This window comes from Dipodomys spectabilis, unplaced genomic scaffold, assembly GCF_019054845.1.
Source record: "Dipodomys spectabilis isolate Male_0828 unplaced genomic scaffold, ASM1905484v1 ptg000069l, whole genome shotgun sequence".
Classification (NCBI taxonomy): domain Eukaryota; kingdom Metazoa; phylum Chordata; class Mammalia; order Rodentia; family Heteromyidae; genus Dipodomys; species Dipodomys spectabilis.
Window position 1 is genome coordinate 5,204,551 of NW_024870746.1, and position 138,161 is coordinate 5,342,711.

General features: G+C 49.1%; 7 protein-coding genes across 13 annotated transcripts; 3 read left to right on the forward strand and 4 right to left on the reverse strand.

The window, feature by feature from the left end:
• Window positions 1–5,265: 5,265 nt before the first annotated feature.
• LOC122109342 (glycosylated lysosomal membrane protein) lies at window positions 5,266–8,402 on the forward strand. The gene is made up of 6 exons (XM_042681642.1): window positions 5,266–5,403; window positions 5,898–6,155; window positions 6,573–6,773; window positions 6,881–7,099; window positions 7,532–7,791; window positions 7,890–8,402. The coding sequence occupies exons 1-6, from the start codon at window positions 5,284–5,286 to the stop codon at window positions 8,053–8,055; spliced, it is 1,224 nt and encodes a 407-aa protein (XP_042537576.1). The 5' UTR covers window positions 5,266–5,283; the 3' UTR covers window positions 8,056–8,402.
• Window positions 8,403–8,660: 258 nt separating this feature from the next.
• Tmem79 (transmembrane protein 79) lies at window positions 8,661–17,332 on the reverse strand. Of its 4 annotated transcripts, none has more exons than XM_042681644.1 (5): window positions 15,065–15,150; window positions 13,513–14,315; window positions 13,036–13,249; window positions 9,666–9,894; window positions 8,661–9,254 (listed from the first exon to the last, which is right to left on the reverse strand). In XM_042681644.1, exons 2-4 carry the CDS (start codon window positions 14,270–14,272, stop codon window positions 9,681–9,683), a joined length of 1,188 nt encoding a protein of 395 aa, XP_042537578.1. In that variant the 5' UTR covers window positions 14,273–14,315; window positions 15,065–15,150; the 3' UTR covers window positions 8,661–9,254; window positions 9,666–9,680. The 4 variants fall into 4 exon arrangements, with proteins under 4 accessions (XP_042537578.1, XP_042537577.1, XP_042537580.1 ...); XM_042681643.1 differs by having other exon boundaries at window positions 8,661–9,251; window positions 9,662–9,894; XM_042681646.1 differs by lacking the exons at window positions 8,661–9,254; window positions 15,065–15,150 and adding an exon at window positions 17,254–17,332 and having other exon boundaries at window positions 9,542–9,894.
• A 115-nt stretch (window positions 17,333–17,447) lies between these two features.
• Smg5 (SMG5 nonsense mediated mRNA decay factor) lies at window positions 17,448–54,201 on the forward strand. 2 transcript variants are annotated; one of them, XM_042681639.1, is made up of 22 exons: window positions 17,448–17,675; window positions 23,618–23,716; window positions 24,906–25,029; window positions 25,408–25,564; window positions 27,934–28,023; window positions 29,696–29,785; window positions 30,400–30,478; window positions 34,200–34,325; window positions 34,429–34,497; window positions 35,141–35,349; window positions 35,896–36,033; window positions 36,185–36,787; window positions 39,613–39,788; window positions 41,055–41,130; window positions 41,780–41,955; window positions 43,418–43,576; window positions 49,287–49,346; window positions 49,781–49,940; window positions 50,592–50,682; window positions 51,549–51,623; window positions 52,460–52,598; window positions 52,780–54,201. In XM_042681639.1, the coding sequence occupies exons 1-22, from the start codon at window positions 17,602–17,604 to the stop codon at window positions 52,861–52,863; spliced, it is 3,054 nt and encodes a 1,017-aa protein (XP_042537573.1). In that variant the 5' UTR covers window positions 17,448–17,601; the 3' UTR covers window positions 52,864–54,201. The 2 variants fall into 2 exon arrangements, with proteins under 2 accessions (XP_042537573.1, XP_042537571.1); XM_042681637.1 differs by having other exon boundaries at window positions 17,481–17,675; window positions 39,589–39,788.
• A 3,829-nt stretch (window positions 54,202–58,030) lies between these two features.
• Paqr6 (progestin and adipoQ receptor family member 6) lies at window positions 58,031–61,627 on the forward strand. Its single transcript, XM_042681939.1, has 8 exons — window positions 58,031–58,111; window positions 58,589–58,673; window positions 59,034–59,161; window positions 59,261–59,466; window positions 59,567–59,693; window positions 59,991–60,087; window positions 60,259–60,409; window positions 60,738–61,627. The coding sequence occupies exons 2-8, from the start codon at window positions 58,593–58,595 to the stop codon at window positions 61,010–61,012; spliced, it is 1,065 nt and encodes a 354-aa protein (XP_042537873.1). The 5' UTR covers window positions 58,031–58,111; window positions 58,589–58,592; the 3' UTR covers window positions 61,013–61,627.
• Window positions 61,628–61,730: 103 nt separating this feature from the next.
• Window positions 61,731–64,268, reverse strand: LOC122109315 (bone gamma-carboxyglutamate protein). 2 transcript variants are annotated; one of them, XM_042681573.1, is made up of 4 exons: window positions 62,637–64,268; window positions 62,390–62,422; window positions 62,184–62,253; window positions 61,731–61,983 (listed from the first exon to the last, which is right to left on the reverse strand). In XM_042681573.1, exons 1-4 carry the CDS (start codon window positions 62,698–62,700, stop codon window positions 61,854–61,856), a joined length of 297 nt encoding a protein of 98 aa, XP_042537507.1. In that variant the 5' UTR covers window positions 62,701–64,268; the 3' UTR covers window positions 61,731–61,853. The 2 variants fall into 2 exon arrangements, with proteins under 2 accessions (XP_042537507.1, XP_042537506.1); XM_042681572.1 differs by having other exon boundaries at window positions 62,384–62,422.
• Window positions 64,269–64,347: 79 nt separating this feature from the next.
• Pmf1 (polyamine modulated factor 1) lies at window positions 64,348–84,685 on the reverse strand. Its single transcript, XM_042681571.1, has 5 exons — window positions 84,475–84,685; window positions 74,212–74,317; window positions 70,136–70,236; window positions 66,495–66,690; window positions 64,348–64,836 (listed from the first exon to the last, which is right to left on the reverse strand). Exons 1-5 carry the CDS (start codon window positions 84,621–84,623, stop codon window positions 64,783–64,785), a joined length of 606 nt encoding a protein of 201 aa, XP_042537505.1. The 5' UTR covers window positions 84,624–84,685; the 3' UTR covers window positions 64,348–64,782.
• A 1,711-nt stretch (window positions 84,686–86,396) lies between these two features.
• On the reverse strand, window positions 86,397–106,795 carry Slc25a44 (solute carrier family 25 member 44). 2 transcript variants are annotated; one of them, XM_042681569.1, is made up of 5 exons: window positions 106,639–106,726; window positions 102,347–102,412; window positions 100,689–101,326; window positions 89,737–89,864; window positions 86,397–87,790 (listed from the first exon to the last, which is right to left on the reverse strand). In XM_042681569.1, exons 3-5 carry the CDS (start codon window positions 101,311–101,313, stop codon window positions 87,599–87,601), a joined length of 945 nt encoding a protein of 314 aa, XP_042537503.1. In that variant the 5' UTR covers window positions 101,314–101,326; window positions 102,347–102,412; window positions 106,639–106,726; the 3' UTR covers window positions 86,397–87,598. The 2 variants fall into 2 exon arrangements, with proteins under 2 accessions (XP_042537503.1, XP_042537504.1); XM_042681570.1 differs by lacking the exon at window positions 102,347–102,412 and having other exon boundaries at window positions 106,639–106,795.
• Window positions 106,796–138,161: the final 31,366 nt, after the last annotated feature.

The following is a 138,161-nucleotide window of genomic DNA, read 5'->3' on the forward strand; positions in this document are numbered from 1 at the left end:
TCTTCCTTGTCCTTTTGTCAACAAGGCTTGCCACTTTTCCCTTTATCCTCAATGATTCATACATTGAGCCTTACTAATCTCCCTAACTTCTGAACTTGTTGTATTAAGTTGACTACTTGGTAGTACAATAGTGTACATGTTATTTAACTAGTACATGTTCCAGACATCTTATATTTTCTAACATCCTTCCAGTGACTATAAGATAGGTAATATACTACATTTGTGAAAGACTGTCTAAAAGTAACTTTTCATGGGTCATAAAACTACTAAGTGGCAGACCTAGAACTTGAATGTAATCATTCTTAACTAAAAATTATGCTGGCTATCCAGTCTTAGCTGTAGCATAGAGTAGAAAGAAGCTTGTGAATATCTGATACCTGGTTACCCTTTCTGCTATTAACCAGACTGGAACGTCCTGTTTACTTCAGTCTAAAGACCTCAGCTTTAAGCTGGGTGCCAACGGCTCATGCCTGTAATTTTTTGTTTTTGTTTTGGGGGGGGGATCCGTTCATGGGGCCTGACCTCTAGGCCTGGGCGCTGTCCCTCAGCTCTTCAGCTCAAGGCTAGCGCTCTACCACTTGAGCCACAGCGCCACTTCCGGCTTTTTTCTTTTTGCTTATGTGGTGCTGGGGAATCGAACCCAGGGCCTCGTGCATACAAGGCAAGCGCTCTACCACTGAGGCACCTTCCCAGCCCCTCATGCCTGTAATTATTAATACTAGGTTCAAAGCCAACCAAGGCAGGAAAACCCTTCAGACTTCTATCCAATTAACCACCAAAAAGCCAAAGTGGAGCTACAACTCGAATGATAATCTTGAGCAAAAAAGTTAAGGGACAGAGCTCAGGCTCTGCGTTTGAGCTTTAGCACAAGTGCACACACAGCTGGGTACCCGTGGCTGTATTCCTCACTACTTAGGAGGCAGAGATCTGAGGATTGCAGTTCAAAACCAGGCCAGCAACTTTTATCTCTGGTAAACCACCAAAAAGCCAGAAGTGAGCTGGGTGTTGGTGGCCTATAATCATAGCTATTCAGGAGGCTGAGATCTGAGGATCATGGCTCAAAGCCAGCCCAGGCAGGAAAGTCTGAGATTTACCTCCAGTAAACCACCAGAAAACTGGTGGTGCTGTGGCTCAAGTAGTAAGCACTAGCCTTGAGCTTGAAGAGCTGAGGGACAGTGCCCAGGCTGAATTCAAGCCTCACAACTGACAAAAAACAAAAAGGTCAGGGCTGGGAAGGTGACTCAGTGGTAGAGCGCTTGCCTTGCATGCATGAGGCACTGGGTTCAATTCCTCAGCACCACATAAGCAAAAAGAAAACTGGAAGTGGCGCTGTGGCTCACATGGTAGAGCACTCCCCTTGAGCTGAAGAGCTAAGGGACAGGGCCCAGGCCCAGAGTTCAGGCTCCACGACCATACTCCCCCACCCCTACCCCCCCCCCAAAAAAAAAGGGCCAGAAGTGGAGTGGAGCACTAGCCCTAAGCAGAAAAGGCTCAGGGAGGGACTGGGAAGGTGTCTCAGTGGTAGAGTGTTTGTCTTGCATGCATGAGGCACTAGGTTCAATTCCATAGCACCACATAAACAGAAAAGGCCAAAAGTGGCAATGTGACTCAAGTGGTAGAGCACTCCCCTTGAGCTGAAGAGCTGAGGGACAGCACCCAGGCCCAGAGTTCAGGCCTCATGCCAAAAAAAAAAAAAGTACTATAGGTCTGAGAATGTGCTTGCCTATCATGCCTGAAGGCCTGAGTTTGATTCCTCAGTACCACATAAACAGAAAAAGCCTGAAGTAGTGCTGTGGTTCAAGTGGTATGCTGCTAGCCATTAACAAAACAAGCTCAGGGACAGTGCCCAGGCCCTGAGTTCAAGCCCAGGACTGGCAAATAAATAGTTGTTATAACCTGTGTCTTTGAGTGGGATGAAGGGCTTAATTTCCTCACTGCTACTAAAAATTCTCTGTTCAGCTAAGATTTGGCTTACCATGCCTCAGAGTTTATACTTTTAAAAGGCACTGGGGGACTTACATCTTAATCCTAGCTACTCTGGAGTCTTAAATCTGAGAGTTTTGGTTTAGTCAGCCTGGGTTGGCTAAAAGACTTAAACCTGGAACTAGAAGTGTGGCTCAAATGGTGGATCATCAGCTAAGTAAGGAAGCATGAGGTCCAGTACTGGCAGGAAAAAAAAAAAAAAAGCATAGGAGTGTTGGAGCCTGCCGGCAACGAAAGGGAATCCTGATTTAGGGGGCAAGGATGAGAAAAAAAAAAAAGACTCAAGACGAAGGATGGGGTCGGGAGGTCTGCAGCTCAAGACTGCAGCACCGTTTATTTTTAACTTTTCCTAATATATACTGTTAGAAGTCAAGAAGTAGCATAAGGTTACTATAGTCCAGAAAAACAAGGAATGTTTAGGCTTAGTAAAAACAGTACAATAAAAACAAGGTCAACTAGTCAAATGTAAAACAGACTAGACATAGCAAAACAATCCTGGGCACCTGGTGTTTATCAAGTAAGCCAGTTTATTTATTTTTTATTTTATTTTTTACTTTTTTTTTTCCGGTCATGGGGCCTGAACTCGGCCTGGGTGCTGTCCCTCAGCTCTTCAGCTCAAGGCAAGTGCTCTACCACTGGAGCCACAGCGCCACTTCCAGCTTTTTCTGCTTATGTGGTGCTGAGGAATTGAACCCAAGGTCTCATGCATGCGAGGCAAGCACTCTACCACTGAGCCCCTTCCCAGCCCAAGCCAATTTCTTGTATGTGCCTTCAAGCAAGCACAAGGGTCAAGATGATCTTTACCGTGGAGCTTTACTGTCGGCTCCCAACATAGGAGGACAATGTTTAGATTGTTTGTGAAATGCCCATGATCTCAGCTCTAGGGAGGTTTTAAAATTTGAGGCCAGCCTAGGCTCTGTATGGATTACACTCTCAAAAGCAACAAAAAGGCCTGGTGGTAGTGACTCAACACCTTAACCCAAGCTATTCTGGAGGCTAAGATCTGAGGATTGCAGTTCAAAGCCAGGCTCTTATCTCCAATAAACTTCAGAAAAAGCCGGAAGTGGTGTTTTGGTTCAAGTAGTAGAGTGCTAGCCTTGAGCAAATGAAGCTCAGATGCCCAAATCCTGAGTTCAAGCCCCAGCACTTGGACATACACACATGGCAAAGCAAGAAAAAACTTAGCTGGTAGATCACACCTGTAACCCAAGCTACTCCAGAGACTTAGATTTGAAGATCTTGGCTTGAAGCCAACCAGGCAGAAAATTTCATGAGATTCATCTCCAATTAACCACAAAAAAGCAGAGTAGAGTGCCAGCCTTGAGTAAAAAAGCTAACCGACAGTCCCCTGAGTTCAAGCTCTAGTACTGGCACCAACAAGCAATGGGGTAGCAGGGAAAAAAGACTGACATTTTTTTTCTTAATTCATACCAGTGGCTCACACCCATCATCCTAGCTATTTTTTAGCTATTCAGGTGGCTGAGATCTGATCATCCTGGTCTGATCTTGAAATAATTAGGTTAAAAAGGGGAAGAGGGGCCTGGGAAGCTGGCTCAGTGGTAAGAGTGCTTGCCTTGCATGCATGAGGCCCTGGGTTCAATTCCTCAGTACCACAAGCAGAAAAAGCCAGAAGTGGCACTGTGGCTCAAATGGTAGAGTTCTAGCTGAAGAGCTAAAGAGCTGAGGGACAGAGTTCAGGCCACATGACTAACCAAAAAAAAAAAAAAAAAGGTTGGAAATGGAAGGTGTAGCTTAAGCGCAGAGGGCTAGCTATAATTGGAAACAGCCAACCCAGTTCAAATCCCAGTACCACTAAAAAAGAAATTAAGGGGCTGGGAAGGTGGCTCAGTGGTAGAGTGCTTGCCTTGCATGCATGAGGTCCTGGGTTCAATTCCTCAGTACCACATAAGCAGAAAAAGCCGGAAGTGGTGATGTGGCTCAAGTGGTAGAGTGCTAGCCTTGAGCTGAAGAGCTGAGGGACAGCGCCAGGCCAAGAGTTCGAGCCCCACAATCAACAAAAAAAATAAAAAATTAACAACACCAACAAAAAAAAAGTGCAAGCCACGGGGCTGGGAAGGTGGCTCAGTGGTAGAGCGCATGCCTTGCATGCCAGAGGCCCTGGGGCTCGATTCCTTAGCACCACATAAGCAAAAAGAAAAAAGCCAGAAGTGACGCTGTGGCTCAAGTGGTAGAGCGCTAGCCTTGAGCTGAAGAGCTGAGGGACAGTGCCCAGGCCCAGAGTTCAGGCCCCATGACTGGACCCAAAAAAAAAAAAAAGTGCAAGCCAGGTGCCTATTGCTCAAACCTGTAATCCTAGCTATTCAGGAAGCCGAGATCTGAGGATCGCGTTTCAAAGCCAGCCCAGGCAGGAAATTCCATAAGACTCATCTCCAATTAACCATCAGCAAATCGGAAGTGGCACTGTGGTTTAAGTGGAGCTCTCACCTTGAGCTGAAGAGCTGAGGAACAGCACCCAGACTGAGTTTAAGCCCCACCACTGACAGAGAAAAAAAAAGTGCATTCAGGGCTGGCTGGAAATGTGGCTTAGTGGTAGAGTGCTTGCCTAGCATGCATGAAGCCCCGGGTTCAATTCCTCAGTACCACATAAACAAAAAGCGGGAAATGGTGCTGTGGCTCAAGTGATAGAATGCTAGCTTTGAGCAAAAGAAGCTCAGGGACAGTACCCATGCCCTGAGTTCAAGCACCAGAACTGGCCAAAAAAGTGCATTCAGCCAGGTGTGATTGCCTCTTTTAGCAAATATTAGTTTCTTAGGTACCTTCTTCACCTGGCTCTTCCAGGATGAAACGTGACTCAGTGGTAGAGTGATTGCCAACATGCATGAAGCCCTGGGTTTGATTCCTCAGTACCACATAAAAAGCCAAAAGTGGTCCAGTGACTCAAGTGGTAGAGTGCTAGACTTAGCAAAAAAGCTCAGGGACAGTGCCCAGACCGATTTCAAGCCCCACAACTGGCAAAAAAAAAAAAAAGATTCAGCTACAGTTTCCCAGTCCCTGAGTTCAAGCTCTAGGACCAGCATACACTGGTACACTGGTGGCTGGTGGCACTGTATGGGTAGGAGAGGAGGGAGAATATGCCTGTACATCTAGTTTGGAATGCTTTGTTTGCCAATCCAATTATGGATTAGCAACCTTTCGTTATCACTTTTGTCCAACTCATGCTGAAATCTGGGTGAGGGAGGCGGTCTCTTTAAGAACTGGTATGGTGGCCCCACCCTCTAAAGGGATCAGCTGAACTAGAGTCACGTGACTGGTATCTCTTCCGCCAGCAAAACTTGCCGCATGTGGGGCTGTGCGGAGCCCTGCCTGGGTTGGGGGCATTTTGCCCCCAGCCCTGTGCTCTTTTTAAGTCTGCTTCTGTCTGCAACCCCATTTGGCCTGCTAGGGGATGAGACTCGCCAGGTGAGGGCTGTGGGAGCAATCTAGAATGGCTGGAATCTCGGACAACTGAGGGGTGGGTGTGGAGGGTGCTTGCAGAGAAATGTTCCACCAATTTAGGGGGAGTCTAGTGGGCAGCATGCGTGATAGAAAAGGATTATAGAAAGAAGCAGGTATGATGGCTTATGTTCTAATGAAGTCTGGACCCTGGATGACCCAAGTTCAGCTTCATGCAAGGGTTGGGATTTTTATTTTTTTCCTTCTCAGTCCTATGCTCTTCACATCAGGATCAGAGGATAGTCTTACATCTCCCCTGCCCCCCCGGAAAAAAAAAATCCTTTTCTCCACCTTCCTTCTGCATACTCTAGGATCCCTTTAGGTAGCACACACATTTCTTATTCCTGGGCCCCCAAGATCTTACACCTTCCCTGGCATTGCCCAAACCCCTTTCCCAGCCCTCAAACTTCTTTTCCTGTCTTTCTCCAATCCTGTCCCCTCTCTACTATTCCATGTTCCAGGTATCTCTGGAGGTTATCCCTGGCTGGCCAGACCTCCCCCAGAACCTGCTTCATATCCGGGCAGTGGGCACCAATTCCACCCTGCACTATGTGTGGAGCAGCCTGGGTCCTCCATCAGTGGTGTTGGTGGCCACCAACACTCCCCATAGTGTCCTGAAAGTCAACTGGACCTGCCTGCTATCCCCTAATCCTGATGGGGGTCTGATGGTACTTCCGAAGGACAGCATTCAGTTTTCTTCTGCCCTTATCTTCACCAGGGTGAGGAAGTTGGGAGACTGGATCAAGAAGAATGGGTGTGGGGGCTGGGAAGGTTGCACAGTGGTAGAGTGCTTGCCTCGCATGCAGGCCCTGGGTTTGATTCCTCAGCACCACATAAGTGGAAAAAGCTGGAAGTGGTGCTGTGGCTTAAGTAGGAGCACTAGCCTTGAGCTGAAGAGCTGAGGGACAGCGCCCAGGCCAGAGTTCAGGCCCCACAACCAACAACAACAAAAAAGAAGAATGGGTGTGTAGTGGGAGGGACTGTGTGTGTGTGTGTGTGTGTGTGTGTGTGTGTGTGTGTGTGTGTGTGTAAAAGAAAGTATTGAGAAAGACAAATTGCCTAATGGGGTGGATGCATGGGAGGAGTGATTCAGGAAAGACTTAAGGCAAACCCAGTTTTACCCAACCCATCACCAGCTGCTTGAGTTTGACAGCACCAACATGTCTGAGGCAGCAGCACAGCTCCCAGGAAAACCATATCCTCCATATTCCCTGGCTGAGTTCTCCTGGAACAACATCACTGATTCACTGGATCCTGCCACCCTGAGTGCCACATTTCGAGGCTTCCCTACGCACGACCCAACCAGGGCTTTTGCCAATGGCAGCTTGACTTTCAAGGTAGGAGTGAGGGAACTCAAAAGGCTGGTTTATGAAGGTGGGAGTTAATTATGAGAATAGCCTTCAAGCATAGGTATTCAGTTTTCTTCTTCATCTTTTTTTCCTAGGTTCAGGCATTTTCCAGATCTGGTCGACCTGCCCAACCCCCACGCCTTCTGCACACAGCAGAAACCTGCCAGCTAGAAGTGGCCCTGGTTGGGGCCTCTCCCCGAGGAAACCACTCACTGTTTGGGCTAGAGGTAGCCACTTTGGGGCAGGGCCCTGACTGCCCCTCAATGCAGGAGCAGCACTCCATTGATGATGAATATACACCTTCTGTCTTCCAGGTCAGACTTCTAAGGGAGTAGATAGATGGGAATGTGGGTGGGAGCCTATCGGGACCTCAGAAAATTATTCAGCTATTTATCATTTCAGCAACAGATCTCTCTCCTTCAAGTTCAGGCACTGTGTAACAAATCCATCCATTCCCAGCCCAACTCCTACCTCCTCTACACTTAAGAGAAAAAGATGTAAGGCAGTGCAATATAACTTATGCTTTGCTGGTTGGGATCTCCACTGGTTCCTAATATGAGGGAGTGCCTACCAGCTTCTAGACACACAAGAGATTGAGCCCTGGTATAAATAGTTATAGAACCATGCTCTTAGCATACATACTGCCTGTACTGCTAGTCACAGATGAGTCAGGAAGAGATGGGGGAATAGAAAGGTTGGGCACAGGTTGATATCCCTCACCTTACCTCATTTGCCTTTCTCCTCAGTTGGACCAGTTGCTGTGGGGCTCCCTACCATCTGGCTTCATGCAGTGGAGACCAGTGGCTTTCTCCCAGAAGCAGGGAAACCGAGAATCAGCTCTACCCTGCCATGCTTCCCCTCTTCACCCCACCTCAGAATACTCTCTCCCAAAGTCACCCATTGTCCAAGCCTTCTTTGGTGGATCTCAGAACAGCTTTTGTGCCTTCAATCTGACATTTGGGACTTCTAGAGGCCCTGGTTACTGGGACCAATACTACCTCAGCTGGTAAGAGCCAGGACTTATACAGGCCAAAATGGAAGGGGGCTGAGCCTCCCAGTCTTCCCTCCTAAACCTGTTTATATCTCTCAACCTTCTTGCTCTAGGTGGATGCTTCTGGGTGTAGGACCCCCTCCACTGGATGCCTTGTCTCCACTAGTCCTGGGAATCATGGCAGTGGCCCTGGGTGCACCAGGACTCATGTTGCTGGGAGGAGGCCTGATTCTACTGCTACGCCATAAGCAGTACTCAGAGTACCAAGCTATAAACTGAGATCTACTATGTTAGAGGGAAGGCATTATTGGACTTGCCTTGCTGTGCCTCAATCTGCTGGAGGTTGGAAGTTCAGTATTCCAACTGGCCCCTTCCCCTCTCCTATCATGCTTTTCTACAGAACCTCAAAAACCAGCCTCAACTTCCTGGGTGCTCCCAGGTGGGACTTCCTTCATACCTAGGATGAGGAGGCAGGGCCACACTTATTGCTAAAGGCAAGATTTTGTTGGTGCTGACTCCTTGTGTCATTTTCCCCACCCCCTATATCTCTTGGATGAGCCTTGAAGGCTTCAATGAGTGATTGGGTGGTTTCCCTAGAAGGCATTAAATAGACATTTTTATTCCTATAAGATTTCAGTGTCCTTAAAATGTGAATGGTTGGGTTGGGGCTGGTTCAAGGGAATGGGAAGCCTGACATGGGCTTGGAAGGCAAATTTGTTTGAGGTCCATGTCCTTACCAGGCTAGTTCTCTCTCCCCATTGAACCAAGGCTCCTTCTAGCCACCCTCTGCCATGTGAAACTAGGAGGTAATTGGTATAGTCTGAATCATACAGAGACAAACATGAGACTGGAGTATGGTTAAACAAGAAGAAAGAACCAACAAAGACTATGGTAGTAATTTATTGTTTGACATGCATGCACACATATTCACACTCATACTGGGCTAACATTAGCCACTACACCTTTCCAACCGTCCCCAGACAAATACTGCACAAAACCTTCTTGGGAGACAGGTCTCCCTATCTACACTTCTCCCATAGGAAGTATGAGTTCTGAGAATTTTGGAGATAAGATGTCAGAGACCTACATAAGTTGGAAGGGAGGAAGCATCATCCTTGATTGGGGCAGCAGCATTAATAGTCTTGACTGATGCTAAAGGTCCTTAAGGCCTGTGGTAGAGTCTTGAACCTAGCTAGGAAGGTTCAAGCTTGAAAATCCATAAGTGATCCAATACCATTCTTTGTCCTTTGGCATGGGCAAGTTTTCCAATTACCATGAGTTCTGATTTGAGACCTTCTAAGTTTAGCTGTGGTTCTGTCCCCTACTCACTGAAAGCTGAGGAGCAGGGCAGAGTCCAGCATTGGTGGGTCCTAGTAGCAGTTGTGGAGGCTGCTCAGAGAGAAACTATTCCTTTCCTACTAGTCTTGGTCCTTGTCCTCAACATCCTTAAGAGGCATGGCTTTCCACCTCTTTCCCTGAAAAAAAAAAAAAAAAAAATCCCTCTCTAGGACTATCCCAGGCTTCCATAGTAAAGGGCAGGGCTGGGAAGGTGGCTCAGTGGTAGAGTGCTTGCCTAGCACACATGAGGCCCTGGGTTCGATTCCTCAGCACCAGATAAGCAGAAAAAGCAAGAAGTGGTGCTGTGGCTCAAGTGGTAGAACACTAGCCTTGAGCTGAAGAACTGAGGGACAGCGCCCAGGCCTACAGTTCATGTCCCACAACTGACCAAAAAAAAAAAAAAATAAGAGCAGCTGTGGATAAATGAAGAGCAAAGGTCAGTCTAGGCAGAACTCCTATGAGGAACAACAGAGTTCCCCCTACTGAAGTTCTAGGGATGGGGCAAAGCCCAGGTCTGCTGCTGGTTCAGAGGAGTATGGTGGCCCACCTTGCTGGCATCCCATGGATCAGCCCCAGGAACGGGGCCTGTAGTCAGAGGCAGATCGGGCATGGTCAGGGTAGTCCAGGCGACTCTCAGAAGCAGTGAGCATGCGCTCGGGTTCCACCACGAACATGTAGTAGAAGTTCCACACCAGCATGGCCAGTAGGGGCAGGAATGTCAAACCATAGCCAAAGCCTCGGAAGGAGCGTCCCACAGCAAAGGTTAACCAGTATATCAGCCTGCAGAGGGCATGGCAAAAGTTAAGCTACTTTCCAGGGACCAGCTAGTTGGCAAAAACTGAAAGTTATAGAGAGTGAAGAAGGCAATTGGGAGTGTGTGTGGCTGGTACTTTTAAAAACAACTAAATTGGGCTGGGAATCTGGCTTAATGGTAGAGAGCTTGCCTAGTATGCATGCGGCCCTGGGTTCGATTCCTCAGTACCACATAAACAGAGAAAGCAGGAAACGGCACCATGGCTCAAGTGGTAGAGTGCTAGCTTTGAGCACAGAGAGGCTCAGTGACAGTGCCCAGACCTAGAGTTCAAGCCCCAGGACTGGCAAAAGAAGAAAAGAAAAAAAAAAAAAATGGATGCTAGTGGCTCATGCCTGTAATCCTAGCTACCCAGGAGTCAGATCCAAAGATTATGGTTCAAAGCAAGCCCAAACAAGAAAGACTGTGAGACTTGTATTTCCAATTAACCAACAAAAAGCCAGAAGTGGAGCTGTGGTTCCAGTACTAGAGTTCCACTCTTGATTGGAAAAAACTAAGGGATAGCACTCAGGCCCTAAGTTCAAGCCCTAGTACCAACACATTTTTTTTTTTGGGGGGGGGGGGTCAGTTATGGGGCTTGAGCTCAGGGCCTGGGCCCTGTCCCCAAGCTCTTTTGCTTATGGCTAGCACTCTACCACTTTGAGCCACAGCTCCACTTCCAGTTTTCTGGTGGCTAGTTGGAGATAAGAGTCTCAGAACTTTCCTGCTTGGGCCAGCTTTGAACTGAAATCCTCAGATCTCAGCCTCCTGAAAGCTAGGATTACAGGTGTAAGCCACCAGTGCCCGGCACCAATTTTTTTTTCCTGGTTCTGGGGCTTGAATTCAGGGCTTGGGTGCTGTCCCTGAGCTGCTTTGTGATCAAGGCTAGTGTGCTGCCACTTGAGCCACAACACCACTTGTAGCTTTTTCTGTTCATGTACTGAGGAATCAAATCAGGGCTTTATGCATGCTAGGCAAGCACTCTACCACTAAGCCACATTCCCAGGCCCCAAAAAGGGTTTTTTTTTGTTTTGTTTTGTTTTGTTTTGGGTCGTGGGGCTTGAACTCTGGGCTTGGGTGCTGTCCCTCAGCTCTTCAGCTCAAGGCGAGCACTCTACCACTTGAGCCACACCGCCACTTTCGGTTTTCTGGTGGTTTATTGGAAATAAATCTCATGGACTTTCCTGCCCAGGCTGGCTTTGAACCACAATCCTCAGATCTCAGCCTCCTGAGTAGCTAGGATTATAGGTGTGAGCCACTAGCACCCAGCTCAAAAAGTTTTTTTGAAAGGCACTGGTGGCTCACACTTGTAATACTGGCTACTCAGGAGACTGAAATCAGGATTGAGATTTGAAGACAGCCTGGAGTCAGACAAATCTAAGAGACTTACTTCCAATTAACTAAAGTTGGAAGTGGAGCTATGACACAAAGGGTACAACTCTAGCCTTGACTAGAGAAAGCCAAATGAGAGTGTAAGACCCTGAGTTCAAGCCACAGTACCAGTATGCACATACACACACACACACAGATAATGCTTCTACTGCTGGAGGAAGCCGCATATGTTGACTTCACATGTAGGGAGCACTTAACCAAGTACCAGATTGTTTAAGCACCTTTATGTGAATTAACTCATTTATTCACAACAATTCCATTTATAGATGATGAAACCAAGATACCATATGAATAGAAAACTTGCCGATGGTAAAGAAGAAAGGACCCGGGCTGGGAAGGTGGCTCAGTGGTAGAGCACTTGCCTTGCATGCTCAAGGCCCTGGGTTCGATTCCTCAGCACCACATAAGCAAAAAGAAAAAAGCTGGAAGTGGCGCTGTGGCTCAAGTGGTAGAGTAATAGCTTTGAGCTGAAGAGCTGAGGGACAGCGTCCAGGCCCAGAGTTCAGGCCCCACGACCGGACCCCAAAAAAAAAAAAAAAAAGAAGAAAGGACCCTAGTTAGGAGATAGAGTGGGTCTGGATTCTAGTCCTGCCATTGCTGCTGACAGATCTGAGCAACTCATGTCTCTCAGGCTGTTGTAATTCCCTTTGTAAACTGGGACATGGAATAGACAAATGCAAAGTTTCACTTTAACTCCCTGATGATTCTTATTGCTTAAGCCAACTTCTTTTTTTGCCAGTCTTTGGGCTTGAATTCAAGGTCTGGGCACTGTCCCTGAGTCTCTTTTGCTCAAGGCTAGCACTCTAGCCACATTGCCACTTCCGGCTTTTTCTGTTTATCTGGTTCTGAGGACTCAAACCCAGGGCTTCATGCATGCTAAGCAAGCATTCTACCACTAAGCTACAATCACAGCCCTTAAGCCAACTTCTATCTCAGCTCGGTATTCCTGAGTCAGATGAAGGCGATTCAGTTATAGGAACAGAGTCATAATTATCTTGAGAAAATCTACTGAGAACATGTATGTCTGCATGATGGTCAAGAGGGAGAGCTGACCACTAGACTACAATCAGAAGTGACAAGAAGACTAATTTTAACTCACTAGGAAGAATATTTTAGCATTTAAGGCTATATACAATCCTGCATTGAAGACAACAGAGTAAATATATAAATATAAAAAGAGACCTATTCTTGGGTTCAGAAATTAAAAGGCATCTTCTGGGGCTGGGAATGTGGTAGAGTGCTTGCCTAGCATGCATGAAGCCCTGGGTTCAATTCCTCAGCAACACATAAAAACCGGAAGTGGTAGAGTGCTAGCCTTGAGCACAGAGAAGCTCAGGGACAGAGCCCAAGCCCTGAGTTCAAGCCCCAGGACCATCAAAAAAAAAAAAAAGGCATCTTCCCTTTGGTGAGCAGTAATTCATATGATAAATACCTTAGAGCTTAGTGATAAAGCTCATGAGGCCTCAGATTCAATCCCCAGCACCAAAGTAACTAAATGGCTTTTGAAAGCTTTCTAGATCTATGTTGGCATATATGTCTCTGAAATAACTTGCCATAGTAAAATAGGAGCTTGATTACTTGCTATCCGGTAAAGTCAGGTACAAGAGTGAAAGAAGACATCTCTCCTGAACCCACATCCAGGACCCTTGGCTTTCTGGACACTCAGATGACTGGGTCCTCTAGCACTATCACCTCCATCACTTCTCCCATTGCTCCCCCTCCCTTCAGCCCCTACTCACCGGGAGATGGCAAAAAGACCAGTGAGCAGAGGGAGCAGCTTGAGGGTATCCTGGGGCAGGTAGGTAGAAAGCACAGCCAGGTTGAAGAAGTAGAGGATGAAGAGCTGGACTGACTGGGCCACATACTGCCGGTGGATCTCTACTTCCCTCCTTGGCTCTCCAAAGGGCCGCAGAGCAGAAAAGCAGAACAGGCTCAGCCCATAGACCAGGAGCCCTGGGGTGGGATTGGGAAGCACATAGGGTCAGAACAGGCAGGAGGAGGGAGCCATAGTAGGAAGAGTTCACAGTGAAAGGAGAAGGGGCATGGGATCTACACAATGTGACAGCAGTGGTCCTGAGAAGAGAAAGGCATACAGAGTGACAAGTATGGGAGGCCCTAAGGGGTTCGGACTAAGGAAACAGAACTTTCCTTGTCTTGCCAGGCAGGCCATCTCCGTATTCCCAATCCCCCCTTTTTTTCACAGGGCCCAGACTCACCTAGCACAATGGGGAAAGTGGCAAAGACTCCACAGCGCAGTGTGTAGACCAGGCGGGAACTCATGGTGGGCAGCCGTGGAGCATCGAAGGGCAGGAAGGCATATGCTCCATACAATAGGCAGGGGAAGAGGATGAGGGCAGCCACCACTGAAGCCACAGCTCTCAGACCCTCACGGCCTCCACAGCTCCCACAGCCTCCACAGGACCGGCCAGGTGGCCTCACAACTGCCTCAGACCACTTGCGCTCTAGGGGCTCAGGGTGGGTAGCTCTGGTGGACAGGAAGTTCCGATGATCACCCTGGCCCACCTCACAGCGCAAAATGAGATCTTCCTGTGGATGCTGCTCAATGCACTGTAGGTCAATAGGCACAAAGGCCCGGGCCACCTTCTCAGGCAGAAGGTTGGCATCATCTTTGGATAACTCTTCTGACTTACTAGGTGGTTCTGATTCAAGGGGCTCTGGCTCAATGTGCTGCCGCCAGCCTGGTGGATCTGGGAACAGGGCACTGGGCGGGGGGTCAGTCCCCCAAGGCAAAGTAGCAGCTTCACTTACTGTACTGTCTAGACCATCCTCAGTCCCCTCTCTGGCCATGGGCAATTCAACTGAAGACCCCACTGTGAGGGATTCAATTCCAAGAGACTCATCCTTATCTTCCCCCTCTGGCTTCTGGCTATTAGAAACCAAAGCCTGAGGTGAATTCTTCTCTGGGGCCTCAGACCCCTTCACTTCCAGCAGGGCCAGAGTTTCAGGTTCTGTCATCCTGGGGCCTCAGTTCTGGTGTCTACCATAAGGTCACGTCATCCTGGAGGGAGCAGAGAAAAGGTCTGTCAGAAACCCATCTTTTGGCCTTTACTTACAACAGTCCTTCAGAACTGGAACTCTTTAGGGACGCTGACCTCATGAGCTTCGTGCCCTTCTGACACCTTGGAGAGAACAAGGTGAAGAGGAAGACAGTGTTGAAAGAGAAGGAGGAGCGAGACAGTGAGCAGCTGAAATGGAGGCACCCTTTCAACATCGAATGCCATCTAGCAGGACAACTGTGAGTCAGGGGGGCACAGATCCTGGCAGCTGTATCCTCAGCCCAACCCATGCCTTCTACTCCCTCCACCAAAACCCCTGGATTTATGGTCCAGCTTAGTGCAGGAATGGAATGAAGAGGAAGCATCTCCAGTTTTGTCTAGAACTCCCTTTTCACCGGAGATTTTCCTGTAGAGGGAGAAGTTGCCCATCTACTGTTCCTTCTCCCCTTCTCTCTGTATCTCCCTGCTTGGAACTCTCAATGACTTGCCAATAAATCTGTTCCAAGGAGTTGGCTGTTGCAGGACACTGAATTCTTTCCTCTCTAATCTAATCTATCTGCTTGGTCAGCTTTGAAATTCTCCCTAACTACCTCATCCATCTCCCAGAACATGAGTCTGTCCATTCTGAGTTAGGTCTAATATGGCTGTTTCCCAAGCCTTCTCTCCCTGTCACCCTTTATTTCACTGCTTCCCCTCTCTTACCTCAAGGTATCTCCTACCCAAGCCATTTGGACTCATGAAACCCTCTTACTTTTCACCTGGAGAGAGATGGTAGGTCCCAACAGCCAGAAGAGAACTGCCCAGCTCCCTGCTGGCTCTGCAAGTATTCCTGTCTCTTTGGCCTTACTCAAGTCTCCAAACCTGTTTGACCAGAACAGGTGGCGCCCAGATTAAAGGGGCAGGCCCTGCTTTGCTGATCTGCCAAAAGAAAAAGCTTCTGAGGAGGAAGTTATCCTCTCTAAGTTAAGTTGCAGTGGGGCATGGAGATAAGTTTGTATTTTAGGTACCTGGATATTTAAGAGTTCCAAACTCAAGAAAGTAGAGGGAGAAGAATGGGTTTATGTGTATACCAAAGGGCATTTGGAATTGTTTGGGATACCTAGAAAAACAGTGTTTATTGAGCATTTATTATTAAGCTACCCACTATTTTGGGCAAGACAAAAGAAAATAAAATGACAATCAAAGTCTCTACTCTTTTGAGCTTATGTTGTATTGAGGTAACATAATAAATAATACAATTACAGCAATACAATAATTTCTATAGGAAAATCCTCTTTAATAAAAATGACATTTGAACCAACACCGAATAGAAAATCATGAGTATTAGTGTTCCAGTTGGAGGAACTGCAAATGAAAAGTCAGTGGGTGGGTACATTTTTTTTTTTTTTTTTGCCATTTCAGGAACAGAAAGATTATACTATGTACACAGGTCCTCAAACACCTTGCCTTTTGGCTTAGCTTTTTTGTTGTTGTTGTTTTATTTTAAATTAGCTTACATTAGTTATACAGAGGTAGGGTGAGGAGATTTCCATTGTTACTGTTACATTTTCACATGTTTACAGTGCATTTCAATTAATCAAACCCCTCTACCACTTTCCCTTCCCAAAACAACTTCAGAATGTTTCTTTATAGCTTAGCTTTAAGATCAAGAAAGCAACTGAAACCTAGTGTCTGTGGCTCTAGCCAGTAATTTTAGCTACTCAGGAGAATGGAGCAGCCCTGGCAGACAAATCAGAGACTCTTACTTCCAATTAACCAGCAAAAAAAACAAAATTGAAGGTGCTGCTCACGTAGTAGTATGCCAACCCTGAGTGGAAAAACCTAAATAAGAGAATGAGGTCCTGAGTGAGAAACATTTCCACTGAGTTACATCCCTCACCTTCCCCCTGATTTTTTTTTTGGTAGGGCTGTACTATGGTTTATTCTTTGGGCTTCAGGGCCTCAAGCTTGGTAGGCAGGCAGTTCACAATCTCCTATCTCCCAGAAGTAATCTTTCTGAGCTACAATCCTACCTCCCAGAAGTAATCTTTCTAATGAGGGGTTAAAGGGGCAGAAATATAAGGGAGTGGCTTCTAGTCTAGAGACTTTACCCTGAGTCATTTTAGCTTTGAGAGCAGGGACAGCGTCTAGCTTGCTCATTGATTCCCAGACCCCTCTACTGTGGCTAGAACTCAAGTAGGTGTTTAGTGAATGTATGCTGGTCTGGTGAGAGATGGATCTACACACTGGACATGTTTGATATAAGTGCTATGCCTTCCAGAACCTTAGTCCTATGCGATGTTTGGCTCTTTTATTTATTTATTTATTTTTATTTTGCCGGTCGTGGGGCCTGATCTCTGGGCCTGGCACTGTCCCTCAGCTCTTCAGCTCAAGACTACCACTTGAGCCACAGCGCCACTTCCGGCTTTTTCTGCTTATGTGATGCTGAGGAATCGAACCCAGGGCCTCATGCATGCAAGGCAAGTACTCTACCACTGAGTCACCTTCCCAGCCCCAATGTTTAGCTCTTTTTAAGGAAAACTTTCATATACACATCCTTTTTTTTTCTTCTTCTTCTGCCAGTCCTGGGGCTTCACTCAGGGCCTGGGAACTGTCCCTGAGCTGCTTTTGCTCAAGGATAGCACTGCCACTTTAGCCACAGCGCTATTTCCGGCTTTTTCTGTTTATGTGGTACTGCGTAATCAAACCTGGGACTTCATGCATGCTAGCAAGCACTCTACCACTGAGCCACATCTCCAGCCTCACATCTTTTTCTTGAATTAAATTATTGGAATAGGGTAACTAGAATCATTCTAACCAGTAATCTGAAAGAGGCTTGGCTCAAATTGGGGGTGGGGAGTAGGGGGAAGAGGTGTTAAAGGACACCAAGAATGCACTTCAGGATGGACTAAATAACCGCTGTAGGGCACACCAAAGTCAGGATCCTGGCTGTGAGCCCACCTGCTAGCCACTGTTCCTTCTCTGGTACATTTGTCAATAAAGTTTTTCTCCAGAGTTTGGAGAAGCCGGAAAGAGGCCGGACTGCCCAGACTTAGTTCTGGCAACTTCCCGGGAGGGAAAACGCTTTTCGCGAGATTTGGTAAGTAGCCCTCCAATAGTCCGCGCCAGTGTAGCTGTTATCGCGAGACTTTCGCAGGCGGAGGCGGGGCTGCCGCAAGAGCCGCCTCACAGCAATGGCGGCCTTGCAGGGCCGGCGGCAGTGGCGCCTGCGGCCGGCGACGGCAGTGGAGGAGGGAGTGGTGGGTGACGGGGGCCTGTGACCAGGAGTTGCCCCTGGACCCGGGCACCATGAGCCAAGGTCCCCCTGCAGGGGAGAGCAGCGAGCCCGAAGCAAAGGTCCTCCACACTAAGCGGCTTTACCGGTGAGAGGGGCCGGGGCGTGAGTGCAGCTGCGGAGGGAAGTGGGGAGACGGCGAGGGGCGGGGCCTCTCGGGCAGGCGGGCCCCGGGGGCCGGACGGAGGAGGGGGCGAGGGGGCAGTTTTGGACTGGGCATAGAACGTGGTTTGGAAAAGGGGAATCTCATCACCTGGGATGGAGCTGAAAGGAGGAAATAAGTGGGTGAGAGGTTTGGAAGAAAGCACGTGGAGAAATACCCTTGGCAATGAGCTTCGGATGGGCTCGGAGCTTGCGGAGTTGGGGTGATGAGGTGGAAATTAGGGTCTGGAGTGGTGGTGGGAGGTCACAAATGGAGAAAACCCGGAAGGGAATGGTGTTTGGAACCCTGGTGTCCACAGAGCCAGTTTCAAGTCCTTGCTTTGCCTCTCTCTTGACTGTGTGACCTTGGGTCTCAGTTTCCTTTTCCCTAAAAGGAAGGATTTGGATTGGATGTACATTGAAGTCCCTTAAGGCTCCAATTTTGGGGAGTTTGATAAGAAAAAGAGGCTGGAAAAACGGTAATGTTGGTTTGGGGCCATGAACTGGACAGTGAGTCCAGGGACCGTGCTTGGGCCTCAATTGTACACAGATGTCTCAACTGTACTCTTTTAAAAGCCAGTAATACATAGAGGCAGGTTCCATATTACACATGTAAACCGCACGTGCAGATCCATCAGTACTGTCAAGGTAGGGTTTGAGAAACAACTGGGCTTTGGGTCCAGAATGCACTGAGGGTGCCCTTTTCAGGGCACCTGGGGACTCCTGAGTTGTCCTCTCCTCCCAGGCTCGTTACTATAGTCAGCCTCTTGCTAGAAAACTTCCATTCCTGGTTTTTTATTTCCACAGTGCCAACCATAGTCTTCAAGTCATACCTTCAGCCTTTTGGCTCTTTCCTATATAAGCTCTTACCACCTTGGCTGGAGGATTTTGTGTGTGTATAGATCAGTTAGAACATGGGTCCACAAATCAAACCATAATAGGATGAATCATAGAGACCAAGCCAAGTTTTCTGACTTCTAGTTGAAAGTGAGGTTTGGGATCTTAGACTCTGTTGAACAGTTATTTATCTGATAAGACTTCCCTCCTTCCCTTGGATGCCACTAGGCAGTGAAAGTCAAGAGCATACTTGTCTTCTTCCTGAGTAGGCATCCAGCTGCTTTGGCCTTGTAAACCAGAAGGCAAAGGGAAATGTAAGCTGCTCCAAAAATAGAAAAGTGATTCCAGAAGTGCCTGGACTCCCACAGTGGGCTCCCCTAACCAGTCCCTAGTCTGATGAGGAGTAGGGGTGGCATATATGCCTTGTCATGCTGCTTTGAGTGTTAATACTGCCCGTTATTAGACAGTATGGGCAGTGTGCTATGTCCCTCACTTGTCTCTAGCCTTAAGAATTCTCAGATCTAGTTGTTTCTCAAACCATACCTTGACAGTACTGACAGACTTAAGCATGTGTGGCTTACATGTATATGTATGTTATCTAATTATGTGTTATTGGCTTTGAGTAGAGTACATTTGAGACAGCTCTTTTTGGTGCCAGTACTGGGCTTAAACTCAGGGCCTGAGCAGTGTCCCTTAGCTTTTTTGCTCAAGGCTGGTGTTTTACTACTTGAGTCAAACTGTACTTTTTTCTTTTTTTGTTTTTTTGGTGTTTTTTGTTTGTTTGTTTGTTTTGGGGGGAGGGCCTATCCTAGGGCTTGAACTCAGGGCCTGGGCACTGTCCCTAAGCCCCTCTGTGCTCTCCCACTTGAGCCACAGTGCCACTTCTGGCTTTTTAAGATTGGAAGAGACTGTTTAAAAATGTTTACACTTAGATTGGGGGTATAGTTAGTAAAGGTTCCGTCGGATTTAGTCCACAGCAACAAAAACCAAACAGCACATAACTTTTTTTTTTCCCCAATTAGTACTGGGGATTCAACCCAGGGGTTCTTGGCATGCTAGGTAAATGATCTACCATTTGATCTACATATCCAGCCCTGTCCTCTACTCTGCTCTTGTTCTGTCTGTGGTCCTGAAGTTTAAAAGACCTATCTGTGGGCTGGGAATGTGGTAGTGTTTGCCTAGCATGTATGAAGCCCTGGATTCGATTCCTCAGTACCACATGAACAGAAGAAGCTGGAAGTAGTGCTGAACATCAAGTGGTAGAGTGCTAGCCTTGAACAAAAGAAGCTCAGAGACAGTGCCTAGGCCCTGAGTTCAAGCCCTAGGACTGGCAAAACAAACAAAAAACCCCAAAACAAAAAAGATCTATCATGGTGGCATATGCCTATAGTTACTTGGGAGCTGAGACAGGAGAATCTCTTGATTTTGTTTTTTTTTTTTCTTTTTTTGGCTGTTGGGGCTTGAACTCTGGGCCTGGGCGCTATCCCTGAGCTCTTCAGCTCAAGGCTAGCACTCTACCACTTGAGCTACAGTGCCACTTTCTGGTTTCCTAGTGGTTAATTGGAGATAAGAATCTCATGGACTTTCCTGCCTGGGCTGGCTTTGAACCTCCATTCTCAGATCTTAGCCTCCTGAATAGCTAGGATTACAGGCGTGAGCTACCAGCACCCAACAGGAGAATTTCTTTTTTTATTTTTATTTTTTTATTGTGAGAATACTGTACAGAGGAATTACAATTACTAGGGCAAGATAATGAGTACATTTCTTACCAAGCATTGTTGCCTCTTAGTTTCCCCTTTCCATCCCTTCCCATACTCCCCCCCTCTCCCTACCCGCAGGAGAATTTTCTTGAGTTCAAGACCAGCCTGAGCAACACAGCAAGATTCTCTCCCTTGGGCGGGGGGGGGGGGCGGAACGGGGAGCCAGCAACCATGCCTTATGCCTGTAATCCTATTTACTCTCAAGACTGAGAACTGGGCTGGGAAGGTGGCTCAGTGGTAGAGCGCTTGCCTTTCATGCCTGATGCCCTGGGTTCGATTCCTCAGCACCACGTAAGCAAAAAGAAAAAAAGCCGTAAGTGGTGCTGTGGCTCAAGTGGTAGAGCACTAGCCTTGAGCTGAAGAGCTGAGGGACAGCACCCAGACCCAGAGTTCAGGCCCCACGACCGGACCCCCCCCCCAAAAAAAAAAAAAAGACTTAGAACTGAGGATCACCAGCCAGGATGGGAAACTCCTTGAGACTATTATCTCCAATTAGCCACCAAAATACTGGAAGTGGAGCTTTGGGGCAAGTGGTAGAGCACTAGCCCTGACTTCAAGCACCAAGACCGGCACCAAAAAAAAAAAAATTTAGCCAGGTGCCAGTGGTGGCTACTCCTAGCTGCTCAGGAGTCTGAGATCTGAGGATTGCAGTTCAAAGACAGCTGGGCAGGAAAGACTGTGAGACTCTTATCTCCAATTAACTACCGAAGTAGCCCTGTGATTCAAAGTGATAAAGCGATTCCCTTGCGCTAAAGAGCTCAGGAACAGCGCTCAGATCCAGAGTTCAAGTCCATGACTTTAAGAATAAAAGGAATACTTTTATGTTAAATATAAATTGAATAAGCCCTTTCATAATAATAACTCATTTCACCATTACATTAATTGTAGATAAATTATTGCATTTGATTCTTACGATAGTCTTTTGAGTAGCTGCTATTAATAGGCCTGGGTTTTTTTTGTTGTTGTTTGTTTGTTCTTTTGCTGATTGTGTGCCCTGAACTCTGAGCCTGGGTGCTGTCCCTCAGCTCTTCAGCTCAAGGCTAGTGCTCTACCACTTGAGCAACAATGCCACTTCTGGCTTTTTCTGCTTATGTGGTGCTGAGGAGTCAATCCCAGGGCCTCATGCATGCAGGGCAAGCACTGAGCCACCTTCCCAGCCCCTATTAGGTCTGTTTTTATTGATATATAGTAACCTTTAAAAGATTGGGTAATGGGGCTGGGAAGGTGGCTCAGTGGTAGAGCGCTTGCCTTGCATACCTGAGACCCTGGGTTCGATTCCTCAGCACCACATAAGCAAAAAGAAAAAAGCTGGAAGTGGCGCTGTGGCTCAAGTGGTAGAGCGTTAGCCTTGAGCTGAAGAGCTGAGGGACAGCGCTCATTCCCAGAGTTCAGGCCCCACGACTGGACCCAAAAAAATAAATAAATAAAAAATAAAAGATTGGGTTATATAGTTGGATGTTGGTGGCTCATACCTGTAATACTAGCTATTTAGGCTGAGATATGAGGATCACAGTTCAAAGCCAGCCTAGGCAAGAAAGTCTGTGAGATTCTTATCTCCAATTAATCACCAAAAACACCACAAATGAAGTTGTGGCTCAAGTGGTAGAGCACTAGCCATGAGCACAAAAGCTCAAGGTCAGCTCCTAGGCCCTGAGTTAAGTCTAGGACTGGCACACAAAGAAAAAAGATTAGGTTATATGCCTAAATATACAGCAAGAGTTCAAACCGTAGATTTTCTGCTTGGCATCACACTCTAAGCAGTTTCTATTAGGAGAGTCTGTCTTTCATATTAAATAGTTTTCCCGGGGCTGGGAAGGTGGCTCAGTGGTAGAGCGCTTGCCTTGCATGCCTGAGGCCCTGGGTTCAATTCCTCAGCACCACATAAGCAAAAAGAAAAAAAAAAAGCTGGAAGTAGTGCTGTGGCTCAAGTGGTAGAGCGCTAGCCTTGAGCTGAAGAGCTGAGGGGCAGTGCCCAGGCCCAGAGTTCAGGCCTCATGACCGGACCCAAAAAAAAAAAAGTTTTCCCTACCTTGACATTTGACTTTTTTTTCTTTCTTCTTCCCCCCCGCCCCCCCCCCCCCCCTTGGCCTGGGCACTGTCTCTTAGGCAAGCACTTTACCACTTGAGCCACAGTACCACTTCTGGTTTTCTGGTGGTTAATTGGAGATAAGAGTCTCATGGACTTTCCTGCCCAAGCTGACTTTGAACCGTGATCCTCAGAGCTCATCCTCCTGAGTATCTAGGATTACAGGCATGAGTCATAGTCGCCCAGCTTCACTTCCAGTTTTTTTGTTTTTTTTTTTTGTCGTTCGTGAGGCTTGAACTCTGGGCCTGGGCGCTGTCCCTCAGCTCTTCAGCTCAAGGCGAGCGCTCTACCACTTGAGCTACAGCGCCACTTCCGGTTTTCTGGTGGTTTATTGGAGATAGGAGTCTCACGGTTTCTCCTGCCCGGGCTGGCTTTGAACCTCGATCCTCAGATCTCAGCCTCCTGAGTAGCTAGGATTACAGGCTGAGCCACCAGCGCCCGGCTTTCACTTCCAGTTTTTGAGTGGTTAATTGGAGATAAGAGTCTCAGGGGGGCTTTTCTGCCTCGGGCTGTCTTCCAACTGTGGTTCTTAGATCTCAGCCTCTTGAGTAGCTAGGATTACAGATATGAGCCACCTGTGCCTTCCACCTGTAATTCTTGTGTGTGTGTGTCTGTGTGTCTGTGTCTGTGTCTGTCTGTCTGTCTGTGTCAGTTGTGGGGCTTGAACTCTGGGCTTGGGTGCTGTCCCTGTGCTCTTCAGCTCAAGGCAAGCGTTTTACCACTTGAGCTACAACGCCACTTCCGGTTTTCTAGTGGTTTGTTGGAGATAAGAGTCTCAGACTTTTCCTGCCCGGGCTGGCTTTGAACCGAGATCCTCAGATCTCAGCCTCCTGAGTAACTAGGATTACAGGTGTGAGCCACCAGCGCCCAGCTCCACCTGTAATTCTTGAATGCTTTCTTTAAAATCAGCATCCCAGGGCTGGGAAGATGGCTCAGTGGTAGAGCGCTTGCCTTGCATGCCTGAGGCCCTGGATTCGATTCCTTAGCACCACATAAGCAAAAAGAAAAAAGCCGGAGTGGCGCTGTGGCTCAAGTGGTAGGGTGCTAGCCTTGAGCTGAAATGCTGAGGGACAGCGCCCAGGCCCAGAGTTCAGGCCCCACGACCGACAATAAAAAAAAAAAAAAAAATCAGCATCCTAGCATCTGGGGTGATCCGTGTACGTGGTGTACATGGCTCAGGGGCTCTTTGCCTGTGTTTTTCTACAGGGCTGTGGTGGAGGCTGTGCATCGACTTGATCTCATCCTTTGCAACAAAACTGCTTATCAAGAAGTGTTCAAACCAGAGAACATTAGCCTGAGGAACAAGTAAGCTGGAGACTAAACCTGAGATCCTTACTTTTTCCTTGTCCATCTTCACAGAAACCCTGATAGATAAAAACACACATTGTCTTTTACCTTCCTGACTTCATGGTATGATAATGGACTGTGAGTCTTTGGTCGTCTGTTAGACTGGAAGAAGGACATTTGAGTTGAAGGAGTTGTCTTTGAAGACAAAAATGGAGTAATAAGTCAGAGAAAAAGAGCGAAGGCACTGCAAAGGGGAAAATGCAGATTGTTTATATTCTTTTTTTTTTTTTTTTTTTTTTTATCGGTAATGGGGCTTGACCTCTGGGCCTGGGCGCTGTCCCTCAGCTCATTAGCTCAAGGAAAGCGCTCTATTACTTGAGCTACAGCGGCACTTCTGGTTTTCTGGTGGTTTATTTTTTTATTTTTTTTGGGTCCGGTCGTGAGGCCTGAACTCTGGGCCTGAGCGCTGTCCCTCAGCTCTTCAGCTCAAGGCTAGTGCTCTACCACTTGAGCCACAGCACCACTTCCGGCTTTTTTCTTTTTGCTTATGTGGTGCTGAGGAATCTAACCCAGGGCCTCAGGCATGCAAGGCAAGCGCTCTACCACTGAGCCAACTTCCCAGCCCCATCTGGTGATTTATTTGAGATAGGAGTCTCATGGTCTTTCCTGCCTGGGCTGGCTTTGAACCGCGATCCTTAGATCTCAGCCTTCTGAGTAGCTAGGATTACAGGCGTGAGCCACTGGCGCCCAACTTGTTTAAATTCTTTCTGTGGGCTGGGAAGGTGGCTTAGTGGTAGAGTGCTTGCCTAGCATGCATTGAAGCTCTAGGCTCCATTCCTCATAAACAGAAAAAACAGAAAAAGCCGGAAGTGGTGCTGTGGCTCAAGTGGCAGAGTGCTAGCCTTGAGCAAAAGAAGCTCAGGGATAGTGCCCAGGCCCTGAGTTCAAGCCCCAGAACTGGCACCAAAAAAAAAAAAAAAAAGGATTCCTTTTGTTTTTGTGTTTGGGTCTCCCATTATCTTCCTAGACTTCTGTTGTCCCACATTCTATTGACTTTGGATGTGTCTTGGGATCTTAGGAGGCATATAGATTTATCAGTGGGAGATAATGGCCCATGTCTCCTTGCCTTCTTCTTGTGTTCTTGTGTTCTTCGCCAAAATCGCCAAAGAATGACAGCCTCTTAGATTTTTTTTTACTACTCTTTCAGGCTGCGTGAGCTCTGTGTCAAGCTCATGTTCCTGCATCCAGTAGACTATGGAAGGAAGGCTGAAGAACTACTGTGGAGAAAGGTATACTATGAAGTTATTCAACTTATCAAGACTAATAAAAAGGTAAGGAGAGGTCCTGGACTTTGGAAGAAACTTGTCTAAAAAGAGGAAGCTAAGGCTATAAGAGCAAGTTATCATACTGCTTCAGCCTTCTGTCCAGAGGAATCTGCCCACAGTATGATTGAGATAGAAGAACCAAAGAAAAGATGGCCAAAAGGAGATAGACATAATTTAGATTAGAGAAGGAAGGGAGTCTAATATGGGGGAGACGGCAGAGGTAGATCTAAGAGTGCAGGGGTGATTTCTGAGTGAAGGGAGATCTGTTTGAGGTTCCAGAGCCAAGACAAAGGTTTTATTTTCTTAATAGGATGAATAGTTGAGGAGTGGGGAATGGCACTCTGAGTTTATTGCTTAGCCAATTCTTTTCCTTTCCCAATCTAGCATATCCACAGCAGGAGCACATTGGAATGTGCTTACAGGACACACCTGGTCGCTGGTATTGGCTTTTACCAGCATCTCCTTCTTTATATCCAGTCCCACTATCAGCTTGAACTGCAGTGCTGCATTGACTGGACCCATGTCACTGATCCCCTCATAGGTAAGCAAAACCTAAAACAGATGATCTTGAGGAGTAGAATTTTCATGTTCTTCTTCTGCTGGCCTTGTTCTCAAGATTTGTGTACCTTGTGACATAGCCAGCCATAAGAAGTAGTAGTAATACCTACATATGCTTTATGAAACTTAAATTCATCCAGACAAATATATGAGTTAAAGTGTGTGTGTGTGTGCGTGCGTGTGTGTGTGTCCTAGGGCTTGAACTCAGGGTTAAGGGCATGGCTATGGTGGGAGAAAAGGACACCAAAAGCAAGGGGAGTTGGGGAGGAAAAGAGCTCTATGCAGTTGGTTGAACTAGCTGCACGTTTGGGCTCATATCTGTAATCCTAGCTACTCAGAAGGCTGAGATTTGAGGATCGTGGTTCAAAACCAGCCCAGGCAGGAAAGTCCATGAGACTCATCTCCAGTTAACCACCAGAAAACCAAAAGTAGAGCTGTGGCTCAGAGTGGCGAATAGGATCCAGACCCAGAGTTCAAGCCTAACGATGGACAAAAAAAGTTGGTTGGACTAAAAGAAAAGCCAATTACAAAAGGAGTAAAATTATAGCCGCTAATACTCTACCTGACTGATTTCACTCTTCTTGGAATATAATCCATAATTTCCCAACATATCTAAAGATTTCAACACTTGTTTCAAACATTGAGAAACAGTCTCTATAAAGTCCAAAGAAATAGTGCACTGGTAAACTCAACTGGTTGAAGAAAAATGTTTGTAATTCCATTTCCAGTGCCAGCCCTACTCTAGATCTTTCTGTCTCTCCCCCCTGCTCCATATCAGTCCACAATCCTAGGCTTTCTTTAAGATCTTTATCTTGATGGGGCTTACTTCACACTTGTAATTCTAGCTCTTATGAGGCTGAATTCAAGGATCACAGTTCCAGGTTAGCCTGGGTGCAAAGGTCCATAAAGCCCTTACCTCGAATTAATTAAAAAACAACATCAGGGGGCTGGGAAGGTAGCTCAGCGGTAGAGTGCATGCCTTGCAAGCATGAGGCCCTGGGTTCGATTCCTCAGCACCACATAAGCAGAAAAAGCCGGAAGTGGTGCTGTGGCTCCAGTGGTAGAGCGCTAGCCTTGAGCTGAAGAGCTGAGGGACAGCGCCCAGGCCCAGAGTTCAGGCCCCATGACTGGCAAAAAAAAAAAAAAACAACATCAGCCGGGCGCTGATGGCTCACGCCTGTAATCCTAGCTACTCAGGAGGTTGAAATCTGAGGATCGCGGTTCAAAGCCAGCCCAGGCAGGAGAGACCGAGAGACTCCTATCTCCAGTAAACCACCAGAAAACCGGAAGTGGCACTGTAGCTCAAGTGGTAGAGCGCTAGCCTTGAGCTGAAGAGCTGAGGGACAGCACCCAGGCCCAGAGTTCAAGCCCCACGACCGACCAAAAAAAAAAAAAAAAACAGCAACAGCAACAAAAAACCCTGAAGTGGAGCTGCGGCTCCAGTAGTATAGTGCTATCCTTGAGCAGAAAAGTTTAGGCGCAGCACCCAGGCCCTGAGTTCAAATCCCATGACCAAAATTTTTTTTCATTCAGCTGATCTGGAAGTGTCAATATGAACATTAGGAAGAGTTTTTCAGAATGGAAGCTCCACACTCAGGAGAGGCTGTCATCCCAGGTGATTGGATGGTCTCTGGAGCCAGACTGCTTTTTGAATTCTGACTCTGCCACTTACCAGCTCTGTACCTTTGCAAATAGTAACTACTTCAGAGTTGCTAAAGAGAATAAGTTAATGTTTTAGACATTTAAACCAGTACCTGGCATGTTGGAAAACTGCTTAAGGTCTTTGACCTAAAAAATTGTAAGGCTACTTGGGTAAGGGAAGAGATGAGAAACCAGACATATTTAATTTGGGCCATCACCTGTCCTTAGGCAAGACAAGATAATTGTCTCTGCTGAAGACTCTCCAGTGACTGCCTTTTCCTCCATGGGCCTTCACTAGATAGAAGCTAGGAACATTTGCCTGATTCACATTTCATTCTTTCTGAGCAAGTTAGTTTCTCAGCTTTACTAAACCTTTTCCTTTTATGTAGATACCTCCTATACAATGGATTTTCAACATTCCTGACACCTGAGCCCCATCTCTTCAATTCTTTCTGTTAGTCTTTCTAAGTCGACCTTTCAGATGAACTTCCCTTAAGGTGTTATTCTGAGTTGAGGGGCCTAGTCCTCCTTTCAGTTCCTTCCAGACCCAGGAGAATTTGTCTACCATCATTCTAGATAAGTATCTTCTCTGTCCTGGAAGATGTTCAAGGCTTACCTAGAATCCCTATCTTCTTTTTTCATTTGTGAGAGCATTTCTGCCTAACTAGGGCCAGAGGAAAGGGTTCATAAATCAATCTCTCTCTCTTTTAGGATGTAAGAAGCCAGTATCTGCCTCAGGAAAGGAAATGGATTGGGCACAGATGGCATGTCACAGATGTCTGGTGTACCTGGGGGATTTGTGTAAGAATCTGCCCTTTTAATTTTCACTGTTCTGGGCTACAGGAAAGGCACTATTTGCTTCAATTGTCGTTATCACCTTATATGTGATTAGAGAGCAAGAAAAACAGTATTTCCTCTGTTGGCTTTCTCATCAGTTCGCTTACAGTGATCCTCTTTTACCATCCTCCCATAAATCAGAGAGGATCATTGAGTATGGGAAAAGGCCTTTCAGCTTCAAGGTCATCAGGATGGTCACTGTTTTCAGTAGTTGTTAGAAAGATGAGGGCTTGCTTTTATCCTTATCTCCTAGAAACTTTAGCATAAAGCTCAGTGAGCCCTTATGTACCTGACAAATGTTTCTAAGAGTGGTAAAGTTAGCCGGGTACTGGTGGCTCACGCCTGTAATCCTAGCTACTCAGGAAGCTGAGATCTGAGCATCACGGTTCAAAGCTATCCTGGGCAGGAAAGTCTGTGAGACTCTGAACTCGGCTTGGGTGCTGTCTCTGTGCTCTTCAGCTCAAGGCAAGCACGCTACTGCTTGAGCCACAATGCCACTTCCGGTTTTCTAGTGGTTTAGTGGAGATTAGAGTCTCACGGACTTTTCTTCCCGGGCTGGCTTTGAACTGTGATCCTCAGATCTCAGTCTCCTGAGTAGCTAGGATTACAGGCGTGAGCTACCGGCGCCCGGCTTCTGTGAGACAGTTATCTCCAATTAACCACCAGAAATTCGGAAGTGGCACTGTGGTTCAAGTGGTAGAGCTCTCTCCTTGAGCTGAAGAGCTAAGAGATAGTGCCCAGGTGCCAGAGTTCAAGCCCTACGACTGACCAAAAAAAAAAAAAAAAAAAAAGGAAAGGTTGTCTTGTGCTGGGTGCTTGTGGCTCATACCTATAATCCTAGCTACTAAGAAGACTGAGATCTGAGGGTCACAGTTTGAAGCTGGCCTGGTCAGAAAAGTTCTGTGAGACTCTTATCTCCAGTTAATCACCAAAAAGCCAGAAATGGAGATGTGATGCAGGTGATAGAGCACCAGCCTTGAGCAAAAAACAAAGGGACAGTACCTGAGCCCTGAGTTCGAGCCCCCGTAACAGCACATACAAAAAGTGGTCTGCAGTTTTCATACATTCCTGCCTCATTAGGCTGCTGTTGTATCTTTTATTGACCTGAGGTTCCTTTTATCCTTGCCCTAAGCCCATTCCTGGTCTCATGGTTCTTGAGTGCAGAGTGGCCAACTATTGCATTTTAGTGGACCAGTATATCCTTAGCAATGTCTTCCCTATAGAATTGTTCAGTTGTATTCCCGAGCCAAATGTCAGAGGTCTTTTCAAGCCATTATATATGCTGCAGCTCCCCTTGAGAAGAGATAATAAAGAAGAGTTAGTCAAGTGCTGATGTACCTTAGTTCAGAGCTAGCTAGAGAAGATAACTCTGTGAAACTCTAAAAAGCAAAAAAGCTGGGCTGGAGTATGGCTCAAGTGATAGAATGCCAGCCATGAGTACAAAAGCCAAGCAAAAATATAAAGTCCTAAGTTCAAGCTCTGGTACTTAAAAAAAAAAGAGCTGAGCAGTTTTCCCATAGTCACATAGGACTATACCAGAGATCCCACAAACTGCCTCCTCCCTTATGTCCCTTCTTCTCGAGAGGGTTTTCTAAATTCTGAAATCGTATTTTCCTTTTTCTTTCTCTTCCTATAGCACGCTATCAGAATGAATTGGCTGGTGTAGACACTGAGCTTCTAGCTGAGAGATTTTACTACCAAGCCCTTTCAGTAGCTCCCCAGATTGGTAAGTAAACCCTTACTGGAGCTTCAGCACCAATAGCAATTCGAGTAAGAAGACAATACTAATAAAATTGAAGGCCACTCGCTTACTTCCTTTTGATCCTTGCCACCCTAAGCTCTCTTATATTGCATGTATCATATATATTCTCTAGAAGTATACACTCAGAGGGTAGCTCGGTCCCCCTTATCCAAAGTCTTTTGAAAGAATACATCAACTCTCCCCACAGGAGGTGCAGTGAGAGAAGGGATATGATTCTATTACAGGGAAAGATATACATACATGCAAAGAGGTTAAAAAAAAAAAAAACGGAGCTGAGCGAGTTCAGCATGCTCTTGGGAAAAGCTGGAAGCTGAAGGAGTATGTTCCATCAGTTTAGGTAAACTTTGGCAAACCAAGCAAGAATAGGCTGGTAGATGAAGAGAGATTAGTAACCCTGAAGGAACAATATTAAGATGCATATCACCTGAGATACCAGTATCACTTCCAAAACTGAGATACCAGTATCACTTCCAGGCCCAGCTCTTGTCTCATAAGTTGTCTAATGGTTAGCATTGGTTGGGCCTGAGAGCTTTAACTAAAAATTATAGCCTTAGAATTGATTTTTTTTTTCTCTGTAGGAATGCCCTTCAACCAACTGGGTACCCTTGCAGGCAGCAAGTATTATAATGTGGAAGCCATGTATTGCTACCTGCGATGGTGAGTAATTGCCAGTTCTCTCCCGTTTTCATGTCCACATGGTCCCTGCTTCTTTTTCTGTCTTCTCTTTCTCCAGCTCCTGGCTAAGATAGATAGGGAAATGCTAGATTGAGAGTTTCTCCACTATCAAAGACTGTGTGTGTGTGTGTGTGTGTGTGTGTGTGTGTGTGTGTGTGTGTGTGTGTGTGTGTGTGTGTGTGTGTGTGTGTGTGTGTGTGTGTGTGTGTGTGTATGTCATGGGGCTTGAACTCTAGGCGTGTGTGTGTGTGGAACCACAGTGCCACTTCTGGTTTTCTAGTGGTTTTTTGGAGGAGATAAGAGTCTCACGGACTTTCCTGCCCAGGCTGGCTTTGAACCACGATCCTCAGATATCAGCTTGAGAGTTTCTCCACTATCAAAGACTCTGTGTGTGTGTGTGTGTGTGTGTGTGTGTGTTTGTAGGTCGTGGGGCTTGAACTATAGGCGTATGTGTGTGTGTGTGTGTGTGTGTGTGTGTGTGGAGTCTCACGGACTTTCCTGCCCAGGCTGGCTTTGAACCACGATCCTCAGATATCAGCTTCCTGAGTAGCTAAGATTACAGGTGTGAGCCACCGGCGCCCGGCTGTCCAAGACTCTTAACAGAGTCCTGCTGCCTTTCACAGAGCCAGGTGGATTTATAGACATTTCAGCAAATATGCTATCATATATTAAATACAGGATTGCTATTGTCCTGAAGAAGGAATACATTTGATACAGTAATAGAATGTTATGAAGTGGCCTATGAAAAAAACTTCAGAGTTCTAGAGTTTCAATTTTTTTTGGCAGTACTAGGGTTTGAACTCTGTCTTATGCTTGTTAGATTGGTTGTTCTACCACTTGATTCACACTTCCAGATATGAGCTTCAGTGTTTAAATGTGATGACACAGCATGGAGGAACTAGCTTAGCATCAGGGTGTATCGGTGCTTCCCCTTTAACTCTGCTTCTGACCTTTAACTCTTAGAATAAAAAAAAGTGGGAGGGCTCAGGTGGTAAAGCACCAGCCAATGATCATATACCAAGTTCAATCCTGGTCTTAGACAAAAAAAAAAATTAGGGCACCCAAAGTTGCTGAGGCTTAGTGTACTGAGTCACCAGAACTAAGTGTACAAGAGACTTAAAGTTAAGTCAGAGTGTCACTGATGAAATTGTAGTGAAGAAACCTCATTGTTGCCATCTACCAAGGTGAAAGTACTCAAGGAATTAAATCAAGCTGGATACTGGTGGCTCATGCCTGTAATCCTAGCTACTCAGGTGATTGAGATCTTAGGGTCAAGGTTTAAAGGTAACCCTGGTAGGAAAGTCTGTGAGATTTATCTCCAATTAACCAAAAAGCTAGAAGTGTAGCTGTGGTTCAAATGGTAGAGCACTAGCCTTGAGTAAAAATGTTCAGGGACAACACCTAGTCCCTGAGTTCAAGCCTTAGGATTGGCACAATAAATAAATAAATAATGAAGCCAAATCATTCCCAAAGTAAGTTATTGAATGAGCTAGGCCTCAGTAGAGGTGTTCATAGCTTAAGTGGTCAAATACAGAAGTGTATTCAGATAATAAAATGGCCAAACGTTGATGTATATATAAAGCACCAAACTATTTCATTCTGCTTTATAATTCTATGTGGTCCTTGGTTCACTTGGTCATGGAAACCTGTTGCCTGTATTTATGAAATATTAACTGTTAAGTGCATTTCCTCCTCTTCTACATCAGTGCAAACTGAATTTTGATAATAGACCATCATTTGTTTCTATTCCTTTATTACACTCATTAAGTTTGCTTTAGAATGAGTCACTTTTAAAATAGAGCAAGCAAGTCCAAGTGTGGGAGGTACCCAATAAACCTACCTTAATATTCTAAACAATTCTGTCTCACTGTTTATGAGTTAGGTACTTGGGCAGGGCTCAATAGGGGAATTCTCTCCTTTCATTGGTATTGTCTAGGCTTAGTCACTGGAATTCACCTTATCTGGAGGTCTAGTCCAACTACTCTATATAATCTACTCTGAGCTTCTTTTGCTCAAGGCTAGCACTCTACCTCTTGAACCACAGTGCCACCTCCCATCTTTTTCTGTTTATGTGCTACTGAGGAATCGAACCCAGGCCTTCATGCATGCTAGGGAAGCACTCTACCACTAAGCTACATTCCCAGCCCGATTTTTTTTTTTTGAATGCCAGTCCTGAGGCTTGATCTCAGGGCCTGGGTTCAGTTTCTGAGCTTTTTTGTTCAAGGCTACCATTCTACCACTTAAGCCACAGCTCCACTTCTGTCTTTTTGGTGGTTAATTGGAGATAAGAGCCTCACAGACTTTCTTGCCTGGCTGGCTTTGAACCGTGATTCTCAGATCTCAGATTCCTGAGTAGTGGATTACAGGTGTAAGCCACCAGTACCTAGCTGTAGATGGACTTCTTATACAATGGCTCAAGGTTACAAGTACTGAACAGTGACCTAAGAGAACTGGAAGAAGGATCTGCAAGTTTCATAGGGCTTTTACCTCCAGTCCTATAATACTTTGTTTCTCAAAGCTGTTGTATAGCTCTTCTTCCTTGCCACAGGATTTAAGGAGGGAAAGGTTCAGATCCTAGGTTTCAATAGAAAGATTATCAAAGAATTTGTGACTACTTTGTAGTTACCACAGAAATATATTTCTTGGGGTGTGTTTGTGTTATTTACTTTAGTTTTATGTCATAATAGGATAGAGTACAGGGTCTCACATTTACTAAGTAGGTACTTTACCACTTAGGAATGCACTCAGGGGCTGGGAAGGTGGCTCAGTGGTAGAGCGCTTGCCTTGCATGCCTGAGGCCCTGGGTTTGATTCCTCAGCACCACATAAGCAAAAAGAAAAAAGCTGGAAGTGGTGCTGTGGCTCAAGTGGTAGAGTTCTAGCCTTGATCTGAAGAGCTGAGGGACAGCACCCAGGCCCAGAGTTCAGGCCCCACAACCGGAACCCCCCCAAAAAAAAAAAAAAAAAAGGAATGCACTCAGGCCTTTTGTATTTAGTGCATTTTATGGGTTTTTCTAAATAAAAAAATTTTTTCTTCCTGGGCATTGGTAACTTATGCCTGTAATCCTAGCAACTCAGGAGGCTGAGATCTGAGCATCTGAAGCCAGCCCAGAGCCTAGTCAGGAAAGTCAGTGAGACTCTTATCTCCAATAAACCACTAGGAAAAAAACCGGAAGTGGCATTGTGGCTCAAGAAGTAGAGTGCTCACCTAGAGCTGAAGAGCTGAGGGATAGAGTTCAAGCCCAGAGTTCAAGCCCCACGACCTGAAAAAAAAAAAAAAAGCCAGAAGTAGAGCTGTGGCTAAAGTGGTAGAGTGCTAGCTTTCAGCATAAAAGCTCAAAGCCAGGGTTCAGGCCTTGAATTATCAAGCTCCAGGATCAGCACCAAAAGAAAAAAAAAATTAGTATACAAGAGTTTTCAATTCAAAATATCAATTTATGAGTATAGTGCACGTTGATCAGTGTCACCCTTGTTTATTTTTTCTGGGAATTGAGCCCAGGGTCTTAAGTATATGTTCTGCCACTAAGCTACATTCCAGCCCCAATGTATTTTTCTATATTCTTTTCTTTTTCCACATTTTTTTTTTTCCTGTCAGTCATGGGGCCTGAACTCTGGGCCTGAGCACTGTCCCTCAGCTCTTCAGCTCAAGGCTAGTGCCCTTCCACTTGCCTAGACTTAATAGCTAACCCCTGTATCTCCTTTAGCATCCAGTCAGAAGTGTCCTTTGAGGGAGCTTATGGGAACCTCAAGCGGCTCTATGATAAGGCAGCCAAAATGTACCACCAGCTGAAGAAGTGTGAGACTCGGAAACTGTCTCCCAGCAAAAAGCGGTAAGGGAGCCTGTGGTGAGGAGGGGCTTTCTGTAACTACTGTAGTAGGACCACAGGGACTGTGGAGCCATTCATTGTGTACTTTGGACTCCTCTCATTTCAGATGTAAAGACATTAAAAGGTTGCTGGTGAACTTTATGTACCTGCAGAGCCTCTTGCAGCCCAAAAGTAGGTAAGTGGAGGTGTGACAAGGCAAGCGCTCAAAGCCCTCAGTTGAAGCTCCAGTATCAGCATAAAACTAAAGAGCAAGAGTAGGAACTTTGTCCAGTGAGCCCTAGCCATGATTGTTGCTTTTCATGGGCTTTTGAATTCTGCCTTCCACTAGAAATTCTCTAGCCCTTAGAGAACAGTTAGTTTTATGTTGGTGCTCCTTGCTGTTTTGCCCTAACCCCCTAGTGGTTCATACTCTGACATAGTGAGTGTTAATAGGTGTTGAAGGAGTAACTGAATAGGAAACTTTCCCACACCCTTCCCATGTTATTGTTTGTGCTTTATGTTTTTTTTTTTTTTTCTGAAATGCTTGCAGAGCCTTGCACATGTTAGACAATACCCTTCCACTGAGCTGCATCTTCATTGTCTTCTTTTGAAATCAGTATTAGCACTGTCCTCACCCCACTCTGAAGTCTACTCTGCCTAATCCCTTAGTCTCTCCCCCATGCCCATGCCCCCATAGGGTACTTGGGACTTTGTGCCTGTCAGGAAAGTACATTCCCACTCAGCTGGATCCCAGCCTTTTCTCTGAATGTTGTATTGCCTACTCTTTATCTCTTTCAACTCTGCCACTGATCTTTGCTGTTATTTTTTTTCTTCCATAGCTCCATAGACTCAGAGCTGACCTCACTTTGCCAGTCTGTCCTGGAAGACTTCAATCTCTGTCTCTTCTACCTGCCCTCTTCACCCAACCTCAGCCTGGCCAGTGAGGATGAAGAGGAGTATGAGAGTGGATATGCTTTCCTTCCTGACCTGCTCATCTTTCAGATGGTCATCATTTGCCTTATGGGTGTACACAGCTTAAAGAGAACAGGTAACTTTCCCTATGTCCCTTTCTTCCTCACTGGGGTCCTCACTGCACTTTCCCACAGCTGTTTATTCATGAATTTCTCTTCACAAGCAATTCTTTCACTGCTTGTATCGCCACCTGTCTTTGGAAAGTAAGAGTCAAGAGACCCACTCTATAAGACCTCCTGTGAATGAACAAAGGGAGCCATGTATTTCCTTCCATTCTTCCCTACTCTGTCATAGATTTTCACACACTTGGCCAAGATTCACGTCACCATACTTTGTTTATGACCTACACAGAATTCAGATCTTGCTGTCCAGGGCATTGATGTCTCTAGAAACCTTTTTGGCAAAGGTCTATGTAGAGCAATATGGAAGGGAGGGAGTGGCAGGGCTGAATATGAAGACTCTTGGTTTATCAGGAAAAGCCTCAAAGCCAGGTAAGGAGAGCCAGAACAGGAGGTATTCTTTCGTGAAGGGTACACAGGATGAATTGTTTAATTCACAGATGTGGGATAGATGGCCCTCATCAAAGCCCTGGACCCCCTAATGTTTGCTTTCCTGGCTTCAGGATCCAAGCAGTACAGTGCAGCCATTGCTTTCACCTTGGCCCTTTTCTCCCATCTTGTCAATCATGTCAACATACGGCTGCAAGCTGAGCTAGAAGAAGGAGAGAACCCTGTCCCAGCATTCCAGAATGATGGCACAGGTAAGACAGCAGGAAAAGTCCTGACTGAAAAAGTTGGCCTGGGGCATGAGGAATAAGGAAGGGAATTCAGTTTTGGTGGTGAGATAGTGTAACAAGAATTTTCAGGCCCCAATTTTTTCCTTTACTCTACCTGACCACTTCCCATCCACAGATGAACCAGACTCCAAGGAACCAGGGGACAAAGAGGAGGAACTGGATCCAGAGCCTCCTCCCACAGCCCAAGTGGGTGAGGGCCGAAAGAGCCGTAAGTTTTCTCGACTCTCCTGCCTCCGTCGCCGCCGTCACCACGCACCCAAAGCTGGTGATGACAGTGACCTGAGTGAAGGCTTTGAATCGGACTCAAGCCATGACTCAGCCAGGGCCAGTGAGGGCTCAGATAGTGGCTCTGACAAGAGTCTGGAAGGGAGGGGCACAGCTTTTGATGCAGAGACAGACTCAGAAATGAACAGCCAGGAGTCTCGATCAGACCTGGAAGATATGGAAGATGAGGACGGGACACAGTCCCCAGCCATCGAGCCCCCTCGGGCCAGATCGGAGGCTTCTGATTCCCTCAATGGACCTCTGGGTCCCAGTGAAGCTAGCATTGCCAGCAATTTGCAAGCCATGTCCACTCAGATGTTCCAGACCAAGCGCTGCTTCCGACTGGCTCCTACCTTTAGCAACCTGCTCCTCCAGCCCACTGCTTCCGAATCTCACAACTTGTCTGGCTGTAGACCCTGTGTCAATGGAGATGTGGACAAACCCTCAGAACCAGGTACCTGGGTTTCTCTGTATCCTCTTGCTCTGTCCCACACCTTCCATTCTATAGGCCTTACTTGGGAGAAGCCACTTCATTGTGGGAGTAACCTCTCATTTCTATTCTTAAGGCTTTATCTTTGGTCCTCTGCCTGTAGTGTAGCCTGAGAGGTTTTTGTTTTTTTTCCCCCCTCAGTGTCTACTTCCTCATTTCCAGCATTCAGTGCATTTCCTTTCTTATTCTTCTCCCAGTCCACGTTTCCCTCTGGGTTTGGGAATCTTCCCCTCAGAATTGAACTTTTCCTCCATGCTATCTGGACCCTCCAAGGCTTTTGGAAGCTAGATACCTGCCCCTCTCTGGGTGATAGATCAGTGAGACTGCTTTCCTGAGAATCTTCTTTGTAGAAGCAGCAACAGCAAGCATTTATTGAGCCTACTTTGTGCCAGACACTAGGCTGAATGCTTCTATGCCTTGTTTTTTTTGGTTTTGTTTTTTGGGTCTGGTCGTGGGGCTTGAACTCTGGGCCTGGGCGCTATCCCTCAGGTCTTCAGCTCAAGGCTAGCACTCTACCACTTGAGCCACAGTGCCACTTCTGGCTTTTTTCTTTTTGCTTATGTGGTGCTGAGGAATCGAACCCAGGGCCTCAGGCATGCAAGGCAAGCACTCTGCCACTGAGCCACCTTCCCAGTCCCTCTATGCCTTGTTTTATTTTCAACTTTATTTTTTCTAATTAAGTTTTTTTTTTTTGGGGGGGGGGGTCCGGTCATGAGGCCTGAACTCTGGGCCTGGACACTGTCCCTCAGCTCTTCAGCTCAAGGCCAGCGCTCTACCACTTGAGCCACAGCACCACTTCTGGCTTTTTTCTTTTTGCTTATGTGATGCTGAGGAATCGAACCCAAGGCCTCATGCATTCAAGGCAAGCGCTCTACCACTGAGCCACCTTCCCAGCCTCTCTATGCCTTGTTTTATTTTCAACTTTTTTTTTTTTTTAATTAAGTTTTTTATCGATCGTGGGGCTTGAACTCTGGGCTTGGGTGCTGCCCCTGCTCTCTTCAGCTCAAGGCAAACGCTCTACCACTTGAGCCACAGCGCCACTTCTGGTTTTCTGATGGTTATTTGGAGATAAGAGTCTCACAGAGTTTCCTGCCTGGGCTGGCTGGTTTTGAACCGTGATCCTCAGATCTCAGCCTCTTGAGTAGCTTGGATTATAGGCATGAGCCGCCAGCCAGCACCCAGCTCCGTGAAATTCTTATCTCCAATTAAACCATCAGAAAACTGGAAGTGGTACTGTGTCTCAAGTGATAGAGCACTTGCCTTGAGCTGAAGAGCTCAGGGACAGTGTCCAGGCCCCTAGTTCAAGCCCCACAACCGACCAAAAAAAAAAAAAAAAAATCAAAATCTGAGACATGAGATTTGAAGCCACCCAGGCAAACAAATCCTCAATCCTTTTACCTGAAAATTTTTTATTTTAGCCAGGTGCTGGTGGCTCATGCCCATAATCCTAGCTGCTCAGGAGGCTGAGATCTGAGGATCATGGTTCAAAGCCAGCCCTGGTAGGAAAGTCCATGAGACTCTTTATCTCCAATTAACCACCAGAAAACCGGAAGTGGCGCTGTGCTTAAGTTGAGCTAAAGAGCTCAGGAACTGTGCCCAGGCCCAGAATTCAAGACACATGACCAACCCCTCCCCCTCAAAAAAAAAATGTGTGTGTGTGTGTGTATGTGTGTATTTTATTTTTTGCTGGTCCTGGGGCTTGAACTCAGGGCCTGGGCTCTGTCTCTGAGCCTTTCTGTGCTCAAGGCTAACATTCTATAACTTGACCCACAGCACCACTTCCAACTTTTTCTGAGTAGTATATTGGAGATAAGGGTCTCACGGACTTTTCTGCCTGGGCTGGCTTCCAACCTTGATCTTCAGATCTCAGCCTCCTGAGTAGCTAGGATTACAGGCATGAGCCACCAGCACCTGGCTCAGAATCTTATTTATTACTGTGTCTGCAATACCTAACAGATTGCCTAGAACAAGGAGTGAAACTTAAGAATTTTGTAAAGGTGAAAGAAATGCTGAAGTTGTTTTTGAGAAAGGTGAGGTGACCTGCCCAGTGTTCTGACTAACAAAGTAGAAGGACTAGAAGTTAAGATAAATTGTTTTGACCCTAGCCCTCTTGCTTTTGATCACCATGCCTTCTAGCACAGAATAGGTACTTCATAAACGCTGGTCAAAGTGCCAATGTGGCTCAACTTGTAGAGTGCTAGTCTTTTTTTTGGTGGGTCATGGGGCTTGAACTCTGGGCTTGGGCGCCATCCCTCAGCTCTTCAGCTCAAGGTGAGCGCTCTACTGCTTGAGCCACAGCGTCACTTCTGGTTTTCTAGTGGTTCTTATTGGAGATCAGAGTCTCACAGACTTTCTTGCCTGGGCTGGCTTTGAACTGTGATCCTCAGATCTCAGCCTCCAGAGTAACTAGGATTACAGGCGTGAGCCACCAGCACCCAGCTACTAGTCTTGAGCACAGAGAGACACAGGGACTGTGCCTAGGCCCTAAGTTCAAGTCTCAGGATTGGCAAAAACAAACAAATATTGATCAAGTGAATAGCTGTAGACCAACCTCACTAATTAGCTTGAGTCTGACATAATCACTAAAGGGCACCAGGCCCTTTCTTTAAAGGGAACAAATTAGTAGGTGTGGAACAGTTAATTGGCAGGGATCTGAAAATGTATTTCTCACCTCTCATATCAGAATTCTCAGAAGAATGAATGGAGTGGGAGTATACTGCAATGCTCAGACCTGTTGCCAAGCACTTTTTTTTTTTTTACCCTAGTTCTCTCTCCTATCTCCACCCCAGCCTCTGAGGAGGGCTCTGAGTCAGAAGGGAGTGAGTCCAGTGGACGCTCATGTCGCAATGAACGAAGTCTCCAGGAGAAACTGCAGGTCCTGATGGCTGAGGGTCTGCTTCCTGCTGTGAAAGTCTTCCTGGACTGGCTGAGGACTAACCCTGACCTCATTGTCGTGTGTGCACAGGTATTTACTCTTACCTTCTGCCTTTTTTAGGTCCCAGGGTGTTAGAGAAGGAGATAAGCTGGGAGGGGACTTGGTAGCCCATCAGATGGTGTCAAGCATTTACCTGGGCTGTGCTCTGATACATTTTACAGGGAAGGTGTAGGCATTCCTTGACCTAAGAGCCCATGGCCAGAACATAAGAGAGCTGCTTATTCTACTTTAAATTCTCAATGTCTGGCCATGATGATAATGATGACAAGGTTATGTTCAAGGGCCAAATTCAGTAAATACTAAAGGACCCAGACAGGGAGAGACACCAAGTAGAGGAGAACAAGAGAAGAGATGGAGACTTGGGGCAAAGTTTGAGGTTCTAGGCAGGAGCAGCAGTTCAGGGAGATTCATATAACAGGAGCCATTGGTATTAGGCTTTTCACCATGATGGCTGGGGTCATGGCCACCACCTGTTTTTCCTCCTCAGATTCAGACTCAGACTTGAGCCCCTCATTCCCAGAAGCTTATATTGAGAGACTGCTGCTTTCTTCTCACTTGTCCTGCTGTGAGAGACCTTTTTCCATATTGGTCACTCCTTTCTCTAGATGAGAGTTTGGGTCAGGGCCAGACACATCCTTGGGTGTGTTACTCTGTCTGAAGACTGCTGGTTACTCAGTCATTAGTCATAGAGGAGGTGTGGGTTACATCTGGAGAGCTGTCCCAGGATGGCACATACAGAGCTGAAAGTAAAGTTTCTACTAGACAAAAAGAAGACACCTCAGTTCTCCCTACTATCCAGGTCTTGTAAGCTCTTCCTGGAATATCCCTATCTTCTCTTTGTGAAGTGATCAACTGGTGAAAAGATTCAGCAAGGCTCCATGGTCCCCTTTTTTCATCCTCATAGATCTAGCCCTCAGTTTTCAAATATTTCATAAGCTCCTTCATCTCTCTCTTGTTTTTTGGTTTTTTTTTTTGCCAATTCTGGGGCTTGAACTCAGGGCTTAGGCACTGTCCTTGAGCTTCTTTTGCTCAAGGCTAGCATTCTACCATTTGAGCCCCAGCCCCACTTCTAGACTTTTCTGTTTATGTGGTACTGAGGAATCGAACCCAGGGCTTCATGCATGCTAGGCAAGCACTCTACCACTAAGCCACATTTTCAGCACCTCTTTTGTTATTTTCTTATCAAGTCCCTACAGACCTCTAAACACAGTCCCAGGTCCTCCAACTGCTTGTCTTGCTCACTGCTGTTTCCATTACTGTCCCTGGCTGAAGGCCTGTTCTTCCCTCTCTTCCCAGAGCTCTCAAAGTTTGTGGAATCGCCTGTCTGTCTTGCTGAATCTATTGCCAGCTGCTGGTGAACTTCAGGAGTCTGGTGAGTGGGGCCCTGGCCCTGCCTTTTCCTTCCCCTCTCCCTCATTGGCTCCACCACGCCTGGGATAAGGAGGTTAATGGGACTTGTGATCCAACTCCTTAGCACACAGAACTCATTGTGTGGTCTCGGCTTCTCCAGTTTCCACCCCAACACTGCCTTATTGTAGGCAAGCACCCAGTCTGCGGGGTTGTATGCTCCCTGGGGAAGGAGTAGGGTGGGCAAGAGCTGAGTGAGAGGAGCCTAGGAGCCACACCTGTCACTGCTGTTACTTTTCTGCTTGTAAGCACAGAGTTGACATTGACCTCCAGAGCTCATCCCCTCCTGCTGTCTTCCAAATGGAAAATTTACCTCCTCTTAACACCTGAGACTCAGCAAGAGATGTTTGGTTCTTAGAGCCCCTTCTCTCATTTCCATTTAGTTTGAGCTGTCATTCTTCCATCCTTCTGTTTTGTTCCTCTGACCTTCCAGCTTATAAAGAGCTCTACATGACTGGCCTTGTATCTGTCTCCCCTTCCCTCAGTCCATTTTTCCCTCACCCATACTAAGGCTGTGTCCTGTTTGATCAGTCTGGTAATTCCCAGTGAGAAAGCTTTGTTCTCTTTACTGGGAGTTCTCCAGGGCAGATCTGATATGTTCTCTCTCTGCTCAGGCCTGGTCTTGTGTCGGGAGGCCCAAGATCTTCTTGAAAGTTGTGAACTGCCTGAACTTCCTGCTAGCCTCCTGCTCCCAGAGGACATGGCACTTCGCAACCTGCCTCCTCTCCGGGCTGCTCACAGACGCTTTAACTTTGACACGGATCGACCCCTGCTCAGCACCTTAGAGGAGGTGAAGATTTCTTTTTATGCTACAAGTTCTGTGTTAGACACATACAGCAACAGAACAGAGCTGTGGACAAGAACCTCCCTCCCATGAAGACAGGGAGAATCCTCAGGGGTGCCAGCTGTGGCTCTTTTCTTTCCTTGTCTTACCAGGCGTCCTTTAAAGATGGTTTGTGGGTAGTTTCTCCTATTATAGAACCATTTTGTTTCTCCAGAGGACAGAAAAAGTCAATTATTAGGCCTAGAAATTTTTATCAGCTTTCTAGGTCAACCTTCTAAACTGAACATCGAACAACAATAGAAAGTTAGAGCTAGAAGGGATGTGCTGGCCACTTAGTCCGGCAACTTTCACTCTTATATTTGTCACCACATAGGCCATCTGGGGGCAGCAGAGGGAAGCTAAGCAGAAAGACCACCCATTCTCTTTGGTCCTCTGGCTGCCTCTCTTTTAGCCAGAGCAGCTTTAATTATAATCTGTTTTGTATTATTTATTTATTTATCGTGGGTCTTGAGAACTCTGGGTCTGGGCACTGTCCCTCAGCTCTTCAGCTCAAGGTTAGTACTCTACCACTTGAGCCACAGGGCCACTTTCTCTGTTTTGTATTTTAAAGTTCTAGGTAAGATTTTTATTTTTTCTGGTCCTGGGACTTGAATTCAGGGCTTGGGCACTGCCCCTGAGCTTTTGTGCTTAAGGCTAGTACTCTACCACTTGAGCCACAGATCTACTTCCAGCTGGTTTTTGTTTTTGTTTTGTTTTTGTTTTCCCAGTCCTAGGGCTTGAACTCAGGGCCTGGGCACTGTCTCTGAACTTCTTTGACTCAAGGCTAGTACTTTACCACTGAGCCACAGTGCCACTTCTGGCTTTTTTTTGTTTATGTGGTACTGAGGAATCAAACCCAGGGCCCTCATGCATGCTAGGCAAGCACTCTACCACGAAACCATATTCCCAGCCCTTCCAGCTGTTTTGGTAGTTTATTACAGATAAGAGCCTCATGGACTTCACTGCCCAGGCTGACTTTGTACCACTATCCCTAGATCTCAGCCTTCATTGGCTCCCAGTTAGAGTTTTATGAGAAAAGGATTTTTTTTCCTTTCTAAACAATAGTTGAGAAATTTTTATATAGTATAGTTCCCCTCATTTTATGTGTGAGGAACTGAGACAGAAAGATAGTTTTGGAACTCAGGTTTCCTTACTTCTGGCCCATTGCCCTTTGCTCTTTGTTCAGTGTGATCCTCTAGCAGTCTCCTTGACCTGCTGGCTTACTCCTTGGCAGAGGGTGTGCATTTCAGTGCTCTTTCCCACTCTATAGACTTCAAGCATTTCCAAAGAGCCCTTGCTGCCAACTGGCTAGGCCAGCAGGGAGGTAGGAAAGAAGGGGAGGCAAGAAGGTAATGTTCAGGAGTCGGGGTGGGGCAGGGCCAAAAGGGTACTGCTCTCATACTGGCTGGGCTCCTGTACCTTTTCACAGGCCGTGGTACGAATCTGCTGCATCCGCAGCTTTGGTCACTTCGTTGCCCGCCTACAAGGCAGTATCCTGCAGTTCAACCCAGAGGTTGGCATCTTTGTCAGCATTGCCCAGTCTGAACAAGAGAGTCTTCTGCAACAGGCCCAGGCCCAGTTCCGCATGGTGAGTCAGAACTTCTCCCTCTGGCAGCTCTCCTCCCATTAGGTTTCCTGGAAACCACAGTGAGATTCTCAGGTCCTCAAATAAGGACTGTGGAACAAGTTTGGGGAGCAGGGCTTCCTGAAGGAGCTCTCCCCCAGGTCTAAAGGATGGAGCTGGCAGACAGAGAGCACAGAGGCAGCAGGGTTCAGGACCTAACTTGGGTTTGAGGTCTATCTCAGTCACTTTGTGTTTTTAACTGTTTTTGTTTTTGTACTGTGAATGGAACCCAGGACATTGGACTTTTTAGGCAAGTGCTTTGCCACTGAATTACATCTGTGAGTGTGTGTGTATATGTGTGTGTGCGCGCCAGTCCTAGGGCTTGAACTCAGGACCTGAGCACTGAGATCCTCAAATCCCAGCCTTCTGAGTAGCTAGAGTTACAGGTTTGAGCTACCAGCTCTCCATCACTTTCTAGTCTGCAATTTGAGCAAGTACTGATCTTTTTTTTTTTCCCTTCAATTCAGTGAATCTTGGTAAGCTAGAATCCTTATTGGTTACGTGGGAATAATTAGAATCAATTTTGTGGGATTTTTGTGATGAGTAAATGAGAGTGCATATAAGCCACTTAACATATTCCTTGGGAGAGTATGTGTCTTTCCCTCCTTCTGTTTAAAAGGGATCAAAAGTAGGAAGGGAGGGGAAGAGAAGGTGTTCGGTATTAGGCACTACATAGGATCATGTCCCAGGTTGGAGATTCCATCCCACAGGGGCCCCAGAGAATAGGAAGTAGCCTGTGTACCTTCTTTTTCTACAAGGGCTTATTCAAAGCTTGCTTGATGCCAAACTTGTCAGTATTCTAGGCACTGTCTTACAGCAGTGGACAAGACAGTTCCTTCTCTTGTAGAGCCATTACTTGGTGAGCAACAATCAGATTTTCACACTGGAGTGTGCACAGCACTGGGCATGTTGTCCTCCTTGAGCTGACTGGCACTAGTACATTTGGGATGTTGGTGATTGATACAAAGAGTACAGCTCCTGTTCTCAGCCAGCCTCAAGGTTTCTTCTCCAATCTCCTCCCCCTTGTTCTTCCTTTTCCCATCTCTGGGCCAGCAGCTTCCCAGCCCTCTGTGCCTTTTTCCTGTTAGTGTTTCTACCAGACTGGGAAGGGGCCTCTGCTCCCCAGAAACTCCCTTCCTTGCTGTCTCATAAACAAACCTTTTGTGTTAAGCCTTTTATTGCTGTTCCATAGGGGGAGACACAGAGGGTTATAAAAATAGTTATGGGGAAGTTACACAGCTTCAAAAAATGTTTTTGCAGGCATTTCCTTTAGCTGAAAGCTCTTATAAACTGGAGGCTAGGGAGGGAGCAGTATCTACAAGCCCCTCTCCTGTGGGGAATGGAGACCACAGGTCGCACTGGACACAGGTTCTGCTGCCTCCTGCTCTGCCTAAGTCACTATTTCCTCCAGTAGCAGGAGTGTTTTCATTGTCACGTTGCCCCCTCTTTGTCATTCACTAGAAGCTTTTTGGGTACACAGTCTGTTTTGCACAGGATCTTACTTAGCCCTTGCAGTGGCCAGGTGACTGGTTGCTTTGCATCCTCATTTTGTATATTAGGGAAAAAATAAGCTGGGTGCCAGTGGCTCATGCGTGTAATCCTAGATACTCAGGATGCTGAGATCTGAGGATCATGGTAAAGCCAGGAAAGTCCGTGAGATTCTTTTTTTCTCTCTTTCTCGTTCTTTCTCTCTCTCTCTCTCTCTCTGTCTCTCTGTGTCTCTCTTTCTGTCTCTCTCTTTTTTTTTTGCCAGTCATAGGGCTTGGACTTAGGGCCTGGGCACTATCCCTGAGCTTCTTTTGCTCAATACTAGCACTCTACCACTTGAGCCACAACACCATTTCTGGCTTTTTCTGTTTATGTGGTACTGAGCAATTGAACCCAGGGTTTTCATGAATGCTAGGCAAGCACTCTACCACTAAGACACTTTTTCCCAGCTCAGAGGTTCTTTTTTTTTTTTTTGTCTGTTGTGGGCCTGAACTCTGGGCCTGGGCGCTGTCCCTCAGCTCTTCAGCTCAACGTTAGCCCTCTACCACTTGAGCCACAGCACCACTTCCGGCTTTTTACTTTTTGCTTATGTGGTGCTGAGGAATCAAACCCAGGGCCTCATGCATGCAAGGCAAGCACTGTACCACTGAGCCACCTTCCCAGCCCCCCAGCTCAGAGATTCTTATCTTTAAGAAATTACTCAGAAAAAGCCAGAAGTGGCACTGTGGCTCAAGTGGTAGAGTGCTAGACTTGAACAAAGAAAAGTTCATAACTCCAGTTATGACTACAAAGCTTCTTGGACAGTGTCCCCCTTCCCTTTGTTCTCCTTCATTTTCCCCCTCCTGCTCATACTCACAAGTTACATAGTTAATTTTTTACATAGTATACATTGAATACAATAACTGCATTTACATCACTGGCATCCAGCTGTTTTATTGCTTTTTTGAGATAGGATTGGCATCAAACTCTTGATTTATAGGCATAGGCTGTCATGGTCCAACTGCTAGACCTGAGTTCTTCTGGCTGTTATACTGCTTTAGAAACATGTTCTCTGCAGATCAGTGGATACCAAGAACCACTGCACCTGCTCTTGGGTTTTAGTGACTACATGGTTTAGGGAATCCCTTCTCTAAATGCACTCTCTGGAGGTAGGTTTTCTCTCTCTCTCTTTCTCTCTCTCTCTTTTTTTTTTTTTTTGTTGTTGGTTGTGGGGCTTGAACTCTGGGCCTGGGTGCTGTCCCTCAGCTCTTCAGCTCAAGGTGAGCGCTCTACCATTTGAGCCACAGCACCACTTCTGGTTTTCTGGTGGTTAATTGGAGATAAGATGGACTTTCCTGCCCAGGCTGGCTTTGAATGGTGATCCTCAGATCTCAGCCTCCTGGGTAGCTAGGATTACAGGTGCAAGCCATTGGCGCCTGGCTTAGATTTTCTCTTTTGAGGCCATACCAGACCCACATGTGTCTAAGCTGTTGGACTAGTATATCAGAGCCTTTGATTGGTATGATTTTCTTTGCGGGAAGTATACAAGCAGCCCTATTTCCCTTCTGGAGCATGGTGTTTCTTTCCCTTTCTTTTTCCTTTTCTGTCTTCCTCCCCTCACCCTTCTTTCCTGTTGGCAGTAGTTCTGGGGTTTGGACTCAGGGATTTGTGCTATTAGACCATCAGTTATATCACTTGACCCACACTCCCAGATGGAACATGACAATTTTAGCATAAAAGTAAGTCTCACAGGCTTGGTTTTTGTAGTGACAAGAGGGAAAGCTTGTCCACATTGCTTCCCTTCATTCTAGTTTGCCAACTGGCTTGTGAAGAAGTGGCCTTCCTGCACTGTGGTCTGCTTTTGTTCTTTCTTCCTCTACCAGTACTTGCCAGATGGACATTATTGGCATTTTGAGCAGAACAATTCTTTATTGTTCAGGAGTGTGCAAGGATGGAACTGGATCTAGTATAACCATAGGAATGAATTGGAAGAGGAATTGAAATGGGAATACTATTTTTTTTTGGGGGGGGGTCCGGTCATGGGGCCTGAACTCTGGGCCTGGGCACTGTTCCTCAACTCTTCAGCTCAAGGCTAGCTCTCTACCACTTGAGCCACAGCACCACTTCCGGCTTTTTTCTTTTTGCTTATATGGTGCTGAGGAATTGAACCCAGGGCCTCAGGCATGCAAGGCAAGTGCTCTACCACTGAGCCATCTTCCCAGCCCAGGAATACTATTATAACATATACTTCATTAATTTTTTTTTTTTTTTTTTTTGGTTGGTCGTGGGGCTTGAACTCTGGGCTTGGACGCTGTCCCTACGCTCTTCAGCTCAAGGTGAGCACTCTACCGCTTGAGCCACAGTGCCACTTCCGGTTTTCTAGTGGTCTATTGGAGATAAGAGTCTCACGGACTTTCCTGCCTGAGCGGGCTTTGAATGGCAATCCTCAGATCTCAGCCTCTTGAATAGCTAGGATTACAGGCGTGAGCCACCATCGCCCAGCTTTCATTAATGTTCTACTAGTTTTCCCTCCCAGTTTTGTGTAGGTTTCCACATTATAGTTGTTTTATCTAAATCCTCTAATCTGTGACAATTCCTCAGTTTTTCCTTGTTTTAAACAACTTTGATCCTTTTGAAGGCAGTTGGTCTATTTTGTAGGTAACTTCAATTTGGGTTTGTTTTGTGTGGCATTGTGATTAAAATAAGATCTAAGCACTTGGCTTACCAGGAGCCAAGACACCAACCTTCTCTATGTTCAGATCGTATTAAGGAATTTTGACTTTATCCAGAATAGAAGAAAATTCATAAAGATTTTTAGGCAGGGCTGATGGGAATCAGATGGTTTTGAAAGGTGGCTGTGCTTGCTGTTGGAGAAAAAGGATTGACAGTAAGGAGGGTGTTGGAATGGCCAAGGAAAGAGATGTTAGCTAAGACTTGATTTTTTTTTTGGGGGGGGGGGAGGGTCCAGTAGTGGGGCCTGAACTCTGGGCCTGGGTGCTGTCCCTCAGCTCTTCAGCTCAAGGCTAGCACTCTACCACTTGAGCCACAGAGCCACTTCCAGCTTTTTTCTTTTTGCTTATGTGGTGCTGAGGAATCAAACCCAGGGCCTTAGGCATGCAAGGCAAGCGCTCTTAACACTGAGCCACCTCCCCAGCCATTGAATTATTTATTTATTTTTATTTTATTTTTTTTTTTTTTTGTTGATCCTGGGGTGTGAACTCTGGGCCTGGGCACTGTCCCTCAGCTCTTCAGCTCAAGTCTGTGCCCTTCCACTTGAGCCACAGCACCACTTTTGGCTTTTTCTGCTTATGTGGTGTTGAGGAATCAAACCCACATAACTCATGCATGCAAGGCAAGCACTCTACTACTGAGCTACCTTCCCAGTCCCCGAGACTTGAATTCTTAGGCAAGTAGAGGGAGATAGAAGGGTTGGGGTACTGATCAAGGGGTTTACTTGATAGGGCCTGATCAGACTAATAACTTCTGTGCTGAGAGGGAAGCAAACATAGTTGTAAGCTTTATGACTGAGGCATATGGAGGTTCACTACCCAGTGAGGCCATACTGAAGGGAGGAGTAAGTGGGAGGGAGCAAGTGGATATATGAGGTCTGGGCTGAGCCTGTATATTGGAAGACATTAGCAAAGGCTGATGATAGAAGTTAGTGGGTGACTGATTAATATCCTCTAGAGGGGAGACCCAGCTAGGAAGAACAGAGGAACAGAGATCAGATGTTGGTACACAACCAGGTGGTATCTTGCCTGGTAACAATGCTCACCTGTCTGCTCTCCTCTCAGGGCTAAATGGCATGGCCTACAGTGGCTGGCTACAAGAGTTGTCAGATGCACCAGAAGCCGGGCTCTGGTAGGTCATGTCTGTTGTCCTAGCTACTCAGGTGGCTGAGATCTGAGGATCACAGTTCAAAGCCAATCTGGGCAAGAAAAGGAAAGTCCATGAGACTCTTATCTCCAGTTAACCACAGAAAACCAGAAGTGGTTCTGTGGCTTAAGTGGTAGAGCGCTTACCTTGAGCTGAAGAGCTGAGAGACAGCACCCAGGCCCAGAGTTCAAGCTCTATGACTCAAAAAAAAAAAAAAAAAAGAATGCAGCAGAGGAGGTTTCCTTCTACATGCTTCCCTGCCCTCTTGTAACAGGAGTGATCTGTGGAGGGGGATGTCCCGTGCTTCCTCAAAACCTCACTTTCCTTGTAGGCACAAGAGGAAGCTCGACGAAATAGACTCATGAGAGACATGGCTCAGTTACGACTGCAGGTAGGAATTTGGCCAAATGCTTCTTCCTGCTCTTGTTCTAGAACGCTTTTGTTTAAAGTCACTATCAGATGTGACTTTAACTGAAAATTCATACTTTCTGCCACTGTATCTCTCTGCTTCTTTCTAATCATCTTCCTGATCTCCAGATTAGTGTCTCTACTGCCCAGCCTCTCTCTACTGAGCCTGTGCCCTCTTTCTGCCTCTTATGTCTCTTTCCTTTTTTTTTTTTTTTTTTAAATCTTTCCCTTAAACTTTATTTCTGTTTGTCATCCTCCCTTTCCCCAGCCAGGTTATTGGTACAAATATTTTCCTGTCTCCAGCAATAGGAGGTGCCCTATAATAGCCACTTTGCTACTGGCTGCCTGGTTTCTATTGCTCTCTCCTTCCACTCAGGCTGCAGGGTCCTATGCAACTCCACCTCCTTCTCTTACCAGCTCGAGGTCTCCCAGCTGGAGGGAAGCCTGCAGCAGCCAAAGGCCCAGTCAGCTATGTCTCCCTACCTCGTCCCTGACACCCCAGCCCTCTGCCACCATCTCCCTGTCATCCGCCAGCTGGCCTCTAGTGGTCGCTTCATTGTCATAATCCCAAGGACAGGTAAGTATATTGAGGAGGTAGGGGGACAGATAGAATGTATCTGAAGGGATTGAGAAACCCTTATTTTGGGGCCAGTTTATATAGTGACAGTGGTCAAGTTCTTTTACCTCTGAGCCCCAGTCATTTCATTTGTGAAATGGGGGGTAACAGAGCCGGGTGCTGGTGTCTTACGCCTGTAATCCTAGCTACTTAGGAGGCTGAGATCTGAGGATCATGGTTCAAAGCCAGACCAGGCAGGAAAGTCTATGAGACTCTTTTCTCCAATAAACCATCAGAAAACTGGAAGTGGCACTTTGGCTCATCCATAGAGCGCTTACCTTGAGCTGAAGAGCATAGGGACAGTGCCCAGGCCCACAGTTCAAGCCCTATGACCAACAATAAAAAAAAGAAGAAAGAAAGGAATGGGGGTGGGGAGGGGGGGTAACAGTTTGCAATAAACCCTGCCTTACAAGACAGTGTAGAGAAATGGATATGAAAATGTAAAGCACTTCACAAAACTGCTGTCAGAGGGATCTTATTTCAAAGAAGTTAGAGAGCCTTTTAAGTTTCTTAGGTGGTGCATACCATTGTGAGTCCAGAACTTCTTGCAGAGCCCATGTTGGCAATCTGAGTCCAGTGTTTTGTCCTTCCTCACCCTACCCTGTCCACCAGTGATTGATGGCCTGGATTTACTGAAAAAGGAACACCCAGGGGCCCGGGATGGGATCCGGTACCTGGAAGCAGAGTTTAAGAAAGGAAACAGGTGAGTGCAGGCATACTGGACCTGTGTGGATCTTGTGTCTGTCATCTGGACAACATATGCTTAGGACTAATGAGCTATTTATTTCCTGTAGATAGACACACCTTAATCCCTCCCTAGTTTGCTCATTGCAGCTACCTGAGAAGGGCTACCAAAGACATAATTAGAAGTCAAAATCTTGGTTACTGAACTAGAAGTAATCAGAGGAACCAAGAGCTCGGTGGGTAGCACTGAGTTGCTGTGTGCTTTTTCTTCTAGGATAAGCCTGTTGAGAGATAATATCTACTGGGAGAAAGGCGTGTCCTCCACCCTGACTCTAAGCTGTGGGCTTCTTTGCTGGAGCTCTGCTGAACTAGGGTTAGGACCAGGATCACCTAGGGTGGGAGTTCCTACCTTTATCTGGGGCTTCCTTCCTCTTCACTGAGCTAGGGAGTGGCCAGGTGGAGCAATTCAGGGAGAAGATGGCAGCAGTTGCAGGTGCTCACTCCAGGCCTTCTGATCTTTGGGACTGAAGAAGAATTCAGCAGGGAGTATAAGGGATAGGAAAAGAGTGTCCTCCCCGTTGGCAGACCTGCCTGGCCTGGAAACTATACAAGGCTGGCTTGTTTGGACATTGCCTTCAGAAGCCCTGACTAGAAAAGCATCTGCTGCTTCTGTTCTCCCAGACCTTCCCCTGGGAGGAACCAGACAATCCATTTTATCGGAAGAGGACAGTGAACTGGGCTGTGTCCAGGAAGCCACTTTCAAAATGGCTCCAAATAGCCCTTTCCTGCAAAACCAGGTGCCCAGAGCCACAATAGCCTGCTTTGTTTAAGGTGCCTTCCTGTCCCCTGCCCCTATCTCTGCTTCACTCTGTGGCTCCTTTGCAGGTACATTCGCTGCCAGAAAGAGGTGGGAAAGAGCTTTGAACGGCATAAGCTGAAGAGGCAGGATACAGATGCCTGGTAAAACTTTCAGCCCTTTATCCCAGAGCTTCTATCAGAAGATGGCATTGCTAGCAATTCCAGAACTTCCCCAGGAGCAGGACAGGTCTAGTTGATCCAGCCTTAGAGTCCTCTGCCTCTGCTGGTGGGGTCAGCTGGTCAGCCTTTGAAACCAAGGTGCTTGGGCTTGGCATTCCCACTCAGTGGACCCATCTCTTTTTTTGTTGTTGTTGCTCATGGGGCTTGAACTCAGGGCCTGGGCGCTGTCCTTGAGCTTTTTTGCTCAAGGCTAGTGCTCTGCTACTCTGAGCCACAGCGCCACTTCCAGTTTTCTTTTTCTTTTCTTTTTTTTTTTTTTGATCTGGACGTGGGGCCTGAACCCTGGGCCTGGGCGCTGTCCCTCAGCTCTTCAGCTCAAGGCTAGCACTCTACCACTTGAGCCACAGCGCCACTTCCGGCTTTTTTCTTTTTGCTTATATGGGGCTGAGGAATCGAACCCAGGGCCTTGAGCATGCAAGGCAAGCGCTCTACCACTGAGCCACCTTCCCAGCCCCCCACTTCCAGTTTTCTATTATTTGGAGGTAGGAGTCTCACAGACTTTCCTGCCTGTGGTGGTTGGACTGTGATCCTCAGATCTTAGCCTCCTGAATAGCTAGAATTACGGGTGTGAGCTACTGGCGCCTGGCTGTGGATGCATCTTTGCCTGCTTCCCCTAGTACATCCTCTAGGCCCGTCTTCCAGGACCCATTACCATCAGCTGTCTTCTTTTGTTCTTCCAGGTGTCCCCAGCTGCCCCCTTTCCCTGGAGATCCTCATTTTCAGGTTGTGCTAATACTAGGTCTTCTCCCCTGCCCCAGGACACTCTATAAGATCCTGGATAGCTGCAAACAGCTAACTCTGGCACAGGGGACAGGAGAGGAGGACCCAAGTGGCATGGTGACCATCATCACAGGCCTTCTATTGGACAACCCCAGTGCACTGTCTGGGCCTATGCAGGTGGGTCATGGGCGAAATAGGGACAGGGTGGACTGTGGAGAAGGGGTGCCAGAGAAATCCACTCTCACACACTCCAGACTAGCTGCCTTTTCCCTTCTCTTATCCCGTTCCCAGCCTGCCCCGCAACCTGTTCACAGTTCAGTTCACAGTTCTTCCCATCTTTCCTTCTCTCGTTGCACAGGCAGCCCTGCAGGCCGCTGCCCATGCCAGTGTAGACGTCAAGAATGTTCTGGATTTCTACAAGCAGTGGAAGGAGATTGGTTGAGACTGACCCCAAAGCCCTGTAGTGGGGCTGACTCCAGATCTCTCCTGCTCTCCCTGGCAGCCAGGACCACCACCTGTAGTCAGTCACCCCACCACACGAAGACTCGCACGCACACAGGAAGGAAGCCTAGCTGCACCGAGGCTGCAGGGAGGGCCCAGGATTCAGCTGGGAGGGTGGGGTCCCCCTGTTGCCAAGAAAATGTCAGGAAAGTGAGGGAAGTGCTTGGAGAAGAAGAGGTTTGTGGGTCCCTAGCCAACCTTCCCACCTCAGCCCTGCTGCTGTCCCCCAAGGACAGGTGACAGGCATGGGTATCTGCATTTCATTGGCTCCGTTCCTGGACCCCTGAGGGGCAAAGACAGCAGAAGGGGCCCTTTGTCCTCACCTATGATGCAGGGTAGTTGGGGCCAGGAGTTTGGACCTTCCAGGTCCTGGCGCAATTGGGCAATACCAGGTGTCCTAGTGGTTCTCTGCAGACGCTTCCCCTTCTCAAGGACCACCCTTCCTCTCATCTTTCTTTGGGGGGGGGCAGGGCAACTCTGGAGCCAGCTGAGAAGGCTCTTAAGAAAGCAGAACCTGGAATGGCCTGCACTCAAAGCAAGGCAGGGTTTGTGTTCTCTCCTGCCACAGGGGCCACACACCCAGATGCCACACTTCTGCTTTCAGCCTGCCTCTATACAGCCTTCAAGGCAGGGAGTAGGCCCCACGCAGGGTCACAGGCAGGCTGGCCTGTGTGCTACCATGGGCACCTTGGGCTGCCAGCCCTACAGTTGTGCTTTGTGCTCTTAGCTGCTGTGCTGAGATGGGGTGCCAGTGAGAAGTGAAGCCACCTCCCTTACTATCGAAGGAATACTGAAGACAAAGGGCCAATGTTCTGTTGGAGGCAGGAAGGAGATGCTCTAGAAAGCTGCTGGGTCAGGTTCTCTGTCCTGATGGACTTTCTCTCCTTTTGTCTGTCTCCAGGTCTGGAGGCCTGGTAGGGCTGAGCAAGAGCTGGCTTTGGGAGTGTTGTGAAGAAGTAGGAGCAGAGATCATGAATAGCTCAGGGCAGGGAACGGGTGCTCTGAGGGCAGGGCTGTGGGGGAGGCTTTGGCCAGGGCTGCCTTAGCCTTTCCTCTCAGGCTGGAAGCATGGTGGGACTGGGGGATGGATCTCCATTCTGCCCTCCCCACTCCAATGCTGGCCTCACTTCTAGGGCTACGCTTGGAGAAGCAGACTTCCTGCCTCCCTCTTTGAAGACAGCATGTTTTGGGAAAACATGAGGGCAGTGGGGTCACCCCACCCCCAATTCTTGGCAGAGACTGAGACGCAAGCATCACTTAATAAAGACCCCCAAGCTCATTTGTCTGCTGTACTCTCTGCAGGAGCCTTGCCAGGATGTAGAGGCTACTGAAGGGCACTTCCAAAAGGCCACTTTGAAGTGGACTGGATGGCACAAATGGACAATGGGAGTGAAAGCCCTGGAGATGATTTTGCAATTCCTTTTTTTTTTTTTTTCTCGGTCTTGAGGCTTGAACTCTGGGCTTGGGCACTGCCCCTCAGCTCTTCAGCTCAAGGGGAGCACTCTACCGCTTGAGCCACAGTGCCACTTCTGGTTTTCTGGTGGTTAATTGGAGATAGGAGTCTCACGGACTTTCCTGCCTAGGCTGGCTTTGAATGGTGATCCTCACATCTCAGCCTCCTAGTAGCTAGGATTGCAGGCATGAGCCACCAGTGCCCAGCTGATTTCGCAATTTTTTTTGTTTTTGTCAGTCATGGGGCTTAAACTCGGCCTGGGTGCTATACTTGAGCTCTTCAGCTCAAAGATAGTGCTCTACCACTTTGAGCCACAGCGCCACTTCCAGTTTTCTGGTCGTTAATTGGATATAAGAGTCTTATACATAGACTTTCCTGCCCTGGCTGACCAGTAATTGCAGTCATCAGATCTCAGCCTCCTGAGCAGCTAGGATTGCAGGCATGAGGCACAGGCACCTGGTGCAATTTGTATTTATTTTTTAATGGAGAAATGGTTCTTTTTCCCCCCTCTTTCTCCATTACTGGGGCTTGAACACAACACCTTGCACATGCCAGTTAAGTATCCTGACCAACATCCCTTGTTCCTTTTGAGACAGGGTTAAGTTGTATTATGCAACCCTGTGTCAACATCAGACCTGCCATGGTGCCTTCCTAAGGGTGGTGACCCAAAATAGTTTATAAAACAGTGTGGTTTGGAGATGGTTTGTCCCTTGTCCTCAAGACCTTGAATTAAAGGGAATGGAAAGAACTTCCCTGTTCATGGATTGGTAGAATCAATATTGTGAACATGGCCGTTCTGCCAAAAATGATATACAAATTCAATGCAATCCTCATCAAAATCCAATGATTTTCTTTACTGAGATAGAAAAAAAATCTAGAAATTCATATGGAACAACAAAAGACCTAGAATAACCATAGCAATTCTAAGCAAAAGCAATACGTGTGGTATCATACCACCAGATTTCAAACTACTACAGAGCCATAATAACAAAAACAGCATGGTATTGGGACAAAAATAGACCTGAAGATCCGTGAAACAGATTGGAAGGCCCAGAAATACCACATACTTAAATTAATCTGATATTTAACAAAGGAGCTAAAATGGAAAAAAAACAAAACAGCTTTTTCAACAATTGGTGTTGGGAAAACTGTACAGCCATATGCAGAAAACTAAAAGTGGATCCCTGGCTTGTCACAATGCACTAATATCAATTCAAAGTGGAGGAAAGACCTCAACACCAGACCCGAAACTCTGAAACTACTGTAAGAGAGAGGGGAGACATTAGAACTTCTAGGTATAGGCAGGATCCTCCTGAATAGAGTCCCAGGGATACAACAGATAGGAGAGAGACAGTGGAACTACATTGTTTGTGCACAGCTAAGGGCATAATTACTAAATTAGCCAACCAATTGAGAAAAGATAAAGGCCTAATATCCAGTATATACAAGGAGCTCAAGAAACCCCTCCCAAACAATGCCAATTACTAAATGGCCAAGGGAGCCAAGAAGAGACTTCTCAGAAGAAGAGGTAATGGCAAAGAAACACATGAAATGCTTTATCATTGCTGGCCATAAAGGAAATGCAAATCAAAACCACCCTGAGATATCTTACCGTAGTTAGATTGGCCAGAATTTTGAACAACTGTGTGGGGCGAAAAAGCCCTACTGGATGTAAACTAGTACAACCACTCTGGAAAGCAGTCTGGAGGTTCCTTAAAAAAGTAAACATGGGCCTTCCCTGCAACCTTGCTATACCACTCCTCAGGCTATGGTAAGAACACCTGCATACGCATGTTCATTGCCACACTAATAATAGCCAAGATATGGAAGCAACCCAGATGTATAGTTCAGTTTCTTTGTCCCTCCATTTCTCTGCTTCTCCTTATACTCCCAAAGACATAAACAGAACAACAACTAAAGCAGCCAAAGAAAAAACTTAGTTTCCATTTCCTGGAGTTCATTTTGATAAATATTTTTTAATGATCTGACATAAAGGCATTGTGCCTTTCTGTTCCTTTGTTAAGAGTATCCTCCTGGGCTGGGAAGGTAGCTCAGTGGTAGGGACAGCGCCCAGGCCCAGAGTTCAGGCCCCATGACTGGAACCAAAAAAAAAAAAAAAAAATGGGCACCGGTGGCTCATGCCTGTAATCCTAGCTACTCAGGAGGCTGAGATCCGAGGATTGCGGTTCAAAGCCAGCCAGGGCAGGAAACTCCGTGAGACTCTTATCTCCAATAAACCACTAGAAAACCAGAAGTGGCACTGTGGCTCAAGTGGTCGAGCGCTCACCTTGAGCTGAAGAGTGCAGGGACAGCGCCCAGTCCCAAAGTTCAAGCCCCATGACCAACAACAACATTGTGTGAGAATACCTAGAAGTATTGGTCCTTTCACAAGGGTTTTTCAAGTTAATGTCTGAGGGTAGGTCAGCCTTCTACAGTTTCTGGATGAGCTGGCATTTACCAATGATAACTTGGTCCTGCCTAAGCAGAGCAGGGTGACATAGTTTTGAATATGTATCAAGATTTGTGGGGCTAAGAATGTGGTTTAGTAGTAGCCTAGCATGTATGAAGCCCTGGGTTTGATTCCTCAGTACCACATACACAGAAAAAGCCAGAAGTGGTGCTATGGTTCAAGTGGTAGAGTGCTAGCCTTGAGCAAAAGCAGCTCAGGGACAGTGCCCAGTCCCTGAGTTCAAACCCCAGGACTGGCACAAAGGAAAAAAGATAAAGATAAAACAGCCTGAACTCCTAGGAAAACCTGAAATTGAGTGGTTGAGTGCACAGCTCTGAGGGGATTTGGCACTGTAGAACCAGAGCTGCATCCTGGTTTGACCCCCGACCCTATTCTAGGCAGTCTAAGCACAGTGAGGTTGGGACAAGTGGGCGGGACTGGCTGTGTGCAGGCTGAGTGAGCTGACTGCTAATAGGGCTGGGCCACCCTGTGCTGCTCCCTGGAGGCTGGACAAAGCTAGGATTGTTCCCTGGCTCCTTTTTGTCCCTACTCCCTGCCCAGGCCTGGCCCGCCTCCCCAGCCACTCTTTTCCCCTGTCAGCCTGGCTGCCAAGAGCCAAGGACCGCATCTGCTGACCCACCTTGGGAGACTTATTGCACGCTGGGTAAGGAAGCTCACTAAGGGTCTGACACCTCTTTTGGGGAAACTGAAGTAGCTGCTTCAGCTCCTTGTTTCTATGACAACTGAACACATCTCATTGCACTTTAGGAGTTTCCAAACCCTAGTGTTGAGTGTAGGGATCCTGAGGGGAGATGAACTCCAGCATCCTCTAGCTGCCTCCCCACCCTCCCACAATTTGGCAGAGTGCTCAGGCCAGATCTACCCACCCATTGTTGGAGGGTTAAGGGATTCTCTGGGAGGCTTGTCTGTCCTCTAGGGATATAAGGTAGAGACGAGGTTTATCTTGTTCCTAGCAGGGTCCTGAGCACTGAGCTCAGTGGCAGAGCATCTAGGAACCCACAAGCAGTGTGAGGTCGAGTATGAGCTGCCCAGACATATGGACCGTAAGCCGGACTGACAACAGGAAGGAGGCAGGGCCAACCATGGAGTTGCTGGAAAGTTTTAGCCTAGGGAAGGTCGGGGGAGTGTCCTGTTGTCCCTCCTCTTGGGCAGTGCCGTCCCTGATGGCCCAGCCCCTCTACTGGTGCCAAGGAATGTGCTGGGAGAAGCAGCCAGAGAAGCGGGCGGGGCAGCCGAGTGAAGGCCACCCGGAGGCAGCACCCACAGGTCTGGGCTGAGGGTCAGGGGACTCAGGTGGGATAGGGACTCAGCGCACCAAGGGCACAAGTATGATTCCCTGAGAAAAACCAGATGCCCCACCCCAATTCCTTGTCCTACTGGCAGACATCCTGCTTCTTCAGGAATCTTGCCCCAGGGCATGGGTTTTCTGTGCTCAGCACAGGGAACTACAGGAGTCAGGGCTCTTCCTGAGGCCAAAGCAGGAAGACTGGCTCTAGGGACTGAGAGACCCCTGGCCCCAAACCAGTCTGAGGCTGAGAGCCTCCTCAGCGGGGAACCAAACGACCAGAGGATGGGATGGGGTTGGGGGTTGCTGATATGCTGGCCTGGGAAGCAGGATCAGCATCCCCTGGTTTGAATGCAGTCCTCTTGAGCTCAGTGATCAAGGCCAGTCTAAACCTGGGTAGGGAAGGGTTTATGTCGTGGGGGTGGGGAGTCTTTTATCCTTCCCTACTCTGCCTTCAGGTCAATGTGGAGGTGTTGCCGGGTCTGGGCCGCCATGCTTAGTCTCAAGCTGCCGCAACTCCTTCAAGTCCACCAAGTCCCGCGGGTGAGCCTTAACGGGCTAACTCCTACCCCCAGGGCACAGATGGGGGCAGAAGTTCTTCTCCCTTAACTATTGGGGAGCCCCTCCTGCAAGATAACTCTTCCTCCATGGGAGACTTCCTCTGTTCTCTGAGGCACAAACTGCCATTTCTGCCTTCAACCAGAGTCCTCCTCCCTGTGTGCCCTCCTCAATCCTATCTTGTCCCTTGACTCTTCTTTTTCTTATATGCTCTGTGGGCATTAGGACCTGTGGTTAGGAATTGGATTTTGTGTGGCTTGGGGCCAGCGTGCGCCTCATCGTTATCTTCAGCCCTGTAGGGGCCCAGTAACACCCCCTTTCTCCCTGCCACTGCTACTTTCCCAGGTGTTCTGGGAAGATGGCATAATGTCTGGCTACCGTCGCCCCACCAGCTCAGCCTTGGACTGTGTCCTCAGCATCTTCCAGATGACCAACGAGACAGTCAACATCTGGACTCACTTCCTGCCCACCTGGTGAGAAGCCGCGGCCTCAGGCGCATAGGGGTTCGGCCAGGCCCAGCCCTGCCTGCCCTCGGGGTGCGGGGTCGCGGCCTGAGCACATGCCCGCGGCAGGTACTTCCTGTGGCGGCTCCTGGCGCTGGCAGGGATCCCGGGCTTCTGCGCGGAGCCGTACCACTGGCCGCTGCTGGTCTTCCTGCTGCCTGCCTGCCTCTACCCCTTCGCGTCGTGCTGCGCGCACACCTTCAGCTCCATGTCGCCCCGCGCGCGACACATCTGCTACTTTCTAGACTACGGCGCGCTCAGCCTCTACAGCCTGGGTGAGCCGGACCGCGGCGGGCGGCGGGCAGCGGGCGGCGGGCGGAGCGGTGCCGGAGGGAGGGGTGCGCGAGGCCTCAGCTGCCGCCCGCCTCACCGCAGGCTGCGCCTTCCCCTACGCCGCTTACTCCATGCCGGCCTCCTGGCTGCACAGCCGCCTGCACCAGTTCTTTGTGCCCGCCGCGGCGCTCAACTCCTTCCTCTGCACCAGCCTCTCCTGCTACTCGCGGTAGGTGTTCAAAACGCGCGCATGCGCGGGGCAGGGAACTCCAGGCAGAGGGACCAAAGGGGACAGCTCCACTGCCCTTGAGCAATGCTATTACCATTATCTCCTTTCGTTCTCGAAGCCTCCTGAGAGACAGCTGTCCGCCCATTTCAAAGATGTGACCATTTATTGAAGAATCATGTGACCCAAGGGCTTAGTCGCCAAGTTTCATTCACACCTATTTCAGTCCAAGATGCCCTCCCCTCTCTTGACTCATACCCTGCCAGGGGTGGAGACCAGATCGCCCTTTCTCCTTGCTAGTTTCCCGGAGATGGAGAGCCCTGGGCTTAGTAAGGCCCTCCGCACAGCCGCGTTCGCCTACCCCTTCCTGTTTGACAACCTCCCACTCTTCTACAGGGTAAGAGTGCCGAGGACCTCACTTGAGGCCCTGCCTCCTGTTTAAACTGTCACAGTGCCCGTTCAGACTGGTACTCTGCCTTCAGCCTAATCTCATTTCCAATCCCGAGATCCCTGACGTACCATTTCTGGTCCCACATTCCATACTATCAGCCCTGCTTTCCCTTGGCAGCTCGGATTGTGTTGGGGCAGGGCCCGCAGCTGTGGGCAGGAGACACTGAGCACCAGCCACAGCTACCACCTCCTCTGCGCACTGCTCACCGGCTTCCTCTTTGCTTCACGCCTGCCTGAGCGGCTGGCACCTGGACGCTTTGACTACATAGGTGAGTGTACTGAGCCTAGCCTGGCCTGGAAAAGTGAGGTGGTAACCCAGGAGCACAGAGAATGGGCTGAGTAGTAAATGGGTATTCCAGCCTGAGGAAGGATCCCCTCCCTTTCCTAACATTTTTCCTCTGATGGGCCTGCTCTCACTTTTCAACAAGCAGCAGATGCGTTATTGAATTCAGCTTGGGAATCAGGGTTATTTTTTGTTTTTGTTTTTCCCTCCCCATGGTATAGTGGAGTGGCAGGCAGAGGATGGTGGCTTGCTCTGGGACACAGGGTAAGAACAGCCTTGAGAATGGACCTTACTCTGTCCCATGTTCCTTCTAGGCCACAGCCACCAGCTCTTCCACATCTGTGCAGTACTGGGCACCCACTTCCAGCTGGAGGCCGTGCTTGCTGATATGGGATCTCGCCGAGCCTGGCTGGCCTCACAGGAGCCTCCACTAGGCCTGGAGGGCACAGTAGCCACACTGGGTGTGGCAGTAGCTGGTAACCTGCTTATCATTGCTGCCTTCACAGCCACCTTGCTTCAGGCCCCTAGTACCTGCCCCCTGCTGCAGGGTAGCCTGCTGGATGTGGGATCCCAAGCTAAACAACAGTAAAGTGCATCTCTGACCCTAGCCTAGAGGGATGCAGAGGCCTGGTCCCAGTACTGTAAAGGTATCCAGAGCTGGGCCTGAGTTGGGGACATCTCAGAGCCAAGAATCGATGAGGAGAGGCAAAGGAGAGAGGGCAGAGAAGAGGGAGGCCGAAGGACTGGTAGAGATGGAGAGGGCCCCATGGGCTTCTGATGGAGTGGAGGAAGTATTGAGGGTCTGCGAGGGGAGACTATTTTCAGGCTGGGGCTGTAGGAAGGGAGGTACTGGGGCTTTTTCCTCTTGCCCTGCTTCTGGTGCTCTTGAAGTATGTTCAGCCCAGGGAGAACTGACACAACTAACCCAGGCCACCCTGAATGCTTCTTAATCTGGTGTGTGTGGGGGGGAAGGGGCAGGAAGGGAGATGGAGGGACTGGGGACAGCACGCCCTTGCCTCTACCCACCACCCAATGTGCTCTTTGCTAGAGATGAGTTTGTCCTAGTCACAACTGTGTGCCAGGTGTCCAGGCCTTTGGAGGGCTGGTCTGTTTGGGAGTAGATTGAAGTTGGGAGTCCTAAGATAGGAGGAACCCTGATTACACTTTAGAAAGCCATCAACCATGTTTGGTGGAACAAAACAGATACAATAAATAAGTCAATTGACTTTGGGAAGCAGTTTCTGGAACTGGAGCTGAATCCTTTCCAACGCCAAGCCCTCCCTTCACACTCCACAAACTGGACAGACTCAGACCCTCTGGACTTTATTTTGAAGCAGCTGGGATGTTCACACGTGCAGGGCAGACTGGGAATGAGGAGGGAAGGGTCCCAGAGAGGAGCCAGGCTGCACTAACCACCTACAGTCCATGCCCTAGACCGGGCCATAGAAGCGTTGATAGGCATCTTGGAAGCCGATTTGGTCAGCCAGTTCATCGCAGTTGGGGTTCAATTCACATACCTCCCTCTTGGGCTCCAGGGGATCTGGGTAGGGGGCTGCGGCTCTGAAAAGACCCCAAAGTGGCATTACCACCATGCAAAGGGCCCTCCCCCTCTTCCCGTTGCATTTGGGGCTACAGAGCCTCTACTAGGGAAGACCGCCCTGCTCCATAACCCCTAGCAGCCAAGGGAGGCCACCCTACTGCAGCTTTCCCCTGACATTCTAGAAACAGAGGGCTGGGCCTAGGACCTTCTTTCGGCTTACCCCTGCCCCTGGTCCACGTAGCGTCGGGGTCTCTTCATCAGCTCGCTGCCTTCCTTCTTGGATTTGAAGGCTGTGGAGCAGAGGGGCAGGGATCAGCTGGCTCTTTCTAATGGCCAGACAGAAGGTAGTAGAAGTGGAGAATGGGGTTGAGGAAAGGAGGATAAGGGAGATTGACACGGGTCAGGCCTCGCCCCCTGTACCTGTACCTTTGCCAGACTCTGCACCACTGGGCTTCCCATCTGCAAAGGAAAAGGAACTGGTTTGTACCTGCCCTTTCCTAGGGCCTCAACTTCCTGCTCCCACTTTTCTGGAAATTTGCTCTGCCTTCCTTTCTCTACACAAATTGCCAGAGCTTATAAGAAGATAGCTAGAATACAGAAGGCTGAGAAGTAGGACCATAGTGCTTCTCCCTTATAGCTCAAGGGCAGTCTGGATCGGGGTGCCAATACTCACCTGCCCAGCCAGTGAGACAGAATGCAGCCAAGATCAGCAGGGTGAGGAGAGTGAGAGTTCTCATGGTGTCTGTCAGCACTTCGGCAACGTTAGTGCTCAGGATTCAGCTGACTGCCCCTTGCAGCTACCAGCACTTTATATACCCACTGGGCTGTGCCCCCGTGGTGCAGGCAGGGCAGGGGACACTGCCAGGGCTAATTGGGGGTCATGTGTCTTGGCCCTATAGGCCAAACCCAAAGGATGTTGTGGTTGGGGGCTGTGGCTGCCAGGGCAGGCCCCGAGATTAATGGATGATGGGTGAGAAAGAGGGTGCCAGATTATGATGTCACTCCTACCCCTTCCCTGGGGACTGCTCCACACCCTCTTGCCCCTACTCTTTTCTTAAAAACCAGCAATCTCAGTATAAAGCACTGGCTTGGCCCTAGGGGGAGCCAAGGGGGAGGAAGGGGGCTCAGAGGTCTAAAATAGGTTCAGCAGAGCTAGGCTCCAGTTGTCATAGCCTATGATTTGCACTGTCTGCCCCAGGGCAGGAGCCAAACCCCAGGAAGGGAGTACCAGGCCAGGCAGGCAATGCCCTCATTCACCCTGCAATCTGTTAAAAGGCAGGCTGGTGTGGGGCCACTTCCTGTATAAGTCCTATACATCAGGACTGGAGAAGAGGTCAGGGCAGCACAGGACCAAAACCAAAGCCCACAAATGTGAGACTGGGTGTATGAGGACAACCTCTCCATCTCTGGGGCAGGCTAGGTGACAAGTGTCAGTGTACAGGGGTAAGGCCTTCAGGGAGCAGGGAGATGGAGTCACTTTTAGGTTACCCAGCAATCCGCTAGCCAGTACAGCCTCCCTCGTTAACAGCCGTTGGAGGAACTTGCCCCCTAGTCCCATTCCAAAGTTGATAGGAAGGCCTGTCTACTGACAGAACATTGTGACCTAAAACATCCATCCTACTCAAGAGCTGCCACTGTCTCAGACTAGTGAGAAGAGAGGGTCCTGGCCCCTCTTTGTTTGGCCTGTGTCTTTGCTCACCTACCAACTCACCCATCAGGACTCAGTCTGCCCAACCTGATAGATAAAGCACTGGATGGGGAGGGCTGGCAGGAGGGAAGTATCTGCCTAAATGCAGCTGTTCCTCAGAGAAAAAGGTAAGCTGGGCTCTGTTTATGGGGAGGAGAGCACTTAGCAGGGGTCACTGTGATATCTTCCTGTCCTTGTCTCCTCAGGCAGCTCTAAAAAAGCCTACATATGGGTTAGGGTGAGCCTTCATCAAAAAAGAAAAACTTTTTACCAAATTGGAGCCCACCTCCTTTTCCCTCGGGTCTAGGAAGCACCATCTACCATCTGGTGATCCTGGCTGGAGAAAATTGAAGTAGGGAAAGACACAGTACCCAGGTTTTGTGGAGGGCCCCACTATGTAAAACCCTGCCACCTATGGATACTTTCCCAGAATTAAGCCAATTAGCAAGGAGAAGGGTAGGGTGGGTTGGACAGAGTGATACCTTTGGCAGTTTGTTCTGACCTCAGGAAACACAAGGGTCCTGTTTTCTGATCTGCTGCCCTCTGCACATGATCAGATACAATCCTAGGCCTAGTCTACTCCAGCCTAGAGGTTCCCAGAGCACTGAAGCTAAGGCCTTGACCTTGGCCAAGAGCTAGGGAGCCCAGGAGTGGTCTTGGCACAGGAAGCCCGGCGAGGAAGCATCCTCACAAATTATAGGGTAGAGGAAGAAGTTTATTTACAGATGTGGGGAGAACATGGCATGGCCCTTGGGCTGGCCAGTAAGGGGACAATCAGTGAAAACACATTCTCTAGGCCAGACCCAGGGATGGTGTGTGTGTGTGGGGGGGGAGTGCTGGCCATACTAGAGAAGAGGCTTGGTATCCCACCCCATCCCCAGGGAGAGCTGGCTACAAGCTTCCATGTGGAAGAAAATAGGAGGAATCTTAAGGTAGTTGAGTGTGTAACTCCATGGGAGCCCCATAGGTTTAGCGGCAGTTGGGGGGCCTGCTCCAGCCTTGTCCTCCGTTACTGCCTGGGGACTGGCACCATTTCAGCTGTTCTCAAAAGGCAGCCTGCCCAGGCCCAGAATGCTGACCACAGGCCCTTGACCTTGACTGCCCTCTACTCTGGGGCTTGCCTGTCTCCTCCTCACTCAGGCTCCTTCAGCACATCCAGCAGCTCCCTCTGTTCTCTGTGTAGGGCCTGAAACCAATGAGAGAGAAAAGATAGAGCATGAGGAAACTAACTTTGTCTCCTCAGTGCCTAATTCCAGCTAAGCTTTCCCCAGTACAACGTAGCTCATGTCACTGGTTTAGCAGGGTAGGTGTCAAGACAGAGGCACATGGGGACTCTCTGCCATTGAGCACATATACACAGCAACTGGGGTACCATGGTCACCTGGGATGGGCTCTCCAGAGCAGAGACCATTTTCAACAAGAGCCTGCAAAGTGGTCCCACATCCAGATTCCTCAGCAGAGCTTTTTTGTATATATGCCAGTAATGAAGCTTGAACTCAGGGCCTAGACACTGTCCCTTAGCCTTTTCCACCAAGGCTAGTGGTCTATCACTTGAGCCATAGCTCCACTTCTAGCTTTGTGGTGGTTAATTGGAGATTAGAGTTTCTAGGATTTCCTACCTGGGCTGGCTTGGAACTGCAATCTTCAGTTCTCAGCTTCCTGAGTAGCTGAGATTATGAGTGTGAACTACTAACTGGTCTTGTGAAGAGAGACCAGGAAGAATCTGTAAAGCATGAATTTGGGGAGAACAGGCAGGTCTGCCCCAAAGAGTGGCTGCAGGTTAGTCCATCTCGATGGATTCAGCAGTAGTGTTACCACTGGATCCTTCCTGAAGCTCCTCTTGGAATTGAACTTGGGTCAATAAGCCATCTTGTCACCCCAGCCACAAGTGCTACCTGTCCTTCATGCGATCACACCCTTGCCTTTCATCCAGTCACTTGAGGTCATATTCAGCAATTAAGTTGGCCTAAAAGAACACACTTGGGCTGGGAATGTGGCTTAGGGGTAGAGCGCTTGTCTAGCATGCATGAAGCCCTGGGTTAGGTTCCTCAGTACCACATAAACAGAAAAAGCCGGAGGTGGCGCTGTGGCTCAAGTAGTAGAGTAGAATAGAGCTAGCCTTGAGCACAGAGAGGCTCAGGGACAGTGCCCAGGCCCTGAGTTCAAGGCCCAGGACTGGCAAAACGAAACAAAAAAACCCAAAACACAGTTGCTGCTGGAGGATGTTCTGGATGTACAGAAGGCTTCAGAAATCATTCTAATGTGTGAGTTTTAAAAGTCCTGGCCATTGGGCTGGGAAGGTGGCTCAGTGGTAGAGCGCTTGCCTTGCATGCCTGAGGCTCTAGGTTCTATTCCTCAGCACCACATAAACAAAAAGAAAAAAGCTGGAAGTGGCGCTGTGGCTCAAGTGGGTAGAGCGCTAGCCTTGAGCTGAAGAGCTGAGGGACAGCGCCCAGGCCCAGAGTTCAGGCCCCATGACCGGACCCCCCCAAAAAAAGTCCTGGCCATGTTTACATGGAGCACCACTGGATGAAGAGGAGATGGAGAAGCCATTACCTGGGACAAAACCCCTTGTCCTCCCTGGACCTCAGAGACTGCAGCAGAGAACATGTGCTACGTGGACTTCAGCAAGAGCAGCCGGCGGGGGGAATGCAGGCAGCCTGACTGCTTAGGTCAAGGCTGGCAAGAAGCCTCTTACAACAGAGCTGATACGTGACTGTTACTGTGGGCCGCCCTCCTACTCCTCTCAGGATCCCTTATGTTGGCAGAGGAGAAGCTACAAATTTGGGGATCTCTAGAGCTTATCAGAAACCAAAAGGAAAGTAAACATGGCTTGATACTCACCTGCCAGGCCTGTTGCCGGGCTTCAACCAGCTGCTGCAGCTCTTCTACCTGCCTGCGACCAGCCAGGACAGTGTCTGCCAACTCCTTGTTCTTGGCTTTCTGCTTCTGGACCTGGCGCTGAAGGGTGTCCCGTTGTTGCAGGAAGTAGGGTGCCATGACACTGCACAAGTCTTTCTCTGGGATCCCACTGGGGCGCCTTGGGGTGGGCACATGGAGACAGAAAGGAAGGGATACAGGGCTGGGAATATGGCTTAGTGGTAGAATGTTTGCCTAGCATGCATGAAGCCCTGGATTCGATTCTCAGTACCACATAAACAGAAAAAGCCAGAAATGGCATTGTGGCTCAGGTAGTAGAGTGCTAGCCTTGAGCACAGAGAACCTCAGGGACAGTGGCCAGGCCCTGAGTTCAAGCCCTGGGACTGGCCAAAAAAAAAAAAGAAAGAAAAGGAGGGATACACGTGGAGGACTCTGCTTCCAAACTCAATCATTACTACCTCCAGTCTCAACTTGGGCTGTCAAGGCCTCTCGTGTGAAAATTCTCACCTCCTAAAACCTGTTCCTGTGAGTAGTGCTCTCCTCCATTCCTCGGCTTCATTGCCTGGGCATATCTCCCAGTCTGCTCACTCATGCCTCGTTATACCCCACCTTCTCTTCCCTTCCACATATGCCCCATCTCCGGCACCCTAGAGCTGGGGGTGATTTTCCAGTCTCCCCCTCTGTTCTTGTGCTCTGCAGGTATATATCCCATCAGACTGTGAGCTGGAAGGGTTGGGGTGAGGCAGGATGAACCTACCAAGATGGGGTAGCTCCTGACAGAGCCTGGACCCTGGGAGGCCCCAAGAAGTTTTGGCAGATATGAGAAGATAAGGAAAGATGGGTCCAAGAAGATAAGATTTATACAGGGAGTAGATGCCACTGTTTTCTTTTCTTTTTTGTTGTTTTGGGGCTTGAACTCTGGGCCTGGGCATTGTCCCTCAGCTCTTCAGCTCAAGGCTAGTGTTCAACCACTTGAGCCATAGCACCACTTCCAGCTTTTTCTGCTTATGTGGTGCTGAGGAATTGAACCCAGGGTCTCATGCATGTGAGGCAAGCATGCTTCCACCGAGCCACCTTCCCAGACCAATGCCACCATTTTGTAAAAATTCTTTATCAGTTGTAAAATTTCTTTTTTTTTTTTTTGGTCGGTTGTGAGGTCTGAACTCTGGGCCTGGGCGCTGTTCCTCAGCTCTTCAGCTTAAGGCTAGCACTCTACCACTTGAGCCACAGCACCACTTCCAGCTTTTTTCCTTTTGCTTATGTGGTGCTGAGGAATAGAACCGAGGGCCTGATGCATGCAAGGCAAGCGCTCTACCACTGAGCCACCTTCCCAGCCCCCAGACTAGTCTTGAGCACAAAGAAGTGCAGGTGTGGCACCCAGGCCTTGAGTTCAAGCCCCAGGACTGGCAAAAACAAAACAAAAACAAAAGCACACAAAAAACTTAGGCACAAGTGGCTCATAATCTTAGATACTTGAGGCTGAGATTGAAGATCTCAGTCTGAGAGCTGGGAAGGTGGCTCGTGGTAGAGTGCTTGCCTTACATGCATGAGGCCCTGGGTTTGATTTCTTAGAACCACATAAGCAGAAAAGGCCGGAAGTGGCACTGTGGCCCAAGTGGTAGAGTGCTAGCCTTGAGCTGAAGAGCTGAGGGACAGTGCCCAGGCCCAGAGTTCAGGCCCCTCAACCGACCAAAAAAAAAAAAAAATTCAGTTTGAGGCAAGCCAGGACAAAGAAGTCTACAAGGCTGCTTCCAAAATAACCAGAAAAAAGTAGGACTAGAGACATGGGTAGTGTGGCAAAAAAGTGAGCAAGAAAGATGAATGAGCATGAGACCAAGTTCAAACTCCAATCACACACACACACACACACACACACACACACACACACACACACACAAATAATAAAGATCACAAAGTGTAAAAAAGGAAAAAAATACAAAAATAATTACTAGCCAGGAGCTGGGCTCACACATGTAATCAATCCTAGGCTGAGATCTGAGGATCATGTTTCGAAGCCAGCCCAGGCAGGAAAGTTCATCTGACTCTTATCTCCAATTAACCAGCAAAATATTGGAGATGGAGTTATGGGCTCAAATGGTAGAGGTCTAGCTTTGAGCAAAAAAGCTCAGTGACAGGCCTTGAGTTGAAGCCCTAGGATCCACGTACACACACAAAAAAGATATTACTGGGCTGGGAAGGTGGTTCAGTGGTAGAGCGCTTGCCTTGCATTCCTCAGCACCACATAAGCGAAAAAAGAAAAAAGTCGGAAGTGGCGCTATGGCTCAAGTGGTAGAGTGCTAGCCTTGAGCTGAAGAGCTGAGGGGCAGCGCCCAGGCCCCAGAGTTCAGGCCCCATGACTGGACCCAAAAAAAAAAAAAAAGATATTACTACCTCTGCCCTGTGATCCTGTGAGGGAGAAATGGGTATAGAAGGCTAGAGCCTAAGCCGGGCGCTGGTGGCTCACGCCTGTAATCCTAGCTACTCAGGAGGCTGAGATCTGAGGATCGCGGTTCAAAGCCAGCCCGGGCAGGAGAGACCGTGAGACTCCTATCTCCAGTAAACCACCAGAAAACCGGAAGTGGCGCTGTAGCTCAAGTGGTAGAGTGCTCGCCTTGAGCTGAAGAGCTGAGGGACAGCGCCCAGGCCCAGAGTTCAAGCCCCATGACCGACAAAAAAAAAAAAGAAGGCTAGAGCCTAGTCTATTGTGTTAGTCTCCGTGCTCCACTCATCCCTCTGGGTTCTAGTCTTCTATCCTGGGATCACTACCAGCCAGCTAGGCTTCCCACTGAAATGTCAGCTCATTCATTGCTGAATCCCTGGCATCTTCAACAGTACTGAGCAGGTAGTAGATGCTCCCTATGTATCTGTTGACTGAATAAAAGCATCAAAGCCAGATGCTCTGTCAGTCTAACCTGTAAGTGATTCCAAATTCATGATTCTATCTCTTCCACATATCCTTCCCTCCCATTTCTCCCTCAGGTCCTGCAGGTTCTGAAAAGAGCTATCCTAGAGCTTCCTCAGTGGCCTCAAACCAACTCTTCTAAACCCCTGGGCAAGGTGTGGGGCTCATTCAGAGGGAACTCTGCAATTCAGTTGTTTTTGGTTATTAGTCTGTTTATTTTCTCTACTAGTCAGGGTCAAACAGTCCCCCCAGTCTTTCTCTTTCTCCCCCCCTACCTTTTTTTGTTGTTGGTTTTGGGGCTTGAACTCAGGGCCTGCCCTGAGCTTTTTATTAGCTCAAGGCTAGTGCTCTACTATTTTGAGCCACAGCAACACTTCCAACTTTTTCTATGATTAATTGGAGGTAAGAGTCTCATGGACTTTCCTGTTTAGGCTGGCTTTGAACCACAATCCTCAGATCTTAGCCTCCTGAGTAGCTAGGATTACAGGCGTGAGCCACCAGCACCATCTTCTCTCTTCCTCTGAAAGAGGGTCTGCCTCAGCCTCTTAAGTAGAGAGATTACAGGTGTACGCTACCACATACCTGGCTCAAAGCATTCTTTTTCAGGAGCAAAAAGCTAGTATCTCTGAAGTCAATCAGACTAAGTCTCCAAGAAGCTGAGGCACTGTCTCTGTTATCCTGCAGCTTCCCATTCCTATCTTACCAGGCTGGTCCCTTGTGGTCTTTGCCTTCTTCCACAATTTTGTCCAGTGAATTCAAGACAGCTTCTAGGTTCCCTTCCTCTTTGATTTCTGAGATTTCTTCCTGAAAAGAAAGGAGGAAAGAGCTGTAATAATACTAGGTAAGATCACAGTAGAAATTTGCTAAACTGATAATAGCAACTTGGTAAGATTTTGGCTAATTTCTATTTTGTTTTTATACTTTCCAAATCATCCCTATTTTTCTGAAATGTGTAGCTTTTATAATTAAGAAAATAAAATACTCTGATATACAGAAATTAGATCTAAAATACACTGGGATATAATCAATTATAATACAGGATTCTTTTTTTTTTTGTTCCAGCATTTATTAATTCAAATTGAGATTGTGATTAAAGATTATCATTGTCCAGGATGTTATTATACCAACTTACTATAACCACATGTTTATTGAGAAATATTCCTTTTTTTTTATTGTAAAGCTACTATAAAGAGGGTTACAGTTACATGAGTGAGGTAATGAGTACACTTCCTCTTGAACATTGTTACCCCCTCCATTGTTTTCCCCCTACCATCCCCTCCCTCCCTCCCTTCCCCAGGTTTTTTTTTTTTTTTTTTGATTGTGATTAAGTGATTACATAATTTCCGGAATTTCACAGTATTGTGGAATAATGATGCTCATTTAAAGTCACAAGTTCATTCTAACTTTCCTGGAGCAAATATAATACAGGATTCTAAATACTCACATACAGTGAGACCTAAATATGATATTCAGGAGAGAAACAGAGGTATAATGCCTATGTGCACCTTCATATTTATATAAAATATACATGCTTAGATAAAATAGAAATATTTAAATATGTTAAAATATAGTTATATAATATGTAAGTATAATATAAAACTTATATTCAAGTAATATGTATTTATATAAAATATATATTTATATAAAATATATAACTACGGTATGGAAACAAGAGAGCTCTTTTTTTTAATTTTAATTTTTTGATGATTCTGTCTTCTTTATGTATGGTGTATGAAAGTGTACTTCTTGTGGAGGGCTGGAGGAGGAGGGGACAGAACTCAAGGGAAAATGGGTGAAAAAGTGCAGCAGTGGAGATCACTGACTGCAACAGACATGGATGAAAGTGAACCATGCGCCGTGTGGGTGGAGAGGGGAGGGAGGGAATGGGAGAGAACGAGGGAACAGATGACACTATGTGAAAGGAAACGTGCTTATTACCTGACCTATGTAAAGGTAACCCTGCTGTATATCACCTCTAAAACAACAATAAATTAGAAGAAAAAAGAAAATATAAAACAGGAAACATTTAAAAAGAACCAGTTTCACTGCCAGCCCATTAATTCTATTTTTTTTCTTTTTTTTTTTTTGCTATGCAAAGAAATGTTTTACTGTACTCATGGTTATTACTTAAACATTGTTATCAGAATTCCAAAACAACTGATTTTCTCCATGTAGTTTTTTCAAGTTATTGCTCTCTTTTATTAATCAACTGTGATCTGTATACAGCTGTGTATTTTCTTTTTTTTTTTTATTGTAAAGATACTATACAGAGGGTTACAGTTACATGAGTGAGGTAATGAGTACACTTCCTCTTGAACATTGTTACCCCCCTCCATTGTTTTCCCCCTACCATCCCCTCCCTCCCTCCCTTCCCCGAGGTTCTTTTTTTTGATTGTGATTAAGTGATTACATAATTTCAAAGTCACAAGTTCATTCTAACTTTCCTGGAGCAAATTGTCTATCACAGTCTGTAATATATAACAGTGTGCACATGTTATATACCATATTTGTGATCAGCAGCATGGGGATATTTAGTAGTGGTTCAACCAGATGAGCGGGAGTTCTTTGTTTCTTAAGTCCTGTTGGTTTTGTCGTATCACCTAACATTTTGGATTTAGCATCCACTTATCAGGGAGACCATGTACCGTTTGTCTCTTCGTTCTTGGCTTACCTCGCTCAACATGATTCCTTCTAGCGCTCTACCACTGAGCCACCTTCCCAGCCCCCACTTCTAACTTTTTGATGGGTAATGAGTCTTATGGACTTTCCTGTCTGGGGTTAGCTTCAAACCATGATTTTCAGCCTCCTGAGTAGCTAGGATTACAGGCCATTAGCATTTAGCTTTTTTTTTTTTTTGCTAGGGATGAAATCCAGGGCCTCACACATGCTAAGCAAGCTCTCTAGCTCTGTACCACTGAGCTACATTCCTAAACCTCATGTTCTTTGTTTTTGTCCTAGTCCTGGGGCCTGAATGCAGGGCCTCAGCACTGTCCCCTAGCCTTTTTTTTAAAATATAATTTGAGGGGCTAGGAGTGTGGCTAGAGCGCTTGCCTTGCATGCCTGAGGCCCTGGGTTCGATTCCTCAGCACCACATAAGCAAAAAGAAAAAAGCTGGAAGTGGCGCTGTGCCCAGGCCCAGAGTTCAGGCCCCACAACTGGAGCCCCCCACCCCCCAAAAAAAAGTTAGAAGTGAAGTTGTGGCTCAAGTGGTATACTGTCAGCCGTTAGCAGAAGAGCTAAGGGATAGACCTTAACAACACCTTAATAATAACAATAAAATTATATATTTTTTAAAGGCTCAGGGACAGAGCTGAGGCCCCAGGTTCAAGGCCCAGGACTGGCACAAAAAGAGAAAAAGAGAGTCAGACCCCTATGCTGTCAGTCCAGGATAGTCTTATCAATATGTGGAATTAGCAAAGGGTAATATAGTGCAGATAAGAAAATCAAGAGGAATGTTGAAAGTCAAGAGGAACAGCTTCTAGAATTAATGGGAGGGCTGGGAAGGTGGCTCAGTGGTAAAGTGCTTGCCTTGCATGCATGAGGCCCTGGGTTTGATTCCTTAGCACCACATAAGCAGAAAAAGCCGGAAGTGGCACTGTGGCTCAAGTGGTAGAACGCTAGCCTTGAGCTGAAGAGCTGAGGGACAGCGCCCAGGCCCAGAGTTCAGGCCCCACGACCGGACCCAAAAAAAAAAATATATATATGTGTGTATATATACATATATACACACACATATCTATATATATAATTTGATTGTTATTAAGGTGTTTTGTAAGTTAGGTAAGTGAGCACATTTCTTTTGGACAATGTCACCCCTTCCTTTGTGTTCCCCGTTACTCCCTCCTGTCCCTGCCCACAAGTTGCATAGTACCTGAGATTTTTTGCTCAAAGCTAGTGCTCCACCATTTGAGCCATGGCTCCGTTTCTGGCTTTTTTGGTAGCTAATTGGAGATAAGAGTCTCACTGACTTTCCTGCCTGGGCTGGCTTTGAACCTTGCTCTTCAGATCTTAGCTTACTGAGTATCTAGGATTACAGACATGAGCTATCAGTGCCCCGCATATGTCCTTTATATCCATAGTTTATTCGACTTACTAAATGGCTAGTCTAGCTGGGTGCCAGTGGCTGATGCCTATAATCCTAGCTACTCAGGAGGCTGAGATCTGAGGATCACAGTTCAAAGCCAGCCCTGGCAGGTAAGTCCATGAGACTCTTTTTTTTTTTTGCTTTATGTGGTGCTGAGGAATCGAACCCAGGGCCTCATGCATGCAAGGCAAGCACTCTACCACTGAGCCACCTTCCCAGCCCGAGACGCTTATCTCCAATTAGCCATCGGAAAACTGGAAGTGGCGCTGTGGTTCAAGCGGTAGAGTGCTCACCTTTAGCTGAAGAACTCAGGGACAGCGCACAGACCCAGAGTTCAAGCCTCAGGACTGACAAAAAAAAAAAAAAGGCTTGTCTATACTAGGCATTGTCCTGGGAGTATGATATATAAAGATGAATAAGACCTTAGCTTTCCCTTACTGAGCTCTTCCTTATACAGTCTAGTGGGCAGACAACATATTAACATATAATTACAATATACAATGATGAGAGCAGGGGTCACTCAAGATACCCATGTTACTTGGAAGGGAGAGGTGACTGATGCTGCAGCCTGCTGGGCATACAGGACAGTCCTAGGTGCTGAAAAGACAAGAGAGTTGAGTCACTACCTTTAGGGTACTGACAATCTAGGGATAAAACCTAAGCCAATGGTATCTTTAAGGCTTCTTGCAACTCACCCGGATAGATGTCTGCAATTGAGTTATAAACTTGTCATAGATTCGCTGTGTCATCTCAGGCTGCAACTGGTAGAAGTGTTTGTAACAGTCAGTGAACCTCTGGTAGCTGGAGGGAAGAAGGAGGCAGATGTGGGGAGGGCCAGCATACAGCAGCTATCAGGTACTGGGCTCCTATGCTTCTTAGCACAGGATTCAAGCTTTGTCCACTTTGTGGTCCTGGCTAATGAAACGGATGCAAATTTTCCATCTCTAGTGCCACAGGATGGTTCACCTCACCACCAGTGCCCATTACCTTCTCCATTACTCTCAGCAGAGCTTTTTCTTTTCTTTTTCTAATCAAAGGCTAGAGTGTAGGGCCTAGGCACTTGTCCCTGACCTTTTTCACTCAAGACTAGCAGGCTACCACGTTGACCACAGCACCACTTCTGAGATAGAGTCTCATGGACTTTCCTGCCTGGGCTGGCTTCAAACCATGGTCCCCAGATCTCGGCCTCCTGAGTAGCTAGGATTACAGGAGTGAATCAGTGGTGTCCAGCAGCAGAGCCCTTTTAAGTTCAGAGGTTTCTTTAAAAGTGGGACAGTGAAGCCAGGTGTTGATGGCTCATGTCTATAATCGTAGCTATTAAGGAGGCTGAGATCTGAGGATCATGGTTCAAAGTCAGCCAGGCAGGAAAGCCCATGAGACTCTTGTCTCCAATAAACCATTCAGAAACCGGGAAGTGGCAAACACCGAAGTTCACGTGAACATGGCAATAGCCAATGTACAGTGGTTTGAAGGCTCAGTGTTTGGGCTAATGAAGGGTAGCAAAAGGTTCATCTTAAGTTGGGGAGCAGGGGTAGCCTTGGTGACCTCTCATGACCTCCATCATGAAGCAAGTTCCAAGTAACCAAAGAACAATTCAAAGGACAGTTCTGGGCATCATTTCAACCTTTAGCAGTGCCAGCTATGTTATTTTGCTGTTGGTTCCACCGGCCACACAGCCTGTGGCTACAGGGAGGGACATATGATGCCTGCCCTGGTGGGGCCGAAATTGAAACTGGATAATTGTGGCTCAGACACCAGAAAGCCTGTTCTTCTAGCCTACTGGGGAGAAACTGACTGCCCTACCACTGTTATCTATGAACTCTTGTGGGTTGTCCCTTAATTTGAGAATTCAGTGATAGTGAAGGGCTCAGAAACAGGCACATTCATCCAAATAAATAAGATGGGAATAGACATTGAATAGGACCATGTGACTTAAGCAAAGAAGTTAGTCAGCTAGACTGGGGTCCAAAGTGATTCCTTCCTTGTCAGCCAAAGCAGACTTGGCAATAGTTTGAATGTCCTGTAGACTTGCTGAGAAATACATTCAGGGAGAAGCAGGAAAGTAATATGTTCGGAAAACATTCGTAACCATTTATCCCCCAAGTACAAAATGTTATTTTCCCATGAAAGCTGCAATATCCTTGTGGACTTCTGCAACGTAGACTCTCTGGGACACCCAGGGTAATGGTAAAAGCACACAGACACTGTCTCTTAGACAGGGAACCCCCTTAGACTGAAGTGAGACACAGGCTGCCTGACTCTAGGCCTGCCCCTCTATGAGCTACTTCTCCCACCCTAGATCTTAGGCCCCAGGGCTTGGATTGGACAGCACAGTCCTCCTCCAGGGACTCCCTTAAGGCCTCTGTTCCTGTGCTCTACTTCACCCCATGATGAAACAGGTTCTTGACTTTGACCTTCTCAGGTACACAGGTGGCCACCCAGCTATGTATTAAGTTAAAAAAAAAAAAAAAAAGCTGGCATTGGTGGCTCATGTCTGTAGGCTGAGATCTGAGAATCATGGTTTAAAGTCAGCTGAGGCAGACAGATCTGGGAGTCCTATCACCAATTAACTAGCAAGAAGCCAGAAGAGAAGATGTGGCTCAAGTGGCAGAGCACTAGCAGTGAGTGAAAATGTTGATTGAGAGATCAAGGCCCTCAGTTCAAGCCACCGCTGTTATAGTATGTGTGTGCACGTGGGTGCACACACACAGAGACAGGTTCATATGACCAAATTTTAAAACTGAAACCACCATGTAACAATATTAACTGATTGTAGTCCCTTTTTTTGGGTCAGTTGTGAGACTTGAACTCAGGGCCTGGGTACTGTTCCTGAGCTCTTTTGCTCAAAGGTAACACTCCACCACTTTGAGCTACAGCTTCACTTTGTTTTCTGGTAGTTAATTGGAGATAAGAGTCTCCTGGACTCTCCTGCTTGTATAGGCTTTGAACCTTGTTCCTTGGATCTCAGCCTCCTGAGTAGCTAAGATTCCAGGTGGGAGCTACCAGTGCCTGGCTTCATTATTTTCTCTTAAACTTTTTCCCTCCTTTTTTTTCTGTGCCAGCACCAGGAGTTGAACTCATTCTCACTCAGTATTTTCATTTATGACTGGTGTCCGATCACTTGAGCCACAATTCCAGTCCCTTTTAGGGTGTTTATTTTCAAGACAGAGTCTTACTTTATGCCCAGGTTGGTCTGGACTATGATTCATTATTTGTACTTTCCCTTGTTGCTGGGCTAACAAGTGCCATCCTGCCCAGCCATTGGTTGAGGTAGAGTTTCATGAACTTTTATGCCTAGGCTGTTTTTGAACCATATTCTCTCCATCTCTACTTCCTAAGCAACTAAGATTACAGGCTTGAGTGACCACACTCAAGTTTAAGTTTCTTTGAAACATTACGTATTATCTGAGTAACCTTCAATTTTTTGAGGGGGGAGGGAGTACCAGTCCTAGGGCTTGAACTCCCAGGCCTGGGGCTGTCCCTGAGCTTTTTTGCTCAAAACTAGCATTCTTCTATTAGAGCCAAATCTCCATTTCTGACTTTTTGGTGGTTAATTGGAGATAAGAGACTCACAGTCTTTCCTGTCTGGGCTGGCTTTGAACCATGATCCTTAGATTTCAGTTTCCTGAGTAGCTAGATTACAGGTATGAGCCACCAGCACTTGACATCACTTCTAACTTTTTGCTAGTTAATTTGGAATGTAGGCTGGCTTCTCCTCAGAACTCAGCCTTCTGAGTAGTAGGATTACCAGTGTGAGCAGATGGCACCCAACCCTTGTTTGTTTTTTTTTGATGGTTGTGGGGTTTGAACTCTGAACCTGGGCACTGTTCCTGAGCTCTTCAGCTCAAGGTAAGTGCTCTTGAGCTAACGTGAGCCACAGTGCCACTTCTGGTTTTCTGGTGGTTAATTGGAGGTAACAGTCTCACAGATTTTCCTTCCCGGGCTGGCTTTGAACTGTGATCCTCAGATCTCAGCCTCCTGAGTCACCCAACCGTTGATTGTTTTTGAACTCACTGGAAAATCATTTCACTCACTGCAATAAAAATGCACTATGGGAATGCCATCACTCAGAAGCTGAGGCAGAAAGACAGGAGGACAGCTTGGGCTATATAACATGTTCAAGGTCAACACATACAAATTAATGTGACATTGTCCAAAAAGATATACTCTTGGACTGGGAATGTAGCTTAGTGGTAGAGTGCTTGCCTAGCATTCATGAAGCCCTGGGTTCAATTCCTCAGTGTCACATAAACAGAAGAAGCCAGAAGTGGCGCTGTGGCTCAGGTGGTAGAGTGCTAGCCTTGAGCAAAAGAAGCTCAGGGACAGCGCCCAGGCCCTGAGTTAAAGCTGCCTAGGACTGGCAAAAGAAGGAGGGAAGGAAGGAAGAAAGGAAGGAAGGAAGGAAGGAAGGAAGGAAGGTGCTCTTGGCTCACACCTGTAATTCTAGCAACTCAGGGGGCTGACATCTGAGGATCAGGGTTCAAAGCCAGCCTGGGCAGGAAAGTTCCTGAGACTTCTTTTCTTTTCTTTTTAAATTGTGAAAATACTGTACAGACGGGTTACAATTACATGAGCAAGGTAATGAGTACATTTCTTTCTTTTTTTTTTTTGGGGGGGGGGGTCCGGTCGTGGGGCCTGAACTCTGGGCCTGGGCGTTGTCCCTCAGCTCTTCAGCTCAAGGCTAGTGCTCTACCACTTGAGCCACAGCGCCACTTCCGGCTTTTTTCTTTTTGCTTATGTGGTGCTGAGGAATCGAACCCAGGGCCTCATGCATGCAAGGCAAGCGCTCTACCACTGAGCCACCTTCCCAGCCCCATGAGTACATTTCTTATCAAGCACTGTTGCCTCTTCCTTTGTTTCCCTTTACCATTCCCTCCCCCCTCCCCTGCACTAAAGTTGTAATGTTTGTTTGTCAACATAACGTCTTGTACATCTCATTGTTGCAATGGGTCCGCCTGTATCCCTATTTAAACAATTTGTTTTTTCCCTTCCCCTCTCCACATTATACCAACACCAAATACAGTGAAAGCAAGGGTTATACTGAGGGGGAGGGACATACAAAGCAACAAAGAAATCATCTTATAAATGTTAGAAACAACAGCAAGAAAGAAAACCCATTTGAATCCTTATCTTGGGGTTCATTTTGCCTAATATCAACTTATCTGACCCTTTCTGCTTGTCTCAGACTACACTAGTTATTGCAAATAAGGGAAACCATGGGACTATGTTTCTCTGGGCCTGGCTTACTTCACTTACTATAATTTTTTCCAAGTCTTTCCATTTCCTAACAAATGGGGCAATGTCATTCTTTCTGATGGAGGCACAGAATTCCACTATATACCATTTTTTTTTGGGGGGGGTGGGTTGTGGGGCTTGAACTCTGGGGATGGGCACTGTCCCTAAGCTCTTCAGCTCAAGGCGAGCGTTCTACTGCTTGAGCTACAGCGCCACTTCTGGTTTTCTAGTGGTTTACTGGAGATAAGAGTCTCACGACTTTCCTGCCTGGGCTGGCTTTGAACCATGGTCCTCAGATCTCAGCCTCTCAAGTAGCTAGGATTACAAGCGTGAGCCACCGGCGTCGGGCTGATATACCACATTTTCTTGATCCATTCTTCTACTGAGGGGCATGTGAGTTGGTTCCATATCTTAGCTATGGTAAATAATGCTCCAATAAACATAGTTGTGGTGGTAGCTTTAGTATGGTCTTGTTTGTGATCATTCAGGCAAATGACCAAAAGTGGGATTGCTGGGTCATCGGAGAGTTCCTGAGACTCTTATCTCCAATAACCTACTCAGAAAATGCCAGAAGTAGTGCTGTGGCTCAAGTGGTAGAGCACTAGCCTTGAGCACAAAGAGGCTCAGAGACTGTGCTCATGCCTTGAATTCAAACCTTAAGACTGGCTAAAAAATAAAAAAAGAAAGAAATGTATTTTTTTTTGGGTCCGGTAGTGAGGCCTGAACTCTGGGCCTGGGCACTGTCCCTCAGCTCTTCAGCTCAAGGCTAGCGCTCTACCACTTGAGCCACAGCGCCACTTCCGGCTTTTTTCTTTTTGCTTATGTGGTGCTGAGGAATCGAACCCAGGGCTTCGAGCATGCAAGGCAAGCGCTCTACCACTGAGCCACCTTCCCAGCCCCAGAATTGTATTTTTTACTTGACTTGTGTAACTGTAACCCCCGCTGTATATCACCTTTAAAACAATTAAAAAACAGAAACAATCTGTCTACTGAGAAAAAACAAAAAACAAAAAATCCCCAAAAACCCTTACTATAGGATCCAGTGTTAGAACACGTGCTTTAGCATGCAGGAGGTCCTGGGTCAATCCCTAGGGCCAAAACAAAAACAACAAAACTACTTATAAGTTGAGTTGTTTCACCTTTAAAAAATTTAACTGACAGGCTGGGAAGGTGGCTCAGTGGTAGAGCGCTTGCCTTGCATGCCTGAGGCCCTGAGTTCTATTCCTCAGCACCACATAAGCAAAAAGAAAAAAGCCGGAAGTGGCTCAAGTGGTAGAGCGCTAGCTTTGAGCTGAAGAGCTGAGGGACAGCGCCCAGGCCCAGAGTTCAGGCCCAAGACCGGACTCCCCCTCTCCCCCCCAAAAATTTAACTGAGCAGGGTGCCAGTGGTTTACATCTGTAATCCTAGCTACTCAGGAGGCTAAGATCTGAGGATCGAGGTTCAAAGCCAGCTGGGGAAGGAAAGTCCATGAGACTATTATCTCCAATTAACCACCAGAAAACTGGAAGTGGTGCTGTGGCTCAAGTGCTGGAGAGCTCACCTTGAGCTGAAGACCTGAGGGACAGCAACCAGGCCCAGAGTTCAAGCCCCACGACTGACTGACCAAACCAACAAAATTTAACTGAAATACTTTTAAGTATACATCAAGATTTGGTCATTTGTCAATATCCTGGTTTATATATGCCCATAAACTGTCCAGGACACCATGGAAACAAAAGATGCTCACAAGTAAATTCATGCTTAGACATGTAGAGTGCTAAGGGAACCTCGGTTTGCCTTTTTTTTTTTTTTTTTTTTAATTTTGGGTCCGGTCGTGGGCCTGAACTCTGAGCCTAGGCGCTGCCCCTCAGTGCTCAACCACTTGAGCCACAGCACCACTTCTGGCATTTTTTTTTTTTGCTTATGGGTGCTGAGGAATTGAACCCAGGGCCTCAAGCATGCAAGGCAAGTGCTTTACCACTGAGCCACCTTCCCAGCCCTTGGTTTGCCTTCTTTAGTGAAGGTCAGTAACTGATGCCTAAATCAACATTTGTTCCACAAATGGTCCACCAGAGGGCACAAGCAGCTAGCACGTCCTTCCTGATAAGGAAAAGGGGCTGAGAAGGTTGGATACAAACTTATTTTACAAAAATCATTGATTTTTCTAAATGACCAGTCACTAACTTAAAAAATAAAGAGAAATTTCACAATAGCAGCTAAAGCTATGAAGAACTGGTAGTGACCTAATAATATATAGGAGCCGGGCGCCGGTGGCTTTGTCTGTAATCCTAGCTCCTTAGGAGGCAGGCTGAGATCTGAGAATCGAGGTTCAAAATCAGCCTGGGCAGGAAAATCCATGAGACACTTATCCCCAATTTGCCACTAGAAAACCAGAAGTGGCGCTGTGGTTCAAATGGCAGAGTGCTCGCCTTGAGCTGAAGAGCTGAGGGACAGTGCTTAGGCCCAGAGTTCAAGCACCACTACCAACAAAAACAAACAAACAAAAAAGCTGAACACCAATTTGGCTGGATCCTGGATTCTAGGTTCAAAGCCTCTGAGGAAGGCTTTCTTTTTTTGGGTTGTGGTGCTTGAACTCTGGGCCTGGGTACTGTCCCTTACAAAGACTACCTCTTTAAGATGACTGAAAAATATAAAGACCACCTACGTGGAGAGATCCTATCACTTCTGTGGGTGGGTGATGTCACTATAGAAGACACCATTGAACTATATACTGTCCTAGCCTAAATCACAGCTAATTTTTTTTTTTTTTTTGGTCAGTTGTGGGTTTGACCTCTGGGCCTGGGTGCTGTTCCTCAGCTCTTCAGCTCAAGGCTAGCGTTCTACCACTTGAGCCACAGCACCACTTCCAGCTTTTTCTGCTTATGTGGTGCTGAGGAATTGAACCCAGGACCTCATACACGCAAGGCAAGCACTCTACAACTAAGCCACCTTCCCAGCCCCTGCAGCTGAATGTTTTAAGGAAACGAAAAATAAAAAGGTTTATGAGGAAAAGTTAAGACCCTGAAATAACTGGCCCAATTTTAAAAAGAAGACAAAAAGGAAGATTCACAATAAACAAACGTTAAGATTTCCTACAAGCCTAGTTTTAGAAAGCCATATGCAGAGGCAGAGACCAACGGCAGTAGCCAAGGCTCTTGTCCTATGGAAAGAGGTGACATCAAGCAAGGAATAAGCATTTAGTTGATGGTCTAGCTGAACAAAACTAGAAAAATTAAGACTGGCGTTAGACTACTACCTTAAACCTTAATCCAAAGATTTAAAATAAAAATAAATGGTAAAATGGGAACACTATTAGTGAAACCCTAATGGGAAAGAAGGAAGAAAAGGAAGGAAGGGAAGGAGGGAAGGAAGAAGGAAAGGGAAGAAGGGAAAAAGCAAGCCAACTAGGAGATTAAGGAGGAAATTTTATAGTGTTTTTCAACTTTTTTTTCCTCTTTTTGGAGATACTGGGGTTTGACTTAAGAGGCTCATGCTTGCTAGGCTGGTGTTCTACCACTTGAACCACACTTCAAACCCTACTTTTTGCTGATTATTTGGAGATGGAGCCTGGATTTTTCTCCCCGGACTGGCTTTGCATCAAGATACTTCAGGTCTCAGATTCCTGAGTAGCCAGTGGTTCTCAGCTGATTTTTATTTATTTTTATTTTTTATTTTTTTGGGCCCGGTCGTGGGGCCTGAACTCTGGGCCTGGGCGCTGTCCCTCAGCTCTTCAGCTCAAGGCTAGTGTTCTACCACTTGAGCCATAGCACCACTTCCGGCTTTTTGCTTATGTGGTGCTGAGGAACCCAGGGCCTCAGGCATGCAAGGCAAGCGCTCTACCACTGAGCCACCTTCCCAGCCCCATTTTTTTTTCTTTTTTCTTTTTCCAGGGCTGAGGACCAAACCCAGGGCCTTGCACGTGCCGGGCAGGCGCCCTTTCGCTGGGCTAAACCCCCAGTGATTTTTATTAATAGTACTAGAATGTCTAGAACTCCATGAAGGCAAGAACTTTTTCATGGCTGTACATCTAGCAATTAGAAGACAGCCTGGGACAGTCAATGGTCAATAAATCTACGTATCATCAATAAATGGAGGACATATAGGGTTTTTTTGTTTGTTTGGTCGTGAGGCTTGAACTCTGGGCTTGGGCACTATCCCTCAGCTCTTCAGCTCAAGGCGAGCGTTCTACCGCTTGAGCCATGTCGCCACTTCTGGTTTTCTAGTGGTTTATTGGAGATAAGAGTCTCATGACTTTCCTGCCCGGGCTGGCTTTGAACCGTGATCCTCAGATCTCAGCCTCCTGAGTAGTTAGGATTACAGGCGTGAGCCACTAGCACCCGGCACACATAGTTTTTTAAGAGGAGAGGAAGGCAAGGATAAGTATGGAAAAATAAACAAAGAAGGACAATACTTGAACATGTAATGATATGTCATAACTGGTCCAGAAAAATAATTACCATCTAGGCCATAGTGGCTCATATCTGTAATATTAGCTATTCAGGAGGCTGAGATCTGAGGATTGAAGTTCAAAGCCAGCCCAGTCAGGTAAGTCTGTGAGACCCTTATCTCCAATTAACCACTAAAAAGCCAGAGTGGAGCTGTGGCTCAAATGGTGGAACATCAGCCTTGAGTAAAAAAGCTGAGGCAATACCTAGGCCCTGAGTTCAAGTCTCAGTATATCATTCATAAAGAATATGTTAAACCGGGCGCCCGTGACTCACGCCTGTAATCCTAGCTACTCAGGAGGCTGAGATCTGAGGATCGTGGTTCAAAGCTAGCCCCGGCAGGGAACTCCGATCTCCAATAAACCACCAGAAAACCAGAAGTGGCGTTGTAGTTCAAGTGGTGGAGCGCTAGCCTTGAACTGAAGAGCACAGAGACGGCGCCCAGGCCCAGAGTTCAAGCCCCACGACCGACAAAACAAACAAACAAAAAAAAGAATATGTTAAGAGTGGCAAAATGTTTTTTAGGATAATACATTTAGTTTTCAGAGTCTTTCAATGCTGGTATTATTCCCATCATAGCTAATATAGTTTTCTATGGATGAGTACTGTGCTGGGGGCCTTACTATATATTTAGTGCAGTTAATTCTCAAAATGGCCATATAGGAAAAGTACTATTGCTGCCATTTGGCTAAAGAAGAACTGAGGAGATGGTTTTATTTCTTTATTTTTATTATTATATATATTTTTTGCTGGGCCTGGGACCTCAGTGCTGTCCTGAGCTTCTTTGGCTCAAAGATAGCGCTCCATTTCCGCCAACTTTTGTGAATTTATTGGAAATAAAGAATCCTACGGGCTTTTTGCCTGGGCTGGCTTCGAACCGCGATCTCAGCCTCCTGGAGAGCGAGGATTACAGGCCACCAGCGCCCGGCAGAAAGAAACAGTTTTAAATTCGGATGGTATCAGTGGTGATACCAGTGTCTCATAACAAAACAAAACAAAAGTAGAATTAAAAGCTCTAACTGCCCCCCCCCAAAAATGTCTCGAATTGCAGTGGCTGTATTTCCACGGCTAGAAGTTACGGTCAAAGCGAGGCTTCCGTGGCCGTCCAGGGCCTGCGGCCGGTAAACGCGGCTGAGAAGTACCCGTTGCCAGCTTTAGGTAGGTTCGGGATCGCCGAGGCTGCCGGGAACTGGGCGGCGGCCCCGCCCCGCCCCACGGGCCCGCCTCCAGTGCCTCGCTTGGACTTCGGTGGGAACAAAGCGTCTCTTCTTTCTCACCCTCGTTGTCCCCTACCTTACCTCCCGGTGGCGACCAGCTTTTGGAGAAAGGTATCCACCATGGTATCGAGGAGTTTTACCCTCGAAATGGGTGTGCCGGATTCTGGAGGTGATTCCTCAGACCTTTCCTCCACTCTCGTTGTCGGATCGGCGTTGCTCGCTTCAGCCATGTTGAAGTCGAACCGCCAAATCGAACTGATCTGCCTGTCCCGCCCACCTGATCCCTTGATTGGCCGATCCTAAATTTCGCGCTTGTGATTGGGGCCAGCAGAACGTCTGTCTCTGTGCCGGAAGGAGGCAGGGCAGTGCCGCTGGGTCCGGGGAAGATGAGAGGCACCGCGTTAGCCGCTTGGAAAAATGTGCACAAACTGAATGAAGCTCAGGGACTCCATAAAAACTTTTAATTACACTTCAGACTTAATACAGTGCAACAGTGAATATTCAGTAATATTCACATTTATCACTTGACCAAATGTTGAGTTTGATTTCCATTCCCCTGTCCCTCAATACTCTAGCCATATTTCCTGTATGGCCCAGTCGCCTGATGTGATGTATTCACCAATACTTTCAGCTGCTTTGGTCTCCAGTTTTGAGAAAACATAAGTGGCCCATCGTCCCATTCTCACCAAGAACTGTTTGAAACCAATTCCCTGTCCCTAAACAAGACAAAGTAGGGAATTTAGTTTCTATTCACATCATACAAACTGGAGATGGGAGAAGAGAGGGGGAGGGAGAAGAGAGGAAGAGGGCGAGAGAGAATAAAGATGGAAATCCTCTAAAAGAAAATGAAGGATAGGATCTAGGAGGAAGAGATATAAGGGCATGACTAACTACTGCTCAAACTCTACCCAACATGTCACAGTAGGGAAAGATTTACTCTAGAGAGAGTAGGCGTGGAGCTGGGAAAACCAGTTTTCAATGTTCTTGCTACAGGTTGGCCCTAGTAATAAAGCACTTACCTAACAAGTGTAAGATGCAAGGTTCAAACCCTAATATAGCCACATATGCAAAAAAAAAAAAAAAAAAGTCTCTAGCCAGGTGCTGGTAGCTCATGCCCATGGTTCACAGCTGTAATCCTACTCAGGAGGCTTAGATCTAGAATCAAGGTTCAAGGCCAGCTAGGGCACAGATGTTCACTAGACTCCATCTCCAAATCAGTAGAAAGTAGGGCTGGATGTGCGGTTCAAATGTTATGAGTGCCAGCCTATCAAGCACAAAGTCCTTAGTTCAAATTCCAGTGGAGCAATAAAATCTCATTAACAGAAACTTGAGAGAGGAGCCCTTGCTTCCATTGTATTGGTGGTTCTTATAGTAAAGAGGTAGATGAGGGACAGGGAAAATTCAGAATGATTAGTGGACTCAATCTTCTGGGGCCACAATTGGAGGACTCTCTTGACAAAGTGTAGGAAGAACATGGAAAATTAAAAAAAAAAAAAAAAAAAAGATACTTAAAGAATTCTTACATGTAGAGAAATATACTCTCCAGATTCTGATCTGGCCAGGATGGAAAAATATGGAGCAGCCTATTATATCATGGCCTCATGGCCTGGTAGCTAGCTAGCACCTTTCAAATTGGCACCATGACTTTTCCTATGGGGTAGGATCATTTAAAAGATTTAATGTAGGAAGTGGTGCTGTGGCTCAAGTGGTAGGGCACTAGCCTTCAGCTGAAGAGCTGAGGGATAGCACCCAGGTCCAGAGTTCAGGCCCCACGACTGGGAAAAAAAAAAAAAAGCTTAAAAGTTTTAATGTATCACCCAGGCTACATGTAGTAGAGAGGTGGGGTTTGACTTCCCCCTTTTCATTGCATTAGCTGCAGCTCTACAGCACAGGCTTGATGGAGGTGGGGAAGAACTAAACAGAGAAGGAGCACTATCTCTTAATTCCAAAGGAGAGTGCTTCAACAGGTAATCTCGGCAGTATCAGGCTGGTAAATGCAGTGGTCCTGGATTGGGTGACTTCCCAAACTGTTCTTTATTGTCTTGCAAGCATAAGGTACCATGACTGAGACGACTCTTCACATCCAGAGAGAAGAAAAACAAACATTTGGTATCTCAGAGGTTCACATTGTAAGACAACAATCTGTTGCTGTTGAGTCTGAGTGACTGGGGTATGTATGTTTGTCATGGCTGCCTAGGGCTGGGAACCTCTACTGCCCTCTCCTGGTCCTGGCTCAGCTGGCTTGAGGAGAGATGGTAGGGAACATACAACTCCTCGTCACTTTCCAAACCAAATACTCTCAACCTCACTTTTCAGGGTGGTGTGCAAAGTCCAGTGTACCTCATACAGCTTGATCTTAGAACTGTGCCTTCCATGGTAGCCATCTGGGACTAGGAAAGACAATAGTTCATATTGCCTGAAGGTTTCCAGGACTGGTGGAGCACTGAAGGGATGCTGAACATATAAAGAACTGGGATTGAGGAAGAAGCTACACACATTTTCCCACTTATCTGGAAGGAGTGGGCTCTGACAGCAGGATTGGTGTTTAGGAGGATTAAGACAGTAGCCTGGTTCACAGATGAAATGCACACATAAAACAAAGTATTAACATTTCTTCCTATCCTAGTTATTCCTCCAAAGAAAGGAAGAGGGCTCTGCAGAGCCAGGAACATTGCTGCTCCTATCCCCTGCACAAAAGTGCCAGGCAACTTGCCCTCAAGAAGCAAGGAAAAGTGGTACTAGTAGTCCAGAGGGCAGCTCAGTTCCAAATTAAAATAAGCAAGTATACCTGATGAAGCAGAGCTTAGTGGGGGCTGAAAGCTGACTAGGAAGAGTCAGTGGTGGGAAACAAACTCTCTATGTACAGCTCTTCCTGGAGCCTCAGGGAGAGATGGAAAAGGAAACCAGATGGGCCTGCAGGGTAGGGGTAAGGATGGGGTGGGGTCTTCAGGCCACAATTGAGTACAGGGGTGAGTGAAGAAGCGCAGTTCAGCAGGAAAAACAAAAATAGTGAGGGCAAGTGAGCCAGGCATGGTTCCTTTCTAGCAAGAGCAGTCCAACAGCTCTGCCCTGTTCCAGACAGGCCACCTATCCCAGGGCAGGGCTGGGCATGTGGTGGAAGCATTAAAGAGATGGCACTATCTTTCCTGCTCTGTCCTGGCCCAGATTAGTGTGGGAAACAGCAGGCTTCTCTGCCCACCACTGGCTACCAGTGTCTTGAGTCCACCAACTCGGGTCGGAGGCTGAGTTTCTTGAGGCTCTCGTAGCCCACAACAATGACGATGGTGGAGGGGGTTGCTGAGATGATTCGTGCTGAAAGACCTTTCATGAGGCCCCAAGGCCCCTCTTCGGCCATCAGCTGTCTGAAGGTCAAGATGATAGAGCTTTTGCCTTCAACCTGGAAGAGTCAACACAGTGAAGGGCCAGTTTTCAGTTATAACATTTCTGCTTAGTGTCTGCTACTTTAGGCTCAAGTGGGGGAGAAATAGACTTGGGAGTCAGAAGGGCTAGATCTACTTCAAGGAGATGCACAGTGACTCAGTAAACACTCTCTCTGGTGCCAGACCAGCTAGGTTTGAAGTCTGCTGCCCAGCTTGCTAACAGCATAACCCTAGGTAATTTATTTTTTTCCACCTCAGTTTCATCAAATAAAAAACAGCGCTAATAGTACCTAAGCTATGCCATGAGATTGTTCTGAGCAAAGAAAATAATACTTAGAAATTCTTAGGAAGGTCAGATTCAATCCCCTCTAAAGTCTTCTGCAGTTCTATCAGACTGTGATTTTTTTTTTTTTTTGACCAATCCTGGGGACTTGAACTCAGGGCCTAGGCCCTGTCCCTGAGTTTCTTTTTCTCAAGGCTAACACGCTATCACTAGAGCCACAGTGCCACTTCCAGCCTTTTCTGTTTATGTGGTACTGAGATATCAAACCCAGGATTTCATGCATGCTAGGTACACTCGACCACTGAGCCACATTCCCAGCCCCAGACTATGTTATTTACTTACTTATTGGTCATGGGGCCTGAACTCTGGGTCTAGGCGCTGTCCCTGAGCTCTTCAGCTCAAGGGTAGCACTCTACCACTTGCGCCACAGTGCCACTTCCTGCTTTTTCTGCTTATGTGGTGCTGAGGAATCAAACCCAAGGCTTCATGCATGCAGGGCAAACACTCTACCACTGAGCCACCTTCCCAGCCCTATGTTAAAGGTTTTTTTTTTTTGTCTTCTCCCTTCTTTTCATCATAATGCAATGACCCCACCCTCCCGGACATCATTCTTTTTCTTTTTTGCTAGTCCTGGGTCTTGAACTCTGGGCCTGGGAACTGTCCCAGGGAAGCGCAAGGGAAGCACTCTACCACTTGAGCCACAGTGCCACTTCTGGTTTTCTGGTGGTTAATTCGAGACAAGAGACTCAGACTTCCCTGCCCAGGTTGGCTTTAAACCGATCTCCTCAGCTCTCAGCCTGAGTAGCTAGGATTAGAGGTGTGAGCCACCTACACTGGGTCCAGACATCTTTCTTGATCTACTTTTTCTAAGTTACCCAAGTCAGACATTAAAATCTCTCTTGCTCTCCACCTAAACCTTTATACCCTTTGTCTACTACACACAATTACAAAGATTCTATGGATTGACAGACTATAATTTCAAGCCAGCACCACCAAGAGTTTTATCAACCCATCTGTTGAATACACACAGTACCAACTGTAAAACCTATCAAGAACAGTCATCCTTATTCTCTGTAGAAAGCCCACAGCCTGGTGGAAAAACCAGAGACTTATGAACTTACTTACAATTAATACTTCTAATACACTGGACACTATGATGAAAATGAACTATACAACTCATGAGTAGAGATAGTAGAGAGGGATTGAGGGAATGAGGGAAGACACTGTATGAAAGGAATATACTCATTACCTGACTCATGTAATTATAATGCTTCTGTACATCACCTTTATAATAATAATAAACAAAATTAAACAACTAAAAAAAAAAGTAGGCAGCAGTAGCCATACTTGTACCTGAAAAAAAAAAGTAGTTCTAATAATTAAAAACCTGCAAAGTGAGGAAAGGGTGTTTTCCAGCCTATGTTAATAGACTATAGAACAGGATTCCAGCTAAAGGCAGGAGGAAACTAGTATGAATTCTTAGAGCCTGGGCATACAATAGGTATAGGCATGCAAGGTAGCAGACAGAGTAAGAGAAGCAATCTAAGGAGATTCTAAGTGCTCAGCTAGTTTCTATGAATGGTAAACACAGGAAGGATTTGGATGATTAGGCTGGGCCAAAGAGCACAGAATATGGGCCTAAAGATCATGAAATCTAGTGGAGGAGGAGGCCAGTATTACCTGCACACGAGTTCGGATGACATCCATGGGATTGGTGATGATGGAGGCAGTGGCTGCAGCCATGGGCCCTGAGACGGCTTGAAAGACAATGTGAGGGCACTCCTTAGGACACAGGTACGAGAGCTGCTCTGGAATCCAGGGAAAGATAATGCCTCAAGACATGAGGAATCACCCATCTGCCCTCACTATGCCGGTTGCTTCTACCCATCAGCCTTTGCAAATGACAAGCCCTTGGTCCTTCACTACCTTGGAACTTTACACCTTTCTCTTCTCTGCTTCCACCTGCATCCAACAAAAATTCACATTATACATCTCAGGCCCTTTTTAGAAGTCATCTTGATGATTTCTTGGTTACTTAAGACAAGATTCCTCTGGAGAAAGGAATTCCAAATCCTTTTTGTTTGCAAACTTCTTTGATCTAATAGATAGAAAATCATTCCTGTTGGAAGCTGGTAGCTCATGTGTGTAATACCAGCTACTAAGGAGGTTGAGCTCTTGAGGACTCAGGCTCAAAACCAGCCAACACAGTAAAGTCCATGAGACTCTTATCTCCAGTTAACCACCAGAAAACTGAAAGTGGAGCTGTGGCTCAAAGTAAAAGCTCAGGCCCAGAGTTCCAGCCCCACAACTGACAAAAAACAAACAAACAAAAAAGCTCAGGGTCAGTACCCAGGCCCTCAGTTCAAGCCCCATGATTGACAGGAAAAGAAAGGGAGGGAGGGAGAGAGAGAGAGAGAGAGAGAGAGAGAGAGAGAGAGAGAGGGGGAGGGAAGGAGGAAAGGAGGGAAGGAGGGAGGGGGAGAGAGGGGGAGGGAGGGAAGGGGAGAGAGAGAGAAAGCAAAGCTGTATAATTCTGGTAAGACCATTAAAACCATGATACTGATGGTCTCTGTGGAAGAGAACTGGGTGACTATGATGGATAAAGATCCTTTATCTACTTTTGCCTATCTTGTGAATTTTTATATATTTTTTAATTAATTTATTTATTTGGGTCTGGTCATAGGGCCTGAACTCTGGGCCTGGGTGCTGTCCCTCACCTCTTCAGCTCAAGGCTAGCACTCTACCACTTGAGCCACAGCACCACTTCCGGCTTTTTTTTTTTTTCCTGCTTATGTGGTGCTAAGGAATCGAGCCCAGGGCCTCATGCAAGCAAGGCAAGCGCTCTACCACTGAGCCACCTTCCCAGCCCTTATTTATTTGTGGGTCCTGGGACTTGAACTCTGGGCCTGGGTGCTGTCCCTGAGCATTTCAGCTCAAACAAGCTCTCTACCACTTGAGCCACAGTGCTACTTCTGGGTTTTCTGAGTGGTTTACTGGAGATCAGAATCTCTTGGACTTTCTTTCCCAGGGCTGGCTTGGAACCTTAATCCTCAGATCTCAGCTTCCTGAGTGACTAGGATTACAGGCCTGAGCCACTGGTACCTGGCTATCTTGTGAATTTTGGACTATATGAATGGCTGCTTTTGTGTGCTGGCTTAAAGTCAAGTTCTCCAGCTCCTACTTGACTTTTTTGTTGTTGTTTTGGTTTTTTTTGTTGGTCCTAGGGCCTGAACTCTGGGCCTGGGTGCTGTCCCTGAGCTCTTTAGCTCAAGGCAAGTGCGTTACCACTTGAGCCACAGCTCTACTTCTGGTTTTCTGGTGGTTAATTGGAGATAAGTCTCATGGACTTACCTTGTCTGGGCTGGCTTTGAACTGTGATCCTCAGATCTCAGCCTCCTGAGCAGCTAGGATTACAGGCGTGAGCCACTGGCGCCCAGCTTTCACTTGATGTTTTTGATAATGGCTAATTTTTTTTTTTTTTGGTCAGTCATAGGACTTGAACTCAGAGCATGAATGTTGTCTCTGAGCTTTTGTTCAAGGCTAGTGCTGTACCACTTTGAGCCATAGCTCCACTTCCAGTTTTCTGGTGGGTAATTGGAGAAGAGTCTCACGGGGGCTGGGAAAGTGGCTCAGTGGTAAAGTACTTGCCTTGCATGCGTGAGCCCCTCGGTTCGATTCCTCAGCACCATATAAGCAGAAAAAGCCAGAAGTGGCGCTGTGGCTCAAGTGGTAGAGCGCTAGTCTTGAGCTGAAGAGCTGAGGTACAGCGCCCAGGCCGAGTTCAGGCCCCATGACTGGCAAAAAAAAAAGTCTCAGACTTTCCTGGCCCAATTGACTCTGAACCATGACCATCAGATCTTAGCTACGATTGGAGGTATGAGCCACCAATGCCCTAATGACTAATGTTTTATTATTTGAGCCACACTTCTACTTCTGATATTTTGGTGGCTAATTGGAGATAAAAGTCTTGAGAGGGGCTGAGAAGATGGTTCAGTGGAGGAGTGCTTGCCTTGCATGCATGAGGCCCTGGTTCAATTCCTTAGCACCACATAAGCAGAAAAAGCTGGCAGTGGCACTGTGGCTCAAGAGATAGAGCGCTAGCCTTGAACTGAAGAGCTCAGGGACAGCGCCTAGGCCCAGAAGTTCAGGCCCCACAACCGACCAAAAAAAAAAAAAAAAAGTCTTGAGATTGTCAAGTACCAGTGGCTCATGTCTATAAGAGATGAAGATCTCAGTTAGAAGCCAGCCTGGACAAGAATCATCTCCAGTTAACAAGCAAAAAGCCAAAAGCAGAAGTGTGGGTCAAGTAGTGGAGCACCAGCCTTGAGTGATCTCAGCCTACTGAGTAGTTAGGATTATAGGCATGAGCTACCAGTGCCTGGCAATATGTGAATGTTGTTATAAAAAAAAAAACTCGTTTTAAGGTTGAAAGTCTTGGTGATGAAGCAATAGAAAAGGATCATTCTGCACATACACATCTGAAATACCACAGTGAAACCACTGGGTGCTTTACACACTTAAGTAAGTGACAGGAAAGCAAAACCAGATCTATTGAGGAGGTGGAGCAGGGTGGCTAATGTAGAGGATGGATGAGGATGAATATGTCAGATGTAGTTTATTGCATGTATGAAAATGAAACAATGAGCCAGGCGCCAGTGGCTCACGCCTATAATCCTAGCAACTCAGGAGGCTGAGACCTGGGGACCATGGTTCAAAGCCAGCCCAGGCAAAGAAAGTCCAGGAGAGTCATCTTCAATTAACCACAAGAAAAAACCTCAAGTGGCACTGTGGCTTAAGTGGTAGAGCGCTTGCCTTGAGCTGCAAAGCTCAGGGACTGTGCCAAGGCCTAGAAGCTCCATAACTGACCCAAAAAAAAGAAAGAAAGAAAGAAAAAAAGAAAGGAAAATGAAACAATGAAACCTGTTGAAATTGTTTTAAGAAGGGGAGTGGGGTAAGGGAGAGTAAGAAGGGATAAGACTGATTAGAATACATTGTATACATGTGTGGAAATGTAATAATGAAACTTGCCTTGTATAAATTAATGTATGCTAATAAAAGTAAAATGGAAAGTAATCCCACAGTGAGACTACAAGGTAGTCATGGAAGTCCTTTCCAAGGAAGTCAAGTTTAGGCAAAGACCTGAAGGTAGAAGTCTAAGTCCTATAGATCTATGGAAAGAACTTTCCAAGTACAGGGTCCCATACAAAGGTCCTGAAGATACTTGAGCACACCTCAAGTGTTCTAGGGACAGCAAATCCAGTACCTTGGAGCAGAACAATAATGCTAAGTGAGATCCAAAAGGTAAGCCATTGAGGGCCTGAGACCATTATAAGGATTTAGGCTTGACTTTGAGTAAATTGGGATGTAAAACTGATTCAGGGATTAGAAGAGTGGCCTAAGTGGTAGCCATATCTGACCAGCAAGGTAGAGGCTTTTCAAACCCCAGTACTGGAAGAAAACAAAGACTCATAATTTCAAAGATTCCCTCTCAGTTTTCTCTATAGCCAGTCACCATTCCTTCAACAATTTTTTGTCTCATGTGCCTAATTTTGGTGATTGTTTGAAGTAGGGGAGTGGGTTGGCAGGGAGAAATCAGGCTTCAAAGTTCCAGCTGGCAAAGAAGAATTACTTCAGCTCTAGTAGAACCACCTCTTCTCCAGTTTCTAACAGCTTTCCTCCTCAGTCAGTGTGCAAACAGAAACAAAGTAAACTAGTGGCTGGGCTCCTTGGTATCTTGTTTCTCCTACTAAGAAAACATTTTATAATCATTAGAATGCACATCAGGCCTAGCATTGCTGCCTCCTTGGACTGGTGTGCACTTGCCTTATTCAGATCCTAATTATACACAGCATCACTTTTCTTTGGCTTACAGAAAAGATGAAAACACAAAGGCAAGGGTAAGTCTTGTCAGGTACGGTAATTCATTATCTGTAATCTTAGCACTTGGGAGGTATAGGCGTGATGACAAGTTTGAGCCCAGCCTGGGCTGCATAGCAAGGCACTGTCAAAATGGTAGGAAAAAGAGTCCATGTCTTTCCTTTATTACTCATTCAACAAATGTTTACTGAGTACCCATTATCTACAAGGCAAAAGATAAACCCATGCCAACTTAGTTTAAGTCCCTTCTGACTTTGTACAAATACTGACTTAATATTTACTAGATGCTAAGCAGTGTGATAAATACTATTCATAAAACTGAGAAACAAGACAAGCTCACGCCTGTAATCCTAGTTACTCAAGAGGCTGAGATCTGAGGATCATGGTTCAAAGCCAGCCGGGGCAGGAAAGTCCTGAAACTCTAATCTCCAATAAACCACCAGAAATGGCACTGTGGCTGAAGTGGTAGAGTGCTAGCATTGAGCTGAAGAGCTGAGGGACAGAGCCCAGGCCTAGAGTTCAAGCCCCACAACCAAAAAACAAAACAAAAACAATATAAAACAACAAAAAAAAACCCCTGAGAAACGTGGGAGCCTAGTGGCTCATGCCTGTAATTTTAGCTATTCAGAATGCTGAGATCTGAAGATCATGGTTTGAAGCCAGCCGGGGCAGAAAAATCTGTGAGACTTATCTCCAACTAATTCTCAGAAAACTGGGAATGGTGCTGTGGCTCAAAGTGGTAGAGTGCTAACCTTGAGGGGGAAAAAAAACTCATGTCCTAAGCCCCACTACCGAAAAAAAGAAAAGAAAAGAAAAGAAAAAAGACAACAAAACTAAGAAACAAGCAGGGCATGGTGGTACACACCTATAATCCCAGTACTCCAGAGGCGGGGGTAGGAAGATCGATCACCAGGTTTATGGCAAGATGGGGTATATTTTTTAGATCCTGTCTCAAAATCAACAAAAATGATCTGGGTATATAGCTCACTAGAAGAGTGCTTGCCTATCCAAGACACTGTGTTTGAACCCCAGCACTTCAAAAAAAATTTTAATTAATTAATTAAAAAAACAGAAATGCTTCATTAGGCATGCAGTCTAAAAAGCTGGAAAGGGCTGGGAAGGTGGCTTAGTGGTAGAGTGCTTGCCTTGCAAGTATGAAGCCCTGGGTTTGATTCCTCAGTGCCACATTAACATAAAAGGTCAGAAGTGGCATTGTGGTTCAAGTGGTAGAGTGCTAGCCATGAGCAAGAGAAGCTCAGGGGCAGTACCTAGGCCCTGAGTTCAAGTCCCAGGACTGGCAAAAAAAAAGAGGGGGGGATGGGAAGGTGGCTCAGTGGTACAGTGCTTGCTTCGCATGCATGAGGCCTTGGGTTCGATACCTTAGCACCACATAAGCAGAAAAATCCGAAAGTGGTGCTGTGGCTCAAGTGGTAGAATGCTAGCCTTAGCCTTGAGCTGAAGAGCTGAGAGATGGTGCCCAGGCTCAGAGTTCAGGTCCCATGACAGAAAAAAAAAAGAGCTCAGGGACAGCACACAGGCCCTGAGTTGGAGCCCCTGAGTTGGGGGTAAAAATAATTGTAAATTAAGACAAGGTACAAAAATAGAAAGCAGAGAAAACATGCTTTCTAATAGAGCAAAGGCGTTATTTTTGTAAAGGCGATAATGAATAGAAGAAGCTTGAGACATGAAAGGAACCAGCCACACAAAGAATAGGAGAGGGGCTGGGAAGGTGGCTCAGTGGTAGAGCGCTTGCTTTGCATGCATGAGGCCCTGGGTTCAATTCCTCAGCACCACATAAGCAAAAAGAAAAAAGCCAGAAGTGGTGCTGTGGCTCAAGTGGTAGAGCACTGGCCTTGAGCTGAAGAGCTGAGGGACAGCACCCAGGCCCAGCGTTCAGGCCCCATGACCGGACCCCCCCCCCAAAAAAAAAAAAAAAAAAGAATAGGAGAAAAGATATCCCGGACAAGCTCTACTACTGAACTATATACACAAATTCAGGTTTAAAGGAGTGATACAGCCAGGCACTGGTAGCTCATGTCTGTAATTCTAGTTTATTCAGGAGGCTAAGATCTGAGGATCAGGGTCCAAAGCCAGGCTAGGCAGTAAAGTCTGTGAGACTCTCATCTCCAGTTAACCACCAAAAAAGCCAGAAGTGGAGCTGTGGCTGAAGTGGTAGAGTACTATCTTGAGTACAAAAACTCAAAGACAGTAAATTCAAAGACCCTGAATTCAAGCCCTAGGACCAGCACAAACACAAAAGATCAATCTACGAGGGACATATGAAATACATGGAGAAGAAGAGAACTTAGAATAGCTAGAAAGCTGGTACAAAGGTCAGGAAGATGGTGATATAAATATGATTTTCAGAAAAGGCAGTAGGAATGGAGAAGCAGTTGTAAGAAATATTCTAATCCCTAGGACTAGCCATGGGATAAAGAAGAACAGTTACTAGAGCTTCAATCTTAGCAATCTGCAGAAAAATAAGGCTACACTGACAGCTGAAAGTAAGTCAGAGGAACCAGCTTGGGATGAATATTTAGCTGCATAAAAATCTCAGATGCAAAGCTGGGTGCTGGTGGCTCACACCTGTAATCCTAGCTACTCAGGAGGCTGAGATCTGAGGATCATGGTTCAAAGCCAGTCTGAGCAGGAAAGTTCGTGAGACTCTTACCTCCAATAAACCATTAGAAAATCGGAAGTGGTGCTGTGGCTCAAGGGGTAAAGTGCTCGCCTTGAGCTAAAGAGTGCAGGGACAGTGCCCAAGCCCAGAGTTCAAGCCCCACAACCGACAAGACAAAATAAATAAAATCTCAGATGCAAACCAAGTACTGATGGCTCAAGTCTGTATGTAATTCTTGTTACTTAGAAGACTGAAATCTATAGGACCATGGTTCAAAGCCTGCCTGGGCAGAAAACTCTTCAAGACTCTATATCCAATTAACCATCAAAATGCCATATTGAAAGTGGGACTCAAGTGGTAGAATGCCAGTGTTAAGCAAACAAGCTGAGAGAAAGTTTAAGGCTCTGAGTTCAAGCTCCAGTAACAGGGCTGGGAAGGTGGCTCAGTGGTAGAGTGCTTGCCTTGCATGGATGAGACCCTGGGTTCGATTTCTTAGCACCATATAAACAGAAAAGGCCGGAAGTAGCACTGTGGCTCAAGTGGTAGAGCTCTAGCCTTGAGCTGAAGAGATGAAGGACAGTGCCCAGGCAAAAAAGAAAAGAAAAAAAGCAAGCTCCAGTACCAACACACACACCATAGAAATATAGACATAAGCTTGGTATGGCAAGTACATACCTATAATCCCAGCACTGGGGAGGCTGAAGCAAGAAAATCATAATTTGATGCCAGGCTGGGCTACATATCGAATTTCATCAAAAATAGGCTGAGTGCCGGTGGCTTACACCTATTATCCTAGCTATTCAGGAGGCTGACATCTGAGGATCAAGGTTTAAAGCCATCCCATGCAGGAAAGGCCATGAGACTCTTACCTCCAATTAACCACCAGAAAAACAGAAGTGGCACTGTGGCTCAAGTGGTAGCCTTGAGCTGAAGAGATCAGGGAAAGCACCCAGGCCCAGAGTTCAAGGCCCATGACTGATCCTCCCCCCCTCCCCCCTCCCCCTTCCCCCCCCCCTGCAAAAAAGAGTATTATCTTTTGCTGTATACTAGTAGCCTATAATCCTAGCCACTTAGGAAGCTGAGACAGTGTTCCAAGCCAGCCGGGGTACGAATATCCATGAGACTCTTTATCTCAAATTAACCACCAAAAAGCCAGAAGTGAAGGTGTGGTTCAAATGCTATCCCTGAGTGAAAGTGAGGGGGACAGCATCCAGACTCTGAGTTCAAACTGAAGAAAGGGAGGGAGGGAGATAGAAAAGAAAGGAAGGAGAGAAGGGGGAAAATAGATTCCTTTTGACCTAGTGATCTCATTTTGGAAAATATTAAAGGGGTAGAATATCTAATCAACAAAGCTACTACATTATAGGAATGAGGATGCTCTAGCTTATTTTTTGGAGGTCCTTGGGACTGAACTCAGGGTCGTGGTGCTGCCCCTGAGATTTTTTTTTTTGTCGGTCGTGGGCCTTGAACTCTGGGGCCTGGGCTCTTTCCCTCAACTCTTCAGCTCAAGGCTAGTGCTCACCGCTTGCGCTACAATGCCACTCCCGGTTTTCTGGTGGTTTATTAGAGATAAGAGTTTCACAGACATTCCTGCCCAGGCTGGCTTTGAACCGCGATCCTCAGATCTCAGCCTCCTGAGTAGGAAGGATTATAGGCTTGAACACCATCACCTAGCTGGAGGTTCTAGTTTACATTACATTATTTTATGTGTGTATGCCAGTCCTGAGACTTGAACTCAGGGCCTGGGAACCACCCCTGAGCTTTTGTGCTCAAGGCTACTACTTCACTATTTGAGCCACAACTCTACTTTTGACTTTTTGGGTAGTTAACTTAAGAGAAGAGTTTTACAGACTTTCCTGCTCTGGTTAACTTCAAACCACAATCCTCTTATCTCAGCCTCCTGGGTAGCTAAAATTACAGGCATGAGTCACCAGGGCCCACCTATATCACTTTTTTTTTTTTTTTTTGTCAGTCATGGGACTTGAACTCTAGGCTTGGGCACTGTCCCTCAGCTCTTCAGCTCAAGGCGAGCGCTCTACCACTTGAGCTACGGTGTCACTTCTGGTTTTCTAGTGGTTTATTGGAGATAAGAGTCTCACCGACTTTCCTGCTAGTCTGGCTTTGAACCTCGATCCTGAGATCTCAGCCTCCTGAGTAGCTAGGATCACAGGTGTGAGCGACCCGCACTCGGCCCACTTTTTTTTTTTTTTACTGGTCTTGAGGCTTGAACTCTAAGCCTGGATGTTATCCCTGAGCCAATTCGTGCTCAAGTCTCACAATCTACCACTTGAGCCACAGTACCACTTCTGCCTTTTTCTGAGTAGTTAATTGGAGGTAGAGTCTTACAGACTTTCCTGCTCAGGCTGGTTTCAAACTACATTCCTCAGATCTTAAGCCTCCTGGATTGCATGTGTGAGCCAATAGCACCCAACTAATTCACAATTTGAGTTTAACAATGCTAATGAAAAATAGCTAACTCAAAAAAGCTCACTAGAGGGCTGGGAAGTTGGCTCAGTGGTAGAGCGCTTGCCTTGCATGCCTGAGGCCCTGGGTTCGATTCCTCAGCACCACATAAGCAAAAAGAAAAAAAGCCGGAAGTGGCGCTGTGGCTCAAGTGGTAGAGCGCTAGCCTTGAGCTGAAGACCTGAGGGACAGCGCTCAGGCCCAGAGTTCAGGCCCCACGAACGGACCCAAAAAAAAAAAAAAAAAAAAAAAAAAGCTCACTAGAAGCTGGGCACCAGTGGCTCACGCCTGTAATCCTAGCTACTCAGGAGGCTGAGATCTGAGGATCATGGTTCAAAGCCAGCCTAGGCAGGAAAGTCCATGAAACTCTTACCTCCAATAAACCACTAGAAAACCAGAAGTGGCGCTGTAGCTCAAGTGGTAGAACGCTCGCCTTGAGCTGAAGAGTGCAGGGACAGCACTCAGGCCCAGAGTTCAAGTCCCATAACTGACAAAAAAAAAAAAAAAAAAAAAGATCACTGGAAAAACTGTGAGAGTGTGAGGGAAGAGGTGACAGTGTCCAAAAAGAAATATATTCTTTTTTTTTGGTCCGGTTATGGGGCCTGAACTCTGGGCCTGAGCACTGTCCCTCAGCTCTTCAGCTCAAGGCTAGTGCTCTACCACTTGAGCCACAGCGCCACTTCTGGCTTTTTTCTTTTTGCTTATGTGGTGCTGAGGAATCGAACCCAGGGCCTCAGGCATGCAAGGCAAGTGCTCTACCACTGAGCCAACTTCCCAGCCCCAGGAATATATTCTTTAGTGGACTGGGAATGTGGTTCAGTGGTACAGTGCTTGCCTAGCATGAATGAAGCCCTGGGCTCAATTCCTTAGTACCACAGCAGCAGAAAAAGCTGGAAGGGGCTCTATGGCTCAAGTGGTAGAGTGCTAGCCTTGAGCAAAAGCAGCTCAGGGAACAGCGCCTAGGCCCTGAGTTCAAGCCCCAGGACTGGTGAAAAAGAAAAAAAGAAATATACTCTTTTGCTGACTTACCTAACTGCAACCCAACTGTAAATAACCTTTATTTTTTATTTTAATTTTTGGTTGGTTGTGGTGCTTTAACTCTGGGCCTGGACGCTGTCCCTCAGCTCTTCAGCTCAAAGCAAGAGCTCTACCACTTAAGCCACAGTGCCACTTCCAGTTTTCTGGTGGTTAATTGGAGATAAGAGTCTCACAGACTTTCCTGCCCAGGCTGGCTTTAAACAGTGATACTCAGAGCTCAGCTTCCTAAGTAGCTAGGATTATAGGTGTAAGCCACCAGCGTCTGGCTATATTACCTTTATAATAACAATAAAAACTTTTTAAACGTTCACCATTATTCATCAATTTTATCTTAAAGCCCTAAATATTCCATTCCTTAGAGTCTTCCTTACTTTCTTATTCTCTACCAATATCCTGCTAAGGCACGTTGATTCCAGTGCATATATAGTATACCCTTTTCCTGTATTTATCTACTCACTGTTCTGATCCTCTTCACTATATAAGCTTCTCAAAGGCAAGAACCATGTCTTATTCTCCTTTGAATTCAATGTTTACTGAGTGGTCCATTCCCCCATTAAATCTCACTTCCATTCCAACATGCCCAGAGCACCAGTATTTCAGCAACCTCAGTACTGCTGCTGATGCTCCTGCTTACCTGCATAGAAGTGATAAAAGGGCCACCAGACGGCACTGTTTGGGATATAGGTAAGCAGTGATGCCACATAGCCTCGGTAGAAGCCTCGAAGCCCATCAGCCCGCAGGATCTGCCTGATGATGTCTTTAGTTTGGCCAAAAGCAATAACCCCTTGTCCCTTTGGGTTCCCACGCACCTGGAAGCGGCCTAGTTTTTCACCCTTGCGCTGCATCATCAGGTGCTGGGAGACTACATCAATGGGCACGGTGATGCTCTGGGCCACCAAGGAAGCTGAGCCACCAGCCACGAGTGATTTGACTGTGTTGCTCTGGCTATAGTCAGACACAAATTTTCGAGTGAGCTCATAGGTAGTAACATAACATTGGCCGGAGATAAGTGTGAAGGTATTGACCAGGAACCCCCGATATAGGCCTGTCACGCCATCTGCACGAAGGATCTTGATGAAGGCATCAAAGGTCCCATGGTAGAGGCTCTTGCCCTTCTGAACCTGCAGCCGGGTGCGAATGAGGGTGAATGGGTACACACTAACACGGATCATCATTGTCATTGCCACACCAAACACATAGAACTTCTTCTTGTCCAGATGTTCCCACTCAATGATTTGGATGTTGCGCTTGTCCTCCATTGTGCCTGAAGACCTGGGATTTGAGCAGAGTGGAGGGATGTGAGGAAGAAGGTAAGAACTTTGTATCTTTGTGTCCTGACTAGGCCTGAAGATCCCTTCTGAGTTAGCCTGGCTCTGTCCATCACAGATCAAGAACCCTTCTGCCCTATTCTGTGTCTTTGCCTAGTCCTTTACAATTCAGATCCACTCTTCCAGAAATCATTCCTCACCACAGTAACTTTGGTGACTCCATTCATCTGAGCTCCCAACCCTAGCTTACAGGATCCTGAACTCTGTCTCTGCTTGGGCCATGGTGTCACTGTCCCAGAAGGGATCACTCTCCTTATCTGGCTTATCAAGGCAGAGCTCAGGATGCTATAAGCAAATCAACTACCTGGAAGGATGTACCACCACAAGTGGGCTGAAAGGGAGGGCTGTAGTTCTGATGCTCTTAGGTTCCAGAGGGGGCACAACTTTTGGGCTTTTGTCTTCAGCAGGGCCCCTTTACTATTATTTACTACCCGAGGCATTTTATTTTACGTATGGTTTCCAATGCTACTCCGAGCTCCCAACCCACACTCATTGCACTGTACATTCTCTCCAATCTGCATTCGAGACGTGGGGAGGAGTACAAGGCACTCCTCCAATTGCCACCGCCACCCCCACCATCCTCCAGTGAAAGCAGTGGTAAAGTCAGGAACAGGACAAAGATCAGAGTCCTCTTTGGTTATTAGATAATTCACTGTAGAAAGTGAAAAGATCCACCTGAGAGTTTCCCTGAAGAGTCTGGAGAATTTGCTATAGGGTGGATCACATGTCTGACCCAAGGCTCTCAACTCTAAGCAAACAACTACAAGCTCGGTCCTTGAGAATGAAGGTGAGAAGTGATACAGAAGACACATTCTGCCCTTTAAAACGTCATAGTCTGTTCAAGGATACAAGGGATCTCTCTGGGAAACAGATTTGAAATATACAGGGGGAAAGAAAAAAGGGAAAATTAATGTTAATGTATTACACATGTTATGTTTATCCATTGCCTAGAATTGGCACACACCTTTATTCATAGCTGAGGCAGGAGGATGGCAAGTTCAAGTCAGGCTGAGCTACAACACAGGAGCTCCTAAGTTAAGAAATGTGAAATGATATCACGTTAGAAATACACTTGGTGGTAATGCTATGTGCTCCAGTGTAGCCTCCCCTTGTTCTGTGGGATATTGGAAATTTTAACCGACAGGGAAAGAGAGAAGAAGGCAGGGTTCCCAGGCTTTGAGAAAAACCCCTTAGGGCTTTTAAAGGACATGGCCCCAGCACAGGGACAACTCTACACAAAAGCAATTTCTGGGGCTGGGAAGGTGGCTCAGTGGTAGAGCGCTTGCCTTGCATGCCTGAGGCCCTGGGTTCGATTCCTCAGCACCACATAAGCAGAAAAAAGCCAGAAGTGTCACTGTGGTTCAAGTGGTAGAGCACTAGCCTTGAGCTGAAGAGCTGAGGGACAGCGCCCAGGCCCAGAGTTCAGGTCCCACGGCCAGACCACCCCCCCCCCAAAAAAAAAAAAAAGATACAAAAGCAATTTCTGTGGCAAATCTTTTAGCATATGTCTGATTATAGTCTATCCCCAACTACTTTCCTCAACCCCAAGTCCCAATTTAAGTTCATAGAGCCTTTGTTACAAGGTAACTGTTCTTGGTTTACTGAGCAAGTCAGCAGGGAATGAAAGTTGGCTTTTTGGACAGGAATCCCTAAGTTGGTCTGTATCAATTTCATTAAAGTATAGACTGCCCAGGAAGTGGTACTGTGGCTCAAGTGGTAGAGCACTCGCCTTGAGCTCAAGAGCTGAGGGACAGCACCCAGGCCCAGAGTTCAAGCCCCACACCAACAATAACAAAAAAAGCCAGAAGTAGAGGTATGGCTGAAGTGGTAGACTGCCCATAGTACAAACTGAATACTTAACAGCTGAGTTATGGATGGGGCAGGCACATGGAATTAATTATACATGCAGCCTTGGAGGACAAAGCAATTTGAATGGAGGAGGAATACATGCAAACAATGAAAAGCGGAGAAAAGTGGCTTAGAAATGAGAAAACAGTCAACTGGGTTTGCTAGAATGGAAAATCTAGACTGTGGAAAATGAGCAGGAGGTAGAGTTTACAGGCAAGAGAACTTCTGGAACATGGATATGTCATTGCTGTGGGCAAAAGTGGCTCCCAGCCTCAGCACGAGATACCCAGAAAGACCAGTAGGGCAATCTTCTCTGAACCCTTCAAAAGGAGGTGGTCACTGTCCCTCCTCCCCACAAGGTGTTTAGAATCAGAGTATCAAAGTCATATTTCCAACACTACTGAGAAGTGAGGATATATAGATTTACCTAATACCCACTGCCTCATGCAATCCTTATAACTTAACCCGAGCATAAACACCTCTGATAAATGAGGCCAGATAGGTTAAATGTTACAGCTCCAAAATCATGCAGCTGGTCAGTGGCAGAGGCCAGATCGAAGCCAAAACTTTTCCACTCAGTCATGCCTTCTGCCCTATGGGAGTTGAAGAGTCCAATACAAATTATTTTGTTAAACTGGAAACCAAGCCATTCCTACCAGTGGAAGGCTTTCATAACTTTCATAATTGTATGTCACCCAGGGGTTAAGCATAGCTGCTAGCCATGCAGATGCCCTTGGACTTCCCTCAGCCTTATTTCAAAGAAAGTAAAGGGTTGCCTATGCTACACTAATGTGCTTGTGGAGTGACTCTGAGTGGCTGGGCTGGCATGTTGTCACCACAGGACAAATTCAGTGAGGCTCAAGCAGGCAGGATTCCAGCTGGGCATGTGTGAACTGCATGCAATTCAGGGCAGAAGGGCATAGCCACATAGGATTCTGTTCTAGGTAGGTCATTGTGTGTATGTACGGGGGGGGGGGGGGGGGGGTCCATGTGCCAGTCCTGCAGCTTGAACTCAGGGCCTGGGCACTGTCCCTGAACTTTTGTGCTCAAGGACAGTGTTGTACCAACCAAGCTACAACTTCATTTCTGTCCTTTTTGATAGTTAACTGGAGACTTTCCTGCTGGGACTGGCTCTGAACCACAATCCTCATCAGCTCTCAGCTTCCTGAGTAACTATGATTTACAGACATGAGCTACCAATGCTCAGTTAGGTCATGGTTTTCATGGGTATCTTCTCAGCTTTTCAGGCTGAACCAGCATCTCCTAATGAAAAACTCATTGCTCTCTTTCTGCACCTGTCTCCATCTCTCACATGTGCCAGTCTATATTTAAAATTCCCAAAAGGTAGCAAGGATTCTGTAAAATAGATAACTCCTCTTGTTAGGATACCAGAAGAAACCATTAAGGGTCACATCTCCAAAAATAAGTCACTCGCCTGGGAATATGGCTTAGTGGTAGAGTGTTTGCCTAGCATACATGAAGCCCTAGGTTCAATTCCAAAGTACCACATAAACAGAAAGAGCTAGAGGTGGCGCTGTAGCTCAAATCTTAGAGTGCTAACCTTGAGCAAAGACAGGCTCAGGAACAGTGCCCAGGCCATGAGTTCAGCCCCAGGACTGACAAAAATAAAAACACCAAACAAACAAACAAAAACAATAAGCCATTAAGCCGAGTGCTAGTGGCTGTAATCCTAGCTACTCTGAGGATCGTGGTTCAAAGCTAGCCCAGGCAGGAAAGTCCATGAGACTATTATCTCCAATTAACCACCAGAAAACTGGAAGTAGAGCTGTGGTTCAAGTGGTGGAGCACTAGCCTTGAGCTGAAGAGCTCAGGGACAGTACCCAGGCCCAGAGTTCAAGCCCCACGACCAACCAAAAATTTTAAAAAAGCCACTAGTGAGAAGGGTAAAAGGTTGTAGAACCTACCCCTCTGTTCCTTTGAAAGGGGGAGGTTGCTTCCATAAAGTGGGATCTCAACCTGTTTTGTTGTCATATAGCTTCCAAACTTCCTCCTGAAATACTGAAACCAGTTCATCTTGTTTTACCCTCTAGAAAGTCCTCTATCTAGAAAAGTGTGTGCAAACTTCCTTCAGCATTCACTTCTCCCTCTTTCTGGGGCCTTTTTCAGGCTACAATTCACAGCTACAATTCTAGCTTTTCTCCCACTTTTTACTCTACCACTTGAGCCACAGCGCCACTTCCAGTTTTCTGGTGGTTAATTGGAGATGAGAGTCTCACAAATTTTCCTGCCTGGGCTGGCTTTGAAGAGTGATCCTCAGATCTCAGCTTCCTGAGTAGCTAGGATTACAGGCGTGAGCCACCGGCGCCCGGCTTCTCCCACTTTTTATGCTGCTTAGGCACAAATGCTTAAGTGCTTCCTGTGAAGACTGAACAGAGGCCCCAAAAGCATATTATCCTGAATTTTTCAAATGAAATGTCAGAGGTGGAGCCTACTACTGAAAGAAGGAAGGAAGGAAGGAAGGAAGGAAGGAAGGAAGGAAGGAAGGAAGGAAGGAAGGAAGGAAGGAAGGAAAATAGAATTTCAGGCTGCACTTTAGACTTGTTAATAAGAGTTGACAATTTAACAAGATCTCTAGGTGATTTATATGCATATGAAAAAAGCACTGTTTTAACTATAAGGATTATCTGTATTATAACTTTATAACTATTCTAGAACTCCAGGACCATTCTGACTAGATCAGGAGTTGCCTAACTGCATACTCACTTGTCCCTAGAACTGGGCACAATGATGAACATTCTCTCCCCGCGCCCCCCCCCCCCTCCACTTCAAACACTCCTACCAAATCAAATCACCTTATCCAACTCCTGAAGAGACATTCACGGGTCCCTACTTCTCAGATGGAAGAGGGAATAACAGTATCCTCTATTCTATCCTCCTTACCTCATCCGGATCAAGGCTCTGCATCCTAGGAGCTTAATCCATATGAACAGGAATATATATGCATGTTTGCCCAACTGTCCTACTGTGTATATAGTGCCCTAAGCTAGTCCCAGTGATGTCTCCGACCCTTCCTTTAATCTCCCTCCGATATGGTGAGATTCCCACCCAGCTTTCCCTGGTTTTCCACAGGTATCCACGTGATCTCTCATCACAGACACATCCCAATCCTCTCCACGTGACACCCTCCTTTATGTAGCTCCAATCTGGCACCCGCGCGGATTCCTCTGGGTCCTCGAAGAAGCCCCTAACTGTGCTTCTGTCGCTGTCAGCAAATCTCATGCTCCTCTGCCAGGAAAAGATGTCTTGCCAGACCTGTCCTTCATTTCCAAAACTACAGGCACCGCAACCCCGCAGACGTCCGCTGCCTCCTTGACAAGTCCGAGTGTTGAGAGGCATTACAGGCTTCAAATACCCTTGGCTAATATGACACAGCTATAGGTTCCTTACCTTCTCAGACCCAGGAGGTTCCACTGAGTCTGAGGAGAACTCCAAGCCGAAACTTCTAGGCCGCAGCTCCTGGTACACCCTCCATTCCAGGCGACAGCCGGCTTCGGGTCGCATCTTCCTCCATCTCGCCAGAGATGCCAGTGCTGCCGGAACCGGAAAATAGGACGCTGTCATTCCCGCCCCTCAAGGGGTGAGAATTGGCTTGGAGTAATTCAACCAATGGTGTTCTGAGTCGTCCAGCCTTCCCCGTTATTGAAGCGATGATAGGCGGATCGGATGGCCATCTTGGATTAGGGCAGTAACCACGCCTTCTTAAGCCTCACTCTCTGGGGAGCATGCGTGAGCTTCTGAGCTGTTTCTAATTTGTGGACACGGATTTACCCAGCACTTTTTGAAGTAACGTGAAACTCCGGCTTTTAATAGGTGACCTTGTGTTTGAATATTTGTGCTAAGAGCCAATCTTTATTTTTCGTGGTGGTCTTTGAACTCGGGGCACTGTCTTTGACCTTTTCTTTGCTCAGGGATAGCGTCCTAACAGTACTACCAAGCCCCACTTCCAGCTTTTTGGTGGTTGACCAGAATGAATCTCCTAGATTTTCCTGCCTCAGTTGGCTTTCAGAAAGGATCCTCAGATCTGAGCCTCAGTTACAGGTTTAACTCACGGGAGCTCAGCCTCAGGTCTAATTATTAGGGCTGAATACTCGCCCCATGAAAAGAAAGAAAAATTTTAATATTTGTGTTTGTATGTGTAAAAACACACAACTAGCCAGGCACTGGGCACAGGACACTCACACCTGTAATCCTAGCAACCCAGGAGGCTGAGATTTGAGGATCACAGTTCAAAGTCAAGTGGGGCTGAAAAGTCCCCATGAGACTTTTATCTTGGATTAACCACCAAAAAACCAGAAGTGGAGCTGTGACTCAAAGTGATAGAGCACTAGCCATGTGGAGGAAAGGGACAGCACCCATGTCCTGAGTTCAAGCCACATGAGGGGAAAAAAAAATTCATAAAGACAAACAGGGTTAAAGAACAAGAGTGAAGACTGAAGTTTAACAGCTTTAGAATAAGACATTCTGGAAGTGGAGAAAAAAAGATATTAAACATTCTCATCCAGCTCTGAAACAGGTCTTACCTATATAAAGATTTCAAATTCTTACTCCAGTCTCTTCTCCTAATATTCCCCTTGCATTAACCTTGCACTTAAAATTGGGATTCCTGAAACCAGGCCTTACTATGTGCCCTAGGCTGACCTCTAATTCACAAATCGGCCTCAGCCACAACTGAGCAGATTTAGAGGTTTCAGTCACCATGCCCACACCAGTATGTAAACTTATTATGGTTTTAAACTTTTATTGAAAGATACTAATTCTACCTATTAATGATGTCTAATGCAATGTGATACTGAAGACAAAAGTTTAAAGAAAGTTAAACCATCACATATTTATCATTCTGAACAAATATGAACCACATTGCATCCAAACGAATTTCGTGCACACTGCGAGAAAGGCATCTTTTCTGTCAAAGTAGTAGTTTGCTTGCTTTCTGATAATTTTTTTTTTCATGAAGCAATGTTAAAGTATCCGGAACATGAACAAAGTGAGCAGAAAGGGAGTAAATCATTGGGATGGGTTGAGTGTGTGTGTGTAGCGTGAAAAGAAGTAGGCACGAAAGCTGGAGGGTAATGTGGCGAAGTGGGGCAGACAGGAGAGGAAGTTTGTGTGCATGGCGCGTGTTGTGTATCGGTGTATGTGTTTGTAGTGAAGGAGGTGGGAGAGGAGGGTAGGGAGCAGCAAAAGAAAGGCTGAGCAAGGAGAAGCGTGAGGTCAGGTGCGAAAAGGTGTAGCCCAGGCTGGTCTCGAACTCGTGATCCTCCTGCCTCATCCTCCTCGTTGATTACCGGCGTGCGCCACCACGACCGGCGACAGCCGCCGCCGACAAACGCTTCCTTGAGCCTGCTGACGCGCACTCCGCCCGCCCAGCGCTCGCTTGCCGCCCGCCTGCGCCTCCCACTGCGCCTGCGCGCGCTCCAATCCCACCCTCACACCACTCTTCCCCCCTCCCCGCCACCAGCACACACTCACACCCTCCTCTGGCCGCGCCCACCCGACCCTCGCCGCCAGGAGGCGCCAGCCGCTCACCCGACACTCGCACGCCCGACCCAACACCCCTCCCACGCCCCAGCCTCCACCGCCGCCCCGCGCCGCCCCGCCACGCACACCCGCCACGCCGCACCACACCGCACACACGCGCTCTCCCTCACGCCCGCCGCTCACACGCAAACCCACAGCCGCCTCCCACACCACCTCCAGCCGCACCACCCGCCCGCGGCCTTTCGGGGACTGCCGGCCTGGCGGCCGACGCGACAGCGGGCCGCCCACCCCGCCGCGCTGCCCGCACAACCGGCGCCACACCGCCCCCTCACGGCACACACCGCTACCGACACCTACCTGCTGCCCGCAGCCGCCTCCTAGCTCACCCATTCTCTGCTCTGCCCAGCCCTGGCCCAGCGCCTGGGCTCTGGGGCCCCCCAAACTCATCAGGCCCGGGGACCTCCACCCTCCATCCCTGTAGCCCACCCCACCCCCAGCCCACCCCACCCCCTCCCTCCCGACTCTGGATTTGCCTTCCTCAGCCTCCTGACTTGCGCGCCGGGGAATGCTACAAAGACCCTGGCTGCCACACTCCTGCCTCTCCTTTGCCTCCTTTCTCTGCCCTGCCTCCGCCGACCGTGCACGGGGCCAAAGCACAGGTTTGCACAAAACCAACCAACGCTCATCATGGTGCTTCTCAAAGAGACACCTGCCAGCCAGCTCCTGAATGCAAGCCCTGCACGGGAAGGGCCAAATTCCACTTGATTGGCGCTCATTTCCAAGGGCGCCACAGAGAAGAACACGACTTCTCGACAGGGCTGCTTTGGAGGACTAGTTCGGCCGCCCCCTCCCCACTTCTCCTCATCCCTGGCTCCAGACCTTCGTGGCCTTTTGCTTGGTCCACTCTCCACACCTCCTGCCCTGCAGCCAGAGTCCCAGGGCTCAGGGAGCTGCATCGCGCACGCAGCCCAGGCTCTTGCTTTAGGATTGATGGTCTCCATTCCCCCTGTCAGGTTCCATTCCCCTGGGCAGGGATTGGTTGGGGGTTCTCACCCTTCTCTGTGGTGCCACTCTAGTGTGCCTGGCCAGCTGGGCTTCTCATGCCATTTCAGAGACACACTTTGCCTCCCTGGCTGGAGGGGGTGCCGCTGCCCCTCGATTTCCAAACCTTTCCCTCTGCTTCTCACCAAGGCCCCGACCCCGCTCCAGCCCTAACATGAGACACTCTGGGACTTTGTTCCCTCTGCTTAGCCTGTGAGAGCTACACACCTCCTCCGGTCCAACATCCACCCACAAAGACACCCATACATCTGCCTGTCACTTGCTCTGTCCTGCCAGTGCCATTTGTCTCTGTCTCTGTCTCTCTCATCCCCATCTCTTCCCCTTAAGTTATTCTTAATTGTCTACATACTAAGCTTTCCCTTGCTTGCAGCCAGCCAGCCACCCACCCACCCACCCACCCACCCATCCATCCATCCATCCATCCATCCATCCATCCATCCATCCATCCATCCATCCATGGATCCATGTTTCCATTCATCCCAGCCAGCCAGCCAACCAGCCAAACATCAGCCATATCTCATGTCTGAAGAGAGGTTTTGGGATTCCAGCCCCTTGTCTGTTGTGAGCCACACTGCCATGAAATCGATGGTACAACAATCTGGTTGCTCATCCTCCTTTACTTTGCAAACCCTGCTTTACCAAACCAAACCCAGGAAACCAAAGGACCTGCGGGTGAAACCAACAGGGACCCCTTGCTCTCAAAGGCCTCGATGTCTTTGCATTGCTGCTGGATGCTTGATATCCAAGGCCTGGGATATCCATCCTGGGCCAGGGCCACTGTGGCAAGCAATGGAAGGGACTCACTCACACAGGGACTGGAGCCCCAGTGCCAGCTCATCCACACGTGGAGCCTCTTTCCCTCTGTTTCTGACCAAGGCCGGGGCCCTCACATAGGACTCTCTCTGCGACTTCATTGCCTCTGGTCAATCTGGCCTAGATACACACTTCCTCTGGTCCATCATCGACTCACAAATCCATCCATCCATCTGCCTGTTCACAAGTCTGTCCTGCCAGGGACATTTTACATACAATTTGTCTCTGTCTCTGTCTCTGTCTTTCTCTCTGTCTCTGTCTCTCTCTCTCCCTCTCTCTCTCTGTTTGTTTGAATTTCCCTCTGAATTTCTATAGCTCTTTCTCTGTCTCTCTGTATCTCTCTCTCCTGTCTTCTCTCTCTCCCTCTCTTTGTCCCCTCCAGTATCCTTTGTTGGGCTAGATACTACTCTTGCACTTCCTTCTACCCATTGCTCTAAACTCTCAGCCAGGAATGCATCCAATCAGCCATCAATACAACTCCATCCTCCCAACCATCCAACAGTCCATCCATCATGCATGCATGCATGCATGCATGCATGGACCCATTCGTCTCTCCAGCTAGCTAGTTAGCCAGCCAGCCAGCCAGTCAGCCAGCCAGCCAACTACCCATCCAGACAGTAGCCATGGCTCATGTTTCAAGAGAGGTTTGGAGGTTCCCACCCCTTGGCTGTTGTGAGCCACACTGCCATGAAATCAATGGCATAAAAATCTGCGTGCTCATCCTCCTTTACATTGGAAAGCCTGGTTTAACATACCAAACCCAAAAAACCAAAAGGTCCCACGGGTGCAGCCAATAGGGAGCTGCTGCTTGCAAAGCCCTCTATGTCTTTTGCATTACTGATGGACGCTTCATATCCAAGGCCTGGGATATCCATCCTGGGTCCTGGACCACGGCGGCAAGCAAAGGAAGGCACTCGTTAGCCAGGGGACCCAGCCCGGATGCCAGCTAAGACACACATGGAGCCTCTGGACACACCTGCAGGATAAAGCCAGTGGTGTTGGTACAGCCCTGCATTGTATCACAGGATATGAGAAACAGAGAAGTGAGTGAATGCAAAGAGAAGAGCTGCCAGCCAGTGAACTAGGGAGCAGACGGGAGGCACGTCACAGTGAATTGGGAAGACACCAGGATTCCTCCCAGGCCGGGTATCCGTGTAGGTTCTGGGCATAAGAGGAGCCAGTGGCCAACACATGCTTCCTGCCAGTGCTTCCGCGGACTTTCGGGAAAGATGGCACTGTGCATTTGTGGGGCTGGCCCGTGCCAACCTGTGAGTATGGTAGAGCCGACATGCGGGCTGGGAACTGTGGGGACAGGAGCTGGTGTGAGGGGGGCTCTGGCAAAGGAAGTGGGGGCGAGGGCTTCACGGGGCTGAGCGAGCTGCTACCTGATGTTGCCACATATGTAGGGGTGATTAGGGGCCCATATCACCGCAGCAAACCTTTGATGTTGCCGTGGTTGTGGTTGGGTTGTGTGTTCTGTCCTTTGCGCCGGTGCCAGGGCTTCAACTCAGGACCTCCGTAGCTCCTGCTGGACTTGTGCTCTACCACCTGAGCCAAGCTCCCAGTCTGGGCTTTGCTGGTTAATACAACACGGACCCTTTCAGACTGAAATTTCCTTCTCGCGGGCTGCCGGCTTCCATCAACAATGCTCGAGTCTCAACCTCCTGAGCCGCTAGGGTGACCGCTGGAGCGATGCCAGCACCCCGGTGACGTGTTACTGCCATAGGGACACCAAACCCCCCTTGGCTCTTCAGGCTTCTTCTCCCATGAGGTAGCTCCACCAGGCTGTAGAGGTGGTCTGCTGTCCGGAAACTCACTCGACTGTCCACGCGGCCCCGGCCTACACAACACCCAGCCACGCTGACCTGAGCGTATTCATTTCCTACCTAGAGAGCACGAGGCCCCTAAAGTGGAGAGAAAACTCTACCAGCAAGGAGGAAAGAACTATGAGGGGGAAGTGGGTCCATCTGGGGTGGACATGGGCCGGGAAGGATATGCAGTGTTACAGCAGGTGGGCAAATATCTCTGTCCCACACCCTCTCCACTCGAGTGTGGTGCTTTTCTGTGTTTGTTACTTGTGGTGCTTTGCACGGGAGCTGCTTGATGTCTCTACATGTTTCTTGTCTAGCTATTGGCCGCCACCCCAACACAGCCAGGGGCCCAGGCTTCACTGAAGGGCACTTCCTCTGGGCACCTGATTCCTTCTCCTGTGGGAATGGGCTGCAAAGAATGGGCAGCACAAGCTCCCTTGCTTGCCCACAATATGGTCCCTGGCTACCTCCCGGCGCTCTGGCTCCAGAGCCCAGCTTCCTTCAGTCCTTCCCCTGGCAGACACACGGTGCACAGCTGGATATTTTTCCCCAAGTCAACCCCTGATCCTCCAGGACCATTCACCCTCCCTCCAACCCCTCCCCAACCCCCACCTCCTGCTCTGGATTGCGTGAAGCCTCCCTGCCTCCAAACCCAGTAAGGCTTCACTGCTAGGAGACAGTGTCAGTTCTCTCTCTCTCTCTGTGTCTTTCTGTCTCTGCCTTTCTCTCTCTCTCTCCTACACACACACACACACACACACACACGCACGCACGCACGCACGCACGCACACCCCAACCATGTGCATGAGGTCTCTACTAGAGATTGACCAGGCTGTAACCGGGAGGTTCTTAGGGGCGTGGCACATCTTGCTCTGTGTGGCTCCTTCTCTGATGTCCCATGCACATCTAGCACCCGGGAATACTCCACGTCACCCTTGTGACCCAGTGCAGACTGGGCACTGCCTTCATGCGCCTGCAAGATGGCAGCACCAAGCTCCAGAGGGAACTTCACTCATTGGCTCAGCAGGTTTTGCTGAGCCTCTTGCATGGGCCAGGTGTGGGTAGGGAAGTGCTGAGGACACATCCACATCGGTGAACCCAAATAGATACTGCGATCGCTTCTAGAGAGCAGACTCTCTCCTGAGAGGCACACACAAGACAGACAGAGACGATGGACAGAGAGACGCAAGGAAAGACGAAGGGATGGACGGACAGAAGGACGGATGGTCAGACGGACAGATGCTAGCACCTAGAAACCAAATAGCCTTGGATTCAGTGAGGGTTTATGCTGAGTGCCTCCTCTGTCTCCTTCCCATGGAGGCCTGGTGCACCCAGATGAATGCAAGACCCTGTGCGGTAACCTGGAGCACCAGCCAGTCACCAACAGCCAGAAATCTAATCCAGATGAGGCAAAACAAGCAGTTGTAAGCAATGTACCTCACTTCCATCTCTTGCCTGGGATCTGGGCCCCTGGGCACATGGGTGTCCCAGAGGTCTTGGCACCTGCAGCGCTTCTGGGGGCCGCCTGATCCTAGGAGCCAAGGTAGCTAAGCAAGATAGTTAGGGCGAATGGGGCATGATGTTGTCCCTCCATGACAAGACGGTAAGTGAAAGGGTCACCGGCCATGGGGACCGAGGGGGGTGGGAGGAGAGTTGGGGAGATCAGGAAAGAAGGCCGGGAATTTGGAGGGGACTCAGGGTCAGGTGTCAGTGGTAAGGCAAGGTCAGGTTTTGCAGCGTGTCAAGGCCAACAAGGCAAAAAGCAGTGTCCCCCGTGGGATGAGCCCTCGGGATGCCTGCTGGGGACACAGCAGCCAAGGCCAAGTGCCGGTCAGCCCTCCTGACGGAGGACTTACAAGACCAGAACTACTGGGAAACTTAGGCGTGTGGCATGAGCCTAGGGTTGCACCAGATGGCCGTACGGGCCTTCAGAAGGTTTTGCTGTCTGCTCGAAGAAAGGAAGGAGACACCGGGAGATTCGGAACCCAACACAGCAGTGCTGCGATCTATAGTGGGCAAGGAAGTCCCTCAAGTCCAGGACAGGTGGAAGACACGGGCACCTTCTCCACCAGAGAGACACTGTCTCTAAAAGAAGGAAAACCAACCTCCAAGGAAACAATGCACTTAGGGAACAAACAATCAGCTGGACCCATAGGAAGGCAGGCAGGCATGCAGGCAGGCAGGTGGTGTGGAAGACACAGACACACAGACAGACACACAGACACCAAGGTAGTGAGTCTGTATAACTGAGAGTAGCAACAGGCCAAGCAAGAGGAGTGGAGGAAGAGGTGTGTGAGGGAAACTGCAGGGACAAAAGAGTGTTGTGGGAGTGTCCAGGCTGGTGGTGTGGACTTGTGTTTTTCCTGAAGTAATGGTAAAGTATCCGGAATGTGAAGAAAGTGAGCAGAAAGGGAGTAAATCATTGGGATGGGATGTGTGTGTGTGTGTGTGTGTGTGTGTGTGTGTAGCATGAAGAGAAGTAGGCAGGCAGGCTGGCGGGCAGTGTTAGCAATGTGGCAGTCTGTGGGGCAGAGAGGATAGGGTGTTTGTGTGCGTGGCGCGTGTTTGGTGGCCCATGTTGTGTGTTGTGTGTTTGTGTTTGTGGTGAAGGAGGTGGGAGAGGAGGGTAGGGAGCAGCAAAAGAAAGGCTGAGCAAGGAGAAGCGTGAGGTCAGGTGCGAAAAGGTGTAGCCCAGGCTGGTCTCGAACTCGTGATCCTCCTGCCTCATCCTCCTCGTTGATTACCGGCGTGCGCCACCACGACCGGCGACAGCCGCTGCCGACAAACGCTTCCTTGAGCCTGCTGACGCGCACTCCGCCCGCCCAGCGCTCGCTTGCCGCCCGCCTGCGCCTCCCACTGCGCTTGCCGCCCGCCTGCGCCTCCCACTGCGCCTGCGCGCGCTCCAATCCCACCCTCACACCACTCTTCCCCCCTCCCCGCCACCAGCACACACTCACACCCTCCTCTGGCCGCGCCCACCCGACCCTCGCCGCCAGGAGGCGCCAGCCGCTCACCCGACACTCGCACGCCCGACCCAACACCCCTCCCACGCCCCAGCCTCCACCGCCGCCCCGCCCCGCCCCGCCACGCACACCCGCCACGCCGCACCACACCGCACACACGCGCTCTCCCTCACGCCCGCCGCTCACACGCAAACCCACAGCCGCCTCCCACACCACCTCCAGCCGCACCACCCGCCCGCGGCCTTTCGGGGACTGCCGGCCTGGCGGCCGACGCGACAGCGGGCCGCCCACCCCGCCGCGCTGCCCGCACAACCGGCGCCACACCGCCCCCTCACGGCACACACCGCTACCGACACCTACCTGCTGCCCGCAGCCGCCTCCTAGCTCACCCATTCTCTGCTCTGCCCAGCCCTGGCCCAGCGCCTGGGCTCTGGGGCCCCCCAAACTCATCAGGCCCGGGGACCTCCACCCTCCATCCCTGTAGCCCACCCCACCCCCAGCCCACCCCACCCCCTCCCTCCCGACTCTGGATTTGCCTTCCTCAGCCTCCTGACTTGCGCGCCGGGGCATGCTACAAAGACCCTGGCTGCCACACTCCTGCCTCTCCTTTGCCTCCTTTCTCTGCCCTGCCTCCGCCGACCGTGCACGGGGCCAAAGCACAGGTTTGCACAAAACCAACCAACGCTCATCATGGTGCTTCTCAAAGAGACACCTGCCAGCCAGCTCCTGAATGCAAGCCCTGCATGGGAAGGGCCAAATTCCACTTGATTGGCGCTCATTTCCAAGGGCGCCACAGAGAAGAACACGACTTCTCGACAGGGCTGCTTTGGAGGACTAGTTCGGCTGCCCCCTCCCCACTTCTCCTCATCCCTGGCTCCAGACCTTGGTGGCCTTTTGCTTGGTCCACTCTCCACACCTCCTGCCCTGCAGCCAGAGTCCCAGGGCTCAGGGAGCTGCATCGCGCACGGAGCCCAGGCTCTTGCTTTAGGATTGATGGTCTCCATTCCCCCCGTCAGGTTCCATTCCCCTGGGCAGGGATTGGTTGGGGGTTCTCACCCTTCTCTGTGGTGCCACTCTAGTGTGCCTGGCCAGCTGGGCTTCTCATGCCATTTCAGAGACACACTTTGCCTCCCTGGCTGGAGGGGGTGCCGCTGCCCCTCGATTTCCAAACCTTTCCCTCTGCTTCTCACCAAGGCCCCGACCCCGCTCCAGCCCTAACATGAGACATTCTGGGACTTTGTACCCTCTGCTTAGCTACACACTTCCTCCGGTCCAACATCCACCCACAAAGACACCCATACATCTGCCTGTCACTAGCTCTGTCCTGCCAGTGCCATTTGTCTCTGTCTCTGTCTCTCTCATCCCCATCTCTTCCCCTTAAGTTATTCTTAATTGTCTACATACTAAGCTTTCCCTTGCTTGCAGCCAGCCAGGCACCCACCCACCCACCCATCCACCCATCCATCCATCCATCCATCCATCCATCCATCCATCCATCCATGGATCCATGTTTGCATTCATCCCAGCCAACCAGCCAAACATCAGCCATATCTCATGTCTGAAGAGAGGTTTTGGGATTCCAGCCCCTTGTCTGTTGTGAGCCACACTGCCATGAAATTGATGGTACAACAATCTGGTTGCTCATCCTCCTTTACTTTGCAAACCCTGCTTTACCAAACCAAACCCAGGAAACCAAAGGACCTGCGGGTGAAACCAACAGGGACCCCTTGCTCTCAAAGGCCTCGATGTCTTTGCATTGCTGCTGGATGCTTGATATCCAAGGCCTGGGATATCCATCCTGGGCCAGGGCCACTGTGGCAAGCAATGGAAGGGACTCACTCACACAGGGACTGGAGCCCCAGTGCCAGCTCATCCACACGTGGAGCCTCTTTCCCTCTGTTTCTGACCAAGGCCGGGGCCCTCACATACGACTCTCTCTGCGACTTCATTGCTTCGGGTTAATCTGGCCTAGATACACACTTCCTCTGGTCCATCATCGATTCACAAATCCATCCATCCATCTGCCTGTTCACAAGTCTGTCCTGCCAGGGACATTTTACATACAATTTGTCTCTGTCTCTGTCTCTGTCTTTGTCTCTGTCTCTCTCTCTCCCTCTCTCTCTCTCTCTGTTTGTTTGTATTTATCTCTGAATTTCTATAGCTCTTTCTCTGTCTCTCTGTATCTCTCTCTCTTGTCTTCTCTCTCTCCCTCTCTTTGTCCCCTCCAGTATCCTTTGTTGGGCTAGATACTACTCTTGCACTTCCTTCTACCCATTGCTCTAAACACTCAGCCAGGAATGCATCCAATCAGCCATCATTACAACTCCATCCTCCCAACCATCCAACAGTCCATCCATCATGCATGCATGGACCCATTCGTCTCTCCAGCTAGCTAGTTAGCCAGCCAGCCAGCCAGTCAGCCAGCCAGCCAACTACCCATCCAGACAGTAGCCATGGCTCATGTTTCAAGAGAGGTTTGGAGGTTCCCACCCCTTGGCTGTTGTGAGCCACACTGCCATGAAATCAATGGCATAAAAATCTGCGTGCTCATCCTCCTTTACTTTGGAAAGCCTGGTTTAACATACCAAACCCAAAAAACCAAAAGGTCCCACGGGTGCAGCCAATAGGGAGCTGTTGCTTGCAAAGCCCCCTATGTCTTTTGCATTACTGATGGACGCTTCATATCCAAGGCCTGGGATATCCATCCTGGGTCCTGGACCACGGCGGCAAGCAAAGGAAGGCACTCGTTAGCCAGGGGACACAGCCCGGATGCCAGCTAAGACACACATGGAGCCTCTGGACACACCTGCAGGATAAAGCCAGTGGTGTTGGTACAGCCCTGCATTGTATCACAGGATATGAGAAACAGAGAAGTGAGTGAATGCAAAGAGAAGAGCTGCCAGCCAGTGAACTAGGGAGCGGACGGGAGGCACGTCACAGTGAATTGGGAAGACACCAGGATTCCTCCCAGGCCGGGTATCCGTGTAGGTTCTGGGCATAAGAGGAGCCAGTGGCCAACACATGCTTCCTGGCAGTGCTTCCGCGGACTTTCGGGAAAGATGGCACTGTGCATTTGTGGGGCTGGCCCGTGCCAACCTGTGAGTATGGTAGAGCCGACATGCGGGCTGGGAACTGTGGGGACAGGAGCTGGTGTGAGGGGGGCTCTGGCAAAGGAAGTGGGGGCGAGGGCTTCACGGGGCTGAGCGAGCTGCTACCTGATGTTGCCACATATGTAGGGGTGATTAGGGGCCCATATCACCGCAGCAAACCTTTGATGTTGCCGTGGTTGTGGTTGGGTTGTGTGTTCTGTCCTTTGCGCCGGTGCCAGGGCTTCAACTCAGGACCTCCGTAGCTCCTGCTGGACTTGTGCTCTACCACCTGAGCCAAGCTCCCAGTCTGGGCTTTGCTGGTTAATACAACACGGACCCTTTCAGACTGAAATTTCCTTCTCGCGGGCTGCCGGCTTCCATCCACAATGCTCGAGTCTCAACCTCCTGAGCCGCTAGGGTGACCGCTGGAGCGATGCCAGCACCCCGGTGACGTGTTACTGCCATAGGGACACCAACCCCCCCCTTGGCTCTTCAGGCTTCTTCTCCCATGAGGTAGCTCCACCAGGCTGTAGAGGTGGTCTGCTGTCCGGAAACTCACTCGACTGTCCACGCGGCCCCGGCCTACACAACACCCAGCCACGCTGACCTGAGCGTATTCATTTCCTACCTAGAGAGCACGATGCCCCTAAAGCGGAGAGAAAACTCTACCAGCAAGGAGGAAAGAACTATGAGGGGGAAGTGGGTCCATCTGGGGTGGACATGGGCCGGGAAGGATACTGCAGTGTTACAGCAGGTGGGCAAATATCTCTGTCCCACACCCTCTCCACTCGAGTGTGGTGCTTTTCTGTGTTTGTTACTTGTGGTGCTTTGCACGGGAGCTGCTTGATGTGTCTACATGTTTCTTGTCTAGCTATTGGCCGCCACCCCAACACAGCCAGGGGCCCAGGCTTCACTGAAGGGCACTTCCTCTGGGCACCTGATTCCTTCTCCTGTGGGAATGGGCTGCAAAGAATGGGCAGCACAAGCTCCCTTGCTTGCCCACAATATGGGCCCCTGGCTACCTCCCGGCGCTCTGGCTCCAGAGCCCAGCTTCCTTCAGTCCTTCCCCTGGCAGACACACGGTGCACAGCTGGATATTTTTCCCCAAGTCAACCCCTGATCCTCCAGGACCATTCACCCTCCCTCCAACCCCTCCCCAACCCCCACCTCCTGCTCTGGATTGCGTGAAGCCTCCCTGCCTCCAAACCCAGTAAGGCTTCACTTCTAGGAGACAGTGTCAGTTCTCTCTCTCTCTCTGTGTCTTTCTGTCTCTGCCTTTCTCTCTCTCTCTCCTACACACACACACACACACACACACACGCACGCACGCACGTACACCCCAACTATGTGCATGAGGTCTCTACTAGAGATTGACCAGGCTGTAACTGGGAGGTTCTTAGGGGCGTGGCACATCTTGCTCTGTGTGGCTCCTTCTCTGATGTCCCATGCACATCTAGCACCCGGGAATACTCCACGTCACCCTTGTGACCCAGTGCAGACTGGGCACTGCCTTCATGCGCCTGCAAGATGGCAGCACCAAGCTCCAGAGGGAACTTCACTCATTGGCTCAGCAGATTTTGCTGAGCCTCTTGCATGGGCCAGGTGTGGATAGGGAAGTGCTGAGGACACATCCACATCGGTGAACCCAAATAGATACTGCGATCGCTTCTAGAGAGCAGACTCTCTCCTGAGAGGCACACACAAGACAGACAGAGACGATGGACAGAGAGACGCAAGGAAAGACGAAGGGATGGACGGACGGAAGGACGGATGGTCAGACGGACAGATGCTAGCACCTAGAAACCAAATAGCCTTGGATTCAGTGAGGGTTTATGCTGAGTGCCTCCTCTGTCTCCTTCCCATGGAGGCCTGGTGCACCCCAGATGAATGCAAGCCCCTGTGCGGTACCCTGGAGCACCAGCCAGTCACCAACAGCCAGAAATCTAATCCAGATGAGGCAAAACAAGCAGTTGTAAGCAATGTACCTCACTTCCATCTCTTGCCTGGGATCTGGGCCCCTGGGCACATGGGTGTCCCAGAGGTCTTGGCACCTGCAGCGCTTCTGGGGGCCGCCTGATCCTAGGAGCCAAGGTAGCTGAGCAAGATAGTTAGGGCGAATGGGGCATGATGTTGTCCCTCCATGACAAGACGGTAAGTGAAAGGGTCACCGGCCATGGGGACCGAGGGGGGTGGGAGGAGAGTTGGGGAGATCAGGAAAGAAGGCCGGGAATTTGGAGGGGACTCAGGGTCAGGTGTCAGTGGTAAGGCAAGGTCAGGTTTTGCAGCGTGTCAAGGCCAACAAGGCAAAAAGCAGTGTCCCCCGTGGGATGAGCCCTCGGGATGCCTGCTGGGGACACAGCAGCCAAGGCCAAGTGCCGGTCAGCCCTCCTGACGGAGGACTTACAAGACCAGAACTACTGGGAAACTTAGGCGTGTGGCATGAGCCTAGGGTTGCACCAGATGGCCGTACGGGCCTTCAGAAGGTTTTGCTGTCTGCTCGAAGAAAGGAAGGAGACACCGGGAGATTCGGAACCCAACACAGCAGTGCTGCGATCTATAGTGGGCAAGGAAGTCCCTCAAGTCCAGGACAGGTGGAAGACACGGGCACCTTCTCCACCAGAGAGACACTGTCTCTAAAAGAAGGAAAACCAACCTCCAAGGAAACAATGCACTTAGGGAACAAACAATCAGCTGGACCCATAGGAAGGCAGGCAGGCATGCAGGCAGGCAGGTGGTGTGGAAGACACAGACACACAGACAGACACACAGACACCAAGGTAGTGAGTCTGTATAACTGAGAGTAGCAACAGGCCAAGCAAGAGGAGTGGAGGAAGAGGTGTGTGAGGGAAACTGCAGGGACAAAAGACTGTTGTGGGAGTGTCCAGGCTGGTGGTGTGGACTTGTGTTTTTCCTGAAGTAATGGTAAAGTATCCGGAATGTGAAGAAAGTGAGCAGAAAGGGAGTAAATCATTGGGATGGGATGTGTGTGTGTGTGTGTGTGTGTGTGTGTGTGTGTGTGTGTGTGTAGCATGAAGAGAAGTAGGCAGGCAGGCTGGCGGGCAGTGTTAGCAATGTGGCAGTCTGTGGGGCAGAGAGGATAGGGTGTTTGTGTGCGTGGCGCATGTTTGGTGATGTGTGTTGTGTGTTGCGTGTTTGTGTTTGTGGTGAAGGAGGTGGGAGAGGAGGGTAGGGAGCAGCAAAAGAAAGGCTGAGCAAGGAGAAGCGTGAGGTCAGGTGCGAAAAGGTGTAGCCCAGGCTGGTCTCGAACTCGTGATCCTCCTGCCTCATCCTCCTCGTTGATTACCGGCGTGCGCCACCACGACCGGCGGCAGCCGCCGCCGACAAACGCTTCCTTGAGCCTGCTGACGCGCACTCCGCCCGCCCAGCGCTCGCTTGCCGCCCGCCTGCGCCTCCCACTGCGCCTGCGCGCGCTCCAATCCCACCCTCACACCACTCTTCCCCCCTCCCCGCCACCAGCACACACTCACACCCTCCTCTGGCCGCGCCCACCCGACCCTCGCCGCCAGGAGGCGCCAGCCGCTCACCCGACACTCGCACGCCCGACCCAACACCCCTCCCACGCCCCAGCCTCCACCGCCGCCTCGCGCCGCCCCGCCACGCACACCCGCCACGCCGCACCACACCGCACACACGCGCTCTCCCTCACGCCCGCCGCTCACACGCAAACCCACAGCCGCCTCCCACACCACCTCCAGCCGCACCACCCGCCCGCGGCCTTTCGGGGACTGCCGGCCTGGCGGCCGACGCGACAGCGGGCCGCCCACCCCGCCGCGCTGCCCGCACAACCGGCGCCACACCGCCCCCTCACGGCACACACCGCTACCGACACCTACCTGCTGCCCGCAGCCGCCTCCTAGCTCACCCATTCTCTGCTCTGCCCAGCCCAGGCCCAGCGCCTGGGCTCTGGGGCCCCCCAAACTCATCAGGCCCGGGGACCTCCACCCTCCATCCCTGTAGCCCACCCCACCACCAGCCCACCCCACCCCCTCCCTCCCGACTCTGGATTTGCCTTCCTCAGCCTCCTGACTTGCGCGCCGGGGAATGCTACAAAGACCCTGGCTGCCACACTCCTGCCTCTCCTTTGCCTCCTTTCTCTGCCCTGCCTCCGCCGACCGTGCACGGGGCCAAAGCACAGGTTTGCACAAAACCAACCAACGCTCATCATGGTGCTTCTCAAAGAGACACCTGCCAGCCAGCTCCTGAATGCAAGCCCTGCACGGGAAGGGCCAAATTCCACTTGATTGGCGCTCATTTCCAAGGGCGCCACAGAGAAGAACACGACTTCTCGACAGGGCTGCTTTGGAGGACTAGTTCGGCCGCCCCCTCCCCACTTCTCCTCATCCCTGGCTCCAGACCTTCGTGGCCTTTTGCTTGGTCCACTCTCCACACCTCCTGCCCTGCAGCCAGAGTCCCAGGGCTCAGGGAGCTGCATCGCGCACGCAGCCCAGGCTCTTGCTTTAGGATTGATGGTCTCCATTCCCCCTGTCAGGTTCCATTCCCCTGGGCAGGGATTGGTTGGGGGTTCTCACCCTTCTCTGTGGTGCCACTCTAGTGTGCCTGGCCAGCTGGGCTTCTCATGCCATTTCAGAGACACACTTTGCCTCCCTGGCTGGAGGGGGTGCCGCTGCCCCTCGATTTCCAAACCTTTCCCTCTGCTTCTCACCAAGGCCCCGACCCCGCTCCAGCCCTAACATGAGACACTCTGGGACTTTGTTCCCTCTGCTTAGCCTGTGAGAGCTACACACCTCCTCCGGTCCAACATCCACCCACAAAGACACCCATACATCTGCCTGTCACTTGCTCTGTCCTGCCAGTGCCATTTGTCTCTGTCTCTGTCTCTCTCATCCCCATCTCTTCCCCTTAAGTTATTCTTAATTGTCTACATACTAAGCTTTCCCTTGCTTGCAGCCAGCCAGCCACCCACCCACCCACCCACCCACCCATCCATCCATCCATCCATCCATCCATCCATCCATCCATCCATCCATCCATCCATGGATCCATGTTTCCATTCATCCCAGCCAGCCAGCCAACCAGCCAAACATCAGCCATATCTCATGTCTGAAGAGAGGTTTTGGGATTCCAGCCCCTTGTCTGTTGTGAGCCACACTGCCATGAAATCGATGGTACAACAATCTGGTTGCTCATCCTCCTTTACTTTGCAAACCCTGCTTTACCAAACCAAACCCAGGAAACCAAAGGACCTGCGGGTGAAACCAACAGGGACCCCTTGCTCTCAAAGGCCTCGATGTCTTTGCATTGCTGCTGGATGCTTGATATCCAAGGCCTGGGATATCCATCCTGGGCCAGGGCCACTGTGGCAAGCAATGGAAGGGACTCACTCACACAGGGACTGGAGCCCCAGTGCCAGCTCATCCACACGTGGAGCCTCTTTCCCTCTGTTTCTGACCAAGGCCGGGGCCCTCACATAGGACTCTCTCTGCGACTTCATTGCCTCTGGTCAATCTGGCCTAGATACACACTTCCTCTGGTCCATCATTGACTCACAAATCCATCCATCCATCTGCCTGTTCACAAGTCTGTCCTGCCAGGGACATTTTACATACAATTTGTCTCTGTCTCTGTCTCTGTCTTTCTCTCTGTCTCTGTCTCTCTCTCTCCCTCTCTCTCTCTGTTTGTTTGAATTTCCCTCTGAATTTCTATAGCTCTTTCTCTGTCTCTCTGTATCTCTCTCTCCTGTCTTCTCTCTCTCCCTCTCTTTGTCCCCTCCAGTATCCTTTGTTGGGCTAGATACTACTCTTGCACTTCCTTCTACCCATTGCTCTAAACACTCAGCCAGGAATGCATCCAATCAGCCATCAATACAACTCCATCCTCCCAACCATCCAACAGTCCATCCATCATGCATGCATGCATGCATGCATGCATGGACCCATTCGTCTCTCCAGCTAGCTAGTTAGCCAGCCAGCCAGCCAGTCAGCCAGCCAGCCAACTACCCATCCAGACAGTAGCCATGGCTCATGTTTCAAGAGAGGTTTGGAGGTTCCCACCCCTTGGCTGTTGTGAGCCACACTGCCATGAAATCAATGGCATAAAAATCTGCGTGCTCATCCTCCTTTACTTTGGAAAGCCTGGTTTAACATACCAAACCCAAAAAACCAAAAGGTCCCACGGGTGCAGCCAATAGGGAGCTGTTGCTTGCAAAGCCCCCTATGTCTTTTGCATTACTGATGGACGCTTCATATCCAAGGCCTGGGATATCCATCCTGGGTCCTGGACCACGGCGGCAAGCAAAGGAAGGCACTCGTTAGCCAGGGGACACAGCCCGGATGCCAGCTAAGACACACATGGAGCCTCTGGACACACCTGCAGGATAAAGCCAGTGGTGTTGGTACAGCCCTGCATTGTATCACAGGATATGAGAAACAGAGAAGTGAGTGAATGCAAAGAGAAGAGCTGCCAGCCAGTGAACTAGGGAGCGGACGGGAGGCACGTCACAGTGAATTGGGAAGACACCAGGATTCCTCCCAGGCCGGGTATCCGTGTAGGTTCTGGGCATAAGAGGAGCCAGTGGCCAACACATGCTTCCTGGCAGTGCTTCCGCGGACTTTCGGGAAAGATGGCACTGTGCATTTGTGGGGCTGGCCCGTGCCAACCTGTGAGTATGGTAGAGCCGACATGCGGGCTGGGAACTGTGGGGACAGGAGCTGGTGTGAGGGGGGCTCTGGCAAAGGAAGTGGGGGCGAGGGCTTCACGGGGCTGAGCGAGCTGCTACCTGATGTTGCCACATATGTAGGGGTGATTAGGGGCCCATATCACCGCAGCAAACCTTTGATGTTGCCGTGGTTGTGGTTGGGTTGTGTGTTCTGTCCTTTGCGCCGGTGCCAGGGCTTCAACTCAGGACCTCCGTAGCTCCTGCTGGACTTGTGCTCTACCACCTGAGCCAAGCTCCCAGTCTGGGCTTTGCTGGTTAATACAACACGGACCCTTTCAGACTGAAATTTCCTTCTCGCGGGCTGCCGGCTTCCATCCACAATGCTCGAGTCTCAACCTCCTGAGCCGCTAGGGTGACCGCTGGAGCGATGCCAGCACCCCGGTGAAGTGTTACTGCCATAGGGACACCAACCCCCCCCTTGGCTCTTCAGGCTTCTTCTCCCATGAGGTAGCTCCACCAGGCTGTAGAGGTGGTCTGCTGTCCGGAAACTCACTCGACTGTCCACGCGGCCCCGGCCTACACAACACCCAGCCACGCTGACCTGAGCGTATTCATTTCCTACCTAGAGAGCACGATGCCCCTAAAGCGGAGAGAAAACTCTACCAGCATGGAGGAAAGAAGTATGAGGGGGAAGTGGGTCCATCTGGGGTGGACATGGGCCGGGAAGGATACTGCAGTGTTACAGCAGGTGGGCAAATATCTCTGTCCCACACCCTCTCCACTCGAGTGTGGTGCTTTTCTGTGTTTGTTACTTGTGGTGCTTTGCACGGGAGCTGCTTGATGTCTCTACATGTTTCTTGTCTAGCTATTGGCCGCCACCCCAACACAGCCAGGGGCCCAGGCTTCACTGAAGGGCACTTCCTCTGGGCACCTGATTCCTTCTCCTGTGGGAATGGGCTGCAAAGAATGGGCAGCACAAGCTCCCTTGCTTGCCCACAATATGGGCCCCTGGCTACCTCCCGGCGCTCTGGCTCCAGAGCCCAGCTTCCTTCAGTCCTTCCCCTGGCAGACACACGGTGCACAGCTGGATATTTTTCCCCAAGTCAACCCCTGATCCTCCAGGACCATTCACCCTCCCTCCAACCCCTCCCCAACCCCCACCTCCTGCTCTGGATTGCGTGAAGCCTCCCTGCCTCCAAACCCAGTAAGGCTTCACTGCTAGGAGACAGTGTCAGTTCTCTCTCTCTCTCTGTGTCTTTCTGTCTCTGCCTTTCTCTCTCTCTCTCCTACACACACACACACACACACACACGCACGCACGCACGCACGCACACCCCAACCATGTGCATGAGGTCTCTACTAGAGATTGACCAGGCTGTAACCGGGAGGTTCTTAGGGGCGTGGCACATCTTGCTCTGTGTGGCTCCTTCTCTGATGTCCCATGCACATCTAGCACCCGGGAATACTCCACGTCACCCTTGTGACCCAGTGCAGACTGGGCACTGCCTTCATGCGCCTGCAAGATGGCAGCACCAAGCTCCAGAGGGAACTTCACTCATTGGCTCAGCAGGTTTTGCTGAGCCTCTTGCATGGGCCAGGTGTGGGTAGGGAAGTGCTGAGGACACATCCACATCGGTGAACCCAAATAGATACTGCGATCGCTTCTAGAGAGCAGACTCTCTCCTGAGAGGCACACACAAGACAGACAGAGACGATGGACAGAGAGACGCAAGGAAAGACGAAGGGATGGACGGACGGAAGGACGGATGGTCAGACGGACAGATGCTAGCACCTAGAAACCAAATAGCCTTGGATTCAGTGAGGGTTTATGCTGAGTGCCTCCTCTGTCTCCTTCCCATGGAGGCCTGGTGCACCCCAGATGAATGCAAGCCCCTGTGCGGTACCCTGGAGCACCAGCCAGTCACCAACAGCCAGAAATCTAATCCAGATGAGGCAAAACAAGCAGTTGTAAGCAATGTACCTCACTTCCATCTCTTGCCTGGGATCTGGGCCCCTGGGCACATGGGTGTCCCAGAGGTCTTGGCACCTGCAGCGCTTCTGGGGGCCGCCTGATCCTAGGAGCCAAGGTAGCTGAGCAAGATAGTTAGGGCGAATGGGGCATGATGTTGTCCCTCCATGACAAGACGGTAAGTGAAAGGGTCACCGGCCATGGGGACCGAGGGGGGTGGGAGGAGAGTTGGGGAGATCAGGAAAGAAGGCCGGGAATTTGGAGGGGACTCAGGGTCAGGTGTCAGTGGTAAGGCAAGGTCAGGTTTTGCAGCGTGTCAAGGCCAACAAGGCAAAAAGCAGTGTCCCCCGTGGGATGAGCCCTCGGGATGCCTGCTGGGGACACAGCAGCCAAGGCCAAGTGCCGGTCAGCCCTCCTGACGGAGGACTTACAAGACCAGAACTACTGGGAAACTTAGGCGTGTGGCATGAGCCTAGGGTTGCACCAGATGGCCGTACGGGCCTTCAGAAGGTTTTGCTGTCTGCTCGAAGAAAGAAAGGAGACACCGGGAGATTCGGAACCCAACACAGCAGTGCTGCGATCTATAGTGGGCAAGGAAGTCCCTCAAGTCCAGGACAGGTGGAAGACACGGGCACCTTCTCCACCAGAGAGACACTGTCTCTAAAAGAAGGAAAACCAACCCCCAAGGAAACAATGCACTTAGGGAACAAACAATCAGCTGGACCCATAGGAAGGCAGGCAGGCATGCAGGCAGGCAGGTGGTGTGGAAGACACAGACACACAGACAGACACACAGACACCAAGGTAGTGAGTCTGTATAACTGAGAGTAGCAACAGGCCAAGCAAGAGGAGTGGAGGAAGAGGTGTATGAGGGAAACTGCAGGGACAAAAGACTGTTGTGTGAGTGTCCAGGCTGGTGGTGTGGACTTGTGTTTTTCCTGAAGTAATGGTAAAGTATCCGGAATGTGAAGAAAGTGAGCAGAAAGGGAGTAAATCATTGGGATGGGATGTGTGTGTGTGTGTGTGTGTGTGTGTGTGTGTGTGTGTGTGTGTAGCATGAAGAGAAGTAGGCAGGCAGGCTGGCGGGCAGTGTTAGCAATGTGGCAGTCTGTGGGGCAGAGAGGATAGGGTGTTTGTGTGCGTGGCGCATGTTTGGTGATGTGTGTTGTGTGTTGCGTGTTTGTGTTTGTGGTGAAGGAGGTGGGAGAGGAGGGTAGGGAGCAGCAAAAGAAAGGCTGAGCAAGGAGAAGCGTGAGGTCAGGTGCGAAAAGGTGTAGCCCAGGCTGGTCTCGAACTCGTGATCCTCCTGCCTCATCCTCCTCGTTGATTACCGGCGTGCGCCACCACGACCGGCGGCAGCCGCCGCCGACGAAGGCTTCCTTGAGCCTGCTGATGCGCACTCCGCCCGCCCAGCGCTCGCTTGCCGCCCGCCTGCGCCTCCCACTGCGCCTGCGCGCGCTCCAATCCCACCCTCACACCACTCTTCCCCCCTCCCCGCCACCAGCACACACTCACACCCTCCTCTGGCCGCGCCCACCCGACCCTCGCCGCCAGGAGGCGCCAGCCGCTCACCCGACACTCGCACGCCCGACCCAACACCCCTCCCACGCCCCAGCCTCCACCGCCGCCCCGCCCCGCCCCGCCACGCACACCCGCCACGCCGCACCACACCGCACACACGGTGTGGGATTCCAGCCCCTTGTCTGTTGTGAGCCACACTGCCATGAAATCGATGGTACAACAATCTGGTTGCTCATCCTCCTTTACTTTGCAAACCCTGCTTTACCAAACCAAACCCAGGAAACCAAAGGACCAGCGGGTGAAACCAACAGGGACCCCTTGCTCTCAAAGGCCTCGATGTCTTTGCATTGCTGCTGGATGCTTGATATCCAAGGCCTGGGATATCCATCCTGGGCCAGGGCCACTGTGGCAAGCAATGGAAGGGACTCACTCACACAGGGACTGGAGCCCCAGTGCCAGCTCATCCACACGTGGAGCCTCTTTCCCTCTTTTTCTGACCAAGGCCGGGGCCCTCACATAGGACTCTCTCTGCGACTTCAATGCCTCTGGTTAATCTGGCCTAGATACACACTTCCTCTGGTCCATCATCGACTCACAAATCCATCCATCCATCTGCCTGTTCACAAGTCTGTCCTGCCAGGGACATTTTACATACAATTTGTCTCTGTCTCTGTCTCTGTCTTTCTCTCTGTCTCTGTCTCTCTCTCTCCCTCTCTCTCTCTGTTTGTTTGAATTTCCCTCTGAATTTCTATAGCTCTTTCTCTGTCTCTCTGTATCTCTCTCTCCTGTCTTCTCTCTCTCCCTCTCTTTGTCCCCTCCAGTATCCTTTGTTGGGCTAGATACTACTCTTGCACTTCCTTCTACCCATTGCTCTAAACACTCAGCCAGGAATGCATCCAATCAGCCATCAATACAACTCCATCCTCCCAACCATCCAACAGTCCATCCATCATGCATGCATGCATGGACCCATTCGTCTCTCCAGCTAGCTAGTTAGCCAGCCAGCCAGCCAGTCAGCCAGCCAGCCAACTACCCATCCAGACAGTAGCCATGGCTCATGTTTCAAGAGAGGTTTGGAGGTTCCCACCCCTTGGCTGTTGTGAGCCACACTGCCATGAAATCAATGGCATAAAAATCTGCGTGCTCATCCTCCTTTACTTTGGAAAGCCTGGTTTAACATACCAAACCCAAAAAACCAAAAGGTCCCACGGGTGCAGCCAATAGGGAGCTGTTGCTTGCAAAGCCCTCTATGTCTTTTGCATTACTGATGGACGCTTCATATCAAGGCCTGGGATATCCATCCTGGGTCCTGGACCACGGCGGCAAGCAAAGGAAGGCACTCGTTAGCCAGGGGACCCAGCCCGGATGCCAGCTAAGACACACATGGAGCCTCTGGACACACCTGCAGGATAAAGCCAGTGGTGTTGGTACAGCCCTGCATTGTATCACAGGATATGAGAAACAGAGAAGTGAGTGAATGCAAAGAGAAGAGCTGCCAGCCAGTGAACTAGGGAGCAGACGGGAGGCACGTCACAGTGAATTGGGAAGACACCAGGATTCCTCCCAGGCCGGGTATCCGTGTAGGTTCTGGGCATAAGAGGAGCCAGTGGCCAACACATGCTTCCTGGCAGTGCTTCCGCGGACTTTCGGGAAAGATGGCACTGTGCATTTGTGGGGCTGGCCCGTGCCAACCTGTGAGTATGGTAGAGCCGACATGCGGGCTGGGAACTGTGGGGACAGGAGCTGGTGTGAGGGGGGCTCTGGCAAAGGAAGTGGGGGCGAGGGCTTCACGGGGCTGAGCGAGCTGCTACCTGATGTTGCCACATATGTAGGGGTGATTAGGGGCCCATATCACCGCAGCAAACCTTTGATGTTGCCGTGGTTGTGGTTGGGTTGTGTGTTCTGTCCTTTGCGCCGGTGCCAGGGCTTCAACTCAGGACCTCCGTAGCTCCTGCTGGACTTGTGCTCTACCACCTGAGCCAAGCTCCCAGTCTGGGCTTTGCTGGTTAATACAACACGGACCCTTTCAGACTGAAATTTCCTTCTCGCGGGCTGCCGGCTTCCATCCACAATGCTCGAGTCTCAACCTCCTGAGCCGCTAGGGTGAACGCTGGAGCAATGCCAGCACCCCGGTGAAGTGTTACTGCCATAGGGACACCAACCCCCCCCTTGGCTCTTCAGGCTTCTTCTCCCATGAGGTAGCTCCACCAGGCTGTAGAGGTGGTCTGCTGTCCGGAAACTCACTCGACTGTCCACGCGGCCCCGGCCTACACAACACCCAGCCACGCTGACCTGAGCGTATTCATTTCCTACCTAGAGAGCACGATGCCCCTAAAGCGGAGAGAAAACTCTACCAGCAAGGAGGAAAGAACTATGAGGGGGAAGTGGGTCCATCTGGGGTGGACATGGGCCGGGAAGGATACTGCAGTGTTACAGCAGGTGGGCAAATATCTCTGTCCCACACCCTCTCCACTCGAGTGTGGTGCTTTTCTGTGTTTGTTACTTGTGGTGCTTTGCACGGGAGCTGCTTGATGTGTCTACATGTTTCTTGTCTAGCTATTGGCCGCCACCCCAACACAGCCAGGGGCCCAGGCTTCACTGAAGGGCACTTCCTCTGGGCACCTGATTCCTTCTCCTGTGGGAATGGGCTGCAAAGAATGGGCAGCACAAGCTCCCTTGCTTGCCCACAATATGGGCCCCTGGCTACCTCCCGGCGCTCTGGCTCCAGAGCCCAGCTTCCTTCAGTCCTTCCCCTGGCAGACACACGGTGCACAGCTGGATATTTTTCCCCAAGTCAACCCCTGATCCTCCAGGACCATTCACCCTCCCTCCAACCCCTCCCCAACCCCCACCTCCTGCTCTGGATTGCGTGAAGCCTCCCTGCCTCCAAACCCAGTAAGGCTTCACTGCTAGGAGACAGTGTCAGTTCTCTCTCTCTCTCTCTGTGTCTTTCTGTCTCTGCCTTTCTCTCTCTCTCCTACACACACACACACACACACACACACACACGCACGCACGCACGCACGCACACCCCAACCATGTGCATGAGGTCTCTACTAGAGATTGACCAGGCTGTAACCGGGAGGTTCTTAGGGGCGTGGCACATCTTGCTCTGTGTGGCTCCTTCTCTGATGTCCCATGCACATCTAGCACCCGGGAATACTCCACGTCACCCTTGTGACCCAGTGCAGACTGGGCACTGTATTCATGCGCCTGCAAGATGGCAGCACCAAGCTCCAGAGGGAACTTCACTCATTGGCTCAGCAGGTTTTGCTGAGCCTCTTGCATGGGCCAGGTGTGGGTAGGGAAGTGCTGAGGACACATCCACATCGGTGAACCCAAATAGATACTGCGCGATCGCTTCTAGAGAGCAGACTCTCTCCTGAGAGGCACACACAAGACAGACAGAGACGATGGACAGAGAGACGCAAGGAAAGACGAAGGGATGGACGGACGGAAGGACGGATGGTCAGACAGACAGATGCTAGCACCTAGAAACCCAATAGCCTTGGATTCAGTGAGGGTTTATGCTGAGTGCCTCCTCTGTCTCCTTCCCCTGGAGGCCTGGTGCACCCCAGATGAATGCAAGACCCTGTGCGGTAACCTGGAGCACCAGCCAGTCACCAACAGCCAGAAATCTAATCCAGATGAGGCAAAACAAGCAGTTGTAAGCAATGTACCTCACTTCCATCTCTTGCCTGGGATCTGGGCCCCTGGGCACATGGGTGTCCCAGAGGTCTTGGCACCTGCAGCGCTTCTGGGGGCCGCCTGATCCTAGGAGCCAAGGTAGCTAAGCAAGATAGTTAGGGCGAATGGGGCATGATGTTGTCCCTCCATGACAAGACGGTAAGTGAAAGGGTCACCGGCCATGGGGACCGAGGGGGGTGGGAGGAGAGTTGGGGAGATCAGGAAAGAAGGCCGGGAATTTGGAGGGGACTCAGGGTCAGGTGTCAGTGGTAAGGCAAGGTCAGGTTTTGCAGCGTGTCAAGGCCAACAAGGCAAAAAGCAGTGTCCCCCGTGGGATGAGCCCTCGGGATGCCTGCTGGGGACACAGCAGCCAAGGCCAAGTGCCGGTCAGCCCTCCTGACGGAGGACTTACAAGACCAGAACTACTGGGAAACTTAGGCGTGTGGCATGAGCCTAGGGTTGCACCAGATGGCCGTACGGGCCTTCAGAAGGTTTTGCTGTCTGCTCGAAGAAAGGAAGGAGACGCCGGGAGATTCGGAACCCAACACAGCAGTGCTGCGATCTATAGTGGGCAAGGAAGTCCTTCAAGTCCAGGACAGGTGGAAGACACGGGCACCTTCTCCACCAGAGAGACACTGTCTCTAAAAGAAGGAAAACCAACCTCCAAGGAAACAATGCACTTAGGGAACAAACAATCAGCTGGACCCATAGGAAGGCAGGCAGGCATGCAGGCAGGCAGGTGGTGTGGAAGACACAGACACACAGACAGACAGACAGACACCAAGGTAGTGAGTCTGTATAACTGAGAGTAGCAACAGGCCAAGCAAGAGGAGTGGAGGAAGAGGTGTGTGAGGGAAACTGCAGGGACAAAAGAGTGTTGTGGGAGTGTCCAGGCTGGTGGTGTGGACTTGTGTTTTTCCTGAAGTAATGGTAAAGTATCCGGAATGTGAAGAAAGTGAGCAGAAAGGGAGTAAATCATTGGGATGGGATGTGTGTGTGTGTGTGTGTGTGTGTGTGTGTGTAGCATGAAGAGAAGTAGGCAGGCAGGCTGGCGGGCAGTGTTAGCAATGTGGCAGTCTGTGGGGCAGAGAGGATAGGGTGTTTGTGTGCGTGGCGCGTGTTTGGTGGCGCGTGTTGTGTGTTTGTGTTTGTGGTGAAGGAGGTGGGAGAGGAGGGTAGGGAGCAGCAAAAGAAAGGCTGAGCAAGGAGAAGCGTGAGGTCAGGTGCGAAAAGGTGTAGCCCAGGCTGGTCTCGAACTCGTGATCCTCCTGCCTCATCCTCCTCGTTGATTACCGGCGTGCGCCACCACGACCGGCGGCAGCCGCCGCCGACGAAGGCTTCCTTGAGCCTGCTGATGCGCACTCCGCCCGCCCAGCGCTCGCTTGCCGCCCGCCTGCGCCTCCCACTGCGCCTGCGCGCGCTCCAATCCCACCCTCACACCACTCTTCCCCCCTCCCCGCCACCAGCACACACTCACACCCTCCTCTGGCCGCGCCCACCCGACCCTCGCCGCCAGGAGGCGCCAGCCGCTCACCCGACACTCGCACGCCCGACCCAACACCCCTCCCACGCCCCAGCCTCCACCGCCGCCCCGCGCCGCCCCGCCACGCACACCCGCCACGCCGCACCACACCGCACACACGCGCTCTCCCTCACGCCCGCCGCTCACACGCAAACCCACAGCCGCCTCCCACACCACCTCCAGCCGCACCACCCGCCCGCGGCCTTTCGGGGACTGCCGGCCTGGCGGCCGACGCGACAGCGGGCCGCCCACCCCGCCGCGCTGCCCGCACAACCGGCGCCACACCGCCCCCTCACGGCACACACCGCTACCGACACCTACCTGCTGCCCGCAGCCGCCTCCTAGCTCACCCATTCTCTGCTCTGCCCAGCCCTGGCCCAGCGCCTGGGCTCTGGGGCCCCCCAAACTCATCAGGCCCGGGGACCTCCACCCTCCATCCCTGTAGCCCACCCCACCCCCAGCCCACCCCACCCCCTCCCTCCCGACTCTGGATTTGCCTTCCTCAGCCTCCTGACTTGCGCGCCGGGGAATGCTACAAAGACCCTGGCTGCCACACTCCTGCCTCTCCTTTGCCTCCTTTCTCTGCCCTGCCTCCGCCGACCGTGCACGGGGCCAAAGCACAGGTTTGCACAAAACCAACCAACGCTCATCATGGTGCTTCTCAAAGAGACACCTGCCAGCCAGCTCCTGAATGCAAGCCCTGCACGGGAAGGGCCAAATTCCACTTGATTGGCGCTCATTTCCAAGGGCGCCACAGAGAAGAACACGACTTCTCGACAGGGCTGCTTTGGAGGACTAGTTCGGCCGCCCCCTCCCCACTTCTCCTCATCCCTGGCTCCAGACCTTCGTGGCCTTTTGCTTGGTCCACTCTCCACACCTCCTGCCCTGCAGCCAGAGTCCCAGGGCTCAGGGAGCTGCATCGCGCACGCAGCCCAGGCTCTTGCTTTAGGATTGATGGTCTCCATTCCCCCTGTCAGGTTCCATTCCCCTGGGCAGGGATTGGTTGGGGGTTCTCACCCTTCTCTGTGGTGCCACTCTAGTGTGCCTGGCCAGCTGGGCTTCTCATGCCATTTCAGAGACACACTTTGCCTCCCTGGCTGGAGGGGGTGCCGCTGCCCCTCGATTTCCAAACCTTTCCCTCTGCTTCTCACCAAGGCCCCGACCCCGCTCCAGCCCTAACATGAGACACTCTGGGACTTTGTTCCCTCTGCTTAGCCTGTGAGAGCTACAGACCTCCTCCGGTCCAACATCCACCCACAAAGACACCCATACATCTGCCTGTCACTTGCTCTGTCCTGCCAGTGCCATTTGTCTCTGTCTCTGTCTCTCTCATCCCCATCTCTTCCCCTTAAGTTATTCTTAATTGTCTACATACTAAGCTTTCCCTTGCTTGCAGCCAGCCAGCCACCCACCCACCCACCCACCCACCCATCCATCCATCCATCCATCCATCCATCCATCCATCCATCCATCCATCCATCCATCCATGGATTCATGTTTCCATTCATCCCAGCCAGCCAGCCAACCAGCCAAACATCAGCCATATCTCATGTCTGAAGAGAGGTTTTGGGATTCCAGCCCCTTGTCTGTTGTGAGCCACACTGCCATGAAATCGATGGTACAACAATCTGGTTGCTCATCCTCCTTTACTTTGCAAACCCTGCTTTATCAAACCAAACCCAGGAAACCAAAGGACCTGCGGGTGAAACCAACAGGGACCCCTTGCTCTCAAAGGCCTCGATGTCTTTGCATTGCTGCTGGATGCTTGATATCCAAGGCCTGGGATATCCATCCTGGGCCAGGGCCACTGTGGCAAGCAATGGAAGGGACTCACTCACACAGGGACTGGAGCCCCAGTGCCAGCTCATCCACACGTGGAGCCTCTTTCCCTCTGTTTCTGACCAAGGCCGGGGCCCTCACATAGGACTCTCTCTGCGACTTCATTGCCTCTGGTCAATCTGGCCTAGATACACACTTCCTCTGGTCCATCATCGACTCACAAATCCATCCATCCATCTGCCTGTTCACAAGTCTGTCCTGCCAGGGACATTTTACATACAATTTGTCTCTGTCTCTGTCTCTGTCTTTCTCTCTGTCTCTGTCTCTCTCTCTCCCTCTCTCTCTCTGTTTGTTTGAATTTCCCTCTGAATTTCTATAGCTCTTTCTCTGTCTCTCTGTATCTCTCTCTCCTGTCTTCTCTCTCTCCCTCTCTTTGTCCCCTCCAGTATCCTTTGTTGGGCTAGATACTACTCTTGCACTTCCTTCTACCCATTGCTCTAAACTCTCAGCCAGGAATGCATCCAATCAGCCATCAATACAACTCCATCCTCCCAACCATCCAACAGTCCATCCATCATGCATGCATGCATGCATGCATGCATGGACCCATTCGTCTCTCCAGCTAGCTAGTTAGCCAGCCAGCCAGCCAGTCAGCCAGCCAGCCAACTACCCATCCAGACAGTAGCCATGGCTCATGTTTCAAGAGAGGTTTGGAGGTTCCCACCCCTTGGCTGTTGTGAGCCACACTGCCATGAAATCAATGGCATAAAAATCTGCGTGCTCATCCTCCTTTACATTGGAAAGCCTGGTTTAACATACCAAACCCAAAAAACCAAAAGGTCCCACGGGTGCAGCCAATAGGGAGCTGCTGCTTGCAAAGCCCTCTATGTCTTTTGCATTACTGATGGACGCTTCATATCCAAGGCCTGGGATATCCATCCTGGGTCCTGGACCACGGCGGCAAGCAAAGGAAGGCACTCGTTAGCCAGGGGACCCAGCCCGGATGCCAGCTAAGACACACATGGAGCCTCTGGACACACCTGCAGGATAAAGCCAGTGGTGTTGGTACAGCCCTGCATTGTATCACAGGATATGAGAAACAGAGAAGTGAGTGAATGCAAAGAGAAGAGCTGCCAGCCAGTGAACTAGGGAGCAGACGGGAGGCACGTCACAGTGAATTGGGAAGACACCAGGATTCCTCCCAGGCCGGGTATCCGTGTAGGTTCTGGGCATAAGAGGAGCCAGTGGCCAACACATGCTTCCTGCCAGTGCTTCCGCGGACTTTCGGGAAAGATGGCACTGTGCATTTGTGGGGCTGGCCCGTGCCAACCTGTGAGTATGGTAGAGCCGACATGCGGGCTGGGAACTGTGGGGACAGGAGCTGGTGTGAGGGGGGCTCTGGCAAAGGAAGTGGGGGCGAGGGCTTCACGGGGCTGAGCGAGCTGCTACCTGATGTTGCCACATATGTAGGGGTGATTAGGGGCCCATATCACCGCAGCAAACCTTTGATGTTGCCGTGGTTGTGGTTGGGTTGTGTGTTCTGTCCTTTGCGCCGGTGCCAGGGCTTCAACTCAGGACCTCCGTAGCTCCTGCTGGACTTGTGCTCTACCACCTGAGCCAAGCTCCCAGTCTGGGCTTTGCTGGTTAATACAACACGGACCCTTTCAGACTGAAATTTCCTTCTCGCGGGCTGCCGGCTTCCATCCACAATGCTCGAGTCTCAACCTCCTGAGCCGCTAGGGTGACCGCTGGAGCGATGCCAGCACCCCGGTGACGTGTTACTGCCATAGGGACACCAAACCCCCCTTGGCTCTTCAGGCTTCTTCTCCCATGAGGTAGCTCCACCAGGCTGTAGAGGTGGTCTGCTGTCCGGAAACTCACTCGACTGTCCACGCGGCCCCGGCCTACACAACACCCAGCCACGCTGACCTGAGCGTATTCATTTCCTACCTAGAGAGCACGAGGCCCCTAAAGTGGAGAGAAAACTCTACCAGCAAGGAGGAAAGAACTATGAGGGGGAAGTGGGTCCATCTGGGGTGGACATGGGCCGGGAAGGATATGCAGTGTTACAGCAGGTGGGCAAATATCTCTGTCCCACACCCTCTCCACTCGAGTGTGGTGCTTTTCTGTGTTTGTTACTTGTGGTGCTTTGCACGGGAGCTGCTTGATGTCTCTACATGTTTCTTGTCTAGCTATTGGCCGCCACCCCAACACAGCCAGGGGCCCAGGCTTCACTGAAGGGCACTTCCTCTGGGCACCTGATTCCTTCTCCTGTGGGAATGGGCTGCAAAGAATGGGCAGCACAAGCTCCCTTGCTTGCCCACAATATGGTCCCTGGCTACCTCCCGGCGCTCTGGCTCCAGAGCCCAGCTTCCTTCAGTCCTTCCCCTGGCAGACACACGGTGCACAGCTGGATATTTTTCCCCAAGTCAACCCCTGATCCTCCAGGACCATTCACCCTCCCTCCAACCCCTCCCCAACCCCCACCTCCTGCTCTGGATTGCGTGAAGCCTCCCTGCCTCCAAACCCAGTAAGGCTTCACTGCTAGGAGACAGTGTCAGTTCTCTCTCTCTCTCTGT

Excerpts from the sequence above, each read along its gene's own strand:
- LOC122109342 (XM_042681642.1), top strand. The coding sequence starts at position 5,284 with ATGTGGGGCTGTGCGGAGCCCTGCCTGGGTTGGGGGCATTTTGCCCCC. Across the intron at positions 5,404-5,897 it reads TAGGGGATGAGACTCGCCAG|GTATCTCTGGAGGTTATCCC; the intron begins GTGAGGGCTGTG and ends TCCATGTTCCAG. Across the intron at positions 7,100-7,531 it reads ATACACCTTCTGTCTTCCAG|TTGGACCAGTTGCTGTGGGG; the intron begins GTCAGACTTCTA and ends CTTTCTCCTCAG.
- Tmem79 (XM_042681644.1), bottom strand. The coding sequence starts at position 14,272 with ATGACAGAACCTGAAACTCTGGCCCTGCTGGAAGTGAAGGGGTCTGAG. Across the intron at positions 13,250-13,512 it reads CACTTTCCCCATTGTGCTAG|GGCTCCTGGTCTATGGGCTG; the intron begins GTGAGTCTGGGC and ends ATCCCACCCCAG. Across the intron at positions 9,895-13,035 it reads GGTCTTTTTGCCATCTCCCG|GCTGATATACTGGTTAACCT; the intron begins GTGAGTAGGGGC and ends TGCCCTCTGCAG.
- Smg5 (XM_042681637.1), top strand. The coding sequence starts at position 17,602 with ATGAGCCAAGGTCCCCCTGCAGGGGAGAGCAGCGAGCCCGAAGCAAAG. Across the intron at positions 25,030-25,407 it reads TTATCAAGACTAATAAAAAG|CATATCCACAGCAGGAGCAC; the intron begins GTAAGGAGAGGT and ends TTCCCAATCTAG. Across the intron at positions 25,565-27,933 it reads TGTCACTGATCCCCTCATAG|GATGTAAGAAGCCAGTATCT; the intron begins GTAAGCAAAACC and ends TCTCTCTTTTAG.
- Paqr6 (XM_042681939.1), top strand. The coding sequence starts at position 58,593 with ATGTGGAGGTGTTGCCGGGTCTGGGCCGCCATGCTTAGTCTCAAGCTG. Across the intron at positions 59,162-59,260 it reads ACTCACTTCCTGCCCACCTG|GTACTTCCTGTGGCGGCTCC; the intron begins GTGAGAAGCCGC and ends TGCCCGCGGCAG. Across the intron at positions 59,694-59,990 it reads AGCCTCTCCTGCTACTCGCG|TTTCCCGGAGATGGAGAGCC; the intron begins GTAGGTGTTCAA and ends TCTCCTTGCTAG.
- LOC122109315 (XM_042681572.1), bottom strand. The coding sequence starts at position 62,700 with ATGAGAACTCTCACTCTCCTCACCCTGCTGATCTTGGCTGCATTCTGT. Across the intron at positions 62,423-62,636 it reads CTGTCTCACTGGCTGGGCAG|ATGGGAAGCCCAGTGGTGCA; the intron begins GTGAGTATTGGC and ends TTTCCTTTGCAG. Across the intron at positions 62,254-62,383 it reads AGAGTCTGGCAAAGGTACAG|CCTTCAAATCCAAGAAGGAA; the intron begins GTACAGGGGGCG and ends TCTGCTCCACAG.
- Pmf1 (XM_042681571.1), bottom strand. The coding sequence starts at position 84,623 with ATGGCTGAAGCGAGCAACGCCGATCCGACAACGAGAGTGGAGGAAAGG. Across the intron at positions 66,691-70,135 it reads GACCACAAGGGACCAGCCTG|GCGCCCCAGTGGGATCCCAG; the intron begins GTAAGATAGGAA and ends GCCCACCCCAAG. Across the intron at positions 64,837-66,494 it reads CCCGGCAACAGGCCTGGCAG|GCCCTACACAGAGAACAGAG; the intron begins GTGAGTATCAAG and ends CATTGGTTTCAG.
- Slc25a44 (XM_042681570.1), bottom strand. The coding sequence starts at position 101,313 with ATGGAGGACAAGCGCAACATCCAAATCATTGAGTGGGAACATCTGGAC. Across the intron at positions 89,865-100,688 it reads CTTTTATCACTTCTATGCAG|AGCAGCTCTCGTACCTGTGT; the intron begins GTAAGCAGGAGC and ends CCTGGATTCCAG. Across the intron at positions 87,791-89,736 it reads TCATCCGAACTCGTGTGCAG|GTTGAAGGCAAAAGCTCTAT; the intron begins GTAATACTGGCC and ends TGACTCTTCCAG.